This window comes from Stegodyphus dumicola, chromosome 6, assembly GCF_044657685.1.
Source record: "Stegodyphus dumicola isolate Sdum_Otavi_A_Nest chromosome 6, ASM4465768v1".
Taxonomy (NCBI): Eukaryota; Metazoa; Arthropoda; class Arachnida; order Araneae; family Eresidae; genus Stegodyphus; species Stegodyphus dumicola.
The window spans coordinates 27,063,346-27,207,524 of NC_140773.1; the positions used below are offsets into that span (position 1 = coordinate 27,063,346).

Sequence of the window (144,179 nt, forward strand, 5' to 3'; positions counted from 1 at the left end):
CAGCAAGTTTTTCGTGCTATTCTTCTTTCAAAGTACACAGCGATCGATCTGTTTCCGCTTAAATAAACACCAGAGAATTGCGAAAACTTCGTCACCATGAAAACCTCGGCAGCACCAGCTATCTGCCAAACGCGTTTCCACGTTGATTCTTTCAAAGATTTTAAGGCAAAATTCTGTATTCCTGTTGAAACTTTAACCACAGTTTCTTCCATTGCTGGCAAATTTCAAAACTGGATATTTCAAAATTAAGTTTAAGACAAAAATATCATGATTTGTTTAATAAGCCGTTGGAACTTGGTGTACAGCAAAAAAGTACAGTAAGACCCCGCTTAACGCTGTTTCGTTTAGCGCTGTTTCGGTTTAGTGCTCTTTTATTTCAACCCGGGGATTCCACGAAATCGCTCGCAGCATACGGGGATTCCTCGAAATATTATGCAGCGATAGGTTTCAAATACATATCCGAAAGAGTGTACTTGTATTTCTTGTTTGGTGCGGTATTGTACAGACATATTTTGAAGGGGTAAATGTGGAAGATGTCGAAGAAATAATTCAAGAAGCAGCGGCTAGTCTTTCTAATGATGAGCTCAAGGAATTAACTGAACAAGAAGAAAACAAAAATGTTGACAGCAGTGATTCAGAAGAAGAGCAAAAAGAACTTTCGATGGCGTTTGTAAAAAGGAGTTTTGTCTACCATAACTGAAATAATGGATCAATTCATTGAAAATGATCCGAATTTTGACAGGAGCTCAAAAGTAAGGCGTGGTGTTAGAGATGCTCTATTCGTTTATGAAGAATTTTAAGAGAACAACGCAAAAGAAAAAGGCAAACAACATTAGATGCTTTTGTCACAAAAAGGCAGAACACTGAAAACGCGGAAAGCTAACTAAATATGACTGAGAATTTTATTTGTTTTTTTTTAAGAATATTCGTTTTGTTATTTATATTTTGTTTTTATTTTTGCAAGAAATAATAATGTGGTATTAATTTGGGCTTTAAGAAATAAATTTTTGGTTTTATTTTTATTAAAAAAACATACTTTTTTAAATTTAATACCTAACCAATTTCCTAGCCATCTTCCCCTAACCCCAATATTTACATGTAAAGATAGCCTCGTTTAGCGCTGTTTCGCATTACGTTCTACTTTGATGGAACGTATCCCCCGCGTTAAGCGGGATCTTACTGTATACGAAAATGGGGCCGTTGGGGTGGACTAAAGGAGTCTTATGAGCACGGTTGCCCAAAGAATGATCATATACATGGTTGCCAGAGTTTGACATATTCAGAAAATTTAGCTACTTCTATGAAAGTTGTTGCTAATACGTAAATACCAGTGAAATAACCATTCTCAAAAAATGTCACCAGAAGGAATTTTCGGTAGTATCTATTGCGACAAGAGTTTTTAAAAGTAGTAAAAAATCGAAATGTGAAAACTTTATTTTAAGGTATCCGACCTCGTTCGGGTACCATTTTTTTAAAAATGGTTTTTATTTTAACTATAAACATATTAATTTGAAGATAAGCATATTAATGAGTGAAATCAATATAAAACGTAATGCTAAGTAATTTTAATTTTGAAAAATAATGAAAAAAAGGATAATTTTTGCTTAAATTTTGCCTTTACGGCAACAACCACGGTGAAACAATGTATATATAAATATGCAGTTTTTTAATTTGCATTTATATTTACACTTGTTTTGTATGCAATGAAGCAAAATAATTAAGAAATATCTATATATTCTTGAGGGATATGTCAAAATGTATAGTATTTGCTGTACATTTTCCTATTATTGCATCCAAAATCTAAAAATAAAAAGTAACAATTTAGCTTCTAAGTAATATTTCTAAAATCGTTTGCATCAGATTATATGAAACATGTATAGAAAGTATCATTAAATTTTATCCATAAAATTTTGAGTTATGGCTGTTACCATTGGCAATATTTACAGAAAAAAGATTTTTCAGAAAACAAGTTTAAAGTTTTCATAAAACAATTTCTTAGTGAAAGAAGCATCCCTGATAATTAAAATTCCCCTGCTTTGTACTCGTAACTTAACACCTTGTTTTTTTCTTCCCACACTTTGCACCTTTTCTTTCGAACAAAGCGTAATTTTTTCTTTGGGTTTTTGTAAAACTTGTGGAATGCCACCAAAAGTCATGATTTTGCACTTTATCAAGTTTTCGAATTCCCTGCTCAGTGTAAAATTCAGGGCACATACCTAACCTTGAAAATGCTTCAAGCAAACCTATAAATCCATCATTAAATAACATTAAATAACCCAACACTTACATTTGCTCCAAACATTAATATTCGCAAGTTTATGAATGTTTCTTTCGGAACAATTTGCAATAAAATGCCATTGAAACATTCCATGATATTTTGAGTTTTGCCATGTAGACACTTTTTAATAACTCTTGTTTATGTAGTCAACTCCATATATGTAGCTTTAATTAAATTCAAAATATATATTGATATATCAGAGGTTTTTGCCTAATTTTTTTCTTTCTGATTCTTTTCCTGATTTCTGCAATCACACATTCATAGTTGCACCAATTCATTGATTATTGAGGAGGGCATTGGCTTCGAAGAAGAGCTACAATGGAACAAGCAGTTAGTACAACCTGCTGCATCTCAATTCAGTTTCAAAAATGACTTCTAATTGCAATCTCTAATTCTGCAGTTTATCAATAAAAGAATCAATCCGTTTAACTTTTCTTTTCAATTCAGGAGCGGAGTTTTTTACTTTTCGTAGTCCACTACCAACCCTTTTCTGTACATGTTCAATGCATTCCACTTTCTTGATCGAATCTTTACCATATATATCTTTCACAATTAAAAACCACTTAGAATCCCCATGCTCGTAATACTCCGTGTGCTTCAACTTTCGTAATGTAATAGATCATTCAAACAGGGAATAAGCGCCAACTGCTTCCATACCAGAAGCTGCTTCTTTATAATTTGCAGAACAATTATATTATGCTTTACATATGTCGTGCTGAAGATTGCATGCCATTCTGTTTTATGGGAACTGAGCATATTTCTGCACAGCACTACTGCTTTACGCACACCTTACTATGTCTTATATGTTTCCTCTGAGTGTAATATTTGCATTTATGTGCTCTACGTGTTTCCATACGTATTCTATGTGTCATGATATGTATTTTCGTGTGTGTTTCTATGTCTTTATGTTACGTAATTACGAGTGTGTTTTTATGCTTTTACCTTTAATTTTGTATATCTATGTGTTTCAGCTTATATGAGTGTTTTAGTGTTTTAATGCTATCCTTTATATTCTTTCTAAGTTACTTTGTGTTATTAACAACGTCCTATGTAAAAACTACCCGACATCTAGCCCCTGTATGGCCATGTAAACTCCTGGTGCAGCCTCACGGGGCTCCAGCGAGTTGCTTCTTCGAGATAGTGGAGGACGTGGGACATATGTCTGTTTACCTATGTTATACGTCAGGCGTCCCCGTCCTCCGTCACCTGTCACCTGCCATTCTGTTTATTTTGTTGCAAATGAAACAAAAATGTGACGTAGCTTTCAAATCAAGCACTTTGTCAACGCTAATCGACAAAGCAGCAACACATACATTCAACGTCGAATACCCTCAGCGCCAAACTAAATACGAAATTAAGGGGAAAAACTAACACCAGATTCTTAAAATGTATTACAAAATATCTAAACTTAGTACGCAGGTTTATAATTTACAAAATCTTGATGATAAATAAAGTTTCTAAATAGGTATGTTTATTTAAACGCTCACTTCCGGCCCAGAATATTGGAATTTCCGGTTTATTCAGTTACAGAAAAATGCTTATAACTTCAGTTCTAATTAACCTATCAACAAACAAAAACTTGTATTTGATAGCTAAAGATGTATTCTTTAAGATAATGTAATAAAGTAAAAATCGAAATTTTGACTCAAAATCGTCTTTTGTACGAGGTCGGATACCTTAAGCGATTGAAGGAAATGGGAAGGCAGTTAAATAATATGCCGGAGATGTTATTTAACACAACAGTAAGAGAAAATTGCCTTCATCAGACAGTGAATCACATATATAATTTTGTTGATCCTTCTACATTGGCATACACTTAAACATTCAACGGTTATAGAGCTAGTCAGAGTAACAAAACAAACAACGTGGTACTGCTAAACATCACTAAGACTCATAAGTAGGAAAACCAAACAACAGGGTACTGCTAAACATCACGTAGATGCATTAGTAGCGGAGTTTATCTGGCGAGGAAGCTTAGAAGAAGAATATACTTTCGATGCTATTACGAAGGCAGTATTGCATTTCCAACCGGAAACAATGTTTTGTAAAAGACGCTTTGTAGCATTAATAGATCTTAACACCTAGGAAAAAGTTATAAGTTTTATTTATTTGTCTTCCTTTTATTTCTATTTACTCATATTATTTATGTTTTTATGCGCAAACTATAAGTCTAAATGTTTAAATATACAAGATATCAAAAGGGATGTTTACTTTGTCGCCAAAAATGTTGCCATGGAAAATTGACAAAAGATACAGGGGTTGGACAAAAATATGGAAACACCTTAAAAAAACATGTTTCTTTGCTTAATATGGTGTAGGAAACCCGTTGGTATCCAAAACAGCTTGCAGTCTTCTCGGAATGGATAAATACAGTTTCTGTATGTTTGCCAAGGGAATATTATGCCATTCTTCTTGCAAAACGGTGGCAAGTTCAGATAACGATGTTGGCGGTGGATAACGAGAACGCACTTTCCGTTCCAATGTAGACTACAAAGGTTCGATAATATTCAGGTCTGGTGACTGTGGTGGGCAGGGGAGATGGGACAACTCATCCTCGTGCTCAGAAAACCAGTTCTGGACAATGTGAGCTGTGTGAACAGAGGCTTTGTCGTCTTGGAAGACACCATCACCATCGAGGAACAAAGTTTGTACCATGGGTTGAACTTGATCGGCCAAAATGTTTGCATAAGTCTTGGCAGTCATGTGCCCTGACACAGTTATCATGGGACTAGCAGAAAACCACGATATGGCTGCCCAAACCATAACAGAACCCCCGCCATGTTTCACTCTTGGCAACAAGCAGTCTGTATTATAGGCTTGAGATGGCGTTCTCCAGACGTAAACTCGGCCAGAAGTGGGAAACAATGTGAAAGAAGACTCGTCAGACCATATTACTCGCTTCCACTGCTCTATAGTCCAGGCTTTAGGACTTAAACACCACCTTTTCCTGTTACGGGCATTAGCATCACTGATGAGTGGCTTCTCAATTGCAGCACGGCCAGCAATTCCCTGTTTATGAAGCTCCCTTCTAATTGTTTTGGTACTCACAGGGTTCGGTAACACAACATTCATTTCAGCAGTAACTTTTGCAGCTGTGGTCTTCTTATTTTTCGTCCCAATTGCCCTTAATGATCGTCTGTCACGATCACTCAGGACACACTTTTGTCCGCGCTGTGATTTAGCAGATGATGTTTTTCCGCTTTTCAAATATGCGGAATAAATCTTCGATACAGTACCTCTTGAAACACTAAACACCTCGGCTACCTTGCTTACGGAAGCACCTACCATACGTGCTCCAACAATTTGCCCACGTTCGAAGTCTGTTAACTCTGACATAATGCAATGACAACCTCACATAACAGTACTCCGACAACAACTGAACTTTTTAGCACATTTACGAAGTTGTATAGGTGGCGTCAGTAGTCAAAAACGCCAGCGACACTTACATATTTCATTAAAATCAATCTTTCTTTTCAAACATGCATTTCACAAGGTGTTTCCATATTTTTGTCCATCCACTGTAAATTATTGTTGTAATTTATCTCACCTGTCTGACAGTAACATCAGAACAAGTCAACGAATTTTATCTTGACGATAAATGGGGAATTGCATCTGTCGTTGGCCATGGGGGTTGGACCCACCTTTATAGATAACAGTGCCACTTTGCTCAGTTTCATCTCAATTTTGAAGAAGAATCCTTCTGGGATGGGTTCAATAGTCACCCACCCCTCATTTATTATCACCAAACAAATCGAAAGGATTTTAGGTATTTGTGTGTTTTAAGCAATTATGTGTCATAACGCAAAAGACACTATTAAACATCCATATCTTCTCCGGGATTCGAGCTCGAATCCAACGATACGGCAGTCACAAATGCTAACCACGACATCAGTCATGATGACATAATCCCTAATTACCAAATACATGTTTAGGTACTCGGGTAAGACTGTCATTTAACACTTACAAGTAGTAAGCGGCAAATTTCAAATATCTTTCAAAATATTTTTTAGAGTTCAAACTTTAATGTACGATTTACCGATGTGAACTAGTAAGTGCCAATTCAAGCCATTTTTAATTCTGTACCACTTGTGAGTCTTTCATACATGTAATTTTAATTACATGTATTAAGTTATTTACTTTGTTTCTTATTTGCTTATTTATTTTGCTATTATTTGCATTTAAGTTATTTATTTTGCTTTCAGTTTGTCAAAGTGATTGAATTACCGTAATTTCCGGAAGAAACGCCGCGGCGTTTACGTGTTTAAAACTTAAATTTTCAGCGGGTGCGGCGTTTCTACCCATGCGGCGTTTAGGTGCACTAAAATATAATATTTCCTACGATGGTCACTGTACATAGTTTGGATGGCCTTGTCATTGTGCATAGACTGGTGCTGTTCCCACACAAAAGACCACTCAGTTGCTTTTTGCGAACGTTATTTTGTTTACATTCTTTCCCTTGAACGGACCTACATGCCTTATTCACCCTAAACGAGATCTCAGATCAATAACATTCTTCCCTCTTTCAAATCAACATTCTCATCAGTTTGAATAGTCTCTCTTCCCTGCTATTCGATGAATCTTCCAGGACCCACCCCTGCCTTTTCTGCAATTTTTTTCAAAGGCGGACACGACTCCACCTGCCTTGCAATAACGAACTCTGACGTATTTCCCCTTCAGCATGAATGGATTTTTCTTGGCATTCTGCCAAATACAGATCCCATCAGCTTGGGTACAAGTACTTGTTGAATAGTTTTTAAGTAAGAAGGGAGCGGAAAATTTTTGAAAATGTCTCTAAACGGCACAGAAGCTATACATTTCTTACCTTTAATTTATTTTTGAGTTATGGTTTCATTTCATGCATTTTTCTTAACTGGTTTGTCATATATCAGGACTTAGTTGAGTTTTTGCATCTATACGGCCCACGACGATGTCATGCGCAATTTAATCTATTGCGGCGTTTCTGTGTAATTTAAATTTTTTTCCCGCCATTTTTCTCGAGTGCGGCGTTTCCGCTGATGCGGCCTTTTTCCCGGAAATTACGGTATTTAGATTATGGTCAAGCACATTAGCGTTCTCGGCCTGCGGAAAGAGATACGTTCGTAGTGGAATTTTTAAAAGAAACTCACGTTACACATCGGGAAACCACGGAAAACTCCACGCAATCAGCCCTTTCATTGAATACCAGTATTCAGCGGTCTTACCCGTTCGGGACGCTGGTGGTCTCTTTAAGATAAGCGACATACATGCAAAAAATATTTTATGAATTTTCCCATAAAGTAAATAATAGAAAAGGCCGGTTTTTATTTAACTAAAAAAATTATTAATCTTTTGAGCGATGTGATAGATGCAGTTCTATCTATTATTCAGAGAGTATCAGTCATTGCATATAAGAAAATATTTGCAAGAAATTATTTATGTATTCTGAAAGACGATCATATTATTCATAACACTTTAGCCATTAAATAAATATGACCGAATTACAGTTCATTTGCTCCGATACTGGCTTGCGTTTAGCAAAAATGATAAGATAACGAAATTCGTAACGATAATTTCTTTGGGTGAAACAGTCATAAATAAACGATAAGGGAAAAACAGTAGAAGTAAAATCACACATTCTTAGATAATCATATACTCTAATCAGATGCTGTCGGAAAAAAGAACGACAATTTTTACCATAAGAAGCGGCGATTTTATTTTGTTTTCCCGAGGTATGTAATTTTTTTCACTTAATAAAATTTATAATAATATATTAATCTTGAAATTTAATATAAATTCGATTAAAAAAGTAACAGGAGACGTTCTTTCTTTAATTCATAAAATTATGAAAATAGTTATACACATTTCTATATATACTAACGATTTCTACGTTATACAAATAAATTTAATCTGCAGAGAATTTACAAGATTTGAGAGTTCCAAGATGTACCTTGTTACTACTTTTAAATAGCTTATGAGTAATAGAAATAAATTAAGGAGTTTGTGCAAAGATGAAACCATAAAGGATGGTCGTATTGGAATAGAGAAAACAATACAAACATGCATACGTATGTGAAGCACATATCAAGTGTTACGTCTACGTCTGTAAGACACTTTTTAAGAATACGATCTTGAGATGTAAAGAAAATTCCCCTTAAAATTTCTTTGATGAGAAATTTCAATATTCATTGATAGATGGTTTAAGTCTTTTTTCTGTATCTTGTTGATACCACAGCTTTGATAGTACACACATAAAATATTAATTTCCGATGTTCGTTTTTTTTTTTTTTTTTTCCCTTCTTGAAAATTTTATCGTATATTTGAACCACTATCAGTATCATGTGGAATCAATTTCATTCGTTTCCGACAGTTCGTTCACGGTGTTGCCTTTTTCACAAACATTAGTACAGCATCAAAATATTTTAGATTTTTACTTCCTTGTACGAAGTAAAAAGGAAGTATTGTAATCTCGAAAAGTTTCAGGCAGCATATTTCAACGAAAATATCCATTTTGACCGCTATCGAATGCAATTTAACGATATTTTTGCTTGATATCTGTACGTAAGGACAGAATAAAAGACTCGTTTCCTCCAAAAAAATTATAAAACTGCTTTAAAATTAATTCTGAAGAGAATTTTTCGTGGCGTCTGTACAAACGTAAGTACGTACGTACGTACGTATCTCTCATAACTCAAAAACGAGTAGCCTCAGAACGTTGAAATTTTGTATATAGAACTGCTATAACATGTAGATGAGCACCTCGTATTTTGGTTGTAACGATTACAACCAAAATCGTGTAACGTATATAAATATATTTATATATATATCCACTCTGTTACCCGCCTCAGTGATCTCAGTTTCTTTACTCTTATATGTTTATAAATTGTACATTTTTTGCTTTAAAAATCATTGAATTATGTTGTTTTTATCTTCCGGTTAAGGTTTTTATGCCTTTAGTAAATCTGTATGCAATATGTTTAGAATTATCAACAATTTTAAAGTTGTTTAAGTGCCGCTAAGCGTGTTTTTTTTTTTTTTTTTTTTTTTTTTTTTTATGGCGGCCATTGATTTTTTACATTTGAAACAGCAGACTAGTGGATTTGTTGCCAATCTAGAGAAACTTAGCTTCGCAACAACAAAGATAACGCATTCATTTATAGCCAATTAAATCATGCTTAATCCTTTCTGGAATTTTTTTGAGGAAATAAGTGTTTACGATTTACTTCGTAATTTTTAATATAGATATTTTGAGTTTTTATGTATTTTTGCCTTCTTGCGAAGTGAGAACTGAATTAATTGAATGAGAAATACTCAATCGTCTGTGAAAAACTGTTTCTTTTTTGGTATGTTTGCTTAATTTCTTTTATACATCATTCTAGCTTTATTATACTATTTGAATAGAACATGTGGCAACGATTAGATAATTCTATTCTTTAAATGATATAAATTTTGTGCATTAGGAGTTGTAATATGGACGAAATATAATACTGTTAAGTGAATCTAGCGCCAGAGTGTCGCTATGGTAAAAAAATACTAGAGCGAATTTTAAAGAATGCATTTATTCTATTGTGGTTTATGCGCTGTCGGCGAAGTAGATTTAATTCAATCCAATAAGTTTAAATGAAATGCAAGAAAAAATGCGTATAATTTAATATTCCGTACAAGGAAGTTGTGTGGTGTACACATCAGATTTTTATATTCTATAGCGATCAAGATTTGATATGACGTTGTAACGAGAGTTCACCATAATTCAAAGTGATTAAAGAATTAAAGCAGAAAACATTTAATAAATAATTAACGGCTATGATAGAATAAAAATCATGTTGACAAAGAATAAAATCAGTATCTCAACTAGAACGTGTCCATCATTTTTGGAAATCAGAATTAAGTTTAAAGAAAGGATAAGTCGCACATCCTTTAACTGATGATTTAAAAAAGAAATACGGATATTCTCTCACTGACAGTTTAATTTTCTTTTATTTCGCTGTTGAGCTGTTACGCCTCATATCATATGGAAACTTTTTTATTGTTGTTTATGTTGCTTGCATTTTTGAAAATGGTAAGGGCCAACTGTACGCTACGCGGGCATACTACTGCCGATGAGCTCCTTTTCTGTGGGTCAAAACAGAGTATGAAAATATTTTTATTATTGAATATGCATTTTTAATGCAATTATATTTTCATGCATGTTATGATAAAGTATACATTACTCTGACAAACAACATTCTGATAGGAACTGCATTTTGACTGAAATATCATAACAGGGATCATACATCTGTGAGATGTTTTAAAAGTCAAAAACCAAATAATAGATACGACAGCTTAAATTTATTATTTCTTTTGTTTTTTTATTGCATTTACTTAAAACGTCGATGAATTTATCTCAATTAAACTTCAAAATGTTAATGTTTTCATACGTGTTGTTATCCGTCCGCTGTTAAATTAATTCAAAATTTTATTTCTTGTAATTAAAAGATAATAGTGGGTAATTTAATTTTTTAGAGGTAACTTCTAAAACGCAAAAGCTCATTTTAAAAATAATTCCAAAATTTGTATCCATCATACCAGCAGCGGTGAAGTAAGGATTGGAACTACCTATTCATTGGTTGTATATTAATCAAAGTTTATAAAAATTTCACTGGAATGCATAACTGAAACTTGGTATTTAAAATATTGACCACTTCTTAAAAACTGTGCCTCTCTTCCAAAAAGTCGTAAGTTATTTATGACTAAGTTTTGGTCAAACTAAGACTGAAAAAACAACACCCATGATTAAAAATGTCAGTGCACTAAGAATTGCATAAAACAGCTAACAATTAATAAAATTAAAAACTCAAGAAATATTTATATTAAAACACATTTTTTCGTTGTTCTTCCCATATACATAGCGATCGGCTTTAATCTTCTTTTTTAAAAATCTTCTTTTTTAAAAAATTGTCAGAAAATTGTACAAATTTGACATCGCACACAAATTTCGATCCATAATATTCAATAGTTTAAGAGGCTCAACTTTTATGAAATGCAAATTTTTGTATTCTGTGTTGCTGAACAAATTGCCATATTTCTTCAGAAATGCAATGCTTCTTTTTTCATTTGCGGCAAACTCCACAGTTCTTATACAGTAAGACCCCGCTTAACGCGGGGGATACGTTCCATCAAAGTAGAGCGTAATGCGAAACAGCGCTAAACGAGGCTATCTTTACACGTAAATATTGGGGTTAGGGGAAGATGGCTAGGAAATTGGTTAGGTATTAAATTTAAAAAAGTATGTTTTTTTAATAAAAATAAAACCAAACATTTATTTCTTAAAGCCCAAATTAATACCACATTATTATTTCTTGCAAAAATAAAAACAATATTTAAATAACAAAACGAATATTCTTAAAAAAAACAAATAAAATTCGAAGTCAGTCATATTTAGTTAGCCTTCCGCGTTTTCAGTGTTCTGCCTTTTTGTGACAAAAACATCTAATGTTGTTTGCCTTTTTCTTTTGCGTTGTTCTCTTAAAAGTTCTTCACAAACGGATAGAGCATCTCTAACACCACGCCTTACTTTTGAGCTCCTGTCAAAATTCGGATCCTTTTCAATGAATTGATCCATTATTTCAGTTATGGTAGACAAACTCCTTTTTACAAACGCCATCGAAAGTTCTTTTTGCTCTTCTTCTGAATCACTGCTGTCAACATTTTTGTTTTCTTCTTGTTCAGTTAATTCCTTGAGTTCATCATTAGAAAGACTAGCCGCTGCTTCTTGAATTATTTCTTCGACATCTTCCACATTTACCCCTTCAAAATATGTCTGTACAATACCGCACCAAACAAGAAATACAAGTACACTCTTTCGGATATGTATTTGAAACCTATCGCTGAATAATATTTCGGGGAATCCCCGTATGCTGCGAGCGATTTCGTGGAATCCCCGGGTTCAAATAAAAGCGCGCTAAACCGAAACAGCGCTAAACGAAACAGCGTTAAGCGGGGTCTTACTGTACTGTTCCTCGCAAGAAAAAAAGTGTACTCGAAAACAACAAAAACATACCTAATAAAAAAAGTGGCCGTCGAAATCTGAAGGCGAAAATCAGCTCTTGTATTCCTGTACGGGGGCATATCTGAGTTGACATAAAAATACGGTACTTTTCCGTTTTGCCGGCGCAAGCGATAAAGTCGCCAATAATGGTACAACTTATGCCAAACGGAATATTTTCGCTGGTAACCTTTTACGCTTCATTTTCAAAACAAGTCGCAGCCATTTCTTATCAGATTGATTGTTCCTTTCAATACTGGCATACAATTACGTAGATTTTTTGCAAAAGACAGTTATATTTTATACCCTAAGACCATTCGCGGTAATTAGGATGCAATCACACCGCTCACCCGAAGGCGAAAATATAGGAAAGGCAAAATTAAAGGTTAAAATCATCAATTCTAATGAGAATGCACTAGTGAAGTAAAGCACTGAGGCTTTACATAATTTCTGAGTAAGTTATTCGTACGAATTGAAATAATTCTTGCATTTAAGCTTGTATTCCAAATTAAGATTTAACTTGAAATTAATTTAGATAATTACTGATAGAATTACATTTTTGTAGCGTAGTTTACGTGAGATGAGATCATTTTGGGTCACGTGATACGAACCAGTGAATCAGGATGTTGAACCATGAAAGCATAGTAAATTCTTAAATTAATGTCTTTTTACAAATTTGTTGCCTTTATTAATTTGGCTTTTTACAAAATTTTAAATCTTATTAATATGTTTATGCCTTCAAAATAAAAAATTCTTAGAACTAAAATTTTTATGTGTATAATGTATGCTGTCGCCAACAAAGTCTGCTTGGCGACACTTTCGATTTGCGCCAGCGAAACGGAAAAATACCAAAAATACACTTTGGTGACGTCATGGGTTGCCTATTTTGATAGCACTGTGGGTTGTGTGGTAAATACTTTTTAAGTGGGAAATGTGCATAATCAGAAGGAACCAAATATTCTTAAAATTTTGTAGGGTTAATCTTCAGATTATGGTAAATTGGCGATTTTTTGGCGAAAATTTGGCGACCAACAAAATACAGAAACCTGCTAGTTTTTTTTGGGGGGGGAGACGCCATTTTGTTTTCACGAAGTAAAGGCTTTTTTTTTTTTTTTTTTTTTTTTTTTTTTTTTCCAACTATCTGCTAGCCGAATTACGCTTATTAGAACTTTTATGGAACAAAAGTGCTTAACCATGACGAAGTGACGAAGATTAGGTGCGAAATTGGGAGAAAGTGCAGAATCGCCCACTGCTTGCCGCGTTTTTAAGAATTGCACATACACGGTATCCATGTACACGTCGACCTATTTTCAATTAAAAAAACATCTCATAATTGCACAAAAATGGCATTGCGCACACTCTTGACTTTATCCATGTACACTGCTAAAGTCCTAGCTAGTAACCTTTATCGCCTTACCAAAATGTCGCCAAATTGCCTGTTACCATATTCCAAAGATTAACTTTTGTAGATTCCAACTTGTTAACGTTATTAATATTACCTATTTTATTCAGCATTAAAGTGCCCACACATATATAAATCTCAATTAATATAGAAGCAAAATACTATATTTTCGCACTTTTGGAACTAAAGAAACGCTAAGTAATTTTTTTTACAGAAAAAAATGAGAAAGATGCAGAAGTATAATGTATTCAGAAGCATACTATCAAAAAACAGGTATTTGGATATCTTCGAGAAAAATGTCAAAAACAGGACCACTTCCACAATCACTGCAAACGTTGGAACTCGCAAGGATTCTTTGTGGGAAACAGCGAAACCTTTTGAGGATATTCCACATCTTACTATGCTCCCTATCATAGGAACTGCCTGGGTTTTTTTACCCATCATAGGTAAGTAATTCTCTATGCAATTCTATTAAATAAGCCAAATTTTAAGGAAAATATTATTAGAGTTCAGCTTGGCAGAGAAACAGACTTTTTAAAATCAAAATCAAAACACAATCTTTACATCCACTATTCGGGCTTCCAGGTCCACATGTTTGGGTGGAAGGTTACGTTATTAAAAGTTTTATGGCTTAGGTACCGCCGTTTTTTCCCAATGAGAGGAAGATACATACATTCATATAAGCACATTCTTCATTATTTAATTTCTTTGAAAATAATACAGGGTGACAATGCAGTGTGTGGCAGGGAAACTTTTAAAATGAATAACACAAATAGTATAAGCGATATCAGTTACATTTTTTTCCGAGTTACAGAGAGACACTTAAATTTTTTTTTTATTACGGTTTAAAAATAATATCATTAAAGTAGCCTCCGTTCTTGTCAATGCATTGAGATAGTCGAGTTTTGAAGTTTCTTTCCACTTTTACCAGCATATCAACAGGTATGTTGTCTATAGCAGCTTGAATATTGTTCTTCAGTTGAGCCAGGATATTTGGACTTTAGAGATTTCAGATAGCCCCATAAAAAGAAATCACACGGTGCTAAATCAGGCGAGGGCGCTGGCCACTGACAATCGCCTCGTAAGGAGATAAGACGTCCAGGGAAATGTTCTCCAAACATCATGGTCCAATGATGCTTATTCTGGACAATGCACACCAAACAGTCACACGTTCTGTTTGGAGGGGCTGCTCATGAAATTCTCGGGGATTCGTACCACTCCATTATCGCATATTTTGCTTAATGCATGCTTCCCCCCGGGGGTCGACGTAGAGTACACTGCGCAGTACTGGCTAGGATCTGTACCTAGGCAGTCTCGGCCACGGGGGTATAATATTTCGAGCTTGGCTGTTCCCGAAGGCCCATAGAGTAAGTTTATACTTGCTCTTCATGGGTTGGGTGGTGTAAGTCCCTTCCACCAGAGTATTGGTAGCCAAATAGCAAACTGGACCATTGAAAGTCTGGTCACTGCTGTCCTTGATATTCCACGCAAAGCCTAAGGAGAGGGGCATCCCGTGTAGTACTGGTGGGTAGCATTTTCAACGACCGGTCAAAGCGCCAAGTTTATAAGTCCACCCCATCGTGGTCTCTGATCGCTGGGACGGTGGTCTTGGTTGACCAGTGTAGCGATGGGCCAGTTTTTCTGGTGGAGATCGATTTTGAAGCTGTTGTCCTGGTGATGTGGGCACCGGGACCTCAGTTGGAGTGTTTGACCTTCTCGAAGGTGGCTTATTGTTGGTTGCCCGCCCCGTGACTGATATCGGGGGTTCTCAGCTGGGCTAAATCCAGTCGTGTAATGTCATTTAGTTGACGAGGCACGTATAAATTTAGTTAGTTAGTTAATGCATGCTGCAATCGGAAAGATGAAAATGAGCCTCACCGCTAAAGGACACAAGGGCATCATGAGGTGTATTGTCAAGAACGGTATGCATTTTTTCGTGAAAGAAAATCGCTTGGACTAAGTTTTTGCACCACTGCCAATTTATATGAATGAAAATGCAGTACGTTAAAAAGTACGACTCCACGGAGAATGCACGCTCCTCTCTCGTCTACTGCACGATCGGTACGAAACCAACATGACATAAAACTTTAGATACCACTCTTTTCAATGAGCGACACCCCACATTTCTCGGAATAAATGTCGCTAGATGGCGCGCGTTTAGTTTCCCTGCCGCACCCTGTATTTAGTGGCAACAATTTGAAATGTGAAACGTCGTTTGTAGTGAACCGATTCAAAATCTTATTTCGAGACTAATATCCCCTTTTGAGCAAAAAATCATACTCCTTGCCTCATCTTATCTTTAACTGATATTACCTTATTACTAACCAGTTATAATTTATTTTTTGCATTCTGTGTTTCTCAGTTTGTAACTAACTTTAAATTTTAAAAAAATATGCATTTATCTTTCATGGTCTCCTTAATCGTTTAAGTACAACGAATTATTACGTGAGATATGAAATTTCAATGTAACTATTTTTTATTTATTAGGCCGGTATAAAATGGATAAACTTCATTTAGCTGCACGCCATAAACGACAGCTGCTTGGTGATATTATAAGAGAAAAGTTTGGACATTTGAATATGGTAGCATCTTTCAACCCTGATGATATGGAAACTGTTTTTAGAAATGAAGGTCCTTATCCAAATAGAAGCGAATTTTCCACTATGAAAGCATACAGAGAATCTAGGAAAGAATGGTACAAGACAACTGGTATCATGGTCTTGTAAGTTTGTTTTCTTGCAACGGGTTGTAATTTTAATGTCATTTTGACGCTGATTCGTAATTTTAAGAATATAGAGAAAACCTTTTCTTCTGTTGAATCTGAATGCCCACCAGGTATCGAGGTATAAACTCTTATATTTATTTTCTTTTAAGATATTGCGAGTACCAAGGTACAATGCTTAGCAGTACTGCCAGGTCACCGCAGACGAATCCAATCGAAGGTTTTATACTTTTAACCATATCTTCTTCAGAACGTTTTACCATTTTACAATGATTAGAGCTGTTTTTAAAGGGTGACTAGGATTTTAGGAGACCTAGTCGCCAAATCCTGGGTGAGGAGAATCATCATCCCACACCCTTTTTAGTTCGAGCGCCACTGTAGAGACATTAGAAGTTTTTTTTTTTTTTTTTTTTTTTTTTTTTTTTTTTTTTTTTTTGAAAGCAAGAGAGGTGGAAAATATGCAATCGCCTTCGCCCGGAATCGAACCACAGACCTCTGAAATACCGGCTCATTGTGCTGACCACTACACCACGAAGGCACGCTAGGGAAGCTGGAGAAATACCTTATACAATGATTTATTATTTTAATCTGCAAGTTTCGGCGTACCAAAGTATGGATCGAATTAATTCAACTTTTCCTCATGAAGCATCTTCTGAAGCAACAGTTTGCAAATGGTCTGAAAAATTCCGTCATGGAGTGGAAATGTACAAGAGTATTAGGTTTCTTACAATTTAACTTAAACAGATGCTCGGAAGAAAGGGCACTAAAAATTCTCGAAAGATTCAATTCTATGTACTACAAAAGCTGTGTTTAACGTCATAGTATGTGGCGAAGTGGGATTTCATTCCAGAAAAGACAACAGTTTAGGTGTTTCAAAATGAAATAAGTCTTATAAAATTAGTTCGTGCACGGAGTACTTGAAAGAAAATTATTGATAAAATTTGTGGTAGATCCTTCTATGTTGGATTTGATATTTCAGGGTATCCTAGAACAATAAACACTTACTGGTATATCTCAATAATTTCGTCAGAAATAGTAGCTGAGGTCAGAGAGTAATATGATTGAACCATTCTGAATCAGGATAATAACTCATATTGTATTGCAAGCTATCAATAATTCCAAACATAGAAGAGTTAATTTAATGAGTCATTTTCCTTATTTCCCTGATTTAGCATCTAATGTTTTTAATGGATTTTTTTACTGTTTCCAACAATCAAATGTAAATTGCATTATCACCAATTTAACAGCTCAAAAGAAGCAGTTGAAATTTATAAATCACATGTTTCTGCAACACAAATTTCTGAACAACACTGTAATACTAATGGTAACTACTGTAATGGTTTTTTTCGACAGAAAAATTGCATTGGTCCTGAAGATAAATAATTTGAAAAAGAATAAAATGATTTAATGCAATGCAAAAATCATTTTGTGCATTATTTTCTAAATTTGAAAATATTAGTGAAAGCATGTAATGTTCCATAAATGACATTACCATTAGCTCAAAGGAACCGATAATGAAAGCTAAAATTCGATAATGTAAATCTGATGAAGAATTGAACGAAAATAAATGCAATAATTTGACTTATAAAAATTCAAGCATTTTTCCCTTGCGGTCTTTGCAACACTAAGTAAAATTATCAGCAAAAGTTGTTGAAATTTTCAATGATAAGTTTCAGAAACATTTATATGGTTCTACTTGCAACATCAAATCCAAATATATTTTTGCATATTTAGTAAATTAAGACATTTTTAATTTAACAGCTTACCTGTAATTAGAATCTATCAAGCTTCTTTAAGTTGACCTCTAAATTTAAACAAAAGTGCATTAATACTTTGTTCATGAAACATCCGAGTATTTGCTTGTAAAAATGTCATTGTGTTGAAGAATTGTAAATAAGTCAAAATTATTTTATTTTCTTCTTTTTTTCTTTCTTCCTGAAAAATGATTATTTGGTCATTCAGAAACATTGTTCCGAGTGAAATATATTTCTCAGTCATCATCAGATTTCTTGACGGCGCTTAGAGTTTGCTGCGGTTGTAATAAAATATTGTATAGATGTAAGTTTTGTAATAAATAAGAAAAATTCATTTTCAGGCAAGGCAATGAATGGCATGATTTGCGTTCCAAAACTCAGAAACATCTTTTGAAACCAAAGGCTATTCAGGCATATTTAGGAGCAATGCAAGATGTGGCAAGAGATTTCGTTCAAAAGATATATGAAACTAGAGATTCTAATAAAGAAGTTCCTAATCTTCTTGGAGAACTATACAAATGGGCACTAGAATGTAAGCATATTATCCGTCATTATCTCTAACTGTATTCTTCTTCCTGTATATTTTTGTATATATGTGTAATTTTCGGGTATTTTTCTGATTTGGTGACAATTGATTGATGTATTTTATATATTTATTGAGATTTTTGGATTTAACTGGTATTGAATTTCATTTCTTTTATGTCTTTAAGAGAAATGGATAAGAAAAAATATTTCAAGAAAATTGAAATAAGGTGTTACGTAAAGGTTTGGGTGCCATTTAATAAGGTCAGAGTATTGCCATGTTTCTGAGTTACACGATAAAAAAAGTAAAAAAAATTAAATGTTGTATTTAAAATAATGAAATCTCATAACAATTTATAGAAAGTAGCTATTGTTCATCAAAACGTAATAAATCCCTGCATGGTAAGAAACATAACAAGCACATCGCGCAGATTTGACTTAAAAGCTTAATGCAAATTCATTACAGGATACCAGCAAAGAAGTTCATGAAAGAAAAATGCCATTCAAAAAACGTGATCAACAAAAATCAGGAAAATAACAAGCAAAACAACCAAAAACATGGATATAAATATATAATGTTAAGATTTCCTTAAGAGAGTGTAATAATAGTTAGAAAAGAAGTAACAAAAGTCATTGGGTTTTGAATAATTCGAAAGAGACCGCAAAAAATTAATTGCTACTTTGTATTATAAATATGTAGATATATAGATGTATGTGAGATTAAAAATATGAAAATAAAATTATGTTTAAATTAACTACAGCCCCTCTCTGTTCTAAAAATAGTAATAATTATTTCTGGACTGCGCCATTCCTAGATCAGTCCATATCATATGATGCTATACAATCAGTATTTCTACATTATCGTTACTTCTAAGTATGTTTCATTATTACATATATGTGTATATTAATATATTCCGCCTCTTCGAAGATCAAGTAGATAAGCACTGTAACTAAGTCTTTGATTTTAACTCTTAATTTATAAGTATTTAACGCTTTAAGTCTTAGTGGGTTATATACGTCCCAGTAGACGTTCTTTACGTGTAGCTTTTCCCTTAGAAAGTTTTCCAGGAAGGCATCCGTTCCCTTAGGTACATAGCCCTCGTATGCTTTGTCGTAATCATATAAATTAACCAAACCGGAGTTTATCCAAACAGTTGCATTTTAACTCTTCTAATATCTTTTAAAATTTCAGTTGATAAAATATCAAATTAGAACTAGTGGTTTCCAACTCTTAATTTATTAGTATTTAACGCTTTCAGTCACAGTGGGTTATATACGTCCCAGTAGATGTTTAAAGAAGCCTAGAGGGAATTACACGCATGTGAGACAGTTCTGAAAATCTTCTCTGAAAACTGTTGCGCGCATCTTCTTATAGAGGCTTTGTGAATTTGTTTATTATAAGGCGAACGTGTGCTACTTCTTTAAGTGCTACGTCTTTACGTTTAAACAAATAAATTGGGACTGAAAGTGTTAAAATACGGATTACATTATTAGAATCACTTTGAGACTTAATACGATGTACTTATGCTGTTCCCTTCTTCAGTACTTTAGAGAAGTTAAAATATATGTTAAATTAATAGAAAGATTAATTTTTTAAAATTAATTTAACAAATATTTTTATTTTTAACAGCCGTTGCTTTCGTTGGCTTGGATACGAGGCTTGGTTGCTTGAAAACCAATCTACCGCCGGATTCAGACGGTATGAAAATGATCAGATCTGTTCAGACGCAGTTCGAATGCATGAACAAATTAGAAGCGTTTTCAGGGAATATTCAGTTTTGGAAGTATTTTCCAACACCAACGTGGAAGAAATTTACCCGGGAATGCGATATCTTCACAGAGTAAGTCTACTCAATTTGAACTAAAAAAATTCATATTTTGATGAATTGTGTAAAATAATAATCCACATCTTGATGTATTATTTTTATATTTGTTTATTTTTAAAGACCTTACGCCAATGAACAAACAGCCCGTCAAGTTCACCAAACTATTAAAATCCTACAAACAATTTTTTTAAATAATTACCAGCTAATATAAAAAAACCTTATCCATAAAAAAACTAAATAACTATTTCATAAAAAAGGGACATTTTTCATTCTAAAAGAACATCTTTTTACTTCCTTGTACGAAGTAAAAAGGAAGTATGGTAATTGCGAAAAACTTCAGGCATCATATTTGAACGAAAATATCCATTTTGACCGCTATCGAATGCAATTTAACGATGTTTTTGCGTGATATCTGTACGTAAGGACAGAATAAAAGACTCTATCCTCCCAAAAAAATTATAAAACTGATTAAAAACGAATTCTGAAGAGAAATTTTCGTTGGGTCTATGCACACGTACGTATCTCGCATAACTCAAAAACGACCAGCCTCAGAACGTTGAAATTTTGTAAACATGTAGACTCGTATTTTGGTTGCAACCGGCCGCACTGAAAGTATATGTACGTATATACCACTCTGTTATTCGGTTCATAACTCTCAGTTTCTTTATTCTTATATGTTTGTAAATTGTGCATTTTTTGGTTTAAAAATGATTGAATTATGTTGTTCTGGTTAAGATTTTTATGCTTTAGATAACCTGCTTGTAATATTTGTGAAATTATCAACAATTTAAAAAACATTTTAACTGCGGCTAAGCCTAATTTTTGATTGCCATGGCTGGCATGTTTGTTTACATTTGAAACTTACAGAGTATTAGATTTGTTGCCAATCTAGGAAAACTAAACTTTGCAATAACAAAATAACGTTTTCTTTTATTATTGCGAATTAAATTATGCTTAATTCATTCTGGAATTATCATTTAAATTATTAGCTTGTTTTTGCGTTCAAACTGTAATTTTAATTGTAAAAATTGTTTTTTTAATTGTTTTCACTGTACTTGGTGTTTTATTTTTTTTCTATGTCTTTCAAATTTAAATGAAAATGTATTGAATTTTATGTATTTTTGCCTTGCCTTGAAGTGAATTAATTAGTAGCACATGCGCATTAGGTAAGCGGAGCTGAATCGCCTGCAAAAAAAAACTGTTTCTTTTTTATTTGTTTAATTTCTGTTATATATCGTTTTAGATTTATTATAGTATTTGAATAAAACTTGTGGTAATTTTTCAGATGATATGATTTTTGTGCACTCTGAGATATAAAATTAATGAGATGTAATACTGTTAAGTAAATCTAGCGCTGAAGTGTTGCTATGGTAAATAAATATAGTGAACTTTAAAGAATGCATTTATTCTATTGTGGTTTACGCGCTATCCACGAAGTAAATTTAATTCAAAATTCGTTAACTGTTAATTCAATATGTTTAAATGAAATGCAGGAAAATTGCGTATAATTTAATATTCCGTACAAGTCATGCGGTGTACACATCAGATTTTTTTCTTAGTGGAAAGAAAACTCTTATAAAATAATAAGGCTGTCAGTTCTGTGCGCAGAAAGATAATACATAAATAGATCACAAGCTAGCATTAAATTTAATGAATAAAAACTCCTACCACCTAGAAAAGTAAATTTTCTATGAGTACTTTAGGTTGAAAAATATGTTAATTCTTGTAGCTGTAAAATAGTGAAACATGCAGAAAATTTTATTTAATTTAAAATTTAAATAATCTAATGTAGACGCCACATAATTTCATTGTACGGCCTAATAAATTATGCACAGTTTTTCCTGTAATGCATTTAAACTTATTTCCTCGAATTTATTAGAGATGTATTTTTGAGCCAATCAATTCAGTTCTCATTCGCGGCAAAGTAAAAATATATAAAAACTCAAAACACCTTTATTAAAATTTGTATTATAAAGAAAAAAAAACCTAAAACACCAAACAGAGATTATACACAGTTAAAAAAAGAACAGTTTTTCCAATTAAAATTAAATTTTCTAAGCAAAAAATAAGCATCTCGGCCAACGGGCAGAAAGATAAAATTCTCGGTGAACAAAAATTTTAACTTCACTTTTAATCACACTGAGTAAAAAGACGCTGAAGTTGGTGCACCAGCTGACTTTATTCATTCATTCATTAGCAAGAGCTTCAAAGATAAATAAAGAGCCACCACGTTAGGTCTAGAGCCATCTACACTTTTCAATTTTTCATAATTCTAAAACTATTGCGTGCAGTCTTATTAAAGACATAAAAACCATAACCAGAACGTAAGAACAACATAATTCAATCACTTTTAAAGCAAAAAATTCACAATTTACGAACGTATAAGAATAAATAAACAGGGCTCACTGAGCCGTATAAGAGGGAAGATGTATATATATATATATATATATATATATATATATATATATTTGGTGCGGCCGATTTCTACAAAAAAAGGGAGGTGCACAACTATAGGTTATTGCAGTCCCGTGTACAAAATTTCAACTTTCTACGGCTAATTATTTTTTAGTTATGCGAGATACATACATATGTACATACAGGCATACAGAAAAAAAATCTCTGAATCCATTGTGATTCGGTTTTACAACCCGTTTTAGAAAAAACATTGCTTTGTTCTGTCCGTACATACAAATGTCACGGAAAAAGTTTTTCAACTGGATTCGAGAGTAGTCAAAATGAATATTTTCGTTGAAATATGGATACCCGAAATTTTTTTCCGATTACAATACTTCCTTTATTTTGTACAAGGAAGTAAAAAGAGATACCTAACGTAATATAGCATTAAGGATGAGCATTTGAGTTTTTTTAGTGCTTCTGGCACATCGTGAAAGTAACTGAAGCTCCACCTGCGAGCAAATAATCTCCTTATTTTGGGGAGCAATCATTTAACTGCGAACTATTATCCTTCTACCTATCAAAAACTATCTTGAAAACCATGTAATCTTAAAACTTCGGGGAAGTACTAGCTCATAAATTGAAATTAGCTTAGAGAACTGTATTTCTGATGTAAATCAAAAGATCTTTGATGGAAATTTTTACTTTATTCATTAACATCTTTTCAGAATCGCTTTCAAATACATATATCGAGCTTTAGAAGAATTGAAAAAAAAAGAAGGAAACGAAGATGAAGAATTAACTTTACTTCAAGGCATGCTTTCCACAGAAGGACTAGATGCCTCAGGTGCAATGGTGACAGTTGCAGACATGCTTATGGCCGGGATTGATACGGTATGAGTATTAAAGTGAACATAATTTTAAAATAATGTATCAGAAATTTTCTTTTAAAATCCTGAAAAACGTGTAATGGATTTTTATATCTTCCATCCAAATGTTGAGTGAAATATATGAAATACTTTTTATTAGTTCACCAAATATTTTAATACAGATTTCATGCGTTTGAAACATATTTCTTCCTCTGAAGGATGTGTTATTTGACTCGTTATAAGTATACTCTGTTGCAACAAAATGTATGCACTCATAAAATCATGAGCTACAGCCTGAAAAAGAGGTGTCTAACGTCTTGAAGAGTTATGCAAATAATTAGAATATTAATCCCAATAATAACATTCGGCTAATTCAGTAGGCGTGAGAAAAGCTCATAATAAGCAATTAAAAAGACCGATTTTTCTCACGCACGAGTTATTTGTAGAGACAATTAGAATGGTTTCGAAGCCAGGAAATGTGAAAACTGGGCAATGCTGTCTCTGAGATTCGGACTCTGGATCTTCTGATTGCTACCTGAATGTGCTTTCTAGTTACGCCACGAAAGCACGAGGTAAGGCGGAAGAAAAACTTTGCATTTTCTCCCACTTAAAGGGATACTGGGGAGGCCGACACCCAGTCGCCAACCCTGGAGATGACGAATTATCGTCCCCTAACTTTTAGCTCGTTCGCCACTTGTAAAGATAGTTAATTTTTTTTTTTTTTTTTTTTTTTTTAAAGCCAGAAAACGTGAGAAATGTGCAGTGCCCTTGCTGCGATTCGAACTGTTCATATTCTTGATTGCTAGCCAGAAGCGCTTTCCAGTTACACCCCCGAAGGCATGCGATAAGGAGGGAGAAAAAGATTAGAATTTTAATTGGATTTCCCTCTTTGACTACTACAAAATGCGTATAAAGAGGCTTTTGAAATCTTTTCAATAACATTACAAATCACTGTCTGATTTAGAGAAAGGTAACATAAACCTAAACAAAGGAAGTTGGTCCAACAGATGTATCAGCCGTCATATTAGTAATATTGAAATGCTGCAACCTTGATTCGATAACAGTCGATGAGAAAAGGAGTTCTAGCAAACGTTAAGTAAGCCACAGGCACACAAGTGTTGAAGGGGAAACAAGTATAATTAGAAGAACATCTTTCTGACAGCACCAACTGGTATCGCAACCATCTATTTGAAAGCATTCGCCTTCTATGAATCTTGTGTAACAGTGCTCTCAGACAGTGGTCTTATTACATGCAGGCCGAATACACGTTCTGAAATCAACTAACGAGCAGGATTTCTTATTTTTAACCAAAATGAAAAGTTTTTTTCAAACAGTTTTGATAAAATTTTAAGAATGTTAGCGACAATAACTAAGTTTTTTCAAACAACTAACTGCTAACTAAAATTTAAATTTGATTTGCAAAATATTTATTAAAACACACATACGTATATGGTAATAATAATAATAATAATAATGACTCAAATAAAAAATTTCAGTTTTTGTTATTTTTCTGTCTAAAACCTAAAGGCGATCTTGCGAGAAATTTTTGTTTGTTTTTTTTTTCGTAATTCAAACTTATGCTCTGATGCTGTGAAAGATTTATTTTCTGGAACACAGTTAGATAAAGTCGCTGGACTTTTCAGTAGACTCTTTAAAAAGATGAATTCGCAATAGAAAAAATTACAACTTGCATTGTACTTTATTGATATGCTAGAAAATCCGTAACTCTCTTTTCAGGTTTTCCAGAACAATAAATGGACTAACTCTTTATATTTTGCCCCCCCCCTTTCTTGAATTTCATTACGTGCAGTTTTTAGATTATCTAATTTTCTACTTTCAGCACCTAGAGTATCTTTATTTTATTCAAAAAGCTAATTTGATACACTAGCTAAGCACGGCTTGATAATTAAAGACATCTACCAGAAATTCTAAAGATGCGCTCTTTGATTGACGTGAAATATTTCAAAAAGAATTATAACGATATACAAATGGCCGTGGTCTATGTTCAAGATAAAGTTAGATTCGCAATACCGAACCTTAGTACCGGTCATGTACTCGATGCTATTTTTCGGACTTTGGAATGCGACGAAGAATGTAAAACGGTTGCGGCCGGATATTTCAATATCCATCTGGATTCTTCGGAAGGAAGGCCAATTCACCAAAGATCTTCAATACATAAATCTCGAGTTGCAGACAAATCCCAAACACTTTACTGCAAGAGGATATACGAGGATCGATGGAATCTTTTCAAATCAAAGCATGAGAACGGATGTGTATATGAGCGTATATACTAACCATTTTCCGTTATGTTGAAGAATAGATAGTTAACATTCATCAATAAAACTTTAAAGGTGGTAGTAAAGAAACCATGTGATTGATACCACCTCTACTGGTAGTCAGTAATCTATAATAAAAAAAAATATCGCCCCTCTGGTCGTAACAACTGCAAATTTAAAACAAAATCATTTCAGTTGTTTTAAATTACTATTTTTCTTATAGACATCACATTCTGTGGGTTTTCTTCTGTACAATTTGGCTAAAAATCCAGATAAACAGCAAATTTTATATGAAGAAATTTCCAAATTGCTTCCATCGAAGAATCTCAGAATTACTCCAAAAGTTTTCAGCGAATTGAAATACTTGAAATCGTGCATGAAAGAATCACAAAGGTAAGTAGTCATTTCGTTTCTGCTAAAATCTGGAAGATTTGATATGCTAATGAGTTTAATTATAGCGTTGTATTATGAACATCTAGCAGTTAATAGTAATGAAGAGCAATAAACTATGTATTTAAAAGTTGTTGTGAACTCAGCTGCAATATTTTAATCTTTTATAGATAAAACTGGTGCCTAAGAAATAAACCTTTCCCTTCACGAAAGGTTGAAAAGTTTATATAAATTGAAATTGGTGTTTATATTATGAAAAAAAAGTGTTAAAATTTAAATCATTGTAATTATTTGGCAATTCCTTGTTTATTTTACTTATTAAAACTTCTCTTAGTAAAAACTTTATAACTTTTTTTTTATTATTATGTGCACAAAGGAAAAAAATTGTAAATGAGAGTTTTAGAACAGAAAAAGCTTACACTTAATTACTTAGCGGGGTAAATTAACAAAATGATATAAAAATGAGGTTTTGTAATTACGAAAGTTGATGCATAAAAGATTGCGACGCATACAGAAGGATATTAAGTAAAAATACAGAATCTTTTAAAAACGTTTTCAGTGGCTTTGACAATGAGAATGAGCATTTAAATTTTCATTTGGATCCTTTTAGAACACACCCAATTGTTGGAGGTTCAGCTCGACAGTTAGAGCGAGATGTGATACTGTCTGGATATAAAGTTCCTGCAGGGGTAAGCTGCTATAACTTTTATATTAGCAATTTTTCAAGTGAGAATTCTAAAATCTGCACCCAATGTACATAAAATAGGTTTAGTAGTGTTTTAAAGACTCTTCTTTAATGCGTAAGAGAAATTTGTATTATAAAAGTAAATTCATTTCGAATTAAAGCCCAAAATTTGTATTATATGTGGCTAGAAATGGATTCAGTAGCATGCCAAATTCTACACAATGTTTATATTTTTTAATTAAATTGATGCATTATTTTATTTAGCATTTCTAAAGGCTATTTAAGAGTTATGCTTTCTTTAAAAGTCTCATACCTTCGAAATGATGAGAGTAATTCTTGTTTTCTTACTTTGAAATTCATTAATAATAATAATTATAGTTTAAGCTTCAAGTTTTCTTATATTATTCCTTGTTGCTGTTACGAATCTCACTTGCCTGACAATGGTCAATACAAGGCCATACAAGTCAAGGTCAGTACAATTCAAGGTCGCAGTGAGTTAATACGTCTGTTTTGAGCAAGAGCCTTGAGCACCATACGGTGGCAACTCGACTAAGTTCTGCCCCAGTTTTAAAAGGCAGCATTGTTTTTGGAGGGGGGCAAGTCAGAAGGTCTCACACCCCTCTTTCCCTACCACAACTTCTCGATAGGATTTTTCGAGCTCGTCGCACATTTAGAGTGCTCCCATGCCGCACAGACATGATATATTTACAAATATCCATGCCTTCTCCGGGATTTGAACAAGGGCACTTCGGTTCCAGCAGTCAGAGTCACTAACCACTAACCTGGGTGGCACATTTGATGCTTTAATATCTGTAAAACTTGACAAATAGAGAAGAAAGATTTGCCATAGTGAGATAAAAATGCCTTTTCCTCTCTCCTCTTTTCTTTTAGAACTCGGTTAGAGAAAACATTTTTGAAAAAGAAAATTGAATTTTCATTGAAATGAGTTAAAACAGATACTATAATAAGCTCACATATGAATAATTTTGTTAAATAGACAGAAGGAACTCGGTGAACTATTTATCGTTTTTACTGCAAAATTTCGGCAATAATAAGCTGTTGTTCTTTATGCTGGCAAATGTGTACTATTCGGATAAATAGTAACCGTTTAGTTCAGAGAAACCTCTTTCCATACGATTTCGTGCCACCGCATGATGGCATGCTGTTTAGAAGACGTAGTTTTTCATTTACTCGTCTACGGGTATTCAAATCGGAAATCTTCAAATGTAAATACAGGATTCCCTGATGAACTCATGAATTCATTCTTGAAATTACAGCAATATTATTACAGATATGCGGACCTCTTAAGACCTCAGACAAGCATTCATAGGTTGATATTAATCTAAACTAAACTCGTCGGCACAAACAGTCCTTAGAGAGCCATGGCCGGCACAGTATCCTGATATCTGCTTTCTAGACCGTAGGCTCCGTGGTGCTTGTGCATCTTAGCCTGGACAAGTGGTCAGCTTGTCGCAGAGGACTCCCAGTGTTTAGTCCCCAAGCGAACTCGGTACCCATTTTATCGACCCACTCAAGGGATGAAATTCTGAGTCAACCTTACCCAGCCCAGGGATCGAATCCTGGGCCAAAGAATATGTATTGTATGTACATAGACGTTCTTTGCCCGGATCTGTGGTGTTGCTGCGCGACGCGCTAGCCACTGCGCCACGTGGCTTCTGTGTTGCTATTATTAAAACAAAATGGCGTATTTCAACCATTGCATGAACGTAATGCGCATATTACGTTGTAAAGTTATTAGTTTATTTTGACGCAGGAAAATGACAAATGTGCGATGCCTTCGCCTGGATGTGAATTTTGAACCTCCTTAATACGTGTAGAGAGTGCTGACAATTACACTACGAAGGCATGCAGAAAGGAGGAAGAAAATAACGATCTGCATTGATAAACAATTACTCAACAACATAGTGGTAATAAACATTTTTATATGTATTAAGTATAACAAATAGTACACAAAGTCCCTTTTATTTGTCTAATAAGGTGTATTCAGTATTCCTGTCTCTTTTTCTCCTCTTTTCATTTCATATTAGAATTTTTTACCGCGGGAATTTGTATTTTGCTGTCATTGTAAAATGGGCTACATTAAAGAGAAATATTTACAACTTTTACTGTTTTATCAATATACCACAACTTCATTTGTGAAACAGAAAAAAATTGCTGCCTGAATTTGAAAACATGCCCTCATCTGAGAAAATTTAGGCTATCTCAGCACTTCATAGAATCTCATCTTGGAATTTGTAGGACGTACTGTAAAGGCATTTCAAAATTATGCAAGTTAATTTTTCCTGTTGATGATTTAGAGGTATTAAAAATACATTATAACGATGGTATCCTGTAAAACATAAAATAAATAGTTTTTTGACAGGACTAACTTGTTGAGTTCAAAGAACAACGCTTTGTTTTTTTTTCCCTTTTTTGCAGACCCTTATTGCAGTCGTTCACCAAGAAATCTGCAGAGATGAAAAGTGTTTCAAAAATCCTGAAAAGTTTCTACCTGAACGATGGTTAGAAAAAGAAGACAAGCATCATCCATACGCCTTCCTACCTTTTGGTTTTGGTACACGCAGCTGTATTGGTAGGAGACTCGCAGAACTGGAAATTATAAGTCTCATGACAGAGGTAAAATGACTTTTATGCTAAATTCTTATTCATAAATGAATGCCATTTTCTTAACCTTTATATAACTGTGTTTTTTTATTTTGAAATAAGATCACTGATCTTTTTCAAAGAATCTGAGACGGACACCACGTGGCTTCCTTATATAGCCTACTAAATTATGCATATTTTTTGTTGCACTTCATTTCAACTTATATTCTCGAATTTTTCTAACTTAATAAATTGAGTCTTCAAGGCAAGTTGAAAATGACATCAATAATTAAAAACATTCAAATTAAATAACCCGGTTTTTGTAATACAGGATTCAAACTTCTCGTATTGCATTAAAAGTTATATTTCGTTAGCTGTCAAAAATGACTTTTTTTATTTGAAGTTGCAAAACATGAATATTTTTCGCCATTTAAAACACTTCTGTAATTGGAAGTGCACCTATTGCGAAAATAAATGTTGGGTAAGGAATTTTCAGTTAGTTAAGAGGGTGATATATATATATATATATATATTTAGTTAGAGTTGTTGTGTGTGTGATTACGGCAAAGCCTCGAGGGCTATGTGCCTAAGGGGAGAAATGCCTTCGTGGAGGACTTTCTAAGGGAAACTAGCTCGTATACACGTTACACATGGGGAAAACCACGAAAACGTCCATGCAGCCAGCCCGTTCGCGAGATTCAAACCTCGGACCGAACTACCAGTGTTCAGCGACTTTACCGCTCGGCCGCTGAGCTGTTTAGTTAGAGGGATAGATAGGTAGATAGATATAGATACAGATATAGCTATGTTTCGTACTGCCGATTGCAATAAGAATGGAGGTACACAACTAGAAGGTATAGCAATCCCATATACAAAGTTTTAAAGTTCTGCAGCTAATCGTTTCTGAGTTATGCAATGTATATACGTACAGACGTCACGAAAAAGTCCACTTTGAATCCATTTTACATAAAGAAGTAAAAAGATTTAGAAAAACCGTACAACGAAGTAAAATATTTTATTTTGTAAGTCCTTGTGCGGAAGTAAAATTTTATTTGCTTTCTATACTTTTACGAAAACGTTTCTTGGGATTATAACGTTGCGCGCCTCCAACTTGCACGCAACCAAGGGGTGACTGTGGAAACTGTATAAAAGATAGAGTCTTGTGAAGGGTTTAAGTCCCTTTTTATTCAACGTAATAAATTACAATTGCGTGCTCTTGACGCTTACAGACGGTGCCAACTCGGCAGTCAAATAAAAATAATAACCTGAAAAGAAAGTAAAGACAAGATTCTAACTACGAGGCTCTCTAAAATAACTAACTCACCGCGTTTTACAATACCGCTGCTAATTCAGCAGACTTGAAGCTCACTGGAACGATTACCACTACTTCCCGCCGAGCACATAGGCCGCAACGCGGGGTTCTTCAATTCTCGCTAACTACCTCCGCGCTCGTGCAGTAAGAATATCACACCGAACTTGTTTCCTTCTATTTAAATCAGAATACTTCCGCTGATAATTTGAATCCTTGCGCGTTCTACTCAAATTTACATATTCTGGCATTGGCAGTTCCAGGGGAAAGGAAGGCTTGACAGGAAAGATAGTTTAAACTTAAAATAAATGTTAGTTAAAATAAATATAAACCCTACATTTGCCGCTGACAGAATTTGGAAAACTTGGAAGCAGGTCCTACAAACGACCTGTTGTAAGTTTCTCTAATTCTGAACTAATTGGCGAGAACCTCGTTTACACAAAAAAAATCTTATGTAACAATTATATACTAAAATTCTGTTGCTCGTTATAACTTTCTTCTTACAGCAACTTTTCCTGGACTTCATCAATCAATCTTGGTCTTTCCTTCCAGCATCTGGAAGGAATAAGTATCAGTATCTTTCTACATACATTATAATTTACACTTTCTTGACACAATAAATTTTTGTTTTTAAGGATTCGTTTTTCTTACTTATTGCTTAATTCACATTCATTCAATTTTTCAAGCATTAATTTAACTTTACCCTGGCTCTCCACCGTGTGTGGTGTCAAACGGGAATATTCGTGTTTTAGTCTTACAACACTTCCCCTAACCACCATGATTTGTTAGAATTCAACAACCAAATAGACACACCTTACTCGACATTCTACAACTCAATGAGCTACTTTAATATTCTTAAAAATTCAAATGTAGGTGGAGAACCCTACAAAACACATTCATTCTAACTTCCCCCTCATTCATCTTTAAACATGCAGGCTTTCACTCTAAAGCATGACTTTACAGTTTAATACTTAAATTTTGACTTCATTGCTTTTAAGCATTCACTTTTAGCATCTACAATTTTATGCTTCTAGACTAAATTCTACTTTTACATAACCTTCAAGGATTTACGTACATTTACAAAATTTTAATACATATGCTTTTTACAATTTACCATAAAATGAATAAGAGAAAATAAATTTTTACTTTACTCATTCTTCGCCAAGCTGGCGGCACTGAAAGTAAAATTCTTATTAATACAAGAATACGAAGTTATTTTTATCTTCGGCCAAATTTTGGCTTTAACATAACAGAATTAGTCTTTCGACCAACAGAAAATGCTTGTTTTTAGCTTTTACACTTAAAGAAAATAATACTTTTGCCTTAGCTAAATAAAGTAAAACAAAACTAAGTCTCAACCGAGACATATTGACTTTCGTCAAAACATAGAACTTCGTACTTATGCATAACATTTCGGAACAAAAGAGAAAAAAATTTATAGAAGGTTTTAACTTATCTTTGAGTTTTCGATGCTTGAAACTCCGTCATCCGTTTTTGGCAAAATTGATCCCAAGTTAGAGCTTTCATGGATGTCAATCTTCTCCTTATTGATCTCCGAGTGTCGTCCACGTTGCTCTTTCTTTTGCGTCCTCTACATGCTGGCCTCTTGACGGAGTAATCGTCTGGTTGTTGGCCTTTGCGTTTCTCCCTGGGACGGCTGGTCTTGACGTCCTCCGGTCTGAAGTCCTTCTTGAATTTCTTCTGTTCCTCGTATTTTTGTGCCTCCTGTTGGCGTTTCAGTTTCCGGAACGGCGGCCTTGCTGGCACCTGACTCTGTGGCCGTGTGCGCGTTCTCCTTGATGTGTAATTTCTCCTGCCATCCTTTGTAGGTGGTGTTTTCCTCTTTACCACGGTTTCTTTACCCGGTGCATCTGTATTTTTGTTTTTCTTAAACGCCGGAGTTTGAAAATTATTTTTTCTTTTTGATACCGACGTCCGGGTTGTAGAAGTGCTAGGTCTCTCTTCAATTCTCTGTTTCTTGGGTGGTGGAATAGTTGTTGTAGTCTCTGATTCTTCTACTTCGTTTAGACTTGAGTCCTACAAGAAACTTTTAAGGATTTCAAAATCATTTGGATTATAGTATTTTTTCACCTGGTCGGGACTTGCTTTACAGATTTCCCCTCTCTCGTTCTTAAGATATAAGACTACTCCTTTGATTTCCTGAATTACATAGGGGCCTTCAAACTTTGGAGCTGGCTTTGCCATAAAATTGTCTGGGGCACTTGATAAAGAAAATTTCCGCTTCAATACTTTATCCCCAACTTTAAAATCTGCTTCACGGCGTTTTCTATCGTAATATAGTTTCTGCCTATTTCTTGCCGTATCCGAGGTTTTAAGCGCCTGATCAATTAGCTTTTGCACATCTTTTTGTTTAAACTCCTGCTCTCTTTGTTGCACAAAGAATAATTTATCTAAAGGCGTAATTAACTTTCTGCCTAAAAATAATTCTGCTGGAGTTTTTCCCGTAGTATCATGATGTGCCGTTCTTAAAGCATAAGCTAATTCATTTAGCGCTTGTGATGTGTGCTCACGTAACTGCGAATTATTTTTACTATGTTTTTATTAACTCTTTCTGCTATGTTAGTGTCTGTGGTCTATACGGAACCATTTTGATATGGCGTATGCCAAGTCCATTGCATATGTTTTCAAATATTTGACTAATGAATTGTTTTCCGTTATCGCTAATAACTTTTATCGGTGCACCGTATTTTAAAATGTATCTGTGTAAGAATGCATCTGCGACTGTTTTGGCTGACGCGCGTTTAAGTGGAACAATTTCTATCCATTTTGAAAAATGATCTACTATTACTAAAAGAAAACGATTTTTATTTAACTCGCTCTGGGGGAAGGGACCAAGGAGATCTATGCCTAAAATTTCATTCGGAAATGTAGCGTGAATGCTATTTAAGTACCCGGCCGGGCTGTAATTAATATCATTTATTAACTGACATTGATTGCAGGACCTGACATACGCCGTTACTATTTTGCATAATTGCGGGAAATATACCGCCTCGCGTACACTTTTTAAAGTCTTTCTGACCCCTAGGTGGCCCGCTGTTATTTTTTTCGTGCAACTCCTTCAAAATGCTTAATCGAAGCGAGGCTGGGATGACTGGCTTATACTCAAGATTTTCGTTTGTTGTTTTCGTATAGAATAATAAATTATCTATTATTTCATAGTTTTTTGCTCTATTTCTTATCGCATCGATATCTGTGTGCTCGAAGCTTTCGGGGTCTTTTAAATAAGCATAGATATTTCCAAATTCAGGATCAGCTTTCAGTTCAGTAATAACCGTATCTCTAGAATCTAAAATTTTTGAAGTCAACATAGCGCATTTAAGTTCATTTCCTTCATCGTCCAGTTTTATACGAGAAAGTGCGTCAGCTACATTGTTTTCCTTACCCGGTTTATATTTTATTGTGATATTATATTCTTGGAGTTTTAAAGCCCATCTTATTAACCTGGGCGTTAGGTTTTTTCCCGAGTAATGTCTGCCAACAGCCGCATGATCCGAAAAGACTGTTACTGGCGATTTGCCGAAATAAACTCGAAATTTGTGTACAGCCATTAATACGGCTAATGTTTCTCTTTCTGTAGCTGTATAATTCCTTTGTGTCTGATTCAATGTTTTACTAAAAAATGCCAGCGGATGGTTATTTTGCATAAGAACCGCACACACCGCATAGTCTGACGCATCTGCTGCAATTTCCAGGTTTTCGACCCCTCAGGGAATTTTAAAACAGGGGCATTAATAAGCGCTTCTTTTAATCTTTCAAAAGCTGTGTTAGCTTCCGCTGTCCACGTAAACTTACTCTTTTTACTTTTGATTACTAAGAGTGGTTCAACAATATTAGCGAAATCTTTTATGAAAGATCGATAGTAAGAACATAATCCAAGGAAAGAAGAAAGTTTCTTGGCGGTGTTGGGCGGTGGGAAATTCTTAATAGCTTTTATTTTTGAATCTTGCGTTTCTATACCCTTTTGCGAAATTTTATAACCGAGATATTTAAGTTCTTTAGTTGCGAACTTGCATTTTGAGGCGTTAATTGTAAGACCGGCCTCTTTTAATAATTTAAAAACTTGTTCGAGGTCATTAATGTGTTGTTCCAACGTACTACTCGTTATAATTATATCATCTAGATAAATTAAAGTTGATTTTCCTAGGACAGGCTTTAGAACAATGTCCATAGCTCTCTGGAATGTTGATGGGGCCCCACACAACCCAAAGGGCATGCGTAAAAGTGCATAAGTGCTCGATTTTCTTATAAACGCGGTTTTGTGTATATCTTCGGGTCTCATAGCTATTTGATAGTAGCCAGACGTTAAGTCCAAAGTAGACATATATCTTGTCGATTTGATCTGTCTAATGATCTCGTCTATAACCGGCAAAGGGTAAACTGCAAATTTAGTAATACTATTTAGTTTTCTGTAATCGATAGCAAACCTCCAAGCCCTTTTATCCGAAGGAGGAAACTCGTTCTTTTTCCTACATAGTACGACTGGACTCGCGTACTCACTATTTATGGGCGTTATTATTTTATTCTTCAACATCTCCTGAATATGTTCTTCGATGATTAGGTCTTTTTGTTTATCATAACGATACGGTTTAGTCCTACAAGGTTTTTCGGCATTTAATTGAATCTTGTGAGTCACGATTTGGCAGTTTCCTGGTTTTTCTGAAAACAAATGAGAAAAATTACTCACCACTTGCTGTATTGCTTTACTTTCATGGTCATTCAGATGGCTAAGGTCCACTTCAGGTGTCTCCACAGGTTCCACCACCCTCTGGTCCATCTCCAACACCACGGAACTATCTTGAAAATTTAATTTGGCCCTCGCGGCCCTTAAAAAGTCCATACCTAAAATAAGAGAGTGTTGTAGTTCTTTCACCACAAAAATTAATACTTTGAGATTTTCCTCTTTTACCTGTAAGTTTAATGATAATTTCCCGATGCAGTGACATGTTTTTCCTTGCGCCGCTATAATTTCCGTATTTTTGGTTTTAAATAGTCGTATCCTATAAAAATTCTTTTTGAAGAACTTTTCACTCATAAAATTTCCTTCTGCTCCTGTATCGATGAGGGCTTCTACTGGTACATCGCCAACCAGGACTTGTATAATTGGTAGCTGTGAGTTTTTTATGATGACCGTGTTTAAATGTCTATTTGAGGGTTTTTTAAAACTTCCGGGGTCTGGACCCTCCCTTTCACAGGCCCCTCTAGTCGTTTAAAGCTTTCCTTTCAATCTGTGTCTTCTGGGTACGCGGATGCTTATTTTCAAATTTTCTTTTTGGGCCTTGACCTTCGAGTTTCGATGCGTTAGCTTGATAGTTCTTTCCCCCATATGAGCGATTTCCATTTCTGGTTTCCTCCTTCCTTCGGGTATGTTGAGAATATGTTTCCCCTCTCGCTTTTTCCGCTATTCTGCGATTTTGAAACTTCACCGCCAATTCGAAAAGTTCCTGAAATGTGCTTGGGTTTCTAATTTCAAAGTAGTCTTGGACAGCGGGTAACAATCTTGGTAATATTATTTCAATAATCTCCGCATCGGGTTTTTTTCCATACAGCATATCCGTTAGCTTGATTTTTCGTAAAATAAAGTCCGTCAATTCTGCTGTATCCCGTTGGTAGAAACTATATAGTTCGGCTTCCAGCCGTGCGCGATCTTTCACTATGGGGAAGGCCTTTACTAACGATTTTTTGAAATTGTCAAATATATATGTCGGGCTTCCAAATTCACCTAGTAGAAATTTTCCTATGTTTTTCCACCATAGCGCGGCCTGTCCCCTTAGTGCTGATGTGGCGATGGCAACTTTTTGTCTTTCAGGCACCGGGTAGAGCTGAAAGTGGTTTTCTAGACCTTCTAAAAATACCGACAACGAATTTTTTCCGTCGAAATGGACGTTTGGCTTGATTGACGCTCTCAAAGTCTGGACCAGGTATCCAAATCCTTCTAACTGAGTTGTCATTTCTTGGTGTTGTCCAGCGGCTTCCATCCAATTTTCGGCCATTTCAGTTCGATAAGTGTTCGGGCGCCAATATAACGTTGCGCGCCTCCAACTTGCACGCAACCAAGGGGTGACTGTGGAAACTGTATAAAAGATAGAGTCTTGTGAAGGGTTTAAGTCCCTTTTTATTCAACGTAATAAATTACAATTGCGTGCTCTTGACGCTTACAGACGGTGCCAACTCGGCAGTCAAATAAAAATAATAACCTGAAAAGAAAGTAAAGACAAGATTCTAACTACGAGGCTCTCTAAAATAACTAACTCACCGCGTTTTACAATACCGCTGCTAATTCAGCAGACTTGAAGCTCACTGGAACGATTACCACTACTTCCCGCCGAGCACATAGGCCGCAACGCGGGGTTCTTCAATTCTCGCTAACTACCTCCGCGCTCGTGCAGTAAGAATATCACACCGAACTTGTTTCCTTCTATTTAAATCAGAATACTTCCGCTGATAATTTGAATGCTTGCGCGTTCTACTCAAATTTACATATTCTGGCATTGGCAGTTCCAGGGCTTGACAGGAAAGATAGTTTAAACTTAAAATAAATGTTAGTTAAAATAAATATAAACCCTACAGGATAAATGGGAAAATGCAATAATAAAACAAATATTTATTAAGAAGTCAAACTATTTAAATGATTCGTAAATATCCGTACTTTTTCCTGCTCTTATATTAAAATTATATTTTTAACAAACATTTAGAAACAAATCCCTTGTAAAAATTCGCTGTATCATTAAAATTATGGCAAAACCTATTTCTTGTTCCTGGATTTTAACGACCAGACCGTCTTCTGGTTTAATGAACATACAGTCCAGACGGTATTTCTTAACATTCGCTTTTCAGTGAATTCTTCTATTAAACCTTTCGAACTACACATAAAATACTTCGTTATACAGTTTTATACAGATATATAGTTATGCGTGATAGAAAAGTTAACTAACTAGCAAATGCATTTATATATAGCTTAATTTTGAGAAAGTAACTTACTTCCTAGTTTCCAAAGCAATTTCTTTTTCACTTAAAGATTTCATAAAAACTTGATTTTTGTCTAGGATTTCTCTAAACTTGCTGATAAGAATTTCAAGAAATTTTGGCTAATTGTATAAAGATTGCATCTGAATAAAATGGTCAGTTGTGCTTCTAGCATATGAAATTTTAAAGCTACATATACACTGAAGTGACAAAAATCATGGGATAGCAATATGCAAATATACAGATGGCAGTAGTATCACGTAGAAAATGTGTAAATGCGAAGTGCTTTCGCAGGGCTTTCATTTGTGTTCAAGTTATTCATGTGAAGACGCTTTCACGTGATTATGGCCGCACGACGAGAATTAACAGACTTTGAACGCGGAATGGTAGTTGGAACTAGACGCATGGGTCATTCCATTTCGGATATCGTTAGGGAATTCAACATTACGAGATCCACAGGGTCAAGAGTGTGCCGAGAGTATCTAATTTCAGGCATAACATCCCACCATGAACAGCGCAGTGGCCGACCACCTGCACTTAACGACCGAGACCAGCGACGTCTGCGTAGAGTTGTCAGTGTTTCACAGATAAGCAACACTGCGTCAAATAATCGCAGAAATCAATGTGGGACGTACGAGGTACGTTTCCGATAGGACAGTGCGGCGAAATTTGTCTTCCTTGGGCTATGCCAGCAGAAAACCGACTCGAGTGCCTTTACTGACAGCACGACATCGCCTGCAGCGACTGTCGTGAGCATATCGGTTGGTCCCTAAACGAATGGAAAACCGTGGCTTGGTCAGATGAGTCACGATTTCAGTTGGTAAGAGCTGATGGTAGGGTTCGAGTGTGGCGTAGACCTGACGAAGCCATGGACCCAAGTTGTCAACAACTGGTGGTGGTTTCATAATGGTCTGGGCTGTTTTCACATGGCATGAACTTAACAACCGAGATTCTCTGGTGCAACTGAACCGATCATTGACTGAAATGGATACCTTCAGCTACTTGGAGATCACTTACAGCCGTTCATGGACTTCACATACTCAAACAACGATGGGATTTTTATGGATGACAATGCGCCATGCCGACGGGCCACAATTGTTCGCGATTGGTTAGAAGAACATTCTGGACAATTCCAGCGAATGATCTGGCGACCTAGATCACCCGACATGAATCCCATCGAACATTTATGGGACATCATCGAGAGGTCAGTTCGTGCCCAAAACCCTGCACCGTCAACACTTTCACAATTATGGACGTCTATAGAGGCAGTATGGCTCAATATTCCTGCAGGGGACTTCCAACGACTTGTTGAGTCCATGCCACGTCGAGTTGCTGCACTTCGCCGGGCAAAAGGAGGACCGACAAAATATTAGGAGGTATCCCATGACTTTTGTCACTTCAGTGTAAATCTGAAATGGCTTGGAAATTTTGAAGCGTAAATTTAACTGCTCCGACTAAAATTCTCGTGATTATTTATGGTATATTATTTAAATACATACTTATGCTTATTTACAAACTGTAACCTATAAATATATATTTTTTACTTCTTTATTAATATTATAAGTTTTTTCTCCCGCCTTCTTAGCATGCATTCGTGATATAATGGTCAACATACTCGGCGCGTATTCGAGAGAGGTACGAGGTTTGAGTCCCGGGGAGAGCATTGCTGATTTTTCACGTTTCCAGCTACCAAAAATATCTAATGTCTCTACAGTGGCCCCCGAACTAAAAAGGTGGTGAATGATGATTCTTCACCACCAGGATTTGGCGATTAAGTTCCCTAATCACCAGTTGCTTTTTAAAAGGGGGAGTGTATTAGGTATTTCTCTCGCCATCCTTACCATGCCTTCGTGAGGTAATTGCCAGCACACTCGGCGCGTATTCGAGAGGTCTGAGGTTTGAGTCCCGGCGAGGTCATTGCTGATTCTTCACATTTCTTGCTATCAAAAATAGGATTTGAAGATAACTGTTTTTTTTTTAGTAAAAATTACTCGGAAGTATAATTTCTCTACTTCTAATCAATTGCATATACTCTCTATGGCCTACTACTATGATTTTCGCATAAAACCTTTAGAAATTACATTTGGCCTTATGTCAAAATATAACTGATTGGGGGCTACAAAATTGAAAAAATATTATTTTTAAGAAAATATAATTAGATTATTTATAGAATAGGTCATTTTAATCATTTATTATTTTTTTAATCTGAAACAAAATTCAGCTAAGCAGAAGAATTTGTTTATGTATAATGAATGCTACGTGCAATATATATTATAGATGAGGAAGAGGGTATTTCATTTTTGCCTTATTTAAAATATTTTAACAGATGGAACATAAAGTAAAAGACCAAATGCAGTATTAAGGATATTGAATTAAGTATACAAAATTTCGCGATCAAAAACCATTCAGTTATAAAGATATTGAGCTTTAAATTGGGATATATGTTTTATATATTTTAACGTTTTAAAGGTATCTGACTCTTAATTTGCAGTTTAACTCAAAGAAATGCAAATCGAATGCTGTATTGCTGTTCTGTATAACGAATTCTATTTCAGTTTTACGTTTTATATTGAAAAATATAAAATATTAAAATGTTAAAAGATTGTTGATTCAAAGAGAAATCACTGCGTCTGTAGAATATTCGTCAACAAATTTTATTTACAGCACACTTTACATATAAAAAATACTTCCAAGTAAAAATGGACGGTGCCAAATGTTAAACCTATCTTCAAGCCCGTGGTTCTGTAGCGGTATTAAAATGCGAAGAAATGAACAAAAAATTATTTTTTATATTTTTGTCACCTAATTTTGTATTTGACTCTTTTGTCCCTCTTATACTGCTACTTCTTTTGAACTTGTGGTTATTATTTTTATTCTTGAATAGCCTACTACTGGAAGTAATAATATTAAAAAAAAATAGTTAAATACAAGTCATAGAGATTCACTAGAATAAAATTAATGCGTGGATTAAGCTTCAAAGCATTAATTATTTTATTTAGTATACTGAAGCTCATTATCTTCAGTTGGGCCCACCAGCGGCCGAGCGGTAAAGTCGCTGAACGCTGGTAGTTCGGTCCGAGGTTCGAATCCCGCGAACGGGCTGGGTGCATGGGTGTTTTCGTGGTTTTCCCCATGTGTAACATGTATGCGAGACAGTTTCCCTTAGAAAGTCCTCCACGAAGCCATTCCTCTCCTTAGGCAGATAGCCCTAGTGTGCTTTGCCATAATTATATACACCAACACCATTATCTTCAGTTGTCTCATTCCTTGAAAACTTAAGAATATTTCTACATTAAGGTTAATTTCTTAACACTCGCATCTGAGTTACTAAATGACTTCAGTTACTAAGAAAATTCTAGGCTTTTAATCTCTCTCCTTCTCCTCCCAATTTTTGTAATCTACTATTAAAAGAATATATAGTGAAGTGAAATTGGATAACTGACATAATTCACAGAGCGCAAAGTAACATCGTATCTAGTTCAAATTTCTTGTCATATAAGTTCTACAGGAATACGCTCTACTTAGAGACATAACTTATAGTAACTAGTAATTTCACCATGTTTAGGTATTTAGCTTGATTGTAATAATAAATAATATAATGCCAGCTAGATGTGTTAAGCGATAGACACATCTAGCGGGTATGTGATCCGAATCCCGCAAAGAGCTTAGTTCCATTTTCATCCTTTTTTCTTCCGAAAACCCAGTATTCATTTGAATATGAAAATCAACTGTCATAGATGAAATTTTTCTCACTACTGATATAACCAGTCATTTATTCAATAGCAAAATACCAATTCTGTACCCTACATTGTTGTAGAAATTTTATGTAACAGTTATTTATAAAATTTATGTTGTTTTACAGATAATAAGAAATTTTAAAGTGGAATACCATTATGAAGATATTGATATGCTGACTCGAATGATTAATGTTCCAGATAAACCTCTAAGGATAAATTTCATCGAACGGTAGTCATCATTCATTAGAGTTTCCACCATCGATGAAAGAAAAGGAACTTACAAACTTAATTCTTCTATTTAAATTTCTTCAGCCTAATTATCTGTAGACAAATATATGTATAAAATAAACGATTAAAAGAGATTCAAGAAATTCTTTGAATCACTTTTGAGTAACAATTGTTTTATTTAAACTGTTTAACTTTCCATAGAGAGAACACACGTTATCTTGAGTATTAAGATTCATCAAAATTTAAAACTTAGATTGGCTTTAATTTTGGTAAAACGTTCTAAGCATTTCGAAATAGTCTGAAGAAGGTCTGTCTTATGCAGAATGCAAACTTTGCATAAGAAAGATATGTACGCATTTGCAAATTTAATCCATGCAATACGCAAAATTTCTAAATATGCAAAATATCACCATTTAAATACAGAATGAACGAGAGCAGATATAAGTAAATAATTATCAATTTATTATTACATTTCAAATTAAATATATCAAAACAAAATGAAACCTTAAGTTATTAAAAAACGTTTATTTTTTTTAAATAGTTGAGTTTATTAATCAATGAAGTTTAATTATGTTTGAAATATAAATTAAAAATTTTCTGCTTTGTCAAATGGTAACAATCTGAGAATCTGCTATGCCATAGGATACAATGAATATAAATTAAAAATCTACTTCTCGCAGTGGCAGCATTCCCCAAGGAAGATGGCTGATACTGCTTCCAAACTCTTTCCTTTCTTTCTCGGTCTCTTTCAGAGCCATTATCAGATCTCCGATTTTTGTCTTGCCAAGACATGTTTTTATTTTAATTTGAAAAAATAGTACCTCTTTGAAGTGTTAATAAAGAGAAAAACATGAGATACGCTCTTTCACAGGAATAAAATTTAAATTAAAATCATTAATTATATATATTTTAAAGTCCTCTATAAACCTGATATCATTTACAAAATATCATCTGTTTATTCATTTCTACTGTAAATATACTTAGTAAATAATGTTAGGATAACATATGTTTTTTATGTCTATCATATGTTTTGTTTACTTAATTAAAGAATGATTATTTTCTTGACTGCTTACAATGAATTTACTAATGTTAATAGTTATTTTAAATTTGTACATATGATTCACATAGACGAACAGAAGTATACATGTTATTTAAATATATACATAGTGATGTAGGAATAATTCAGGACAAAAAATTAACTTCAAATATGACTTTTTCCTGAATCTATTTTAAGTAGCCTTGATGCAAGAGCAATTATTAATGTATCAGTTCAACAACACAGAGTATTATAATTCCCTTTTTCTCATTTTACACGTAACTGAATTCATTCTTATGAGCAGAACGCAGTTACCAGATTCAATTAACTGCATTTCATTGAAGAAAAGCAATTCTCAAATAGTTTTATAACAGAAAGATAACAATTCCATCAATTTCCAGACCGACACTCCCATAATGACTTTTGTTTCAGGTTCTAATTTTTTTTTTTTTTTATTTCATGTAGTAAATAAATTTTATATTTCATGCACAGATTTAAAATAATGTACTAAAACTGCTTATTTCACAAATATAGGGATGAATAATTTGCTTTTGCTAAGATCAACTTTTCATCTAAAATATTAGATAAACATTTACTTTTCCGTTACACACCTACAACACTTTTTGGCAACTGTGAACGAGAAGCCCAAAACATGCCGAGTGCTAACGATAGCGCCATCCGGGGGAGATATGTGTGTATGTGTGTAAAACAAACAAAAATTAAACACACCAAAAAAAAAGAATTAAACAACACACACACATACATATTATTACTATAGTACTGCCAAAATACGTGGCAGATGCATATCCGAAAAGTACCCATAAACAATAAAAAGATGAAGAACTGTGTTCTAAATGGATACACGAGAAGTTAATGATATGTAGTGTTAGTTCAAAACTCAAAGATCTAGTTCACATTGCATCTACTCGAAACTTCGGTACTTCCATTTTGCATAAATTCATAGGAAAATGGTTTTAACCAAATTTAATTAAATGGAATAACCAAATCTGGTTACAGCCGAAAACATCATGGCAAAATCGTCGCTGAAAAAACAACGCAAGGCGAAAACGTTGTGGTACAAAACATCGTGGGAGAAAAGAAAGCAAAGAGAAAACATCGCAGTTCTAAAACATCATGATACAAGATATCGTTGTCGAAAATAAAGCAGTTTAAAAACACCGTAGTCGAAAATATCGTGGTAAAAAATAAAGTGCCTACAAATCATGGCATGATGATAACATCGCACATATGCGTTTTTCAGGTTAATGTTAAAATTTTATAAATGCATTTTCGCATAATGATTTGGGACCGTAAGTAGGAAAGAGGGTGAAAATGTTAAGGGCATTTTAGGAATAAACGGAAACAAAACAATAACAGATTAACAAACCCGAAAGAAAATAATTTGGTAATTAATTAAAAAAGCAATTTATATATAGGTAACCTCATGCAGTTACTTATCTTCCTTTCTCTAAACATTTTTAGACTGTAATTTTCATGAAAATTTATCAGTAAAACTTTTTAAAAAACATTAATTTATTAATAATCTTTGTTAATTAACTATTAAAATTTAAAATTCTATTAAGTGCTATAAGTTGCATTAATTTTTTACTCATTTTCGATTTTTAAATGCTTAAGTTTCCTTCCTACTTTTTCAGTAAAAATTTATTAATACAAGTACGCCGAGAATCAGAGTCCAGGTAGAATCTCGACTCATCTATAAAACTCACGGTGATCCACTAAGGTCTGGTCTAAGGCTTATGTTATCTTCGCCACAGTGGCGTAGCGAGGGGGTGGCAAGGGGGTGTATGATGCCCCAGGCGCCGCTCGCAGAGGGGCGCCAAATGGTCTCCAAACAAGATTTTCACATGGAGGTAGGAAGTAAGATGGAGTCGCCCTAAACAAGTTTCTCCCGTACCCTGCTCTGAAGCACCGGCGATCCCTACGTGGTGACCAAAACACTGGGTCATTTACCATTGAGTTCAATGGGATTTGACGCGTTCGGATGTAAATATTTTGTAATTACGTCGTAAATATACATATAAATGTATATATTTTCTTTTTCTACAACACTTCAGAGTCCTAAGTGTGTGAAAACAACATATTTTTAAACAACATTTCATTCTGAACGGAATTAAATGCTATACTTTTCACAGGACAGTTTTCTCAGAATGGTTTAATTTGAATGAAATATTTTCACAAGTTTTCGTTAATTACATTAGAAAAAAAATTAAGGTAATTCGATTTTATTCGGTTAAGGTACAAAAATTAAGATCAAAGTTTATTGTATTATTAATATTAAAATTATGCATAATTCTTTTCTATTTATACAGCTTTTCCTAAAATACTTTCTTAAATATGACATGATTTTTTGTCTTCTGAGGCATCTTTTAAATCGAAAAATGTAAGTCAATTTACAACTAATGCTATATTCGGTTCATTTTAAATTAGAGAATTATTAGTTCGCTAATTCCTAATAATTAAATAGGTATTAAATAGTACTTGACTTTCTCTGAACATTTCTGAAAGGGAATAAAATAAGTTTTTTTTTAAGTATTATTTAAAACTTGTAACTGAGTTATTATAAAATAAGGGAATAATTCTTTTAATTATACTTATCAGATTTTTTTTTTACCCTTCATTTCAACAATACATATTCCAAAACTCTTTATTACGTTCTTAAGTGCGCATCTCATAGCATTTGCTTTACAATACCTTTTAACAGATTGCTCTCCAATACGAACAATTCTTGCTTAAATAGCTTTATACCGTATTTGTCAACAGAATTTCAATTTATGTTTACAATTCAATATTAAGGTTATTATATATTTAGATAACATTTATAATCATTATAAATTAGATACATTTAATCATTAGATTTCTTCACAGTACTTTCACAGTTGTTTATAAGTGAATAAATTCTTCATTTCAAATACATTTATAAATAATTTAGTGAATATTTAAGTATTTTGCCAAAGGCAGGTACATGCTTTTTGCAAGCACATGCATAAATACCCATACATATTTCCTATTTTTCATTTCCGGCATGTGCAAATCTTTAATTTCTGTGCATTCACTATATTTTTCGTGTAAAGTAATTTACACTAATTTAGCATACACCCGAAAGTTTTACATAAAAATTATATATGAATATAATCTGAATGAAAATTATAAGTATTATTTTTAATACCCACTCAAAGGTCAGTTTTCTTCAAAATTCCTCCACGATGGCATCTCTCTCTTTAGGCAGATAGCCCTTGCATGCGTTAATCTATTTAATAAAAACTTTATCTGACCTATGTGCCTAATTACAAATATTTTAACATACATAATTTTATATTTACATTTAGCCATCAAGTTTCAAACTTTTCAAATCTTCTAGAAAATAAATTTTGGCAGATCTTTTTTAGAAATTTTCTTAAAATCTATATTTTTGTAGTACAACAGCTTAGAATTTTATAAAACAAATTCATAATCAAAATCGCTGTTGTTAGTTATCGAAAAATAACCAAGATGTGATTTTTGCGTAAATGTCAGTAAACTATACAAATTGCTATTATCCATCACACTATGAATGTTTCTTTCATGCGAGAGTGTCCCTTTTTCGATTTCTATGGAACTGTCGTGTGTCGAAATACTATCAAAATCGTGTCAAGCGAGCTTCTGAATGTAAACAAAGAACGCCCCGTCTGGTGACCCAAGCTTCAAAGCAGTGCTTCACTTCTAGCGCGGAATGGCCCCTCCTCCCTTTCCTACCTCCATGGTCAACCCCCGGGGGGGGACTCTTCTGGCATACAGCCCTACTTCATATAGATCATGAAACTGGGTGTTCCATTCGCAGCATATAGCTCATGTGAGAGCTATGGAGTTGTAGCAGTCCTGTGTCACAGTGATGAAATTGTTTAATAACAATCCTCATTCGTGGTTATGGATCTTGGTCGACATTGCCCAGGTTTGAATTCAGTGTCATAAAACTGTTTCCATAACTTGCAGACGACACTGAGCGTTACATTGGGCTCTGTAGCTATCAGCTCTATTGGTCTGCATCTACTCTACCGATAATTTTGCATCTCATTCCGTCGTCCATACACTCGTGGCTACTCATTTTATATGATACCTTATAAAATTTACTCAACTCTTGCGAAAAACGCGGCCAACGTCGTGAACGAGTACGAGAATACCGAATTGCCGAAATACCTCATGCGCTCATATTCCCTCCACAATCACAGGTCCGCAGACACTTACGTGTCTCGGATGCATGCTTCGGTATTCGACTCTGAATATTTGCATAATTCTTTATGCAAATATTCAGAGTCTCAATATCAGCATAATTAGTATTTTTTGTTTAATACTTTTCTAAAAAACAGACAAAATGTACAAATTTTAATTTTCCGCAAGAGTGTATTTATATAATCAATCAAATCTGAGTAAAAAAGCGGGATTTACTCTGCAAATTAAATTTCTGCGAATAAATGAAATTTCTCTAGCGTAAACTTTTAATACTGCAATTTCTAATACAATCTCGATTCCGGAAGAAACAATCTTTGAACTTACTCCACAAATAAAGGATCGCTTAAGCTTTCATTTAATGAATTTCCTAAATAAAATTTTACCGCTAAAAGGCGCAATTCGATTACACGATCATTTAAGCTTTCACCTTTGCTTTCTTCTATCAAATTGATATAAGCAATACATTATAAATGGTTTTGCAAGAAAGAATTAATTAACCACAGTCACTATTTCTTGGAAAGTTTTCTCCGACTGCTTTTGTGGTGACACAGGCGTTTTAATTTTATAAACTGTTAGCTGCGTAAGACTTTTTTTATTCTTATTTTCGTCAGTTTCATAAGATTCTAAGAAGAATTTATTATTTGAAGTCCCATGAGTCCTGAATATCATATTCGGCAATTGTACCAATAGTAAACAATGCTAACTCAATTACAAACTGACCTTTAGAGAACCTCTGCTAAAAACTCGATTACTTCTGTTTACATAACTTAATCTTCCGGATCCCATTATCGTCACCAAATAAAGTGATGTGGCGTAGAAGTCAGCACATATGACTACACATCTACTAACTCTCTCAGGGTTATGGTAGGAAAATTCCGTACAGAAAGGTGACTTTCGTATTCATTGCACATGAAATTTTCTGCCAGCTTTTAATGTATCCGATTTCGGGGTGGATGTATTGTAATGAAGTTTTAAAGAAATCTCGCAATTTTTGATCGAATAACCAACTTTATTAGTCAAAGTCAAACTTAAAGAATAACTGAAAACATTTTAAGAGAGTGCATCCTTAGCAGGGATATGTTATGGTTTCTTTACATTTCTTACTCGTATTATGTTGGTAGCGTTGGCATCGTAAATACGTTACAGTCTTAAATTCTTTCCCTCACAGGGAACTTTTCAAAGAAACTTTTTTTTATCGAACTTTCAAGAAATATTTTCAGTTTAAATACATTAAATTTGTTTAAGCATATCTGTAACAAATACAATAAGATACCAGACCAAATGAGTACAACTGCTTTTCAAACAAACATTTAATAAACATATAAAATTAAATATTCTGTTATTAGATTAATTAAATATTAATATTATTAAATATTCTGTTATATTAATATTAATATTATATAATATTAAATAATTAAATATTCTGTTATAAAATTTAAACTGTGAATTTTTAAATTTTGGTTTCTAGGATTTCTCTTCTTAAAGCTCTGTTTAATGTACTCATACTCGTCTAATTTTTCTGCTAGTTCATATGAACTTTTAATATCATCCATTAGTCGAGAAAATGATCCTTTACTTCCAATGGAACCCTATATTTAATTTACTCGGTAACTATTAAATTTTTCAGATTCTCAAATGTCTTCTAATGTCTTATATTTCTAAATCCGCAGTCCACTCCTAAAAATAACCATAAAGTTCATGAGCATAATTTCTCCAAGATTTTCCAGGAGTCTTTTGATGTAGATAAAAGCACTGTTTCACCTCTTCACTGCTTAGTTTATATCTTCTTAAGATTAGATTTTTCACATATTCGTACTTAGTTGCATCTTCAGATGGTTCTCTGGCTAACATATTGGAAATTTCGGTAGGTGAAACACCCAAAAGATAAGCCACCCAGTCTTTCTTAGGAACCTGAGCCAATTCATCCTTTTTCTCAAAATTTATCAAAATATAGTCCTATTTCATCCCTTTTCTCGTCAAAATTTGGAGTAATTTATGACCAACTATATTTTGCTACTTGATTCTACTATATTCGCTGTTGATAATCTAGCTCGTATTACTTCATTTTGAAATTCAATCCACTTTATTTCAAATTCATATTCCTTTGATTCCCGAGCCAGACGTTTTTCTTTCGCTTCCTGAGCAAGAAGTTCAGCAGTTATTCGGTTTAGAATTAATTTAACTTCTTCCTCATTATAAGATTGACTTTGATTATGTTTTTAATTTCAGGAACCTTACTAGTTAGCGGCACTTCCTCACCTAATTCTTCGACTACCTCTATTAAATCTTGTTTTCTACCCTTGGCAAGAAATGACATTTTTAGGAACAGAAAAACTTTTGGACAGCGTTTCAAAATTAATTTTAAAAGGCTTATAGCCAATATTGAAAATTCAAATCATTTTGCTCAATCTAGACTTCTTTTTAAATTAGAAATTCAAATATGATGCAACGTAGTTTTTTTCTAAAACACTTAATGAAATAAAATATATCCGTTAAACAAAAATCTGCGAAGCTTGCTGTTAATAAATTATACTAAAGTAAATAAAAATATTTCAAATATTAGTAAAGTAAATAAATATATTTCAAAATATTCAATATTTTAATTCATTCAATAACTTAATGCACAAAACAAAATTCTTGATTTAGAACTCTAATAAAAGAGTTCAAATTTAAGAATAGAAATATTATAATATTAACATAGTAAATTTGCCACTTTAATACAAGAACTCAAATTTCATAATAGAACGATTCTAATATTAAAGTAATAAATTTGCCACTCTAATACAAAAGCTCAAATTTTATAATAGAAATATTCTAATAAATTTGCCGTTCTAATACAAGAGATAAAATTTTATAAATATTCTATTGTAATCAGGCTAAATATTTTGACGCTTTAATACAAAAGCTTAAACTTAGAATATCGTTCTATTAGTTGAATTCAATAATAAGATGAAACATTTTCATATAAAATGGCAAAGTATTCATAAAAACTTATATTCATGTGACACATTTCTTTATATTCAGGTTCACTTCTCTTATAATATTCGCTTCTCTTATAATATTCACTTATCTTACATATAGTTATTCTTCATATATTCAGGTTCTCTTCATCTGAAACTTAAATTCAGGTTCAGGTTCACTTCTCTTTTGTTTTTAAATAAAGGCTGGTTTCATCTTTCCATGCCAACGACTACCAAGAGATATTTATTCTTGTATACGTCTGTAATGAAGTTTTAAATAAATCTCGCCATTTTTAATCGAATAACCAACTTTATTAGTGAAACTCTCAGAATAACTGAAAAACATTTTAAGCGCGTGCATCTTCAGGCAGGGATATTTTATGCGCCAGGTTTTTTTTGCATTTCTTATTGGTATTACTATATTAGTAGCGTAGCAACGTAAATATGTTACAGAATATTGGAAGAACACAAACCAAGATACAGGTAAAAAAAAAGAGTCATTTTTTTAATTATAATCAAGAAAACGCTGTTTATTCATGGCACTCTGAGAAGCATTGAAATTTCAGTGCTGAACTCGTAACGCTCTGAGGGTTAAACAAATAATAATTTAATGATGCAATACTTTACTTTACATACAAAGTGGAATATAGTTTATTATACAGCTCCCCCCCCCCCGATTATCTAGATCCTCTGGCAAATCGAATATGAGAATTCCTAAAGCTTTGTCGAGATGTTATGTCACTACTAACACTGGAAATAATAACTAAACTAACAAGAGTAAAATAACTAAACTAACAAGAGTAAAATCCTAGTATATAATACGGCTATGGCGCGATTTTGAAAATTGTTACTAACACCAAAATGACGCTTTTAAACTTTATCAGCTCCCGAATTTCGCCATATCTCGTGTGTACCATATACTATGATTAAATCGCATCAAATAATAATTAAAGTAAACAATAACTAAAAATAACAACTCATGCTTTAAAGCTCATTCAGCTCATAATATATTAAAAATTAACTTCAAAACAGTTCACAGAATGAAAATAATGAAATTAGATCATAATAATGAGGACTGTATTATTGGAATCTTATTCACAATTATAAATATATGAAAATAATGTCTTACCAGTTTTTCAAAATAAAAGTATTTAAACTTAGGATTCCATTTTAAATTGGTTTAAAAATTGTTGACAGCCTCAGATTCAAAACCAAGAATAATTAGACATTTTGATATTTTACAGCGTTCTCAAATACTGAGTCAAAAGTTTTATGTAAACAATTCGTATAAAGTTATACTTTAAATACTAGAAAAGCAAAAAGTTCACAAAAATTTTTTAACCTTTTTTACAACTCCAAGCATTAAAACATTTTTACCAATAAATCAAGATATCTTTATCAAATAACATCCCAAACATAAATAATATTACGAATATAAAAAATTGTGGCAACATTTAACACTAAAAGTAAAAATTAATCATTTGAGTGCGTCCACTCTGCGCATATTTTTCCCCTTCGTCTTTTCTAAGCTACTAAAGATATGTTTCTGTCATCAGTAAATATTATCACGTTGCAGATACAAATGGTAGAAGAAGTTGGTGTTGCCAGAAGTAAGTAGGAAATGTTGCCATGCGACAGATGCATATCATAACATGCTCATATCGCAAATTTATAGACTGCTTAATTAACTCCCTAGTGAAAACTGACTTGCTTGGGGAGTTCTGTTTGCATAACATGGATGCACAACACATATAACATAAAAAGGAGTGATGACGAAACTTCGATGTAAAAAATTTTAATTTATCCGAAATTAATTTATGAGCCTTTATTGAACCAATTATAATTTCCATCTTCCACGAATATTGCTTCGTTTATATTAAATGTAGCAAGAGCAGGGTCAGCGCTAGCGATTTTGCCGCCCTTGTAATTTCTATGGGACCCAAAGTCTGTTGTCTGCTGCCTCAATAAATTCTAAAAATTTCGCCGCTTTTAAATTCTGCTGCCCAGCGCCTCCTCTACATTCTAAAAATTTTGCCGCTTTTAAAGCCCACGACCCAGTGTCACAGCATCGTTTGCACGCTCTGGTTCTGCCTTGAATAAACGTCAGTGCAATAAAAATTGCAGTATCATGGTATACCCCTATTGTGTACTTAAGGAGAACAGCTTTGGGTTCTGACAACATAATTAGAAAGAATGTGAGCGGAATGGAAGTGTATTCGCGAGTCTAAAAGGGGCCAAGGCCTACTCTAAAAGAAGAGTGATGGTATCGAAAAGTATAGACGATGACAAGAATAAATATTATGGCTTATGTTCATGGCACAGCTTGGCTTGTATTCATTGCACAGCTTAAATTGCTCCGGAGCCCAGTACTTATCAGTTTCTGAGCTAAATGGTGATTCAAGCCGGCAATTTTTTTATGTAAATGGAACACAGTTGCAACGGGAAAAATTTTTCATTTAAAAAATAAATATACGTTAAAAGTCAATTATAACTTCCGAATGCAAGCCTGTCTTTCTTAGGGGAAAAGACGGAAGAAGGTGTTAACACTTTTAAGGAAAGAAAATCTTTCATCTACATGTCAAAAGCTTATTTTACAAGTAGTGCAATGCATTTATGCGAGCGGGTAAAATGTTATGTTCCCGAAAGTACTTGTACTAAGAGTGATTACCCAGGTTGTGCACTTCCAGCGCTAGTGATCTCTCACATCAGAGCTCCTGCAGACTTGAATTGTGCAACCCAATACGAGGGACACAAATTTTCATTTCTGCAGACCTGACATTTGTTCTCAGGTTGTTATCAAATAGGAAATTTTTTTTGTCCAATCGCATTCTGCTTGACAGCTAGAATTATAGCAAGGCGTTGCGGTCAAAAAGATTAAGACTCTTCTTTCTTTGTTTTCAAAGCTACATTTCTCCACTAAAGTTTCTTTTCATATTTTCGTATTTTTTCCATCATTCTCTATGTTCTCATTAGTGCCGCTTTAGTGGTTTGATTTTTTCTGTATTGGTATGCTGGGAAAAGAATGGTTTTTATTTCTCTCATCCAGCGAAATAGTACGTTATGCCGTATATTCAGGGCTTGAATTCAGCTGGGAAACGTCTAAGCTATTGCTAGTTTTCTGAATGAAATTTAATTCCAGACGGAGCTTCAGATAAGATGAAGTCAGATATTTTATTTCTTTTATTTAATTATTTATCATGAATTAAAAAATTATTAAATTTTAGTTTCATTTAATTTTAATTTTAATTTAATTATTTTAATCATGAGTCATTTTAAATTTATATTTTCTCTTCTTCCTGATGGCCTTCCATAAGGCTCCGGCACATCTGATTTTAGAAATAAAGCCCTGGTTCATTGTGCGGTGTAGTGTATATATGGGAGAATGGATTTGATGGGCTTCAACTGAATTTGAGTCCTGATTGATAAGTTCTTAGCGTAAGAAAAAATTATGAATTTTGCTTACTTTTCTCAAAACAAATTGTGAATATAAACACAAGAAAAAAAATTTGTGAATATAAACACATCTTAATCCCCCTTTCCCCCACATATTTTTCTTTTCTCCTTAGCTCCTATCAAGGCTAATTAGATGTCTAGTTGGCCTTGCTCCTATTCCTCACATGATATTTACTTCCGTTGACATAAAGCAATGTCGACGAAGGAGTAAGTTGGCGCCACCAAGGTTGTTCTCTGAAGAATATCCGATTTGTCCAGCTCAATATAAATTTCACGAATGCAGCTGAATAATTCTTGCATTTCTAAAAAAAAAATTATTCATTAGCGCAAAAGGACTTTTAATCTCGAAAAACGACTTTGAGTCAAACCACTGTAAATACGTCATTTCACTTTTCATTCTAGTCTGTTGCCATTCGGCAATATACTCGAATGTATGATATTTATTCAAATTGAATCTGTCTGTTGCGGATTAACAAATTAAGCTATTTGAAAGCAATAGATGCAGTTCTTAAAATATTCGTTTTTTACTTTTGAATCAGCTTGATTTAAATAACAAAAATGTGTTTAATTTATGATTAGTCTAAATAAAAACTTTCAGTATTTTCATAGAATGTAAAATAATTTTTATTATTATTGGTTTCATATTCTAGAAAATTAATGAATTTTTGATTAACAAACTAAATTATTTGAAAGGGAGCAGTGGCAAACCTTTTATCTCCAACGTGCAATACCATTCATAAAATATTCCAAAGATATGTTGTTTTTAAATATTTTATGTTAAGTATTTTAAGATTTTGCTTTTAAATTGAATTTTATGTGGCGTAAAGGCGGAGAACGTGATATTTATTAAATAAATTTAACACAGGAAAGATTAGTAATAAAAAAAAGGTTTTGGAAGCCATCATGTCACTCAGAAAACTGAACATTGATATGATGAACTAAGAGAAGACTGAAAAATTTAGAGAAATGAATGTCAACACTCAGTGGCGTAGCTAGGTTGGGGAAAGGGGGACGTCTGTCCCCGGGCACAGCATCCAAGGGGCGCCAAACTGATTGTTGCAACTCTCAGGGCTACAACGTGCAGGTTTCAAATTAACTAGTGCATACATAACTGAGTGAAAAGGGAATTTTCCCGCTTAGTTCGCAATTAAAGAAAAATTAAGAATAATAAAAAATAGTCCAATCAAATGCGGCGCTCCATCTGTCGACTTCGCCCAGCCATTACGTAATCATCTGTCTGCAGCAGCCGTCTCCAACATTCTTCCCCTCTTTGAGTCGACTTCAGGTTGGCTCAAAGACATACAGTACCTGATCGAAGAGATATAATTTCTGAGGCACCTTAATCACACGTCCAAATCTTGACACTTTAGCACCTTGCAGGATATTACTAGAGTCACTTGAAGAATCATTGGAATCTGAATGAAGATTCGGCAGAATTGTGGGATTTCGCACAAAAAATACAACGTAAATTTCGCCTACCTGTATTGTCTTGAAATTTATCAAGGCAGCAGCTGTAAAGCAACCCGGATCATCACAATTTGGACGCAAATGTGCAGAACGTGAAGCTCCCAACCCGGTACGAGCGAGCTTAATCATTTCCTCACTTTGTACTTCGTTTCGAAGAAAGCACAAAAATTTATCCAAAGAACGCGCACTATCTTGCTGTGACGCAGTATCTTCTATCGAGCGGCTTCTTTCCCACGTACGAAGAACAGTCTCGGGTAAACAGGACTCAACAAGTGGTTCCAAAAATTCTGCAAATTTTTCCTTAGTTCTACCGAGGCTTTCGAGTACCATAAGCTTGCTCTCAATTTAATCATACAGTTAAATCTATTTTAATCCGACTAGCAGCATTTTTCATTACTATGGAAAGTAGATCCCGTACATAAATCTGAACCAAAAGTTCATTAGAATCTGCAACCACACATTGTAACAGATATTGAAATTTGTCTTCATCCACAATAGAATGATCTTTGTGAATATTTTTCAAACTGGGACCAAAAGGAAAGAAAGTCTTTCGGTTCTCCACTAAATTTCCTCAATTCACGTTTCGGAAGCTTGAATTTCCTTTTTTGCTCGGTTGTTGTTCCTTCCGTAACCGAATTTTCCTTCTTTGCACTTTCTAACAGCGAACAAATGAAGCAGAACTTGTCTCGATATTCTTCTGCTTTCAAAAAATCATCGGAATATTCGACTTAAGGACATCATCACTTAGCAACAAATTCGAAACTTCTTCTTGAGTTGCTCCCAAACGTGTGAATTTTTCTTGAATCTGTTTAAACAACGTACTGACTTCGTCACTTTTTAAACTTTTGTTTTCGATCTTCTGAACTATATCGTTGCAGCATATCGTAAATGCTGTTCTCAGCAACTTTCGTTTTGCTTTCAAGACTTTTATATCCATATTTCATCCAAAAATATAAAGTAGCGGACGCCAGATTTACTATGTTGCAACTCTCAGGGCTACACCGTGCAGGTTACAAATTAAATAATCACAACAGGGATTATTAATATAAAGATTTGATATGGATATCTCACACAAGCTGAAAACGTTACATTACTCTAACTAGTGCATTCATAACTGAGTAAAAAGGGAATTTCCCCGCTTAGTTCGCAGTTAAAGAAAAAAATAATAATAATAAAAAATAGTCCAATCAAATGCGGCGCTTCTTCTGTCGACTTCACCCAGCCGTTAAGTAATCGTCTGCATGCAGCAGCTGTCTCCAACACTGATGCTAATTTTTTAATGAAATGTTTTCCACTCTTTTCCCACAGAAAGGAGTGCAAATTCTTCAGTTGTCCCCGGGCGCTGGAATCTCTAGCTACGTATTCCCCTGTCAACACTTAACACTGCAACCGGAATTCTAAACATATGCTGCGGTTGAATTTTTTGTAATTTTGCGGTTGAACTGTATTTGGCGAAAGTGAGAAGAAAAACGATGCTAAATAGTAGAGCTAAGAAGATAAAAAAAAAAAAGAAGAAAATTAGCACAAGTGAGAGCAAAAGCAAAGCTGTAGACTGCAAGCCTCAGCGTTAGCACAAAAATCTTTAAAGAACTTTTTAAGCGACCGTTAAAAATCTCCCAGATTTTAAAAAATGTTAAAAATCTCCTAGATTTTTAGTATACAGCTTTAAAAGACGAGCCCTTTAACATTGCTCTACATCGCTTGCTGAATGCATTTCTTTCAGCATCTACATTTGATTCCGAGTGATGGTTTTGACCTTTATCGCTCTTTATGAAACTGCTCTCTTTCTGTGCAGTTGTTACTACTAGTGGTTTGTATTCATTCAAAAACGGATCATTTATTCATTGAATTAACTTCTTAACTGTTAAAATATATGTTAATCTTTTATAAAGATATTTTTAATATTAGTAACAATCCATTTTGCAGAATATTTAGAACTCTGCAAACTCGTCCTTGTTCTGACAACTTGTTCTTTTTTCTTTAAAAGCAGCTGCAAATTACCTAAACTCATGTCAACTCATCGTCTAATTCGCCAAATTTAAAAACATCACATTTGAATTGCTTATACGGTATAGGAAGTTATCGTTCGTGCATTTATTATTTTCTGTATGCATTTAATTACATCATATTTTTTGTAAAATGCTGAATATAAACTTTATTGAGCTGTGTGTTGTATTTTTAAATCATTGTTATGTGCTGCTTATAAATATTTAAGAATTTAGTAATTATTCTTATATGTTACTCGGTTCATGTTCGCTGTCTGAACTCATAAAATTTCCCTTAAAAATATTTTTACTATATTTAGAAAATGTATTAGCGTATAAGGTATATCTTTTTTGGTTCAGATACTTGAATATTTTTTTTCATATTTAAAATATACTGTAGGAAATGTTACAGGTCGTAACTTGTCGAAAATTTTTATACCTATGCAATATCAGTGTAATCAGGTTATGTGTGCAGTCATTTAATAGTAAAAATAATAATAAAAGGAAGAATTATTCAATTTTATGTATGAAGTTTATGTTGAATTTTATAAATCGGGTGTTTTCAGGATTTATAATAATGAAAAAATAATTTTTACAGGTCTGCAACTACTATGGATTTAGAGACAGAATTATTTATCTCTTATTCCTCTCCAGAAGTATATAAAGCAGACATAGATACCCTTCCATTTGAAGAAGTTTTACAGACCTATTGTGAAATTCTTGAAGGTTCTTCATTTTCTGATGCTGAGTCAGTTCTAGTTTTTTATGTCACAACTATTGTTGAGCCAGTTGGTTGGAAAGCTGTATGGAGGTCGACTAAAAAGTCATCAATATTAGATTCTGAATATGATTTTGTTGTTGAGGTATGACTTTTTATTAATTTTTAGAAATATTTCCTTATTGTGTATAATTAATTAGCTGTTAGTAAGATCTGGCACTGGAAAGGAGTTTTTGATATAATTGTTTATTATTTGTATATTCATGATTTTCTTAATAATCCATCTTTTAAATCAGAAGCCATTCAAATGACAAATCCTATAACTAAAACATTTATAAGTACTCGCATATTAGTGCAACTACCTTGGTGCAGTTTGAGACTTTTTTACAGAAGAAAGAGGCGATTCTCTGAATTTTCAGACTGCAACTTACAATGGATACAGTTACCTAAAGAACTGTTATGTGCATGATTGCAGAGTTTGGCGACTTTTGAAAATTTAGCAATTTATACTAAAGTGGTTGCGATAATAAATAAGTACTCTTTAGTAATATAAGATAAAGGCAATAATCATAATGCTTCATAATTTTTTAGAATTATCTTATTTTAACCAAATTATAGTATTTTACTTTTGTGTACAATGATTATCTCTATCAATGAAAGCTGTTTTTTGCTTATATTTTTTTTTAGTTTATTAAATGTGAGTTGAGAAGACTATCCTCTATAGTTGAAGTGCAGGGGGATTACTGAATTTAAGGATTTCATTGTTAGATAATGATTGTAATCTGGTAATCTTACATTTTTTTTATGTCTAAAAGGGCATTAGCTTGAATGAGCAAATAGCTGAATAGCCTTGAAATGTGATTTTGTGTAGTCCACTGTAAACAGCTGTATCATTTTTCAGTTTGGTGTCACCAAATATTATCCCCTTGTATTATTTCTAAATAAATTAAATCATGGTGAATCTGCATACATGTATGTTCATCGCATTGTGAAAAAATATCAGTACCTAGGGCCATCAAATTGTGAATAACATAATTCCTACTTGGTTATTTTCTTAGTGTAAAAATATAAAAAATAATCACAAATTAAAATGAGCCAAAAAACACAAAATTTAGAATTAAAGATTAATATTTTGCATCCGAATCAATAGCTCAGTAACCTGAATCATGCATTATAAAATTAATTTAAGTCATTTGAATTTCTGAAATAATTCTGCTGTGTAACATAAAAACTTTCCAAAGACTACTGTTTTTTGCAATCAAACCTCTTAGTTTTTCATATTTCAAGGTTGTCAGCTATATATAGATAGCTAGATAGATAGATAGATAGATACATGTACATATGTATATCTTGCACACATATCGAATTTATTTTTCACAAGCGCTTTCTGTGCCAACAGTTCAAGCTGTTGGTTAACCACAGTCCTTTCATGCCAATATTTGTTAGAACAAACTGACAACAGTGTGTCTTTATCACTTGAGTAAATAGAATGTGAAACCTAAAATTCATATGAACCTGCATTTTGAGTTATGGGTATATGAATAGTAACCTTCACTCTTGTAAATAAATCAGGTACTTTTCTGTTATATACCTGCTCTGCTTTTTGTAGCATGGCAGGTGATGATCTGTTGGCCATTAGATCTTACTTACTTACCATGCCCTGTGTGTGTGTGTTTGCAATCTGTAAACTATTCTTATACTTAAAAATTGTTTACAATTAAGATCTTGAGAAATGTGAGGCAGGTGCATAACCAAAAAGTACTATAAGTTATGTTTTGTTCAAAGTAATGTTTCTTGCCTTTTAATATGTAAATGATTCATAAAATTGGTAAAAATATATTTCAGGGTGCCCCATGGCAAAAATTAGTAATTGGCCAGCAAGGCAAAATTTCAAAATGGCCGTTACACAAAACCAAAATAACAAGTCAAAGAATTGGACAAACTCAGTGTTCATGTACACATCAATCTATTTTCACTTAGAAAAACAAACAATTGCACAAACTCGTCATTGCACACTCCCTTGACTTTGTTCATGTGCACATTGATCTATTTTCAGTTTAAAAAAAATCGGGAGAATGATGATGTCGTATAATGTTAAAACAAAGTTACTCATCACCAAAACTGAACAAAATTTATAGCCAATAAAAGCTCAGTAAACTGCATTTGAAATCACACAATGAAATAATAACATAAAGGAAATGCAATTTATTGCATATAGACATTTTACAAAAAGGAAATATCAACTTACCATATTTAGAAACTTCTGTGTCTTCAGTCTGTGGTACATAAAATTCCTTAACAGAATCCAAAAATTTTCTAAAATTATCTGAACTAGAATATGCATACAGCTGTCACCACATAAATTCACAAAAATAAGAGAAAAAAAAATATTCTCCGTAGTGCTGGACTGTCTATGGCATTTCTTGCATGAACCTGTCTTGTAACAAACTCAGTCAAAGCCATCTGAATGATCTTTACGTTTGACCATACGTATTTCCTTCTTACAAACAGGACACTTATAATGACTAAGTAAATCTTCATTTACACACCAGTCAATTCATTCTCTTTTTCCCTTTCATTCCAAATCGTACAGAAACTTCAGATTAATCTTGCCGCATACAGACATTTTACAGTGTACAGCACAAAATAAACAATGTACTTCCTAACTGACATCCAACCCAGAAATAAGTCCTTACAAATATTTTCCCATCATTCAAATTTACCGGACTCGCACAACTAATCACGTCATAACAGGGTTTCCATAAACATTCAACTACTCATATTACCATAAATGAAACAACAACTTGGCCATAATCCAAGGGGCAACATAAAATATAGACTAAATATAAAATTCATTTATGAATGATTGTTTTCTCAAGAAAGGAATCTTATTCTGCGCTTTGATGTTTATTTTCTGGGTAGTATTAGAAGCACTGTGTTTTTCTAATTACAGTGGTCTGTAAAAAACAAGACATCACTACCTGTCATGCTGATAAAGCCACATGATTTCATTTTTTATTTCTTCAGTTAGGTGGTGAAGGACAAACCTCCCAGAAATGTTGTCGAGATTGTTAAATGCCATTCTTACATCAGTAGCTCATGAATTCTATGGCTATCTGCCACCATTCTGTTCTTCATTGGTAACCCATGCTGATGTTCATCTTGGTTCCCCCTTTCCCTAAAAAGTATTCCTTTCTTTCATTAGGAAGGCATTTTTTAAGGGAACATTTTTCCTTAAAAAATGTTCTTAAAATGATGTTCCTTTCTTTCAGTGTGTAGCTGCATCTTCATACATAATCAACATTTTGTGGTTTCTGTTCTGCTTTTACATGATTTGAAAGAACACAGTTTTCATATTGACTCCTTACGTTCATTATGCATTACTCTAGTACATTCTAAAGCTACTGCATGAACGGACATATGCCAAGAAGTGTTGAGACACACTTGTAAGTGTTAGCAGAGATGTGGAAGAATGTCTCGTGCATGTCATAATATGTTGGGCAATTCCTATTATCGAATTAAGGGTGATTCAACTTATTTTAAAGTCGCACCTTTTACTTTAAATATAAATTAAAGCTGAATATTTCAAAACCTAAACTGAAAAATTTGAATACTGCAACTGTAACCTATTGCATATATTAAATAACAGAATTTAAAATCTTTTTTCTAATTTGTTTGTTACTATTCTTCATGTGTTATTTTTCCATAAAACTTTTAACTTTTTTGATGCATTTGAAAGATTAATTTAATGGAAAGAAATATTTGGTTAATCTTTTATCAGGGTTCAAAGTTGATTTTGTTGGTATTTGGGAACAATTAGAAATTATTGCGGATAAATTTCCTCTTTCATCAGTGAAGAACTTTACATCAATCATCAACTTTATTTCAATCATCATCACTATTATAATTGCCATCAAATAACTACTTTTTTTAAATTAGAGATTGTATAATTGCAAATAATTTACTCCAACTTGTCGAATGATTATTTTTCTCCTTTGGCAGGTGGTTAATGTAAGCTTAGAAAAATTAGAAGCTGATATTTATGTAAAGTCTATCATTATTGGGAATTCCACTGAAATACCCGATTTAAAAAAAGTGAAATTCGATCGTTTGCTTACAGTTCCATTAGTAGAACTGTATACTATAAGTGAAGATGATGAGGAAGAATTATATGCAAAAACTGCTGTTGCTATTGAACGTGTAAGGTATGCTATTTTGCCAAATAATTTTTTTAAAATTTACTTACCAGTTATAATTAATGATATGTAGATCTGGTTTAGAAAACTGAAAAATGTTTGCAAATCATTAATGTGTATTTAATGTAACAATTACCAGTTAGATATTAAGATTTTTTTTTAATTAAAATTTTATTGTTTGTCTTGTATCCAAATTTACACTGTAAAAACTGTCAATGTAGATCAAAAATTTTTTTCATTATTACTGATTATTTATTTTATTACTTTATTATTACTACTTTTCATTACTTATTTTTATTTAATAATTCACATTTATATAAGATTTCATTTTTCATAATTTTGTAGCGTGCCCCCCCTTTTTTTTTATATAAATTAAGAAAACAAATACAAAACTCCTTGTGTTCCACGAAGTATTCTATGAGGCTTACAGATGTAAGTAAATAACTCACAGTACAAGGAGATACACAGGGTTCGTAGCGGTCCTTATAAGTACTTATAAGTCCTTATATTTGGAAATAAAATATAAAGGCCCTTATAGGTGCTTACTTTTTCTTTAAAGCCTTTATTTTTTTTTGTTTTTAGTGCTTATTTTTTGCTTTTAGTGCTTTTTTTTTTTTTTTTTTTTTAATGAACGCGCTATTTTTCCTCGTACCAAAGCCAAGACTGAAAAAACAACTTTTCTTCCTAATATGGAATGTCAGATGGTGAGTCATACTCCCAGAAATAGCTTTTCCCCCCTTTCTCTGCATTAACATAGCCTTTGGTGTGCACGAAGAGTAAAGACAGGTGCCCATCATTCTGTTGGTCAAAGAATTGTGAAAGCAGTAGAAAATTCCGCTACACTCGGCATTCTTTTTCTCCCATCCAAATACTACACACGTTTGAATTTCTATCAAGATCTTAATAATTTGCATTCTCGTTCTGCTTGGTCAGTTCATATTCGTGTTTATTCTGATCGTTATGCGTATATTATGAGCATATGTATGAATGTTTATAATAACGTAGTTGCAGTAACTGCTGAAGTATAGTGAACTTTCCAAAAATGGTTGCGTTTTAACACAGATTAGCTTTCTAAGGAATAATATTCAGAATGGCTTAAATAAAGGGAAAGTAATCGAATAGCCAAAATAATTTCATTTTTTTGGCCAATACATTATACAGTACGAAGGTTGGGAGGTCTCCCCTTTCTCACCTTTTTTTTTTTTTTTTTTTTTTTTTTTTTTTTTAGGTCACTTTCCAATCTGGATTGAATAGGACTAAAAGTTCTGCGGTCTACCAACCCAAGCGAATAATGATTCTATTCTGGAAATTTAACGCCGTCTGTTGAAAATTAGAATGAAAAACACCCCAATTATTTAGTTCCTTATTCTCCCAATACCGGCAGTTGTTGATTCCGATTGCGTAATATCACGTTGGGAAGAATTACGGCGCAAGTATTGCGCAATAACGTTTGCGATATTTTGCAGAGATAATTAATTTTGATGTTCAGTCCGAGATTTGTTTATGAGCACTTAAAAGAGTTTTACTGCGCTTGCTAAGCAGAATATTTTTTAGTTCCGTTGGTTTATTTTTATATGATGCACATATTGAAATGTCAAAAGCATTTATTTAGCGGGAAAATCTAAAGAACGGCTACCCAGCTTCCGCTCCTTCAAGTTACGCTCGACTGTCCGAATATTCGCTAGTTTCCAAGTATGCGGGTTAGTTAAGCTTTTACTGTTAAAGATGACTGCATGAAGCAAATTTCTGTTTTCTGATTTCAGAAATGTTCCTCTTTTTTACTTAAATTATTTTGCTTGCAATATCTGTTAAGATAAAACTGATATAAAATGAAAATTTAGAAAATGTTCAGAATTTAGATTTAAATTATTTAAATATCAATATGAGTGGAAAAATAAATTGCATTTAATATTAGGTTCCAAGCGAATACAGTAAATATGCCTTATTATTATTTATTTTCTCTATTTTGAACTGAAATTTCATCATTAAATCTTGTAATATAGTTTAGTTCTTCATAGTTTTTTTTTCTCTCATTGTAAAGTAGTTCTGTAAATTGAACTATTATTTAAAATTAAAAACAAAAAAAAAAAAAAATATTTTCCATAGTTGAGGTAATGCTTATTCTCTCTACTAAGTACTTCATTTCTCATATTTTAAATTACAAGTCTAATTTTTAAGGTTATGCAGTTGTGTGTGATGTAATTAGACAGGTGCTTATTTTTTCTTAAAATGTGCTTGAAAAGTGCTTATAGGTGCTTATTTTTTTAACTAAAATGTGGCTATGAACCCTGATACAGTTCAACAAATAATAATAATAATAATAATATCTAGGTCTGGAGAGAGAAAATTAAAAATATAAAATACAAACACTATTATAATAAAAATACTAAAATATTGTTGCATGCATATGGACTCGTAATAGATTGAATGCACAAGTCCGATAATAGGTTACTAAAATTAATTTTTATCAAAAGAAATACTTCAGAACTCTGGAATTTTCCACAGAAATACCCGTACAAGTGTTCACAGTATCATGGAGTATAATCAGTAGTTACACTTCAAACTACACACTTAACACAACTCAATGCAAAGCGCATATAAAGAGAAAGCTAACTTGCATATCTCAGTTCACATGAAACTTAACAACTTGCAACAACAATAACTAAGCAACTGAACTCGGATGCTCTCTCTCCGGCCGCTAAGATTTTTCTGGTACTTTCTATGTCTCGAAAATACCGGACAGCAATAAGGGTGTAGAATTACAATTACTACTAATATAGTGGTCAATTACATTTCATTTTCAGTACAGGTGATACAGGGACCAGACTGAAAAGTCACCAAATGGTTACCAAAACTATTGTCAGCTTGATAATATCTCGCCAAATTACTGATATACCCATTTACTCAATGTTAAATGCACTTGCCCCTGTATTCTTACTTTTCTGGCATAGCTTTCTCATAAAATTTGTCTCGTGCTACATTACACAGGAAAATACAAGAATTTTATTTATAATTCTACTAAAATTGCCCATCTAAGTACAAAATTCGTAACAGTATACGATGAATAATTAAACTATGTTAATACTTCTATAAAAGAAAATAAACCAACTGAATACAATAATAAAGATGAAATAATACTTTAAAAAATTACCGATAAAGGAAAAATGACACATCAATAGTACAATACATAATGTAATCATACATAAACTACAAAAACACATCCAGTCCTGTAAATAATAATACTAAAAGTTCAAAGAACAAATAAAATCATGCAAGGCTGCAAAAGCTTCGGAGTTCCTAACAAGTTCGTAGAAAACAGGAGGAGGCCAGCAAATAGAGAGCTGCTCTAACTCACTTTATATGAACTTCTGGCACTAGCATGCGACTTACAATGCAATAAAATATGTTCCACATCTTCCACAGCATCACTGCAAGCTCAGAATCCACTACTAGCAATATGTGTGTGTGATGTAGCGATTTTCTTTAATTAAATAAACTATTAGCAAAAAAATATAGTTACTATTTGGGAAAGCTATGTTAGGGCCATACTAAAGTACAAATGAATAACAGAAAATTTGCAGTCCCCTCCCCCTGTGGTATTTAGCAGTAGGAAAACAAATATACTAAAACTAACTTGATGCTATCCCAGTTAATGCTGACAAACTTGCAATTTATTATTATGAGCTTCTGCTTTGAATTCTTGAATTTTATTAAGTTTATGATAGTTTGCTACTTTTTGCTCTACAGAAAAATTTCAGCTGTAAATAAGTGGTTTGAACATTACAAACTCTGCATTGTGTGTATCGGATTTAAATTTCTGGCCATCGGATTGAGATGATAGTTTTCATTTCATAATTGGCACCATCATATTCAAGTTAACTCAAATATTGAAGGGATAGTTTAGCTTGGTTAAAAAAATATTTCCGTTTTAGTAAAAAAGATTCATTAATTGGAAATTGTTTTAAAACTATGAATAAAAAAAGCGATGAATAAATTCATCTTTAAAAATTTGTATTGTTTAATTTTATAGAATTTTTTAACTTACAGTCAGTTAACTTATTAGTGGCTAATTTACTATTGTGATTGTACAAAGGGGAGGTAAAGGAAATGTTTGATATCCAGTGAATTAAGTTTGATGACACTAAATGATTATGTTAACAACAACAAAAAGTATTTTAGAACAGCCACTCCTTGCACATGCTTTGGTTTTTATTTACATATTTAAAGAACTTCATTTAAAGCTGTGTCATTCAGTGTTTGTTGTGATGTTATGCCACTCTTAGATAATTTTATTGCAAATCTCATATAAGGTAAAGTCACTTATATTTTACATATAAAAATCTTCAGTATTTCCAAACTTAGGAATAATAAGGCACATAGACATGATAAAAATAATAATAAAGCCATTAAAACATTACCTAAGAATGTAACAAATCTTTATTAAAAAATTTACAGCGAATATCTGGAAAGGTATTTTAGAAGTTGGGGGAAACTTGCAATAATTATTCTTTTAAAAAACATGGAAAAGTTAAATATTAATGCTTTGAAGATGGCAACTGGAAATTAGATCAGAGTTACAATGTCTCAAAAAGATGGTTGTCGCCACAAAAATTCCATCCCCTTACCTCTCTGGCTTTGAGGATAATCATTGTCTTGATGACATTCATGCTACTCACAGTTGTGTTGATTCCCTTTTATTTGCCCTCAACAGTGTAATGTCAGTACGGCTAAAAAAACTTGCAAATGCAAAATGCAGTGTAATACGATAATATAATCAATAAAAAATGTTTTTTTTTAAGCAAAAGGATTAAAAAGCATACACACATTAAAAAAAGAGAGCTATTATCATAAAAATGCAAGAAAGAAAAATGAACTGTGATATAATTTGAATGATAAAATATTTACTACAATACAAAGGGGAAAAATCAATAATTTTTTTTTTTTTCAAACTAAACGAGAATACTTAAATGAATAAAACAAAAAGATGTTAATACCACAAAAATGCTAGGTGATTTGGTTAATGTATATATATAAAGCTAAAATTACTGGTAAAGTTTTATCAAAAATTGATGTGAATTGCTGATTTATGCAAAAAAAAAAAAAAAAAAAAAAATATTTTCATGTAGAAATTAAAATTTTAAATCAGTACATATAATTCTAAACTATATTAAAAAGGGATCAGAGTTAGCAGGAAAGAGAAAAAATTCCTTTGTGTTACTTGGTATTTTATCTGAAAATTAACAAAGACGACCCCTAAATTCAAAGTTTCAATAAAATCCCAACTCAAATGGGGAGGGTTAGGAAGTGCATTCCTATTTGCCTTCTTTTTAAGTGAAATCTTTCCAAGATTTTCTGTCTTCTAAAAGTTAACCTTTATGCTATAAAACTTCTCTGAATCTCTGGAAACCTTTGGAGAGATTAATTCACAACAAGCTAAATAAATTTATTGAAAAATATCTAATTAGTAATACTTAGTGAAATTTATAAAGGGTCTCTTAGCTGAGAACTAAGTTCTAAATCTTGTGGAATATGTTAATGAATTATATAACTTAACCTGCCAAGTCTTACAGTTTTACCATGAAACTCATTTTTTACCACATCTGGTAGATCACCAGTTTTCCAGTTTTTACTTTTTAAATTGTTTATATGAAAGCATTTTTCAACAGTAAATGAGATTTTATTGCTTTAATGAAACTTAAATTGTGTACATTCCATTCCCCCACCTCTTTGTGATTTTTCAGCCTAATTTTTCTCAGTTTTATTTCATCTCATTCGTTTTAATCTACTGTAAACATTTGTAGAACTTTTTAAGAAGTTTTAACTAATGTTTAATTAGTTAATATTTGTTTTAATTTAGTTTTATATCAGTATCATTTATTGATTCATTGTTTAGTTTATACACACAATAGTATGTATATGAATAGTTAATTTTATTTTCATAATGTTTAAAAGTACTTTGATAAATTAAAAATTTCATTTCCTACTCAGGTTTTCCCCAGTTTGAAAGTATAAAAAAATTATAAAATAAAATTTACCAAAGGACATAAAATATAGAATATTGAATTAAAAATTGTTAAATTTTATATCAATCATATTATAAATATTTGAATGGTCTGAATCATGTATTATAAAGCAAATTTAAGTCAGTTGGGAGTTCTTTTGAAATGGTGTCATGCAGTGCAGAAGCTTCTTGGAAACTCCCAGATTTTTGTGCTAGAATTTAAGAAAATTTATTTTATTTTATTTTATTTTATTTAAAATTTATTTAATCTATATTTTAAGAAAAAAGAAACTGCTGCAGCATGCTGCATAGATGTTAGAAAAGCTTTTAGTGCATGAACCAGTCTTAAAAAAATGGTTATAATCAGATGCCTTGGTATTTTCATTAAATTAATTCGACATTATATCAACAGCAGGTCATTTTGGATGTGCATTTGCACCACACACTTATGTAAAATTAATAAATGTTAATGTATTGCAGGGATCTATTTTTAAGACTGCTTGTCTTCAATATTTTTATGAATGATCTTTCCAGTTTTCTAGATCAGGAGTTTCCAATGGGACTGAAGATGATCAAGGGGTTATTTGGGGTTGATAGCTGGATATGTATCAGCTGTTCATTGGCAGAATCATTTTCTTATTAATCTCTGTTCTTAATTTCAAAACTATGTTGTTCCTCTTCTACTTGCCCTAATTACTCTTCTTTTTTTTTTTTTTTTTTTTTAATTGGACCTGCAACAATTATTACTTGAAAGTCTTCTCTCAAAAAATCCACTTCTTCCATACTGCTGTCATTCATTACACCTACATCCTCATCCTCCTTTGAGATTACTGTCTAATGTTGGACATCATTGTTACATTGATTTCTTAATAGAGCAAGATCTTCATTTGTCTTTAGTGTCAAAGCAATGAACTAGCCAATAGCTTCCACTTTAGAGCTAAATTTAGTTTTGTATGAACTGCAATGTGTACCATAGTTGTGTGCTGTATTTTTCATGAATTGAATGAATTTTTATTCCTTCTGATGACTTCGTTGTGTTGTTTGTTTCAAACTGAGTAGATAACGGCAAATTTTTTGCCATTGTCTCTTTGCAAGATACCACGTTCATGGCTTTTAACCAAGAGTTCACGGCTTTTAATTGGCTTAACAACAAGAACTTTACTTGGAGTTTACTTTTAATACTTTACTTTTAATAAAGTTCACAAAGATTTAAAAGTGTCATTACAATTCTGACTGTAATATTTTTGTCTCAACTCGTAACATCATGCTGTCTCTTCCTTCATGGATGATTGCAATATGAATCTCATGAATTATTTGAAAATCCTCTTCCATAAAAGTATAATAGTCTTTTTCATTTTTAACAGAAACGATAAATTTTGCAATACTACAAATTCTTACAGTATCATATCTTGATAGTTGCTGATAATCTTGTGATTTGGTGGAACACTTTGCATTGCTTTTCTTAACTAAATAATTAAGAAGGAAACTTTTCTTTGGTATATAACTGATATTTTTTTTTCCTTTTTTCAATTTTAAGATTTCTAAATAATCGTTAAAACACAACTTTACAATTTTGAAATCGACAATACTTACAAATACAAAAAAAATTTGTGAAATTTCACAATAGTTATGTGCACACTAGCAACTTACCAAAAGTAACACCAAGTTCACACTCAGTAGCACATAGAACACTCAAAACTGTTAAGAGCAAAGTATTCGTGAACATCCTAAAAAATGCAGGCTCTTCCATCTAAAGTTTTTTTCTTTTATTATTCCAATGGCAGATTGTGAACAATTACAATGTAACCCAGTCCATTAATCTACACAAGGCCAAATGCAGTTGTCTCTTTATTATGGAGGCACCTAATAGGTGGGCCATCATTGCCTCCTAGGAAGGGACAGACAGTTACAACCGTGCCTTCTCCAGGATTCGAACCCAGGCCCTTCGGTATCGCAGTCAGTTTCCCTAACCACGCAGCCCATTAATCTATACAAGGCCAGATGCGGTAGTCTCTTTATTATGGAGGCACCTAATAGGTGGGCCACCATCACTTCCTTTGAAGGGACTGACAGTTACAACCGTGCCTTCTCCGGGATTCGAACCCAGGCCCTTCGGTATCAGGCTTCCCTAACCACTATACTGTCTGGGAGGCTCCATGTAAAGTAAACAATTAGATAATTCTGTTTCTTATTACCAACAGGCAAAAGCAAACTTGAGCATTTACAATAGCTCTCATACACTTGCACAATAGTAAGGCATTGATGCGGAAAACATACACACATAATTTCAAACTGAAGTAGTGTTGAAAATTATTACGTTTGCCATTCATTGTTGAAAATTATTAATAACAACCTGTTCATAAGATAAGTTCTCATAAATTATTTGTTTTAACCAGTTTATTTGGTTAATAATAACCACTTGGCCGCAATCTGTGTAACTGCTGTTTTAAAAGTTTGTATATAATGTCATGCATGCAAAAATTAGTGTATCTTAACTATGTGTAAGTTCTACTTGAAAGAATATAAATATGCTTAGAGAAATTTTAATGTATTTTTGAAAAGTTGAATTGCTATAAAATTTTAAGACATTAATTTTCTTTTAAGATTTTTTTATAACCATTTATCACGGCCTTGGGATGGCGAAGAGGATATTAAATATAGTGAAGAAGTTCTTAAGCCCCGTTTGCAGCTGTAAGTTTTCCTCATTGTAATATAGAATTGTTTAGTTAATTAAGTTAATAGTTGTGATTGTTTAACAATTGAAATTAAGTTCTTTAAAGCAGATGAAATTCTGCTTTTGAATAAAAATTGCTTGAATCTGAATTTTTCAAAACTCTTTAAGAATTATCAGAAATATCTCTCTGTTTTAAAAATAATACAATAGACCAGAAATGCGTACAGTATTGTTGTATAATTGAAGAGCTTTGCAATTTTCAGGCCATGAAAGGAAAATTATATAATGATGATTCATACAGCACAGTCTGTTCCAGTGAGCCATTCACTAGGCGAATTATTTGTTGCACAGGACATTGTTTCCCACATACCAAAGTTTAGTACCACTCCTAGTACCAAAGTTTTAATCAAAACTTTGCTACTAGAGCACATAGAAAAAAGCAAAATAATGTTTAGACATCTGAAATAAGATAATCTTGTGAGGTCTTATGAAACTGCCATTTTCATGAATATTGTTATAAGATGATTTTTTAAAATTTCTCAATATATATATACAAAAAAGCAGATTCTCAATTTTGTAATTTAATCAACCTATGAGCGTAGTATATTTATATAATTTGTACATTCATTTCTCTTTAGTTTTGTATAAGAATTTTTTTTAATTATTTGAATTTTTGTATTTTCAATGATATTAATTTTGTCTTCATATCTGTTTTTCCTTATCTTATGAAGAAGCTGCACATTTTAACCAAACTTCCAAAATTTAATTTTGGTTGTAAGAGCTCTTTTCATCTAATTAATTGAATATTGGCATAAAATTTCCTTTTATTGTTAATAACATTTATTTGAGAATTTTGTGTTGTTGCCAATGACTTATAAAAGCAGCAAAAAATTGATTAAATTTATAAATTTATATTAGAAAAACAAGAGTTTAATATTTCAGAACATTACTTTTATTTTTGAAGCATCTCGGTATTTTATTCTTAGTTATTACTTCAAATGGTATTGTGTTTGAAAAATTAGAGAATTGTAGGGAAATAGGTACTTATATTTTATGGTGGCCATTATTGGGGGAGGGCATAGTAGGCATAAAATGTGTCGCATAAAAAAATCATCAAACAAAAAACACTGAAATGATCTTTACAGGTACCTTTGATACCCATTTGTTTTCATATTACTTTATGAAATGCAGTTCTCTGTTATGTAACTATTCCAGTCAATATTTGCTACTTGTTATATTAATGCTTCTTACTTCATTTGATGCGCATGACTTTTGTTTAAGAGTGAATAAACTATAACACTATTATTAGAAATGATATTTGCGAACCGTGAAACCACTTTCTAACATTAGGGCCTTTTTCTGTCTACAGCTTTTAATGTTGCAACTCCAAATGCTTTCTTAATATATAAGTGTATTTAGGGTTAATTTTACATAGTGTGTTACAAGGTAAAATATCTCTTTCAAAGGGAGAGAAGAGAGAAAATATTGCGTTTTTATCATTTCTTGGCAAACTGAAAATTGATAATGTATTTTGCATTTAAAAGCATGAAGAATATTTTCAGTTTTTCTGTGATACATAGAACATTTTTCTTGGCGAAATAGGTTATTTGCAGGAGTTGTAAAGTAGAGCTAGTTTTCAGCCTGCAGTAATTTTTGGCAATATATCATGGAGATGACAACTTTCTTTCACAGTGACTAATGTAATGTAAAAGTACCATGAACATGAAAATATTATAATGAGATGTAAAATTAGGCCAAAAAATTCCTTAGATTGACACAATTTTAATAATATATCTGATTAACATAAATTGAAATATTTAATTTATGATGTATCCTAATAATTTTTTAACGTCTGCAATTTTGTTATGATTTGTAAAAAAATATCTGACATCATGTATTATGCAACAGAATCATTTAATTTCTATAATGTTTTACATTCTAAATTGTTTTAACATTTTTAGTGATAAATTCTTCTTTGTGGTGTTAGACTGTAACATATAGTGTTCATCATGAAATTTTGCTGTTTCTCGATGCTCTGTTATTTCATTTTCACTTAAATTCATGACTTCTAGTGGAATATTTGTTCCATTAGAAGACTCAACTTTCTTCAAATAATGAATTGGAGCTTTCTTGTAGTTCATTGGTAAATTGAAGTTTATGATTTGGGAAACGTACTAAATTGAAATTCAGTTTATTAATTTAAATTTAGTAACATGATGGTTTGTAATTTCATGGATTTATAAATTTTTTTTCCTTTGATATCTTGGTGAATAGGAATCTGGAAACTAAACTACTACAAGCACCTTGTTATATTATTATGAGTGTCTTGTTTAGTATGTCCTAGAAGCAATTTATAATTGTTTCATATGAGTATTTTAATGATTTATAAATTCGGAAATGTTTACAAATGAAGGCAGTACTATTCTAACCATAGCAGTGGAGTTTATTAATCCAAATTATTGACATTAACAGTTTTTTTATTATTATTATTTTTGTAATGTTAAGCATTCAGTTTCATGTAGTGAGTTAACTTATCTTCTCAATTATTTTGTTATCTTCCCAGTTATTATAGTTTATGAGAATGTTTAAATTAAATGTATCTGGAATTTATTTTTTTAGAAGAATTGATCATATTATGCTTCACTCAGCCTAAATCCTAGATGTTTGGATTCAATTTGAATATTTTTTATCTATAAATGATAAGATTTTCATAACTGAAAATAATGCAGTGGCTCACAATGTTTTTGGACACTTGTGTTTTTCACTTCTATTTGCAAATATTAGCAAAATGTTTTTTTTTTTTTTTTTAAAGGTATACTATTGATCATCTATTTAAAACCTGCTTGGTTTGAAAGAAGTTATTCAAAACACTTTTGATTAAAAAAAAAAAAAAATATTTATTTAAATTCTGAAGAGAACTTCACATAAGTTTTTGGGCACTTTATGCAAACAGTTTATATTTGATAAAAACAATGAAAATAATGGGATATTCAATATTTCATTGAATATCCTTTAGCTAAAATGATAATTTTCATGGGTTAAATTTTTGGTACAAGAATGTTCCATTCCTACTTAAGAATTACTTTTAGTAGAACTTTTGAAGAAAATTTTTTTTTTTTTTTTTTTTTTTTTTTTTTTTTCAATTCAGTTTTTGTATGTTTGATAGGATTTAAGCTCAAAGAATATTTAGCAGTTTAGCAGATTTCAGGATCTTTGTGTAATAATTACGAGCGAGAATCTAGAGCTGCATATTTAGAATCATTAGCTTGATGGAACTTTTTTGTATTTTACATTCCAAGTTTTCTTGCAGAGTTCTTCAGGTTTTTATTAAAAATATTTATATATTTCAATTCTTTGTTAAATATTAAACACAATTAACTGAAGGAAATTCCTTCATATTATTTTCTATAAACACTTAATTTCTTCTGAAGCTAGCATAACATCCCAAACCATTGGTTGTGCCCCTCTAACCCCATATATAATACTAGGCAATAGGTTGCTCAAATTCAATTCTTAGTTTGGCTTTTGCCACATATTAATTTGTCTACCTCACCCAGGTGTATTAAATTTTGATTTTTCTAAAAATATAACCTTGTTTCAATTTGATAAAACTTTGCTTACTATAAATTTTCCAAATACCAGATGTACTTTCCTTGTTGACAAAGAATTTTCTTCTTGATGATTGCCCACTATATCCCTGTGTCCTAAGTGATTATTCTAAGATTAAGCTAAAATAACACGCTGAACAAGTATTAATTTAGAAGACCAACAAAAAATAATCAGCGTTATATTTGCAAATTTGTACAGAACTAGTTTTCATGGTTTTACCGAACCATCATCCTGAGCTGCCAAAGCGTAAATGAACGAGTCAAAATGGCAAATACACCACATGGAAAAAAAAGAAGGAAAAAAAAAAAAAAAACCTATTTGAGGCCCTTATAATTAAGGTAAAATTACAAGGTAAAATTACATGCACAACAAGTATTAATTTAGAAGTCAAATAACAAAAATCAGCATTTTGCAAATTTTTACAGAACTAGTTTCAATGGTTTCACCGAACCATTAGCCTTAGCTGCCAAAGGCCAAATGAACGTTTCCCCTCTGTATTTCTTGTTTTTTAAGCAAATTATAGTTTATATTAATGAAATTAATATACAGTCAATTCTGCACTGTTTTAGTAAGGGCCATTATATGAATTACAAACTGATATAAGAAATATATAGTATTGACTATTAATCTATTATATTTTTTAGCTACTTTGATATGAAGAATAATGTTTTACCGAAAGCTATGACTGCTAAAATAAATTCAATTCTCAAAGAAGGTTGGAGAATCTTGGATGACTTGAAGTCTCTCTATACAGATATGAATATAAGTGATTCAGAAGCCGAAATCAACGAGGAAGACCTGTTGCAATCTATGTCTTTGAGAGCAAAACTTTCAGAATTTCAACAAAAAATGGAAATAATAGAAAATCCCATCTTAAGGTAAATGTTATGACTTATATGTATTCATATATGTGTTTATATGATAATATTTAAATCATTTAAGTGTATTCATCAGCTTTTATATGCTGTTTACTTGATTACAAGTTGACAAATCCTGCTGTAAAAGGGACAGGGATTTGGATATCAATACACAGGTGTTTTAGTTATTGATAATTGAATGGCGATTTATTTGTTTCCTTTGATAAATCAATTGTTCTCTATTAAAGGACAGTTATTTTGATTTTTTAAAAACATTTAATCTTTTATGATAGCTGATTTTTTTATGCATTTACCAAGTACCTTAATGATCTGATGAACACCACATGTACCTGCTTTATCCTAACCAGTGTGGACTTACATTTGTCTCTCCCGAGACGGCCAGTCTGAACAGACATCAGAAAAGGGATGTCATGAATAAAGCTTATGTATATTATGATGCAAGCCAGAGGAAATATTATGAAAATTATATCTGTTTATGGTATAATAGAATGCTATCCTTTACTTCATACTTGAACTCAAAACATGATGAAAGCATCACAGTCTGCCTGTTATATTGGTATTATACATTGCATCAACAACTATTAATATTACTATTGTAATGTATCACTAGTACTGCAGTTGTCACTAAATATGCATTTAGCAATGCTAAAAAAAAGGAATCAAAATGTAAAGATGTGCTTATGTATCGACATTATTGAAGTAGACATTAACTATAGCTGTTCTATTGGCTGTGATCTGTCATTACAGTTTTTTCTTTTAAAAATAATAATTCCTCTCATAAAAAAAATTGTTCATTTCTAATTCTGTGTCTTTAAAAGAGCTCATTAATTTTGGGTATTTCCTCTGCTTGACCTTAAATTTATTTGACTCTGACTACTCTTCTATTTTGGTTTGGTTGCCATCATCCTGCTATGCAACTGAGCAATAAAAAAGATTTATATTTAACAGTTTAATAGCATCGACACTTTCTATTTCGAGTTTTGCGAAAGGAAAATACAAATGTGTTGAAAGATTTGTCTTAATGTTAATGCTGTATTATTGCTATTATAAATTAAAAAAATAAATATATATCAGCTTCCATTTCATTGCCTGGACTTCACAGCAAGCTCATACGATGCTGTTTACAGTTTTTTATGCTTTCTACTATTTCTTGACCATTACATGTTGAATTTCATATGATGAAATGCTTATTGTAACTGCATGTAAAATGTTGCATAAGTAAACGTTGTTATAATTCAGTTATATCTCTTTTGTCCTTTTTTCTCCATTATGTGACATATTATTAATCTTTCAGATCTTTTGTGATGAAAAAATATGTTCCCAGTAAATCCAGACAACAGCCAAAAACACAACCTGTCGTCTTTGTTGTTGCCAAACAATTTACTTATGACATGATTATGGTATGAAGTGTGTTTTCATTTTGTTCTGTTTAAAATTTTAGCTGGGCATTACAAGAAATAACATATGACATTTTCCAAATGAAAAATTTCAGGCTGTTTTTAGAAACCTGCTCTTGTGAAACTTTGTAACTTTCATTTAGAATAATAATTTATATTTTGTTTAAAATAGGGGAAGTCATTAAAAGATTTAATACAATGTATAGTTACTAGAAACAGTTACATATGCTCAAATTGGATAAGTTATTTAGAGCATTAAAATTTCCTTAAAGCAGACTTCAAAAATTCAATTTCATAATTCTGAAACTGAAAAGTTCATTTTTCTCATTATTTGCTCAAGGTTTTTTAGTCAGATTCACTTTGTTTTCCAAAATATTTAGTTAAAACTGAAGGAATTATGGGTAATCCCCTCAGTCAGTACTTGTTAGCATTTACATAGACTGTTTTGAGCTCAAATTATTACATTTTGAAAAATTATCTTTTTATCCCTGGGTTTGTTATGTTAATCACATATTCACACTTTTGGTGATAATAAAGATTAAAACAAGAATTTTTTATTTCTTATGAATTTGATTGATCTAACCATCTAGTCAATTTCTGAAAATGAATCTGGTAATTCTAGTCCTTTTCTGGAAGGCAAAAGCTTCTTTTTACTTTTATTTAATTATACTCTCAATGTTTTGTTTTCAATAAATATTTGCTTTCTTGCAAATTTAATTATTTGAAATTAGTTACTATTGGCTGAGAATTTTCTTCCATGTAGGTGAAGCCTTTAAAAATTAAATTCTGTGTCTTATCTATCATCAATAAATAAGATGTTCCAGTATTATAAATAACCATAAGAAGTTTGTTGCTATTCCATTTCTTCCCACTATCAGTTACAGAATTACTCGGATTCTCCAGAAGTTCAACTTTAGGTCATTTTCTCACCAATAAGTAAAATTCATTTTTGCTTCTTAAAGAATTCCTTCCCCATTTTTAATTTTTAGAGAATTTATAGAATATCCTATCAGTATGGTTTGCCATGCAATGACCAAGTTAAAAGAGAATTAAAATTTCACAGATCTTATAGAAACACAGATCTTAGATTTGTCTAAGCAATTTAAGCTAATCCTCAACAGCTAAACATAATCTAGACAGTTGATCTCAATTTTGATTTTAAAAAGTGTACTGTAAAAATTATTCTCAAAGCTTTTTCACTTGAGGACTGGATTTCTTTGAAATTTTTCACATTAATTTTTTTCCACCCTTAGTTAGTGAAATTAATTCAAATGCAGTTCTTCCTAACGATTTCAGAAGTCTATTACCTTAATTTTTCTTGGCAGATGGCACTACATTTATTTTTGCTTCGTTGCATTATTTGTTTTTTATTTAAAGTTGTTCTGTGCCTCCAATTCTGTGCAAAAGTTTTTTTTTTTTTCTTTTAATGAGGAATTTGTGTGATCATCATTGAAATCGATAGTTTTATTCATAATCTACACTAAACAAATTTTCCCTAATTTTAAAAGCTGCATTTGCTATTAATAAGGCTGTCTGACAGTTCATAGCTATAATAAATCTTATCTTCAAAGAATACTTTGGATCTGCATCTACTTTCACATATTTCTCTTTTTAATAATTTTGTCTTTTAGAAATTGAAGGGAAAAAATAACATCATGCATGCTTATATGGAGTTGGTTTAAAGGATAAACTTAATATATTAAAATGCATATTTGAATAGATGTGCTAATATTACTGTATTCTAGAAATGTCAACCTTTGAAGAAACCTGCAGTAATGTGAAAAAAATATTCATTGAATCAATCATCAAATTGTGCATCAAATAAACTACTGCAGTAATGTGAACAAAATATTCATTGAATGTTAACATAGTATAGTCTCAACTTTTTCTTCCTTGAATCTTCATAATTACAGTATTATAAGCACTAAAATATATGTGTGCATCCATACTATTAACAAAATTAGGAACCTGAATAGCTGCCTTTGCAAAGATTTTGTGACAAAATGAATTTGAGGAATCTATATTTTGTCAATGTGTCTTAACTAACCACTGTAAGAAGTTGTTTATGAAAATTATTTTATTAGTCATTGAACTTGTCTTTTAGAAAGTCTTCCAAAAATGCTATTTTAGAGAAGTTTCCCAGTAATAAATTTGATGCTGATGTAAAAGCTGATGTAAGAGTGCTTTTAGCTACAGATAAATTAGCAAATTTGTTTTTAGGATTCTTTTACTGCCTAGGATGGTATGTGTAGAATAGCTTCTGTCATCAGCATCACCTTTCTTGTTTATGAAAATATATTGTCTTATTCCCAAAATAACCACCCTATTTAGCATTCAAAAGAAGATTAAATTATTTGATTGGCTCTTCATGATGTGAATGAATGTGTAATTTGGTCCTAAATTTCTGAATCAATTCATAACTTTTGCACAGAATTCAGAAATGACAGCCATTTGAACTTCTATATTTTATGCGATAGTATGTACTTTTGATTTTTTTAGATACCAAAATTTGTTTTTGCTTTGGTTGCAGTGATATTTATTTCTTAGAATTCTTTTATAAATATGTCACCGATAAATTTCACTTCATGTTCACAGCTCTGGATTTTCAAAATACTCTTACACTAAACCTGTTACTTGGAAGAATTCTGCTTGATATAATTTCTCCTCGTACTCGTAATAATTATTTTCAACCATCAAGTTAAATGGGAACTACTAGGTTAAATTGAAAATACTGAGATTTCAAAACATTCATCTGTTGCATGTTCATATGAAACAAGAATTTTTAAAGTTAAAACACAAATTAACACGTTGAGCGCCATGTCGGCCATCTGTGGCTGGGTTACAGCCGAAAACATCTTGGTAAAAACAACGTGGAGAAAACACTCAAGGCGAAAACGTCGTGCTACAAAACATCACAAAGAGAAAACATCATAGTACAAAATATCGTCGTCGAAAATAAAGCGGTTAAAAAACTTCGCAGTTTAAAAACATCGTCGTCGAACATATCGTGGTGAAAAATAAAGTATCTACAAATGATTGCATGACAATAACATCGCAGACACGCTTTTTTCAGGCTGTAATAACTGTAAATGGATATTCCCATAATGATTTGTGAGCGCAAGATGGAAAGAAGAATAATTTTACTTTCATATTTTTATTAACTAATAAATTTTTGCTGATAAAGTAAGAAGGAAACTTTAAAAAATAATAATAATAATAATAATAATGCAACTTATAGCACTTAATGGAATTTTAAACCGGCATAGTTAACTAACAAAGTCCAAAATTATTTAAATTTTACTTAATTTTGATTCATTACCGGACTAATGGATTTCATTGAAACACAGTAAGCATAAAAACAGTTCTCCATTACAGCTACTACAAAATGTGACAACTGTCTTAGTCTTTTTTCTGGCCATCACTCTACCAGCTTCAGTTGCATTTTTATCATAACATAATTTACAATATTTCCGTACTCCAGAGGCTTTTCCGGTTTTCTTTTGAGTTTATGTTGTTGTTTTTTAGATATTCTTGCATTTCTGTTCGATGGAATATCTTCTTTTTCACAACTTGTAAGGGATAGCGCTAATTCTTTCCGGACTTCAGTAATGCTAATTTTCTGCTTCGTAATATCTTTGCATAGAATGTAACTATTTACAAAACAGACTTAGCGCATAACGTGTTGAATGAATGCCTATAGGAATCACATTCCAAACGTAAACTATCTTCTACTGCGATAAGAATCGCTGGCCCTACAATACCAGCGCTTTTAAGCAGTGCGCATGGCCTGAACGGGATTGCCTAAGAAATACACTTGGTGCTCAACGTGTTAACTAAAAGCCTAACATATGGACTAAAATCATACAAAGTAACAATATGTATCATTTAAAAAAATACATATTTCAGTAACATTTTGCTTATTTTGATATTTTAAGGTAAATGGAAAAGTCTTAATTTATAAATTAATAATTTTAATTAGCAACTTTTTGTTGCAGATCTTTGTTTAACAAGGTGACATTTATCATTCTTAATAAATTGTATTCAATATAATATTCAAAAAGTGTAATTATTAACTTTGCTTTGTTATTTTAATTCATGCAAAATGTGAGATATTATTTTGTTTTTAAAATAATGTTTGCTTCTTTGTGATAACTGTTGTAATGTAGTGACTAATTAAAATAGAAATTTATTAACATGAATTTAGTTACCTTTTTTAAATTTTTACCTTAAATAATTTTTTTGTCTTTTTTTCTTTTTTGTATGTGTAGAATTTGCCAGTTGGCCTTACAACTATATTAGAGTTTGAACACAGTCCTGAAGCTGCTTTCAAATTAAGTTCTTCCGGTGATAAGATCCTAATTTTCCCAGGAGTTTACCAGTGTGATTCTTTGGGTTGGTTAGAAGGAAATATATTAGTACAAGGTAATTTGTTTCTTCTTGTTTTATGGCTTCAGGTATGAGTTTTTATTTTTGTTACCTCTCTGAAGGTTGTCATTTTAGAGGTACCAATGTTATCTGTATTCTATGTATTATTGATCATTTTCAGAGTTGGTCATCCTGAGAGATTTTATAGAATATTTGTTTATATATTTTTTAATATTAAATCAACCAATATTATACTAGAATTTTTAAAAATTAAAAAAAAATATCTTTTCTTAATTAATAAATATGGCAGGCACCCATTTACAACCACCTTGGTTCATCTAGTGGTAAAATTAATGTTTGAAAGAAAAATATATTGCCTGGACAAAAAGTTAATTGTTGCATTAAATGACAAATAATATTTAGTTAGTTACCTGTGGACATAAATGACAGTAGCAATTTGCCATACTACAGACTGCATTAATCTGTCTATGACGTTCATATCAATTTGAAGCTATTCCGGCATCAACCATTCCTGAAGTTGTCTAGTTCTAATAATGTCTCTAGTTTCTCCTGATTTGCTGTTCTAAGTTGTCTTGCAGATTTTTGATAGAACTTGCTTATAGGGATTTTGCCAGCTCAGAAAATGACAGAGCTACCCAGAATGCTTGTTGAACCAATTAGCAACAATTTCTATCTAAAGCACTTTACAGTTATCATCATTTGAAATTGGTACTTCCAAGAGAACTTTCAGTAAGATGTCAAGGCAGTATTTGTTCATCTAAAATCTGAATATAGCCCTGCTTATTGAAGTGCAAGCTAACTGCAATCAGTGAGCTCATTTCAGAGTACATGAAACATCCAGAAAAGATAAAAAAAACTTGCAGCTGCTTGCACCAGACATTGCAATTGTGTGCAGCTAGACTGTACATGCATTATCATTACCGTTAAAGCAGAAGAAATAAGTCACACCAATTATGAGGACTTATTTCTGTTCTTTATCAATCTCGTTCTTATGACTGTTCCATTACAGCTCTGCTCTTTAGTTCACAGACCTTAGTTTTATTGTGTTTTACAATATGCTACTCTGAGTGTCTATGCCACTGAGTTTCCTGCATAAGTTTCTTTGATATACCATTGATGTTTTCAAGTCACTTGAATTTTCAGATAATAAATATTATCCTCCTTACCTATGTATGTAACAGGGGATGGACAAACTTCATGTGAGTAACAGCTACATATTGGAATTAAGGAAAGTTCAAGAGTTGCTACTACATTTTCCAAAACCACAAGTTCATATTTACATAATTTGAAAAGTAGTGAAACAGTTTCAAATGGAAAGAAACATCTGATTCTAAACAATCATTCAAAGTGTATCATATTTTCTTTTGAACATTGAATAGTTTTAGTGTACCATATTTCATATGTATATTTTATTTGCATAAAAGCTGCAACTATAGCCTAAGAGAGCCAGGCTGTGCCCACCTCTGTTATATGGGGAAGTGAAAATGGCATCTTGACTGGTGTAAAATGCTAGATAGCATTTTTGCAAGAATGTTGGCAAAAATTTCATATGGCAATAGGAGTAAAAACTACCAAATCAATATTTAGAAATACCCTAATACATAATAATTGCTAGTTTTCTATTCATCTAAAATATAGTACTTTTTATTACAAAATGAAACTGGGATTTATGAGAACATTTGTTAAGCCTCTGTCTGCCTATCCCACAATATTCACAAGCAACATAAATGTAGTAAAATTTGCTCATTTTGCAATATCCGCAGGCATGTAATTGTTGCCTTCATTTAAAAGTGTATCCAAAGTTTAACCATCAGTAATGCTTTTTGTAAAGTGTTTAGACTTTAAATCAGGTTTTGATCAACTGATGGGATAGGTTATACAATAAATTTCATATACAGTAAAAAGTCTTTAATCCGGACTCGTTGGGACTTCGGCGATTCCGGATTATCGGTTTTTCTGGATTATAGATAATCAGTTTAGATCTGGTAAGATGGCATGCAGAAATTATAAAATTAAAAATATGAAACCGTAATTTATGAAATATAGAACAATTATGATCTAAAGGGTTTCAAAATTTACAAAGAAAAAGCTTAATATTTATTTGTTTACTTTATTATACATTTCTTTCAACGTGCGCATGCATAAAGCATACATTATGCATAGTCGAAATTAGAAAATTGCAACCAGAAAACTACTTGATGTGTATTCATGATATTTATAATGATGAGGAATTTGATTTAAATCATATCAAAGACGGAGTACATCAAGATGAAATACTACATTTAGTAAGGAATTATAAGCCGAATAAAATAAAAACATCTGACCTGAAGATAAGGATAATGCTGACAAATCAACTTCCAGTTCATTGTGTGCCATGAGCCCCCCCCTTCACGTCAGAGGAGCGTGAAATTGATAAACAGATTTCGGAAGGGTTAGAGAAACAAAGGATATGCGTTTATCCACTTTTTTTTTCCATTTTTGTTTGATGGACATCGAAACATGCTTTCGTTTTGTAGATCCTTTTGCAGCTCTAGAATCAGAAATTCTTTTTGACATAATTGAAAGTTCAAGCTTACTTTTATAAAATTCCTCTAACAGTCTGCAAAAAATAATAATCCGGATCCAATTAGAAGATTAAGGAACAACACAATCTGCAACATTAACTGAAATAGATAATTAGATAATTTTAGCTTAGCTTCTACTGTCCATTATACATTAAACGAGCATGTGTAAACATATGCGCATGCGCTGAAAGTTTTTAGCTTTGAAGTCCGGATTATGGATGATTCCGGATTAAAGACTTTTGACTGTATTTGCATAAAATTCACAAATTGGTTTTCTAGCTCTTTTTGTATAAAAAATGTGCAATTTTTGAATGAATTTTGTTAAAAAAATGAGCACTTAATGGATTATATGTATGGAAACAGAGAGGCGATTTATATATCTGAAAAACGAGGTTTCTAGCATAAAAGCTGTAAAACCAGAGAAAGTAATTTCTGAATTGTAATTGACTCCAAAAGCTGCTGAACTATTGGCAAAGTTTTCATATGGAAGTGGTAACAGAAATTACAAGTTTTGAAAACCCTCAAGCTTATGTTTCGTGTTGTAGTTAGTGTCTTAAGATCGTAGTTCCTTCATAGAGATCTTTTTGTCAATAGTTTCATGTGACATGTAATGAAGTGGTTGTCATAAAAACATATGGTGAATAATTGCCAAGAAAACTAGAAATTTTTTTGAAAATTTTAATCAGGAAATAGTTTGGAAAAATACATTTTAAACAAGTGTGTTATGAATAAAAAAATTTTTTTATTGGTGATGCATAATGCATATGGCTCGCATAAAAAAAACACTAAGGTAGACTGATTTCAAAGAAAAATAAAAAAATATGAAAATATTGATTTTTTAAGTAAATAAATGCTTGGTAAATATTTATATACAGTAGATATAGATAATTTTTTATCTGATTCACAAGCTATAAAAAGTATTTTGCTAAGCTTTTTTTTTTTTTAATAAGCGCTATCCATCCATATTGGAGGTGTAGTGTGGGAGTCCGCCGAAAACATCGTGGATGAAAACGTTATAGTACAAAACATTGTGAGAGAAAAGAAAGCAAAGAGAAAACACCACAGTTAAAAAACATCATGGTACAAAATATCGGGGTTGAAACTAAAGCTGTTCAAAAACTTCATATTTTAAAAATATCGTCACTGAAAGTATCCTAGTAAAAAATAAAGTACCAACAGGATCATCTCATGATGATAACATCGCACATATGCATTTTTCAGGTTTTAAAAGTCGTAAGTGCATTTTTGCATAATGATTTCGGAGTGCAGGAAAGAAAGAGGGATATTTTTAGTTCTATATTTCATATTTTTGAGTGAACTAATAAATTTTTGCTGAAAATGTAAGAAGGAAGCTTAAGCATTGTGCAATGTTATTGTCATACGATGATTTGTAGGTACTTTATTTTTTACCATGATATTTTTGGCAACTGTTTTTAAACTGCGAAGTATTTGAATCGCTTTATTTTCGACTGTGGTATTTTGTGCCACGATGTTTTAGAATTGCAATGTTTTCTCTTTTCTTTCTTATCTCCTACGATGTTTTGGCCCACCAGCGGCCGAGCGGTAAAGTCTCTGAACACTGGTAGTTCAATTCGAGGTTCGAATCCTGCGAACAGGCTGGCTGCATGGGCGTTTTCGGGGTTTCCCCTATGTGTAATGTGTATACGAGCCAGTTTCCCTTAGAAAATTCTCCACGAAGGCATCCCTTCCCTTAGGCAGATAGCCCTCGAGGCTTTGCCATAATCACTCACACACACACACACACACCTATGATGTTTTGTACCAACGTTTTCACCTTGCGTTGTTTTCTTCACGATGTTTCTTCACCATAGTGTATAATATAATCTTTTTTCAGTAATTTAATTAGTTTTATAAGTTAAGTATTTTAGATTAACGAATTTTATTTATTTATTTTTATGACTGTTTGCTGTGTTAAATAAAATTAAATTAAAAACGGGCTGTAGTAGTTTCAGTTGTTTGAATAATACTCCTTTTGAATAAAAATTGCTAAAAATTCAGAAATATTATTCCCTGGATTACTTATCTTATGATTAGAAAGATTACATGTATACTGGAATCCTAAATATTTGTGCTGTGTAATCTTGCATCTTGAATTGAAAGCTAATAGCTGTTTTTGTAATCAGGGGAGTTTTCAGAATAGTACCTTTTAATAAAATGAAAGCTTCTAACATATTTTGCTGTAACAAGGGATTCAGTTTTAACATTGTATATCTAATTTGTGTTATCTTTAAAAAGCAAAACATATTAACAAATTTGTTTGATTAAATTCTGCTGTTTCAGGTTTGGGGAACTGCAGTGATATTGTAGTTGAAGCAACTGGCAATAGTGAAGTTTTTGTTAACTGTTGTGCACAGAATTTGAAAATTGAAAATATCTCATTGAAAGCAAAGAAAGGACTCCTAAGTGTTCTTGTTGTACATCATGGTAGATTAAATTTAAATAACTGCATAGTAGACAGCAATAAAGCTGATATTGGTCTGCTGCTGCTTGGAGGAGCAGAGGTTTTCCTGGAAGACTGTGTTGTCTGCAATTCTTTAGTAAGGCATTTTTGTCTTTTGATGTATAACAAGTATAATAACAGATTTTTATCAAGATTATATTTTTAAGTATTATATTCTTGATCTTATTTTAATGTAAGATTTGCATTTCAAAAAAGCTGAAAATAACTGCTGATATATATTCAGTAATAATTTATAGATATTTCATTCACTTTGTAAAATGCAACGTCAAAAAATAAAATTATTAATTAAAATAACTAAAAATGATATTTAAGAAAATTTCACTTTTTATCATTTAATACAGTACCAAGTCCAATATCCAGACCCCTGGACCACAGCAATTTTTTTAAGAAATTTTTTGCAAAATAGGAAAAAGAATTAGAACTACATCTTGCTGTAGCCATATGTTTAATGCTTTGCACATTCACACATTGGCACATTTTTTTCATAATAAAGCATGGGAGAGTCCTGATTCATAATTTCATTTAAACACTAAATAAAGCACCTCCATGTTGAACAAATGCAATCATTCATTAACATAAATCTGCATGATCGATAATTTGATTGTGTAGCCACCTTTTTGCTCGGCATGCATTTCGCCCTGAAATATTATCCAAAGTTTATTGCTTTCTAGTAAGCCTTAAGTATACATTGGAGTTTATTTATTGGGCCTCAGATAAGCCTTAAGATATGTGGAAAATAGATATTAATATAATTAATAACTAATATAATTCAAGCTTAATTCTTCATCGTGTGATAGAAACAAGACAAAATTTAGGGGAACAGCATGTCTTTAGTTGCCAATCTCATGATACATCACCATTGCCAGTGGTGTATAGCAGATGCAAGCTAAGCTTTATGATGATAGCCACACATTTAAAAGTTTTTGGATGTCACAAACATAAAGTAAAAATTTCCAATTAACAGAATTTGCGAAAAAATATGTAGAAGCCAAATAATTAAAAGTGATATAACGGGACAGCAAAATCTGTGGTATTCTAAAGGATTGTCCAGAGCGGGCCAAAGATTGTCCAGAGGGGCATTATCTCTGAGAGCGAAATATCCATGTTTAAACTTCTCAAACCACCTTAGAGCTGTGTCATCAGAAACAGCACTTTTTCCACAATAGCACAATTTTATGAGCAGTCTGATTTGCACAGTTTCCCTTTTTTAAGATACAAAATCACAATATAATGAAGATAAATTTTTAGATTCTCCATTCTTAGTACTGCACTGAAAGAAAAAAATGTATTCTACATCACATGCTATCATTATGCAGCGTGAGTATAAAAAAATTGCCTTTAAACATCTGCTTTGATCAAGGTACTCCGCATCAGCCATAATAAAATAATTAGAAGAAAACATGTTTCAATTTTAAAAACTGTGGAACTTTTGGGGTTACCCATTTTGTAATAGTTTCTTAACAACTCTGTCTATAAGAATGTCTATAAGGGTCTATTCAAAAGCTCCTGGCTTGCTATGGTTATGACTGGCTTTTTGAACTAAGAGACAAATGTAGGTCAGACTCTCAATTTTGCAATCCTCCTGCATTGTTCTACCATTTAATGTTGAAGTAAGAGCATGATGTTTCAATAGTACATACCAAAATATACATCAATCTTTGTGCGAAATTCAGTAAATCTGTTATTAAAACCTTTGATATGATTTTTGTTTGGCTTTTAATAATGATGTTTTAAATCAAACTACTTTTAATGACATTCACACTGAGTTTGATTTGAAAATGACAAGTGTTTAAGGTCGTTTAATCATGCAAAATGGCAAAAAATATTCAATTAAAAAAGTCTTCTAGAAAAATAATGATTGTGCAGATAACACTAGAGTTATTTATGAAATCTACTAATAAATTTTAACAAAGTTTGATTTTTTGCACACTGCTGAAGAGTTTACTTTTTGCTGTTGCATATATATCCCTGAATATATCCAGTTCTTTGATAAACACTCTCATGGTTTTCCTTTCCTATCTTCCCTGTTCACTTAGCCTAGTTCTCTGCAATATTGCATTGTTCTTTAGATTAAAATTTAAAGTGGCATTTTGAAATTTTATCCAGTGTTCAGTAAAAGTAAATAGATGGCAGCCAAACCAGATTAAGCAAATAGTTTATTTTTAATCAAATCTGGGAAACTTTCTGATACCATTCATATGTATGAAATCATTTATTAACAGATGCAAAAGCATTCTTAAAATATCTTTAAAAACTTTATTAGATATTTAGTCAAGGTATAATGTTTAAATGATACTTCTATAAGAAGGTGTTTTAGAGAGATTTTAGAAATGAAAAAATAAATTTTGAATAAAAGCATCAGGTAAAAACACATTTTGTTTATGGAGGTTAAAAATATTTTATTTTAGCTGTAGTAGAATGGATTAAATGTACAGGCAGATTATTTTATTATTTTTCTCAAAGTTAGTATATTTAATAAAAGTAAAAATATTTTATTCCTTTCAACTGCAAAATCTTTGTTGAAATAAAGTGCAATAAATGAGAAAGTAAAATTATGTTATATGCAAAACAGTATCTATATATTTGGTTTATGGAGATGAGCAATCAATTTATCAGGGTAGTCTCAGTATCAGTGTCTTTATGGAAAAATTGTTTTACCATTTTATGTTGCATTTCTTACAAGTAAATTTTATGTACACCTATCATTGTTTCTCATTATCAGTTATCAAGCATATTAAAATGGCATAACATGCCAAATCTGTTATTTAAAAAGACCATATAAAGTAATTTATTGACTGAGATGAGTTCAACAGAGTAGTCTAAAATGGATATGAATATATGCAACAGCTCATGGTGGATTGAGAAACATAGTGATAAATGAGTTTAAACATTTTTGCTAATTTTTGGCTAACACCTTGCTTTTATATAAATATTAAAGCATGGAAATAAATTGAAAAATATTCTGTAAAATGAATTTATTATTGTACAACTTAGTAAAATTAAATCTTTTCAATGCTTTTCTTAAATTAACTTTATTGTTCTAAAGATGACTTACCATCCTTATACTGAATTAAAATTTGTGAACTCTTAAGAAATAAATTCAAGAGGAAAAATTAAGTTAAAAGTTTATTCATGCCACAACTTTTAAGTAAAACTGAAAATTAAGAGAGCTAATTAACAGTTCCTTGTGGGGTCTTAGAATATATATATATTGTCAGACTTTCCTTAAATTTATACCTGAGCTGTTTAAATCTCATCTAATTTACATCCTGGTGAGGTCGATAGAAGTGACAGAAATAACATGTTAATTAAAATAGCACAATTTTTAATCAAATGTTTGAAAATATATTGCCAGTTGAAAATCTTTAAAAGGATTTTAAATGACTGCAAATATGATATAACTTCAGTTTAAGAAAATGATCAGATGCACTTAGGACATTTTTAACAAAGAAGTGCCATCGTATAAGCAAGTTTGAATTTAAATGAAATATTCACTACCATTAGTTTTCTACTATGTAAATTAATAAATAAAATGAAAAATTAAATATTGGGGAGCACCTTTAAAATACTGTATAGGCTTTTTTGAATAAATAGGTAATGTACTAAAAGCAAATTTTTATTGATATGTATATGTTATTATGATTGAATTTTAATATGATGTAGTTTTCACATATAAGCATTAAATATTTCCTTGTGTTTATGGTTTTACAGTAATCTCTCATTATCTACTGTTTCAGTTATTGGTAGCCAAGGAATTATAAAAATTTATGTTAAAATATTTGACTTATTTTATTGTTATTCACATATTTGTTCTATTTTCATACTTTTATTATTCACCCCTATGTTTGATTTCTGGTCTTCACTTGCCTATACGTCTGGTCATGGATGGGGGGGGGGAGAATTCTATTTTCAAGAGATAAGTGCAAATTTGTTCTGTTTCATGCATTCCATAATAAATAATGAAATTCTACAATAAATGCTCCCTGTTTCCAATTATGGCTATAAGTTATAACCAGCAATAGAATTCTTGATATAAGTACTACAGTAGCTGTAACTCATAGCAGAAGATTTTATAGTAAATGAAATATGTATGGAAATGTTCTTATGCCATGCTCATCTGAAATTGCTACTGTGGAGCTATTAGAGTCTATCTCAATTTTTTAGCAAAGTGATAAAAAAGGGACAGCCACAGTTGCTTATCATAGTGATCAGGAAATATGAAAATATATTGTGGAAATAAAAGTTTTTAATAAGATTTCACAATGATAGTTGTTATGGGAATACTTTTCTTTGATAGGCAATTAATTAAATTGCATTCTCGAGTTTTTCCACTGGGAATCAAATTTTATTTGTCTAATCCAATTAATAAACTTAAATAAATCTTCTCTGTCTTTTTGCATCATTTTTAAGTTAATCCAAAATTATTTAAATTTTGCATAAATAGCTAAAATTACACTGTACCCATTTCTTGTATGTTTTCATAGTTTCTTTATCTTCAGAACAATTACAGAATCTAATTCTCATGATTAGCAAGGGATTACTATAATAGTTTGCCATATACAAACTTTTTTTGGTTTCCATCTGAATCGTATGAAGAAGTATTTATATTTCTATACATATATTTACATTAATTTCATGTAGAATTTTAACTAATTTTCAAATAAATTAATAAAATTCAAATGTTTAAATTTTTAAATAGGAAGATGGCATACAAATGAGATCTTTAACCAGTTTTCAAATGAAGACTTCAAAAATCACCGATTGTGAAAGGCATGGCATTCAAATTGATGCTGAAGATTTAAATTCTGCAGATAGTTTTACAGAGCTGAGTATATTATCATCTCAGATAACAGGTAATGGTGGTCATGGCATATTATTAAATAATGTGCCAATAAATGAAATTGCTCTACAAAGGCCTGAAGGTGAATTTTCAGTTCTGAAATTGTAAGTATTATTTGATATTTTTCTAGAGGAAAAAAAAATATATGTATAAATTTAATATGTATATTTGAAGTGAGAGTTGTGTTATTCATATAATTATGCAATTGTGTTACAGAGCTGTGTTATAGCTATAATTATGCATTTGAACCAGAACCATTATTCATCAAAACCAACACGAGTATTACATAAATTAGGATTCAGTATAGCCTTTAAAAAATTTTATTGCAAAATCCTCTTTTATCATCCCAAAATCACCATTTCTAAAAGTGACCAGTTTTACCAAGAACATGAATAAAATTCTATATTCAATAAAAGTTCTCTGAAGTGACCACCTTCACAGAGGTGGTATCATGAAAAGTGAGTTGGAACCATGGATCTTAAAGAAAGTTTATTATATGTATATATAGATAGTAGTCTTACACTCTTCACTATGCATATAGTTTATTGATTTTAAAAAAAAGTGAAAACAGTATAATATTGTATTTACAGTACTATTTCATTTGCAATGCTTGAACTTAAATAATATGAGACTTTGAAAGTTTGCACCAGGAAAAAAACTCTTCAGGGCTTTGTCAGCACTGGAACCATGTACTTCATCAACAGAATGCAGAGTGGAGATAGAATACGAACAAATAGTTAAAATGCCATGTAAACCTTTGGAGTGTTAATATTTTTGCAGATGGTTTAAAATTCTACTTCCTTGTGCATGAATCATTCTTTTTGTCAAGAAAGAAACATGCTTTTAAATAAAAAAGAAAAATTAACAGCTGTGAAATTACAAATCGATATACACATTATCTGAAAAGCAAATTTCTATAAAGCAGATCTCAAGGTTCTAAAGAAGAAAATCTTGGTACATTACAATATTCCAAAGAAACAAATTTCCATGAGTACAAGGATTGATTATTATGATAGGAGACAGCTGACAAACTTTCAGGAATCAGTACAGCAGTGACAAACTTTCAGGAAAGATAGAGTACACCTAGACGATGGGAAATCGCATAGGAATGCATGGTTGGAAATGCTTTCCTGGTGCATAGTAGTGATGACACAAAACATGAAAAAGAAAGGGAACAAACAGTGAGGCAAAACATGTTTTATTATGTTTAGTACAACTGAAACCTACAAATAAGAACAAAAACAACAATCGTCATTAAAGAAGTTTTTTAAAATTACGACCCTAGACCATGATGCAGGCCTCACTTCTCCGGCGCATGGAAGATCTGCATCTCAAATGAAAGATGCATGATGCCTGGTTCCTGCATCATTGTCCAAGGCATAATTTCGAACACTTTCTTTGGTGATGATCATTGTCTATTTTGTGTTTTTGTTGTACTCCAAATAATAAACATATTTTCTCACCCTGTTTGTGTCCTTTCTTTGACTTTTGTGTTGTCACTACCGCCCAGCAAAGCGCATGCATTTCTATGGATTTTCCCATCGTTAGGTCTACTCTATCTTTCGTGAAAGTTTGTCACCGCTGTACTGATACCACCCTGTATATAAAAGTCTTATTTCTGTTTATTGTTGCTGTATGGGGCTAGCATTAAGCTCTGCAAAGAATAACGCACAATAGATATCATTGTTTTATATTGGAATAACAGAATAGTAGATAGAGTAAATATATATATTTTAAAAATAGAGTAAAAAGAAAAAAATATGTTAGAAATAATTGAAAGCTAGTGGTGTCGCATATGTTGAGAATTTCTTTTGCCAAAAGAAACACAATATTATTCAAAAACAATCAAAAGAGCCAACAGGTATTATTTAAGTTATAAGTGCAAAGAGTATAAATTAGCTATTATATCATTACTTTAACTTCAGTAATTTTATAAAAGTCATGCAGTGTAATTTATTTTCTCATGTTGCCAAAGTGGTGAATTCCTTACCAACTATTAAAATATTTATCTTCCTGATACTGTGCAAGGGATTCTGTCTGACTAATACTGCAAGTATGTTGGTTTTTCACATTCCTGCTCAAATATTTATCATACATTATTGCCCAATATATTTAATGTTTCTTAGCTAGAATACAGCAGAATTCTCATAATTTATCAATGTATGCATCTGCACTCATTTTTGATGTAAACAAACAAAATTCTTATGATTTCTTCTTATATGTATATACAAATAAAATTGTTAATAAAAAATATACTTTATTTATAAGACAGCTTGACTGTATTATAAAGAAACAACTTCATTTTATTATTGAAATTATTTAGCCTTCCCCCCACATCAGTGGTTTTGTTTAATAGTATCGTTAATATCTACAAATTTTTAATTTAATATGAATACTTCCTTTTAGATATATATTCTGCTGTCTTTTAAAATTAATGTTGAGTTTATGTTTGTAAAGAATCAGTCTGCAACTTTTTAGATGTGGAGTTCCAACTTAATACATGTTGTATCCAGTTTATTTATATTCAGTGCAGTGAGCAAGCTTGTTTATGTTGGCAGCAGAGACAGGTAATCAAAACTGGCACTTGTAGAGATTTTTTAACATCAAAAAGGGAAAATGTGGTAAAGAAAAACAGGCTTAAATTTTGCAGAAATTTTGCTACATGGATTTGAGTAAACAGTATAATTATTAAGTTTTTCTTATTTAAAAGCATAAACATTTCTTTAAAAGTAATTTTATTAGTAAGTGTGTCAATTTTTTGCTGCATAAAACATTTTGGAGTGTTTTTACAGAAGTGTTCTTTACTAATTCAAAATATTTCCTTCTGATTTATCAATTTTTCTATCTGCAGCATTTTTTTTCCTTTTGATCTTACACTGTTTTCCTTGCTTATAATTTTATTTAAAAAGTAGAACAGTTTTGTATTTTATGAATGCTAATTAAATGTTTCTTAGGGCATAGTCATGTTTTGATAGTCACTTCAATGCAAATAATCTAAATTTTAAATTGTTGAAAAGTCACATATATTTGCAACAGCATACTTTTACTTTTTTTTCACATATAACTGTACATTTCAGAATAAACAAATACTTTTACATAACAGAGAAAGAACTGCAACATTCACTGCTATTGCCATTCACTTAAAAATACTAATGTTGCCACTCACTTGTAAATGATGACATAAATAAAAATTACCACTCAGTTAACTGAAGAAATATGAACAAAGTTGGAGAGACGGCCTGTAGCCTGCAAAATTGTCTAATCCATACAACCCTTGATTGCAGGGTGTGCAGATTATTAGAATTTTATGGTATTAAAATAAATGGATTTTCAAATAATGAAATATTATCGTTCTTCATGTGTATACTTTGTGCATACTTCAAATTATCCACTTCTGCCAGAGTACAGGGTGATTATAATTAAAGTTCCACTTTCAGAAAGCTGTCAGAATGACCTGAAATTTGGCCTGAATGTACATGAAGCAATGTGAATTTTTCTGTCAAATGGGAAGAAAATAGTTCAAAATTATGTCTATAGAGGACACTGTACTTGGCATAATATAAGTTAAAAGACAACATGCAGACCACATATCAGACTTAATTAAAAACACATGCAGTTCCTGTTATTCTGCATCTGAGAAGCTTGTCAATGAAGGATTGGGTTTTGTTTGTAAAGCTTTTTACTAGAATGGTGACTGTGCTTCAACTTCCCTGAGGAAGTTCAGAGCAATTATAGGCATAAAATGTCTCTTAAGGGTTTGTGGAAGATGATTCATAAATTTGAAAAGACTGGTTCATTTGATATAAGCTTTGGCAGAGGAAGGAAAGCATTTGCTTTGGCATCAATAGAAGATATGGCTACAGCTTTGCCAGAAGAAATTAGAAGTGGTGTTGGAGTGTGCAGTGCGGAGGAAATTGCACAATCTTTAAACACATCTAGCAGCAATGTTCATAAAATGTTATGAAATATCCAACAATGCTATTCATTCAAAATTACACATTCTCAGGAGCTGCTTTCTGCTAACCTGCTAATATGACAAATTTTTATGATTTTTTGCTCAGATGGAAGTGGATAATGCCTAGCCATGGAACATTTGGGCAGATGAAGCCCAATTCTTTCTCCAAGGTTTTGTTCATACTCAAAATTGCAAAACATTGCAAACATCTGACCTCAGCTTTAACTCGAAAATAGTTTCACAAGTACAGCCTGATCCTTCATTGATGGTTTTTCAGGTGCAGAGTAATGGGAACTGCATGTACTCCATGTTTGTATTAAGTCTAATACAGTCAAAAGTCGTTAATTCGGATACCCATAATCCGGAATGATCTATAATCCGGACCTCAAAGCTAAAAACTTTCTGCGCATGCGCCACGTCGGCACATGCGCACAGGCGTTTTACGCGTGCGCGTAAGACCTTGACTACTGTGCATATGCGTGTGCGCAAGTGCAGAATACGTTTTCGCCTGCGCGTTTAATGTATAACGGAGTGTAAGCTAAAATTATCTAATTTTCTATTTCAGTTAATGTTAATGATTGCGTTGTTTCTTAATCTTCGAATTGGATCCCGCTTATTATTTTTTGCAGACTGTAAGAGCAATTTTATAAAAGTAAACTTGAACTTTCGATTATGTCAAATAGAATTTCCGATGCTGGAACTTCCAAAGGATCTACAAAACGAAAGTATGTTTTGATGTCCAACAAACAAAAAGTGGAATTGCTGCAAAAAATGGATAAAGACATGAAGAATGTGACAGAGAGGTTAGTGAAAACGAAAAAATTTCGATTGACAAGTTAGTCGGTATTCTCGGCACGGCAATTAACGGGACTTGAACAGCGGAACTTTGTAACTGAACAAGAAATTTTGTCTTTTTATAGAATTAAAGAGAAAGTATTATCACATAAAATGAAGCAACTTAAACAACTTACATTGAGAGAAATGTTTAATAAAGTAAACAAATAAATATTAAGCTGCTTTTTTTTTTTTTTTTTTTTTTTTTTTGCAAATTTTGATACCCTTTAGATCATAATTGCTCTTTATTTCATAAATTACGGTTTCATATTTTTAATTTTAGAATTTCTGCATGCCATCTTACGAGATTTAAACTGATGATCTATAATCCGGAAAAATCGATAATCCGGAATCGCCGAAGTCCCGACGAGTCCGGATTAACGACTTTTGACTGTATATGGTGCATATGTCACATCTCTTAATTAACATATTATGACAAGTATAGCGCGAACTATTGATAAAATTTTGAGCTATTTTTTCTATTGGCAGACAAATACTTATTGCTTCATGTATACTTATGTGCAATTTCAGGTCATTCTGACCAGTAATTTGTTTAGACTTTTTGGATGTGGAACTTCTGTTGTAATCACCCTGTATTTTAACTATGCTAAATTAGAGAGGCTATGACTTTTTAAATTATTATTATTTATATATTCCCATTTATTGTTTGTAATTAAAATAGTTATAATAATTATAATATTTATTTTTAAAACTTGCAGATTTCCTTGGTTAAAATACCAAATAGAAGACACTGTAATGGAAAATAATGAGGAATCAGGCATTGGAATATCTTCGTCATACAACGATAATAAAACTGCATCTGCTACAAAAGCTATTCCAAGCTATCCTGAAGATGAATTGAACTATTCAAATTTAAGTGATCTTTTAAATGATATAAATTTAAGTTTAACAAAGGAAGAGGAGTCAGCTTTGTGATAATACACTGTAATAAATTTTTATGTAATATTTGAAAAATTTATTAGTGGTAATCTTTGCATTTCAACATTTTATGCATGTATTATTTCCAGTTTGCTTATTTTTTAGCAGTCATGTAGGTTTTAATTTATTTTGTACAATCAAATATATGTATAGAAACACAAAATATATTGAAATTATAATTTTTTTTAATTAAATGTAGCAAATTTTTGCAGCTTATGTTTGCTGTGATACATATTTTTGTGAGAAATTGTATATGCAACAATTTTACATAATAAATTATCTGTCGCATATCATTTTCAGTGTTTGGGAAACCTAAAATTGTTTTTATATAAATATTTTTACTGTTAAAAGAGTATATGAAATGTATAATTTTATTTTAATGAATAGCTTGACAGCTTATGTATTTAGATCTGTAGTATCGTATGATTGTGAATTTTTTTTTAAATGCGAAATATACGATGTTTATTATATTGTTGTTCAGCTTATTTTTAAAACTGATTTATTCCTCTATCTGATATGAAATGACAATTTTAATATTCTAATATAAGTCACACATTCATTATATTTTTGAAAAAGAATGCTTTGTGTGTTTTAAATTCGGTAGCTATAAATTGGAGAAATGGGCTGTTGGGTTTTAAAATTTTCATGTAATAACATTTCTGTAAATTTTTAGATTTTCAGCGGCGTGTTGTGAAAGATAATGTTTTTTATGATTGCATATATTTTCAGTAAAGAATATTAATTAGAATATCAAAGGTGTACAGTGCAACTAGCTCCCTTCATATTTTATAATTAGGTATGGTATCATGTAAGAATGCATTGTGCATAAAATACGGAAGGAAGCATTTTCAAAAGTCTATTTTTCCATAATTTATCTATCAACAGCATAAAATGAACATTAGAAATATTGCATAGAATTAATGGCCACAAAGAGAGAGTTTTAATTATTTTTACCAAATTAAAAAAAATAAAGATTACATTATCAAGTCGAAATTACTTTTATTTTTTGTTTAAAATTAAGTTTATTTTAACTGTACTGGTTTGCGAAGAGCTTTTCTTCCAATTTTTATATTTATGGCCTTTAACCTTTTGAGGCCGGGCTTTGGTAGCAGTAAAAGCTACCAAAGGACGGGGAATCTTAAACCGAATGCTTTCCCCTTTAAGAAATCACCTCCTATTTGCAACAAAGATTCTTGTGTGTAGTTTAATGTATTCTCAGAGGGGTGCATCTATGTCGCAAAAGGAAGATCTTTGAAAGAGATAAGTGGTTAAAACCCTAGGGATGTCAAATTTGATATTTCACCCCACTTTTCAGCCTGGAAAATGGGGGAAAAAGATGTGGCCACTAAAGTGGACAACCCTGTCTTTTCAAAGAGAGGACTCTATGGCCACTATAATGGCCATCCCGTCTTCAAAAAGTTAATTAACCTTACATTGTGGGACACATAAGTGGTTTTGTAATATCTAGCTTCCACTATATTTTAATGATTTAAATTAGGAACCTTTTCTTCCTGACAAGAGGTATAATATTCAGGCACTTTGGCAAACTCAAATTTTCTGATCGGAAATATTAAAAATAAAAATAAAAATAAAAATTCAAGAGTAATGGTAACCTTCTGAGGTTCGGTGCAAAAAAAAAAAAAAAAAAAAAAAAAAAAAAAAAAAAAAAAAAAAATTTTTTTTTTTTTTGGAAAAAAATAAGTTTACACATAGATAATTATCCCCGGATACAATGTTATTTTTTGGGGGGGACAGGTAAACCTTTAGGTAATTAATGACGTGGTGGGATACCACTTGTCCCACCAACGCATCTAGAGCAATAAAATGGCATCTTTGCCTGGGCGTAAATTCTCCTAACATGTTTATCTAAAGTGCTAGTTTTAAAGAAAATATTGATCATATTTGCAAAATAAAAAATATTTTTAAAAAAATTACTTAATTTTAAAAAAATTTCTCTGTACGACTTTTTTTAGATATTTTTTAATGATTTCATAATAGATTTGAAACAGAGAAGATTTTTGCTCCAGTACTTTATTTGTTGCAGGTTTGAAAAGGAAGATATTTAGAAGACTGTCATGTTTATTTACATTTCACCTCTCTTTCCTCTGCTTAGGATATTTTTCTATGGTGAATCACACTCGCATATCCATTAAGTATTCAATGGCATTTCATGTTATAGAGTTATATTTTCATTTCTTTCAGAAAAATACTAAATATTTTTCAAGTTTTAACATTATTGAAATTTATTAAATAGATACATTTGCATTATCAACCTATAAAACGAACGATACTTGAATTTAAAAATATTTGAGCAATGCTGCCGTCTAGTAGCAGCAATTCCTACGTGCACGGTGGGACGTATTCGGTCCCACCTTTTAATTTCAACCATTTTTAATTAATATATATGTATTCAAATAATAATTTTTATTAGAAAAGGAAAATTTCACATAAAAATATTCATTCTAACACCAAAAATTGTTGTTCAAATGATTTAAATTGCATTAGAAATAAATTTAAAAAAACTGCTTCAAAATTAGGCCTGCAAAGAATTTTTATTTTACATTATTTCCATGAATAAATACTAGTGCTGCCATCTGTTATACAATTAGAGAACTAAAAGGCATAATTGTGTGTATTTTAAATGGAATTTTGCAGCTTTCATCTACGAGATAAAAACTTATAAAAAAGGTATGACATCTGGCATCTCGCTGCCCGAAAGGGTAATGCAATTAAAATTGTGAATGTATTTCATTAATGTTTTAATTTTATACATTTCACTAAATTACTTCATTATATTAAGCAACAGGCTTTGCTGTTGGCTTTATTTAACTGGAATTTTCTTTTTGCTGTTCTTTGTAATTTCTTCCAGTTACAATTTTAAAAAAAATGTGCTTGCGTGTCTGATTTTTAAAACTGCATTTGTCTCATAACACAATTTGCGTTTTGCTCAATTTAGGTAAGACATTTACGACACAATGAAATACTAACTTCATTACAAGGAATATTGTGAGAAATAAAGAAGATGCGACAAATAGAGATCAAACGTTTTATTAAGAGAATTAAAATATTTCATTAATGGTTTAATGAAAAATTATTTAAGTATACTGAAGGTACAGAAAGTATTTATTAAGCCATGTGCATTCTTAACAGAGAATGAATATTTGAGTGAAAACGCTGTTGTAGACATGAGTAAATGAAAAGTTATTCTATATTCAATCTACCATAAGATAGAAATTACCATTACTTTTACCGAGTTCAACTGTGTAGATTCTATCTTATTTTATATCATCTAAACATAATAAATAGCTTAATACAAATATTTATATATTTATGTTAGAATTTATATTTGAATACATTTAAAACTTACATTAATTTTGCTTTCTTCCCTATTACTTTTATCTTTAAATACAGATATGGAAATTTCATCACTGCAAAAAATAGGAAATAAATCTTTGAATAGATATCAAATGAAAGGAGAAAATTACAAAGCATGTGTTATTTAGCCACTGATTAAAAAAAAAAAAAAAGCATTCCAGCATTATAAATTATTACACAATTAAAACACAAAATAACATCCGAAAAGAACATGCAAAGAAAGTATTAATGACAAAAAAATCTGATGTGAACACTGCACGTCCTTATTAAATTATAGAATTTTTTTTTTTTTTTTCTGCACTTCATTTAAACTTATTTCCTCGAATTTCATTACAGACATACTTCTCATTTAATCAATTCAGTTCTTATTTCTTGGCAAACCAATACTGCATAAAAGCTCAAAACATCTACATTAAAATTTGTAAAATAAAGAAAATTTTAAAACACCATATGCAATTAAAACAGTTTAAGAACAATTTTTACAATTAAAACTAAAGTTTCTACGCAAGAACAAGCTATTCGGCCAATAGGCGGGAAGACAAAATTTTCGGCGCACAAAATTGCTTAAAGTTAATGTTTGGTCCCACTGGGCAAAAAGTGAACTGAACTGAAGTTCGCACACCAACTGACTTAATCCTTTGTTCTTCTAAGAAGGCATCAAATTTCGTTCATGAACTGACTTCATCCACTATTCTACTAAAAGAGTTTCAAATGTAAACAATTGGCGGCCTCGTTAGACCAAAAACCCACTTTTAAATTGTTAATTCTAGAACTATTGCTTGCAGATTAACTAAAGGCATAAACATCTTAATTGGAACATAAGAACGACAATTAATTATTCAACTACTTTTAAAGCCAAAAAAAAAAAAAAAAAATGCCCTATTTACCAACATGTAAGGCTAAAATGAGTTCTCCAAGCCAGGTATCAGGGTGTGAATAAATATTTTAGTGCGGCCGATTGCAGCGAAAAAAGAAGATGCACAACTACACATTATAACAGTCTCCTACATAAAATTTCAACGTTCTATGGATACTCGTTTTTTGAGTTATGGGAGGTATATACAGAAGTCACGAAAAATAATCTCTTCTGAATCCATTTTAAATCAATTTTACCATCCGTTTTAGAAAAAATGGTCCTTTATTCTGTCGAGGCCCACCAGCGGCCGAGCGGTAACGTCGCTGAACACTGGTAGTTCGGTCCGAGGTTTGAATCCCGCAAATGGGCTGGCTGCATGGGCGTTTTCGTGGTTTTCCCCATGTGTAACGTGTATACGAGCCAGTTTCCCTTAAAAAGTCCTCCACGAAGGCATCCCTCTGTTAAGGCAGATAGCCCTCGAGTGCTTTGCCGTAATGTAATAAACTAAACCAAACCTTTATTCTGTCAGTATGCACAGATGTCACGTAAAACAAATCATTCGAGTGGATTTGATAGCAGTCAAAATGGATATTTTCGTTGAAATATGATACTCGAAATTTTTTTCGATTATAGTACTTTCTTTACTTGGTACAAGGAAGTAAAAAAGCGAACTTCATTTGTACATGCAATCTGAGGTATAAGTATTAATAGTCATTCAAATTATTATCGAAATTTAAACTATTCTTTGCCACCATTAGGTAAAAACTAGAGGCCTATGTTACAACACAAACGTATAAAAACCTATAAATCAAGCTAATGGAAGTAGACATTTAATTTACTTTGTTTTAGAGCTCGATACTACGGAAAGGATGATTCCTCTTGCTTCGTTATGTGAAAAATCTTTAAAACTATAACCTGAAATTGCTTTCAATACCACGAAAGTTTAATTTCAATTATTACATTTAAATATATTTATTTAAGTTTATTATATTTAAAGTTAAAGTGTCGGTAAGCAAATTTTCATTCCTGGATTACTTTTAAAGTATTTGCTAGACATAATCTCTAGGATATCTTTTTCTGCACACGTAGGTAAATATACGGCACAGCGCTTCAAGAAGGTCCATCACTTGTACAAATGATACACCCAGCCAGACGCCAATGAAACCACCGATGTAACTAAACAGCTCCACTTTCTGTAAAAGATATGCTTAGAGTTACAATGTGAATATAAGGTTAAAATTACAATTTAATTTAATATAATATAAATTTTTTATTTAATATAATGTAAAATGTTTATATTTTTAACACAACTTTAGTCGAAATCTTGTAACTGGGATTTGGAACACTAAAAGGAATAAAATTTTCTCACTTTGAGAAATTAGTGAAAAAACGATAAAATAATATGATTGTGTACACACAAGTCCGATAATAGGTAATAAAATTTATTTTTAGCAAAAGTAGTACTTCAGAACTCTGAAGTTTTCCTCAGAAATATTCGTACAAGTCTTAAAAGTATCACACAGTGTAATCAGTAGTTACACTTCAAAATACCAAGAAGCGCATCTAAAGAGAAAGCTCACGCATAACTAAAGAACTAGTAACAACAATAACTAAGCAACTGGAACTCAGATGCTCTTCATCCGGCCTCGTATAGTTTTCAACCGGTGGCGAGATATTTCTAGTACTTTCGTTCCTCGAAATTACTGGAAAGCAATACGAGGGTGGAATTACGGTTACAGCTAACATAGCTGTCAATTACATTTATTCAATTTCAATATAAATTACAGAGATATCCATTTACTCAATGTTAAGTGCATGTGTCCCAGTATTCTTACTTTTCCGCAATAGTTTTCTCTTAAAATTTGACTCGCGCTTCATTACACAGAAAAATACAGCAATTTTAATTATAATTCTACTAAAATTACCTGTATAAATACAAAATTCGTAGCATTATATATGTGGGATTTTAAATCCATAGCTTAATATTTTTTCTCGCGTTGTCTAAGTTTTAGCTGTTGATGCACGAGTGAAATTTATAGAACTCTCGCCACTTTGTTTTATTGGAGGAGATGTAAGATGATATAGATATAGTATTAATAGATATAGATGATGTATTAATAAATGTAAGATGATATAGATATAGTATTAATAGATATAGATGATGTATTAATAGATGTAAGATGATATAGATCTTGTATTAATAGATAAACGGTATTATAGATGCTGTATTAATAGATGAACGATCTTATAGATGTATTAATGTTTCATTAAATGTGTTTTGTTTGAATATGAATTGTGATTTCGAGACTAAAGAACCCACATATATATTAACTTAAGTATTTGAAATTTTGGTAAAGGTTGTTATAACATTGCAGCTTTTCATTTTGCCCGTTCAAAACTTTAAAGGATTGTGATTTGGGAATTTAATAACTAAATTTGAAAATATGATAGCATTTAATTTTCATCAAACTTATATTAACTTTAATCATCAAGTAAAAATAAGCCCATGCTTACTTCTTCAAAAAAAGTAGAAACTGCAGAAAAGTGTAAAAAACTCAAGGGGCACCATAAAACTTTCCCACTGCGAATTTTATCGAGGAATATATGGTACAGTTAAATCAAGATCGAGAGCAAATCAACGGAGAAAAGAAAAGCACACTTATTTATATGGCTGTGGACCCACCAAAATCTTTTGAGTGCTGTCATTTAAAAGCGTTAATTCGGCCCTGCTTTCATGAGCAAGTATATAACTTTGCAGCACTATTCATATATCGGGGCAACGGATTAATTTTCATATATTTATTTTATATTTATTTTGATTTTTGTTCTTAAAAATTTGAACTGAAGACTTCAGTTTTCTCTTATTTATTTTTTTCATATTACGACTCCTCAAGACCATATAAACATAAAAACATATAGCAAGAGAAATGTGAATTTTTTGGAAACATAAAAATAGTATGCAGTTCTAATAAGACTTTTTTTTTAATATTGTGATTAGAACCATTTATAGTTATAAAGATATTTAATTAATGAAAAATTTTTAAAAATAGGAAAAATTCCCTTTTCCTATTTATTTTTTCCCCTTAAATTATTTGAATATCGTGTATTTTGAAGTAATATGTGCTTTTCGAAACTAAGAACCGGTTTAATTTCTTAGAATGTAACCAAAAAGATGTTATTTATTTAATTATTGATTGGAACAAACAGTTAAAAGGATTCATTTCTATTCTTTAATTACCATTGATGAATTATCTCTATAAATTTAAAATATTAAATCATAATGTTTTTAGGATTTTGAAGTATTTCAACATGTAAAAACATTGGTCTTAGAACTTGTCTTCTAACATTAGTTAGAATTTATATGCATTGCTTTAGTTAATAAATTAACAAAATAAAATGAACTTATGTCTAAAATATCTAGCGCTTTCCAAATTTTTCCTCACAAATATATTACAGATAAATATTTACGATAAATATCTTTAACAGTATTATTAAATTTAGTAACTAATTCTTTAACAGGTTTTTGAAAAGGTAAGAAAAAGTAGCACATATTTACAACATTGTTATAAATTTAACATAACTGAAGGCCAGAGTGACTGTGCTCCGTTGCCTGACAGTCGTGGGACTGCTTTACACAGATTAAAGCCCAGACCTCCGGATATTTATTTGTACTAAATAAAAAAAAAAGTTTAACATGGGCATACAGAGCCGTTTTTCTTTACAGAGTTACATTGTTCTGTTTTGGTCATAATGATACTTCCATGGCATGCATAACACTTCAGACTAACTTTATACTTTTACATGCTAATAGTTCAGAAACACTTGGTAAATTTTAGAACTTTGGAGACTTTTTACAGCACATGACACATTTGATACATTTTACAACACATGATGCTTGATTATATATACTTAATTGAATCAAACAGGATATGATTTATAATGTTAATGAGTAAAAGGTGTTACCTGCCTTAAAGTAGCTGTAATCTTTCTGCATGCCAACATGGAGATTGACACTCGTTAATTTAACTCGATTTTGCAAAACTTATAAACTTATTTAACATAACTATACAATCGTTTGCAAAATTAAAAGAATATGCAAATTATGTCTATTTTCACGAAAAGTATCGAACCAAAGTTATAAATTATGCCGCCAAAGAATTATGCAATTATTCAGAGTCGAATTCTTAAGCGTACACGTGCGTGGCTGTGATTGTAGAGAAGATGTAAGAGCACGATTTGTGTGCTGGTACTCCTTTACAAATTTTCCACGAGTTGGGTAAATTTTGTATGATATCAGATAAAATGAGTCGTCACGAACATATGGATGATGGGATGAGAACAGATCGGTAGGTTAGTGGCTCACAAGCGCAGGTGGCTGCAGAGCTCAATGTAACGCCCAGTGCCCTCTTTGTGGAAACAGTTTCAGGACATTAGATTCATATTATGAAGACTTCGACAAGGTCAACCAAAATCCGCAACGCCAAATGAGGATCGTCATTTGGCATTTTCAGCTTGGCGACACAGGTCTGCTACAGCTTCATAGCCGGGCTCACATGAGCTGTATGCTGCCACTGGAACCCAAGTTTAACGCTCTACAGTTGCCCGAAGGCTTCATGAAATAGAGTTGTATGCCAGAAGACCCGATGTTTGAGTCCCGCTTACTGCAGCGCACAAGACGGCGCGTTTAGCATGCTGCAGACTACATGTGTCTTATACCATATTTCAGTGGAGCACCGTAGTGCTTTTTTACAGAGAGTGGTGATTCAGCCTGGAGACTGATTCTCCACGTACCTGTATCTGGAGAGAACTTGGAACACGATACCATCCCTCTCTCTTCGGGGAAAAGTATCATTACAGCGGTGAAAATGTAATGGTTAGGGAATGCAATTATGTTGGACGGCCACACACCTCTGCATGTGTTGGACAAAGGCTCCCTGACCGCTCTCAAGTATAGAGAACATATGTTAGAGTCGCATGTTCGACTTTTCGGGAGGGGGAGTTAGTCTTGAGTTCCTGTTAGTGGACGACGACTGCCATCCATATAGGACTCAGCTAGTCGATAATTACCTGGAAAGTGAGGACGTCCGCTTCACGGTTGTATACAACATGTATGGGACGCTCTTTGGAGGAATATTTCATCCATCCTACTCTGAGAATTATTCCAGAGATAAAAACGTCCTTGCTGTAGGAGTGGGATCGACTGCCACAGGGATTCATCAAATGCCTCCTGTCCAGTACGCCGTTGCGCTGCGCGACTGGTGTGTTACAAGAGCGGACCATGCCCCATATTAGACTCTTTTTCAGTCCGATATCACAACGCGGATTTTGGACGTCTGTGCACAACGAACTTTACAGATAATCATGTGTACACAAAATGATTTTGCATGGTATACCTCTTTCTTTGTTACAAACGTATATTCATACCTAATTTCCTTAAAATCTGCTCATTAGTTTTTCTGAAATTCGACATAACGTTCAAATTATCTTAATTTTGCGGACGAGTGTAAATATATGTTATATTGCAATATTTTATAAATTTAACGCAACTTAATTCTATAATTTTACAGATTTCATGTAATTTTATAACTATCTAACAGATGTTACACATCATAATGCTAGTTTGTACATAGAAAAATTGTCTTACTGTTTCAAATAGGTTAATATTCGCCATGATTCCTAACTTGATTTCATATCATCTAAAACCTGAATCAAAGAACTTACTGCACGAGGTCAAAATACAAGTTCAAATTACTATTTCATAGTAAAAACTGAACTTTCTTAATTTAGATCAAAGTATTAAATTGATGCAAAGTATTTGGAAACTATTTACCTAATTCTATTTCAGTTCTTCATATAAGTATACATAAGTAAGTGGGAATTCATTTAAATTTAAGGGTATATATTTGAAACTTTTTTTTCACAGAGTTATTTCAATGCGAAATGATTGTTTTTGTAGAAATGTTTTGTGCTAATTATGTTAAATTTATTATACTTAAATTTTTACAGTCTGTTACCCAACATTCAGATACTAATTTTTGTCATTTACTAAATGACAATTTGTGTCAAGACAACAAATTTCAGTTAACAAATCTGTAAAATTCTTTTCTTCTTCATATATGAAGATTATTGTGCTAAACATAAAACTTACAGTGCGTGAAAAAAGGATAAAAATTTTACCATGTATTGTGGCCTGTGTTGAAAGCGTACGACTTCGGATCCATCTAAATAGACTTCTACTGAGATAAGCCCACTGAAAAGTACAGACCAGTAATTAACACAGGCATACAAAATGTAAATAAATCATTAAAATATTCTTAACAGATGATGAAATTATGAAAATAGCTTGAAAATAATCGGAGTAACAGGTTTTTTAAGTTTACCGGATCATTCATAGTTAATGAGAGGATGTTTTAAACGTTTTCAGGAAACGCATTTTTGAGATAATATGACTGATGTTTTTGTTATGCCATAAAAATTTATCTTGAAATATACAGCCAGATATTTTATGGAAATTTTGCGCAGTAACTATATGCTGACTTCTACTTTCTGAATTGTTGGAATTCGTAACTGCCTTGGTCCTCGGTAAAACTTCAAAATGTTTCCAGTGCAAATTATTTGGTAAGAGAAACAACATAAACTCTGTAACAGTTATAATCTTAGAAAATCACTTTGTTTTATAAGTACTTATTATTTAGCAAAGTGTCGCATCATAACATTAAGAATTTTGTACTTGAGTATATGAAAGTATATATTGTATACTGTAGTGCATAATTTGCAACCTGTAAAATTACTATGTTTCTCATTCCGTTATACTGAAAAAAGTACTTAATGTAAACTTCCTCTAAAACTCGTGATGCTATATTAGTATATACTGCATCTGAATATTTAATGTAATTACAGTGCAGCTATTTTTATGACACACCGCCAGTGTATATAATTTTAGGTACACTCTGGATCCATACTTTCCCACAAGGAATATCCTGAAATTTCAGCATCCTCTTTGCACGAACCATGTTTTCAACGGAACAGAAATAAAAAATATTTTCTAATTTAATGGCTATAAGACAGGCGCTTTATGATGATCTATTGTTCAGCCAGTTATGCTAAAGATGCTATAAGAAGTTCTATAAAAGTTGTATTTCTCTTTGGCTACGCTTAAAAATAGGAAATTTAAAGGTATCATAAATAAAAGATAATCTAATTAGATTTACAATTTTACATTTGAATTTTACATTTGAACTATTTTAAAATTTGAATAATTTGTATTTTGTTAAGAAGAAATATAGTGTTAGGTCTCGTTTTCCTACAGTTACTTTTAGATGATCATTTTCATTTGTAAAATTAATTAGCGCTGGAATAACTATAAATTATATGGGTTAATAAATACTTCGAGTACATTGCAGTCCAAGAATTACATGAATTAATACTTCGATTACAAAAAAGTTCCAAATTTGTTTCATTATCCGAACTATTTATCCAGGATGTCTTGTTGAATCCACAATGTTTAACAGGATGTAATATAGATGGTGATGAAAACTAAACTTATGTTAAGGGGTTTTTAGTGTTGAAGAATTATGCAATAAAAAGGCAGTTAATGGATGCAAAAACAGTTTTTCTTTATATCAGATGTAGCAAAATTAGATGAATAAAACATTTTCAAATATCTTCCGTAGGTAAGGAAGAAAGGAAGATAGCTTATACTTACTATTCTTTTGTTGCTTCACCTGATGCAGCATCCTGTAAAATTATGTTAATATGCTTAATATCCATACACATGAAGAAATACAACACAAAGTTTTAATAATGACTTAACTACAAACATGTATTTACTTATTTTAACCTTCCATTTTATTTAAAAACCCGGGCAACAAATTCCAATTCTATTTTTAATTTTTGGGCGTGAATGATATTTATATTACAGTTTCAATTTCTGACACTATGCTATAAAGTCATTAAAAATTATATGAGATTTACATATAATAACTTCAGATATTAAGGCACAATAACACGCCGAACAAATACTAATTCAGAAGTCAAACAATAAAAATCAGAGTTATATTTTCAAATTTTCACAGTACTAGTTTCGATGGTTTTACCGAACCTCCATCCTCAGCTACAAAAGCGCAAATGGGCTTTTGCACCTGAAGCATATACACTAGTTGATAATTTGTTTTTAATCAACTAGTGTATATGCGCGATCACTGCTATATTCTAGAAATCAAACAAACCTACTCATGATAAAAATTTATTCAGGCGAGTGAATTAGTCCTGCATGTACGCGTTTTGTTTTTACGCGTTTTGTTTGTACGCGTTTTTTTTTTTTTTTTTTTGTTTTAGACATGATTGTGAAATTAACATCAAGGGTGACTTGTTAGAATGAATCGTCTTTTGCTTAGCTGTTAATTATACGGACATCCATATATGCGACCATGCATGCAAAAAAAACAAAAACAAAATTTAAAGTAAAGGCAAACTTTCATAAACTATATGTCATAATTTTTATTTGCTTTACTTCTGAAGTAATTCCTTTGCCCACCAGCGGTTGAAATGGTAGTTCGGTTCAGGTTTTGAATTCCAACGAACGGGCTGGCTGCATGGGCGTTTTCGTTGTTTTTCCCATTTGTAACGAGTATGCCAGTCAACGTCCCTTACAAAGTCTCCACAAATGCACTCATCTATTTAGGCAAATCGCCCTCAAGGCTCTGCCGTGATTAAGTAAACCAAACCAAACGTATTTCATTCATTTTCATATCAGAACGTGAACTAGTAACTATATGTCAGAGCTCAATAATAATGAACCTGTTTTTATCAGACATGTATTGCTAAAAACAGTCTCTTCACATTAATTGCTTTTTTTTTTTTTTTCTAAAAAAATAATATAAGTTTTTTATTTAGAAACTATTTATTGCAAACTTGATTAACACTTCTATATTAGTAAAAATAACTTACCTCTCTCATTTCATATCTTTCTTGAACGTCATAGTAGTATTTAATTTTTCTGAAAAAGAAGCCAGACGTTTAATACCAGAAATATTTTAATTAGTTACTGTGTCCCCACAATTTTTTTACTAATTTTATCGAACAAAAATCGAGAAGAGAAAATTATACATACAAAATTATTATAATGCAACTACTATGTTAATATAATTTTCGAAGGACTCGGTTACAGTAAGAATTAAAAAAATAAAAAACTTTCATTAATAAGCTATCATTAACTATTATAATATTATTTATCTAAAAGAGACCTACATTCGTTAATAACACATAGTAATATCGACATTACAATAACTAATAGGATAACTTCCTTTCCACTTCTCTATATCTCGAGTCTCACTCTCTCTTCTTATCTTCTTCCACTTCCTAGACCTCAAATTATTTAATGCTGTTAAAAGCTCTGTTTGCATAATCTGCTACAGCTTGCAAGTCGTCACCATCATCACCATCATCACCGCCTTCGTCAGTCTGTCTTCCTACGTGCGGCGATCTTCAAAACTATCAAGAATCTTAGCATAACCGATTTTTTTTAAAGCCCAGCGCTATTATTAAGTCATCATTTAGAGTCCATGCACCCAAAATCCACAAGAAAATAAATTAGTAAAATGGGTACAACAACTACACAGAAGCTATTTTAAAATTTATGGAAACTGAATGTCTTTGAGGAAGAAAAACTTAATGTGAGAACTTAGAACAATTTCAGAACCTTATGCTGAAAACTTACGGAGAAAATTACGTGAGTGAATATGATACATCTAAAATGATATCACTGCAATTGAATTTAAATTGCAAAGAATTCAATAACGAATAAAAAAAAATAAGGTGATTTAGTGAAAATTCTCCATTAAGAATAAGTTGCATTCCTATCAGCCTTCGCCAGTCATTTAAGACAACGAGGGACTTAGCACATTAAGGCGCTAGAAAAAAAATATCCGAATGAAGGGACAATAAAACAATGGCCCCAAGCATTATCAACAGTATCCCGTTATCGGGAAGGAGGCCTTTTAAACTACCTAAGCACAAGGGAAGAATACCTATTGAAGCTCAACGTCTGCCAGCTTCAATCTGATCATCTCAATTCTCTAAGGATAGGAAAAACAACATTGATCCTTCGCTGCACAGAGCCCTCCTGGAAGGAGCTTAATTAAAGTTCAGACTAACTAGGGAACGTGGTTTGTGTATCTTATATCCTTAGAACTGATATTGCCAAATTATGCATCTTTATCAGTACAATAAACAACTCAGAGAGATTATCGTATCGAGAAGGAAACCCAGTAGGATACATCCAGAATGAATGAAAATCTTGCAATGAACACGAAGACGAAATGGAAACATTTCAATCACAAAATGAGTCCCATCATTGATAATTCATTATTAACGATTTAGGAGTCCATAATAAGATAATCCATTATTAAAGACATTGAAAGATACTGAAATTCATTTAAAGATAAAAAATGACATATTATACAGGAAGTGAGTCATAGAAAAATGATAACAACCTATCCTTTCCCAGATTTCGTTCAATCCCTGAAACCTACGGAGCTCAAAGTAGTCCTATATATTTTTGTGAATAGTGTTTACTTGTCCGAAATTTAGCTTTCATGCACTTTTGCGATGTCATATTCACTAAGTGCATGTTATGTAATAACTTTATGGTGTATTTTCACTTAATCGAATTTGCGGTTATGTATTTTATGTGTGTGCATTTACATTGCAAATTATGCTGCGAAGAGTGTCGTAAATTAAAACTGAGAGGAAAATATGACATGCTAAAATGCTGAGAGGATTTCGATCTATAAAGCTAATTCGAGTATTACCAGCTGCGATAAATTAGTTATCGAAACCCTAGTAACTGTTAGTTCACTTAGAGGTATTGATATCTGCTTTGCTTATGTGCGTGCTCATCATGGTTTCTACGGAAATGAAAGAGCTGATTTCTTAGCTAAAGATGCCTTAAATTTATCCATTGATATCAACATTAGCATTCCAAAGAGTTATTGGAAGTCCTTTCATTATAAAAAGCTTTTAGCTATGTGGAATGAGGAATACATTTCATCTTTTAATGCTGAAGTCACCAAAAAGTTCCTTCCTTCTCTCTCTTCGCCATTTATGCCATTCCAAACTCATTTAAGAGCATTTTTAATGAAACTTTGAGCACTGGATAAGCACTGGATACGACACTCTTCGCCATTTATGCCAGTCCAAATTCATTTAAGAGCATTTTTAATGAAACTTTGTTTGAGCACTGGATAAGCATCAATCAATTCAGAACTGAAATACCTGCAGCATAATTTGCAATGTAAATGCACACACATAAATACATAACCGCAAATTCGATTACCTTAGACTAAATTACGAGTCTTTCCTCTCGTTAAATTTTAAAGTGTCTCAGTTTTTAATCTGGTCACGGTAAATTTGCAAGTTACCTGTTTCGTTTTAATCTACGATCAAACAATTTATGTGAATGTTCAAAAAGAGTTCCTCAGGATGTGGAACATTTGATTTTCTCATACCCTACATTTGATGGCCCTAGATTATGCTTACAGAACGATTTGAAAATGCTCGGAGTGACTTGGCCAGTGAACTTATCTGTTTTCGTGAAGTCCAGACTGCTGTTCTCTGCTTTTGTTCGCTTTATTTATGCATGTAACTTCTTAATGTTTATTTATGCATGTAACCTTTAATGTTTTAGTTAACTTACTTCTGTAAGCCCCGTGTTGTACACATGTGGTGCACGGGGAGTCTGTATGTTCTCAAAGGAAAAAAATATACATATAATATTCAATCGTGAATTAAAAACTGAATAAATATTGCTAATTTCAATGATAAAAAATTCGGTTTATATTTATCTACAAAATATTTTGAAATAAATGTGTTATTATAAGCTGCCCGATTATATTTGCCAGGTTATCTGCAGAATAGAAAATCGGACAAAATACTATACGTACTCACAATCGTCCTTGCATTTTGAAATGCATTTACCGATTTCTCTACTGAAAGGAATAACCTCAGGTATCTCATCTACAAAAAGTAAACCCGAGTAAGTAAAGAAATACTAAAATCATTCTATCTCAACATACGCATTATGAAAACATTAGCATAATCTCCATACTTTAAACAAATAATAAATTAATGATAAAAACACTCGGAAGACAATTTTGATTAATCCTCTGTTTCTTTGCATTTTAATTCAATTCATAAAAATTGTTTGTGTTTAAAATTAAAAAGAAATATATGTATCCGTTGAAATCTAACAACAATATTTTTCATACATCATTACATTAGATTAAATCAAGGCTAATTGCGAATCCTAGCAAAATGTTTTCGTAACTAATTTAAATAAATACTTAAAATAGATAAATGAAACATTTCACTATGCAAACTCCTTTCAAATAAGTATTAAGAATGATAGCGATGATTCCTTCGTGTTTTATGAAGGGTACGAATTTCAACTGATTCTTATCCTACATCGTCATGGCCAACGGTTTGTCAGTAACTTTAAGAATGTGTTCAAATAACTATCAAAAAAGTCTTGGTGCTACTTTGGTAGACGGTTGCACGGATTTTTGGCGATTTACGTTGGCGCGATTCTTACAAACGTCAGCCATCTTGAAAAACGCTGTTTTCACGCATAGTAAAGTATTCGAAACTTAAAAAAAAAAAAAAAAAAATAATATCGTTAGAAGTAATGGATTAATTTTTTGTTGAAAATGCCGTTTTTTAAGATGGCAGGCATGTGTAAATAAATACATTTGCTATGAGTATAAAATACTAAAGTAAGGTTATTATTACTTTCGGTTTTGGTTTGGTTATTACTTTAATATAGCAAAGAAGAGAATAAAAACACCGCTATAAAAACATTGTGCCAACGTTTAATCAGATTAAAATATTACTGAAATTGAATATCGAATTAAAAACCATCATCCAAGATTTAAAAGAATTAGAATATTAATATATGTGACAATAATTATCTCAGCAATTTTTAAAAATAGTGTATTAATTTTTTAAACAAAAATTGAAATATACAATTATAAAATAAAAGAAAAATATGTACTTAAATTTTTTTTGAATCATTTAATCTGTTGTTTATTGATAAGTACCACAAAAAAAATCGGAATCATAATTTAGATATCAATGAAAAAAATTTGAAAAATGTAATATCAAGGGCAGGAATAAAAAATTAAAAAAAAAAATTATAAATAGGTAAAGCAATTTAGAGCCAAATTAATGGATCATGAAGATTAAAAATAACAAAAAAATTTGAAAAAAAATCCAATAATAGGTATTGTTTTTAAGATTTCGAAGATCCTTTAACCGACCGTCCCTGAAGTACAATCTCCCAATCATCTCAGTCTATGTCTCTAATAATTTCGAGAAATTTAACATATCGATGCTCATTCAATGCAGAGCAAATTTTCCTAAATAAATACCAGGCTATGTATCCTTCAAAATCTCCTCGACGATTGTAAACCGGCAAAGAATTTTTGAAGTCACGCCATTGTCTTTCAACTGTGTTATTATGAGCTCCGGTTTCAGGATCTACGAAATGGAGTGAATGGTTAACTTGCAAGTGATTAAAACCTTCTTCGCTCAAACGGTCATAAGCTTTCCAGCAGTCCGAAATAATCTGGGTTCCCGATTCGATCCAATCCTTAATTAAAGTGAGAAGAGTATCCGCTGTTCTGTCTGGCACAGCAACTAAAAAACAGCGACTTGAATCGCGCTCTATTCCCCCCAAAATCCACTGCCCTTCAACGAATCGACCCTTGTTAAACTTTCGTTTCCCGATTTTGGACTCATTAATCTCCACGATTTTCCATGGCCCTCCGATCTTCTCCGTTTTAGTTTCTACAAAATTAATTAAAACGTCGGTTACATAACTGCGCCAGTCGGCTACAGCTTCTGAAAAAATACCGAGCTCACATTGAATTCTATCGTACGAAGAACCCATGAATATTTCGTACACTAGAGCTAAAATGACAGCAATTGGAAGTTTACTGCCGGTAAAAAAGTAGGAATGTCTAATACTTTTTTTACCGTTACAGCGATTATTTCTTCCACCGTGACCACAATACCATATACGGCCATCCTCAGAATCGGCTCTTTTAACCATCTTCATCTGTGATCCACATTTCTCGCACTTCATTGAAGAAGCAATTAGCGAGGTTTCTTCAAATATTTAAAATAAATTTCCTCTGACCCTTGTAACAATTTGTAAACAAATCTTTGATTAGGAAGGCCAGGCTGGCCAAAATAAAGTCTCAAAGGACAATTTTTTGATTCCGATACCAATAATTCTTGGTACTTACCAATAACAACATTCATCTTAGAGAGAGACATCTTTGAAGGAATTCCAAGAAATGAATTAAATTTTAAAATGGCGCGGAAATGCACAAATTTTCAGTAATTAATCAGGGAGCTGATTATAGCTCGTTAATGCACAAATATTCTATAACCAATCAGAGAGCTTATTACATCACGCCTAGAATTAAATTTGTTTAAAAATTCATACATAATAAAATCATTTTAAACAAAATGCAAAATTAAATTGTATTTTAATATTTAACAGCCATAAATAATGTTTAAAACATTAGATTAAATTTATACATATTAAAACCAATTACTTTTAAAGTAGGGTGACGTCATTGATTACATCATCCACAACATAAAATTTCATAGAATATGATAAACAAAAAAAATTTTATTTCAAATAAAAATGCAAAATTAAATTGATTTTTAATATTTAGAAGCCATAAATAATATTTAAAACACGGAATTTATGCACAATAAAACACATTATTTTTAAAATAAAATGACAACAAAGTATCGGTTACCATAAATAACTTATCTAGCAGTGGGTTTACCATAAGTTGTATTACTCGCCAAAAGAATATCGCCAAAAATCCGTGCAACCGTCTACCAAAGTAGGACCAAAGTCTCTATGCATATCATTGGGTTACTCCTAACTGGCGCGTTTTGAAATTTGGCATATCTTTATATATATCAGCGGCTAAAGTGTTTATTGTTGCCGATAGTTTATTGTTGCCGCTCGGAAAAATGAGCGCGGAAATTAACGTTTCTGCAATTTTTAATTAATATCTCGGCCGATTAAAGTCATACGAAGATGAGAACGGTATCGATGGATTCGGAGAATTTTTTGGAATCCGAGGATACGCGTCTCGAATTTCAACTCGGCGCAGTTCCGTAGATATTCGAGAAAAAAGCATTTGGCACGTAGCCAAATCCCTCTAATAGGGAAAATCCAAGAAAGAAAGTAGAAAATGTAGGGAAAACGTAGGGGAAAATTAGTTTTTAAATAATATCTTGGCTAATTAAAGTCCCAAGAAGACGCGAATAGTCAAAATGGCGTGCCACGGACCTGCGAAATTCAACGGTGTGCTTCGCTAAGCCCGGGAGCCAGCCGTTTCGGAGGAGATGATGTTACTTCATCCCATATGTATATGCGGATTTCCTGTAAAACTTGCCATTACTGTGACCATCAATAAGTCTCAGGGTCAAACGCTTAAGCATGTTGGCATCTTTTTACCTGAGCCTGCATTTGCCCAAGGTCATCTTTATGTTGCCTGTTCAAGAGTTCGTGAAAGAACGGACATAAAATTAAAAATAATTGATTTGTCCTCTGCTAGGCGAGCTTAAAAATGATAGAAAGATCTACACAAGAAATGTTGTGTACAAAGAGATCTTTGACATGTGAATTAACATTTTATTATTTAAATCACCTTTATTTATTGAAATAATTATTTCCTTCATTGCACTCTACTTTAAGCAATTAAACAAGTAGAAGGGGAAAACCCCGTGGAGCAGTAAGCAAAGGGGCGTCCTCGCCGCCTGCCCTGGGTAATTCAGTTTAAATTAGCAGACACCTTTGCACAAATCATTTTAATTACAATTTATAATATCTAGAACAGCGGTCATTCCGTATGACCGCCGGGTTTTCTAGTTTGTTATAAGCAATAATGACTCCACATGTGGATTACACACTTTGTTAAAATTATTTGAAAGTATGAACGATGACCTTTTTCCGCTCGTGTATAATGAAAAAAAGGAAAGGAAGATAGGTTGCTACAAATTAAGAAGTTCAACCAAGTGAATTGTTCTTGGCGCAAACTGAAAAAAATGCTCCAAGATATTTTTTTTTTTTTTTTTTTTTTTTTTTTACTTTCATCGGCTTTTTCCTGCAGTTTTTCATGGATTATTTAATATATGTTTGAATCTTGGTGCTTTTCCACGAACTTGGAAGAACGCCTTCGTTATTGTGATACCCAAGAAACAAAATTTTACTGTTCCACATGTGAATAATCTTAGGTGTATCTGTCTTCTTTCTTCTTTAGGTAAATGTTTTGAAAAACTAATTACTAACAGAATTACTTGGCATCTACATAAAGAAAATATTCTAAGTGCTGACCAATATGGTTTCATTGCTCAAAAAATGTGCTGAGGATGCACTTCTGCATCTTAGCAACATTGTACAGAGGAGCAAGATGAGAGGTTTGTACACTATTTTAATTTTTCTTAATATTGAAGGAGCTTTTGATAATGCATGGTGGCCTGCTATTCTTAATTTATTAAAAGAAATGAAGATACCTCATAATGTGTTTAATGTTGTTTCTGATTTGTTGAAAGACAGGACGGTCGAGCTTTCTTTGGTTGGCACCTCAAGTGTTCGTCGACCTCAGAGAGGATGTCCACAAGGCTCTGTTTCCGGTCCCAAGATTTGGATTATTATTATGAATGATCTCTTACAGAAACTTTCTGATCTCTTCAGTTGTGAAGTCATTGCCTTTGCAAATGATTTGTTAATTTGTATTCAAGGAAAAGAAATGCAAAAAGCTTTTCGTCTCGCCCAAGATGTTTTAGATTTCATTTATCATCGGTCAATAGATTTTAAGTTAAACTTTAACCATGCAAAATCCAAGACCATGTTTATTGATAGAAAAAATACTACTTATGAAGGATATCAATTGCTTTTAAATGACAATCCCGTTGAGAGGGTGAATGAAATTAAATATCTAGGTGTTTTGTTGAAAAGCAAATATAACTGGAAACAGCATATTTCCTACATTTCTAATAAATGTGAGAGACTTCAGCGTGGGCTGAATCGAATTGCATGTAATAGTTTTGGTGTTAAATCGAATGTTAGCGCAATTATTTATAAACAAGGCATTGTACCCTTTATTTCATATGGATGTAGAGCTTGGGGATTGTCTCTAAAAAAGAAAATTAACTCTAAACGCCTGCTTCGAGTTGAAAGACGAATTTTGCTGCGGGTTATAAGCGGTTACCAAACTATTAGTTACACTGCTGTTTTCTCTCTTGCCGAATTTCTACCCCTGGATTTGTTTATTCTGACCTTTATAGATTACAAGAATAGTCTTGCAAATTACTCCAATTCTCACTTTGATCGTTTATTGCCCTTGTCTGTTCTACCACATCCTTCTGTAAGACAACCAGTACAGATTCTGGATAGTATGGACACTGATGTAAATTCATTCTCATTTGTGTTGTATACGGATGGTAGTAGGATTGATGATAAAGTTGGTTTTGCTTATGTTATTTTTGAAGATGATATTGAAATTGAGTGCCACCAATTTCGCATTAGAAATGAATGTACTGTATATATTTCTGAGCTTCTGTGTATTAATTTTGCAATCAAGTGGATAATTAGCCAGGATGGACGTGGTTCCAGCTACTTAATCTGTACGGATTCACTCTTCCCTAGAATCTCTTAAAAATACCTCGGGTGATCTGTGGATTATGGTAACTTGGCGATTTTTTGGCGAAACTTTGGCGACCAACTCTGCTACAGCAACCCTCTATTTTTTTTTTCGCCGCCATTTTGTCTTCACGAAGTAAAGACATGTTTCTTTTCTTTTATTTACTGAACACTTTTTCCAACAATCTATTAGCCGAATTACACTTATGCTAGAAATTTTATGTAACAAAACTGCTTAATCATGACAAATATTAACTGCAAAATTGGGAAAAAGTGCAGAATCGCAAACTCCTTGCGCGTTTTTCAGAATAGCACATACACATAAACCATTTACACGTCGACTTATTTTTATTTAAAAAAACATCCCAGAATTGCACAAAAATGGCATTGCACACACTCTTAACTTTATCCATCTACACTGCTATTTTCTCATAAATTACAAAAATTTGCACGAAAATGCAAAAAAATTCTGTGAATCTTGTGAATCTTTAAACTCGGTAAAAAGCACATATATGAAATTACCTGATCGCGAAAAAGTATATACCCTTTCCAAGGATTAACATTTCCACGTATAAAATAAATAAAATATCCAAAAACTTTTACCTCTAAATTATCTATTATATTATAAACGTCACCAATGAATTCATACCGCAAACATTAGAAATGGTTACAAATACTTAGTGTCAAATATTTAAATTATTTCCATGCACGTTTACTTCAACTGAAACGTATACCAAATTCCTACAAACATATAATTCACAAAATAACTATCATTTAATTAAAATATCACACGTCGACTTATTTTTACTTAAAAAAAATCTCAGAAATGCACAAAAATGGCATTGCGCACACTCTTCACTATATCCATGTACACTGCTTTTTTCTCATAAATTAGAAAAATTTCACGAAAATGCATGAAAATTTTGTGAATCTTTAAATCCGGTAAAAAGAACATATATAAAATTACCTGATCGCGAAAGAGTATATACCTTTTCCAAAGATGAACATTTCCACGTATAAAATAAATAAAATATCCAAAAACTTTTACCTCTAAATTATCTATTATATTATAAACGTCACCAATGAATTCATACCGCAAACATTAGAAATGGTTACAAATACTTAGTGTCAAATATTTAAATTATTTCCATGCACGTTTACTTCAACTGAAACGTATACCAAATTCCTACAAACATGCAATTCACAAAATAACTATCTATTAATTAAAATATAATTAAATTCAAAAACGCTACTTAAAATATAAAAATCATTGCTAATAACAATTTTCCAATAATACCATATTATTTTATTTACTCCTTACATGCATAAAAATAATATCCTCAAATAATTAAAAATACTAACTTACCTAATCTTCTTCAGAATCTGCCCACCAGCGGCCGAGCGGTAAAGACGCTGAACACTGGTAGTTCGGTCCGAGGTTCGAATCCCGCGAACGGGCTGGCTGCATGGGCGTTTTCGTGGTTTTCCCCATGTGTAACGTGTATACGAGCCAGTTTCCCTTAGAAAGTCCTCCACGGAAGGCATCCCTCCCCTTAGGCAGATAGCCCTAGTGTGCTTTGCCATAATTAAATACACACACATACACACACACCTATCTTCAGAATCTTGATTACGTGGCCGCTAAACTTTTGTTATTTCTTCCGCTAAATAAAAAACAAGCGTATGTGGGCTTGTTTCAGGATCTTTAAAATCATACTTATAGTTCACAGCAAGGTACAAGGTAAAATAAATAACTTAATAAAACATCTTTACTTCTATCTCGCACAACCTTAAAAAAACACTTATTACTACCCCTTTCAATCTCACTAAATACCCATTTCGAATTCACTTTAGTTAGGGCCATGGGATCCAGAAATTAACCAACACTGTTTCACACAACACAGAATAAAGCTAAATACAAAATTTCCAGATTTTTTCCCGATTTCCCTCTTTTACCGATTAAAGAACTATAATTCGTCCATTAATGTCACATGACATATCTGATGATCTCTCATTTCCCTCGCACAAAATAATGCGTAATCGGAACTAAGTACTTCTCACAATATAACCAAAGTCCTAGGTAGTAACCTTTATCGCCTCCAAAATGTCGCCAAACTACCAGTTACCATATTCCAAAGATCAGCCAATACCTCTTTATGTAATGATATTATTGTTAATATACAGCAGTCTCTCGGAGATCTGGGGAAGAAGGGTATTTCAGTGTTTTTTACATTTGCCCGTGGTCATTCGAGTAATTATGGAAACGAGAGAGCTGATTGGCTTGCTAAGAATGCAACTAAAAATGATATTAATGTTGATGTTAATATCATTTTTAGTTCTATTATAATAATTTTTAGTTCTATTATAATAATTTTTAGTTCTATTATCTAATTCATTTTTAGTTCTATTATCTAATATTCCAAAATCTTATTTAAAAAAAAACATTCAAAGCTAAAGTGATTGAGCGGTGGAATTGTGATTATATCTCTTCTAATAAGGGATCTGTTACAAAACATTCTTCTCAACTATTTTTGAAAGACTGAAAAGTAAGGAATTGTTGCTCAATTTTAAAGTTACGCAATTTTTGTCTGGACATGGTAAGTTTAATGTTTATCCTGAATGATTTAAGCTGACATCTTCCAATTTGTGTAATTGTAATCTTAGAGTTCAGCAAAGTGTTTTCCACCTGCTTTTTGATTGCCCATTGCTTGATAAAGCAAGAAATCTTTTGAAATGTAGATTAAAATTAGTTGGAATTCATTGGCCGCCGAAATGTTATGATTTTGTATCCTCGACTTCGGCCTACCGAGCTTTCAACGATTTTGTTGACTTTTATTTTAAACACTGTTAATGATTTCTTTATACATTTTTATACTTTTGTATTTACTTGTGTTTTTTTTTTTTTTATCCTTGTTATGATTTCATTGTATTGTTCAAAACTGATGATATTACTTACTTATTTTGCCTTTTCTACTTACGATTTGTAAGTCTCATGTGGTGCATACTTTGTGGTGCACGAGGATTTCTTTTCCTTTAAATAATAATAATAATAATAATAATGAAAAAAGATAAATTTTTAAATTTTGTCCATAAACTCCTCACAAAAAATTACAAAATTCAAAATCTAGGCGTAATTTGAGTCGTAGAATCGCAATATGGAAAATAATTGGTATGCTATTTCAGAAAAAAACTGATTTTGTGTCAAAGTACCTATGTTAAAACAATTGTACATATAAATCTAATATATATATATATCCTAGGTCGCACTTTCGAGATATGGGAAAAGCAAGTTAAATTTCGACAATCAGTCTATCTAGTAGAACGGGAGGTATAGGGAACAGTTCCATTTTTTTTTTTTTTTTTTTTTTTTTTTTTGGTGCAAGGTGTACATTGTAACAGATACGTTGCAATGTACATTCGTGTGCAAAATTAAGAGAATTTGCAAGTTATATATATTTTTACGAAAAATATTGAACAAAAGATAGTAATTATACCGCGGTAGAATTCTGCAAATATATATCTGCAGAACTATACGTGTGCAAAGTGATATAAGTGCAATAGAAGTTGTTGGCGATAAACGGGTTCATTATCTTTCACGACATGGGCCGTGTTTCTAGCAAGAATTGGGGAAATTTTATAAGGTATCAAATAAAATGAGTAACTGCGAAAGTATGAATGACGGAATGAGATGGAGAATTGTCGATAGACTGAAGGCAGGCTAACAACAAGCGCAGGTGGCTACTGAGTGTACTTTTATGAAACGTAAATAATATTAACTTTTTATCATTACTATAAGGTCCTCAGTTATTGAATCACTGCTACATGTAAGTTAAGAAATCATAAATTGCCTAATTGCTTCTAATTGAAAAATAAAACTCTAAACATTAGTTCTTGATTCGGCGTATTTTTTTTAAATAGCCATAATCTCTGCGGTGGGAAAAAAAAAAAAGAAATATATCGGTTTTATTAGTGAATCACTGCTACATATAAGTTATGTTTTCATGAACTACGGAATTGTTTCTGTTAGAAAAATAAAACAATAAAAATAATTCTGGATTTGGCATGTTTTCAAAGAAATACCCATCATCACTAAAAAACAGAAAAGAAAAAGAGACAGAAAAGTATAAGCGTTTTATTAATTTACTGCTATATGTGAGATATGTTTTCAAGTCTGATATAAACGAGAATAAGAATTAAGTTTTGGTAACATTAAAGGTTAAATTAAACATAAATTAAACATTAACATTAAAGGTAAACAATTTAAAAATGTTTGGGATAAAAGTAAGAGAATTAGATTTTAAAAAGTAATATCGCATTTACTTACAGCTTAAACATACTCTCTCTTTACTTGGGTAATCGATGGGGCTCGGGACACAATTAATGAGCTTCAAGAAGAAATCGTGAAAACATTTGTGATCACACATCTAAAAATGGAATTTAGAAGTTTTCGATTAGTAGGAAATAAATTAATATTCTGAGATAAAGTTAGAGAAAATAGCATCCAGTATCGAACGAAAAAATAAAGCAATGAGTGTACATAACTTTTCATATTAATTGTAAATAAAAAAATATTATCTTTTCATTACATATTTTCGTTATGCATTGAAAGTATATTTCATTGCTCGTATGAATACTTCACTGTATACGCAAATAAGAACGCTTCTCTAATTCTTACCCTTTTGGTTCTTGGACCAGATCTGTTGTTTCTTAGCCAAACTTCAGTATAATTTAAGCATTTCGTTTTATACGGCGGCGGCAATAGAATTTTTTTCTCCTAATAAAGACAAAAAATTAGTATGGAAATAAAAAATTCTATATCTAACTAGAAAACGGTAAAAAAGGGTTGAAAGCATGAGTACTTATAGAAATGATACATTTCACATAATACGTATGCAAGGCTTAAGCTAGCTCGTATTTTAGGACATTAAATTTTATCTTAAAGAACTTCAGATCTTGAAGCATAACAACTATATTTTTTGACATTTTAGTTGCTACAAAACAGTAGGTTAACAGTTTAGAGGTCACCAGGAATGGTGTGTGTGTATTTAATTATGGCAAAGCACACTAGGGTTATCTGCCTAAGGGGAGGGATGCCTTTCGTGGAGGACTTTCTAAGGGAAACTGGCTCGTATACACGTTACACATGGGGAAAACCACGAAAACTCCCATGCAGCCAGCCCGTTCGCGGGATTCGAACCTCGGACCTAACTACCAGTGTTCAGCGACTTTACCGCTCGGCCGCTGGTGGGCTCTCACCAGCAATGGAAAAATGGATTTTCCTTTGATGACGAAATTTTGCATCGGAAGTCATATCACGGTAAATTTATCATATTTTCATTTATGTATCTTAAAATTGATGGAAACACTTTCTAACAGATTTAGTTTTCATAGAGTTTGGCAATAATAATAAAATTTGTTAATCTTTAAAATAATGCATATTCAGATCAGTTTCTCTGCGATATGATTATGGTGCCTTAGGTGTTACTCTTTTTCATTCTGCACATATAATCTTTTGCATTTCTCAGCTGCTTATAAAGATTGTAAAGTTCCATTATGTTAATCTAACCAGTTATTATGATTTAGATCTTTTGAATTTCTCAGCTGCTTATAAAGGATGTAAAGTTCCATTATGTTAATCTAACCAGTTATTATGATTTAGATCTTTTGCATTTCTCAGCTGCTTATAAAGGTTGTAAAGTTCCATTATGTTAATCTAACCAGTTATTATGATTTAGATCTTTTGCATTTCTCAACTGCTTATAAAGGATGTAAAGTTCCATTATGTTAATCTAGCCAGTTATTATGATTTAGATCTTTTGCATTTCTCAGCTGCTTATAAAGGTTGTAAAGTTCCATTATGTTAATCTAACCAGTTATTATGATTTAGATCTTTTTCTCAGCTGCTTATAAAGGATGTAAAGTTCCATTATGTTAATCTAACCAGTTATTATGATTTAGATCTTTTGCATTTCTCAACTGCTTATAAAGGATGTAAAGTTCCATTATGTTAATCTAGCCAGTTTTTATGATTTAGATCTTTGCGTTTCTCAGCTGTTTATAAAGGCTGTAAAGTTCCATTATGTTAATCTAACCAGTTATTATGATTTAGATCTTTTGCATTTCTCAGCTGCTTATAAAGGTTGTAAAGTTCCATTATGTTAATCTAACCAGTTATAATGATTTAGATCTTTACTTTCACTTCTTTCCATTTCCCTACCAGAAGGCAAACCAGGTTTGAGATTATTTAAGGCGAGTTTTTGAGCTGTAAGCCAAAGCATGTTTCTGCGTCTCGAGGTTACGTTACTAGGTTTCACTAGCTCTGATAGACTGTAATTCTTCGACTTTGCGTTATAGTTGGCGACATTTAAATTGTTACACAGTGAGAAGATTTTGTGTCAAATTCGAGTGCAGCTTTTGGATACTAGACTTAGTTTCAAATTTGAAACTGTTAACTTTAAGTTACATAGCCACAAGTGGTGGTTGATTTGTAAGCACAAATTGTGCAGTTTATGTTCCAATTCTGATTTAATAAAAAGGTTTGCTTTTAAACAATAGAGTCTTAAGAATAAGACTTTACAGTTCTTTTCAGACACAGTGATAATTTGCTCTAATTAGGAATTTGGACTTGGTTTATGCTACCAAATAACACCAAATTTTATAAGGTAAGTTTATTCATATTTAATTACATTGGAGCATAGATATATCTTAGTAGACTTATAATTTAAAAAACATTTATCATAGAACATAAAATTCCAAGTGTGAATTGCAGAATGTCCTGAATATAACAATATATATTTGTATAAAATTGTAAGGCCTTCAAATATTCAAATTTAAAGAAGCAAATAAATACTAAAATGCTAAAAAATTCTCAAAACTTTGTGCCGAAACAAATATTAGTTCACGAAATATTGTTGAAAAAAATAAAGCTCATACAGCATTTTTATACGTACAGAAGATGATATCATTCATAATCTTTCAGCAATGTGTCAAACATTTTTCAAGAAACCGGATCTACTGTTATTGATAAAAATGATGAATTAAAGATGAATTAAAACTAAGTCTAAATAATGAACTTGATGATTTAATTATTGATGAAAGCAATATTGTTTCAGTGATTTAATTATTCGTATTTCTGTATTGAAAAAAAATATATGTGTTATCTTTATGAATGCAAGCGAATTAAGAAACTGGACAACATTCATCATTTGCGATGTTTGTCTTACAAGTAGATCTGTGTCCTGTTCTAATTAACAAATTTAATTTTGATTTATTAAAGACGAATTGTAAATTTAATTTTGTAACATATATAGTACTATTTATTAAAACTCCTATTTTTTATTGAAGCTATTACTTTTAATAAACACATATTAATTCTTTTCATGGAAAAAAACTAAATTTTAATAACCTTTTTTTCAGTATTTGATCTTTTACATATTTGAAAACATATGTAGGATATATAATGAAAATCTTCTTTAAATTATATTTATTTGATGTTTTGATATCTTTAAATGATATTTATTTGAAATTTTTATTTGACATTTTGATTAATCGCTAAATGGTTGTTAAATTTTTCAAAAATTTCAAGTTTAAAATTTTGCAAGGATGGCAATTATAAACAGTGTTTTCTAGAAATATTTCGTTTCAGATCTAGAAAAAAGCTATTTTCTGGCTGCAAAGTAGCTGTGACACTGCCAAAAATAGGGCTGAATACTCTTGTACCCATATTTTTCATTTCACTGTAGCACTCATTTCCTCCATTAAGAAACTCTTCATACTGCAAAACTCTGATCAATCTATTGCTCAAATTCCCATAACAATTTAATTTTATGTGTAAAAACAAATATAATATGATGGCATAAACCAGACTTCAATCCTAATTATAGCTAAAGAACATTGTATAGCTAAATAATATTGTTGCAAGAGTTTCCCATGAATGAAACATAAAAGTAGATAGCAATTATCTGTTCTGAAATGTGTGCTCAATTTCATGCTAAAACCTAGATGACCTAGATTATGCAGAAAATTACTTTAAGATTTGTATGGTCTGGTAAATATAAAATTTTTATACAAACTATTTATCATATTTTTTAATTATAAATAGAGAACTAGTCGAGAAAAAAATATGCTCTAAGAGTGTTTTTCTCATTACCATCACTATTAAAAATTAATGTTTGAAAACATTTCTATTAATATTTTAAAATATTCTATTAATATTTAAAAAAGAAATATCAACAAAAAATTTTCATTAATAAAAATAAATTAATATTTAAATTTCTTTAAGGTTCTTATTTGCGTTCTTTCATTTAAATTAATAATCGTCATGTGCACATAAACTCATTTACATGTGTTACATTAACTTGTACATAAAAAATCGCCTGCCTTTTTTTTTAAAGGAAGATAAATTAGCGTACAGTATCAGGTTGGTAATGAAAGATATATTTAAGCGGAAAAAAGTCTTCATTTTGAATTATTTTTAGAGAAGATAATAATAAGATATTGATGTCTTTTAGTAAGACAGAAAAAGTTAGCAATGCTTTGCGCCAGTTTTTATCTCGTTTACGATAATATTTGCCTCTCAGACATGCTTGCACAGAGGCAAAAGTTCAAATTTGTTATTAATCTAACTAAAAGAAAAACGTGCCAATGTGAAATCTAAAGTTAATAAAAAGAGCAGCTTTAGAATGGCATATATTATGAATACATTTCTGACAATTCCGAGGACGGTATGATGTAGTTCTCCTTTTTTTGAAAGCAAGATATGTCTTCAGTTCTTCAGAGTTTCTGAAGTAAATCCTGAAGAAGCAAACTTTTGAATGAAGCCTCAATTTGTGTCAAGTTATCCTCGATATCGACTGAGGTCTTCTTAAAATCTGCACTAATGTAGGATTGCTTTTCAGCAAATTTTAAATTTGTCATTAGAGTGGGTAAAAATGCTATTTTTGTAATAAAAGCCCTATAATGCCGTCGTAGCTTTAATATACCTCTCCTACAAAAACAATTTCATAACAATGCTGTAAATTACTAATGTAATCATATTTGTAAGGAAATAATATAAAATACATACCATGTTAACGAATATCTTGTACATTCTTCCTGGTTTCATGTGGATGCCTCTTTGGAAAGGATTAACAGCTTCATATGGAGAATGAATTGAAAATAGCATTCCAGGCCCGTTACCAGGAATAAAAGTCTCTTCTGGTTGTACGTTGAATTTAAATGTCGTCATTGGTATCAGAACTGAAATTAATGGAATTAAACTTCTTCTCTGAAATAAATCTCTTTCTCTTCTATCTTACATAAAACTTTCTAAATTTGTAGGCTGAAGAAAGGATATTTAGTGAAACACATCCTTAAATTTTTATATTATTTAAAAGTGAAACAATTTATCGTCACATTCTCAAAATTCTTTTTAATATTTTCTCTAGTATTTGCATTTTGAGACTTTCTCTATACTTGATTTGTCTCGTGTTGTCCTTCAGATATAATTAAAAAAAATCGATATTTGAGTAGTTTTGGAAAGTTTTTTCTATACTGACTGAACGATAACATTAAGAAATATGTCTTTTAAAAAAAAGCTAAACTAAACTAGCTCTTTTAATATTTATATCTCAATTTCCTAGACTGTATTATACATATAATTTTGAAAGCTCTTTTAATACACGTTTTCCTCATGTTCGCAAATCATTCAAAATGCTACACTACGATGTAATACAATAAGTTGGTAAGCAACAGTATGAAGAGAAAAGAAGGTAAAAGAAATTGCTATCAACAGATTGTTAAATTATTATGCATTTCGAAAATTTATTACCCATACCTAATATTAATTCCTTTTCATTGTTCTAGAAAAATATTAAGGAAAACGAAGTAACGAGTATTTACCCTCTGTTAATGAAACGAATCTTGACAACAAATCGGGAAAATAAAATGAAACAAAGTGCGATTGAAAAATGTAGATAATACTTTATTTTTATTATTGAAAAAATAACTTAAGGTAAAAAAAAAAAAAAAAAAAAAAAAAAAAAAAAAAAAAAATTTAAATTAAAATAGTCTTAGGACTATGCATATATACAAATAAAAAATAAGAAATTTGGGTAACATTTTTTAAATAAGAAACTTGCAGAATCGTTAGCATTTTTTTGAAGCAGGATACATTAAAAATCTGCAATTCCTCACCGGGATTCGAATTCCGGACCTCCTGAATACGCGTCGAGTGTGCTTCCAGTTACACGACGAAGACATGTGGAAGGCGGGAGAAAATATCTTATGTATTCCCTTTTCAAACGACGACTGTGGATGAGGGGACCCTGTCGCTAAATTCTGGACTCCTATTCTACGCTTTGAGAGACGGCTGCAGTTTATGGACCGCCAGATGTCGCTGCTAGTGAAAAACAGGTCTGTCCAACTTCCCATATTCTGTGAGTACTAGAGTCGTAGCTAGGGTTTTCAGCGCCCAAGGGCAAGTGAAGATTTCGCGCCCCCTACTGCTTGCATGGAGGTAGGAAAGGTCTTACTTCCTACCTCCATGACTGCTTGCGAAGGATGGAAAACATTTAATTCTAAAATATCGTAACATGAATTTGGCGCCCCTTGGATTCTGCGCCCGGGGACAAATGTCACCCCTTGCCCCCCTCTAGTTGCGGCCATGGAGGTAGGAAGTAAGATGGAGTCGCCCTAAACAAGTTTCTCCGTACCCTGCTCTGAAGCACCGGCGATCCCTACTTGGTGACCAAAACATTGGGTCATTTACCATTGAGTTCTATGGGATTTGGCGCGTTCGAGTGTAAATATTTTGTAATTACGTCGCAAATATACATATAAATGTATATATTTTCTTTTTCTACAACACTTCAGAGTCCTTAGTATGTGAAAACAACATATTTTTAAACAACATTTCATTCTGAACGGAATTAAATGCTATACATTTCACAGGACAGTTTTCTCAGAATGGTTTAATTTGAATGAAATATTTTCACAAGTTTTCGTTAATTACATTAGAAAAAAAAATTAAGGTAATTCCATTTTATTTGGTTAAGGTACAAAAATTAAGATCAAAGTTTATTGTATTATTAATATTAAAATTTTGCATTATTTCTTTTCTATTTATAGAGCTTCTTCCTAAAATACTTTCTTAAATATGACATGATTTTTTGGCTTCTGAGGCATCTTTTAAATCGAAAAATGTAAGTCAATTTATAATTAATGCTCTATTCGGTTCATTTTAAATTAGAGAATTATTAGGAATTAGCGAAATACTTTAAATAAGTATTTCGCTAATTCCTAATAATCAAATAGATATTAAATAGTACTTGACTTTCTCTGAACATTTCTGAAAGGGAATAAGTTTTTTTTTTTAAAGTATTATTTAAAATTTGTAACTGAGTTATTATAAAATGTAAGGGGAATAATTCTTTTAATTATACTTATCAGATTTTTTTTTACCCTTCATTTTAACAATACATATTCCAAAACTCTTTATTACTTTCTTAAGTGCGCATCTCATAGCATTTGCTTTACAATACCTTTTAACAGATTGCTTTACAATACATTTTAACAGATTGCTTTCCAATACGAACAATTCTTGCTTAAATAGTTTTATAACGTATTTGTCAATAGGATTTCATTTCAATTTATGTTTACAATTCAATATTAAGATTATTATATATTTAGATAACATTTATAATCATTATAAATTAGATACATTTAATAATTAGATTTCTTCACAGTACTTTCACACTTGTTTAAAAGTGAATAAATTTTTCATTTCAAATACATTTATAAATAATTTAATGAATATTTAAGTATTTTGTCAAATGCAGATACATGCTTTTTGCAAGCACATGCATAAATACCCATACATATTTCCTATTTTTCATTTCCGGCATGTGCAAATCTTTAATTTCTGTGCATTCACTATATTTTTCCTGTAAAGTAATTTACACTAATTTAGCATACACCCGAAAGTTTTACATAAAAAATATATATGAATATAATTTGAATGAAAATTATAAGTATTAATTTTAATACCCACTCAAAGGTCAGTTTTTTTTCAAAATTCCTCCACGATGGCATCTCTCTCTTTAGGCAGATAGCCCTTGCATGCGTTACTCTATTTAATAAAAACTTAATCTGACCTATGAGCCTAATTACAAATATTTTAACATACATAATTTTATATTTATAAAACGTGTAAGCTCAAAGTGATTATTTTTCAGATATATAAAATTAAAACGATGGGTTTAAAATGAGCAGCAATAAAGCCTCTCCTCTAAAAAATTTTAAAAGGTACATGTTACAATAATATATGGATGTGAAAAAAAATTGTTTTATTTAAAACATTTTGACGTTTGGAAAATAAAATAAAAGTAGCGAATACTCTATCAAGGGTATCGAAAGACGTATACAATTTTAAATGTACCGTAAGGTATTTTTCATTCTTTAAGCATAACATTTTTCTTAAAATCTATATTTTTGTAGTGCAACAGCTTATAATTTTATAAAACAAATTCATAATCAAAATCGCTGTTGTTAGTTATCGAAAAATAACCATGATGTGATTTTTGAGTAAATGTCACTAAACTATACAAATTGCTATTATCCATCACACTATGAATGTTTCTTTCATGCGAAAGTGTCCCTTTTCTATGGAACTGTCGTGTGTCGAAATACTATCAGAATCTTGTCAAGCGAGCTTCTGAATGTAAACAAAGAACACCCCATCTGGTGACCCAAGCTTCAAAGCAGTGCTTCACTTTTAGCGCGGGTTGGCCCCTCCTCCCTTTCCTACCTCCATGGTTGCGGCCCTGGTGAGTCCGGATGTTGTGAATAGCGCGGGAAAAAGGTTGCTGCGTCGTCAATAAAGCTTGTGGAGTTGACATTCTAAATAGATAATGACTTTGTACGTGTCTTCAGCGTTAATTTTTTCGTATTTAAATGAAGAATACGGTCGTAGATCGGCGGCGAATTTATAGAAAACATGACGATGCTTTTGCTATTCCAGAAGGTGTCTTCATAGCCTATTTTAGACAGCCAAAATTTATAGTTACTTAAATTTTCAATGTACTGAGAGAGTATTTGGAGCCACATTCAGTAAACAAGAACGCAATTGCTACTGCAAAAATGATGAAAAAAAGGTTATTTATTCTTTTCCTGAAATTATATATATATTGCAGTTATATTTAAAAAATGTAGAAGATAATAAGTATTTATCTAGCACATAACCTTTCTTCAGTTAATAATAATACAGACATCCGAGAAGAGTGTACTCGATTTGTGTACAGAAAGAATTAAGTTTATTTTAAAATATAACAATGGAATACCTTACGAACCATATTGTGAACGTAATAAGGAATGTCATTCATTATTAGGCGAAAATCAGACTACTGTAAATAAAAAATAAAAAATATATATATAAATCTGCAAAAATAGCTTTACTTTTTTATTACTACTGCTATAACTACTACTAGTATGATACTTTCATAACATATTTTTATTTGTGTAATTTTATTAGGATTTAAAACTTAGTTGCTAATAACAAATATATTTGATTTAAAATGAAATATTGGTCACAAATTTAACTTAAAGCCCTTCGTAATTCTTTTTTTTACTTATTAGGTGCTTTGCCCTTAGTGCCTACACGGAAAGGCAGGGATACCCCGTGGAGGTCTTTTAAGCGACACTGGCTCGTATCTACGTTACGCATAGGGAACGCAGCCATCCCGTTTGCCGGGGCACGAACCTCGGACCGAACTACCAATGCTCAGCGGCTTTTACCGCTCAGCCGCTGGTGAACTTGCTCTTCGTAATTGTTTTGAGGAACGGTGCATATTTTGTTACCATATGAAAATAAATGATCACAGTGTTTTTGAATTATATTCCTTATTTTTACAAAGGTGTGGAGACATTAGGTTATATTGATGAAAAATATGTAACATTTTCGACGGCAATCGAACTGCGGACCTCTGTAATACGCGCCTAGTGTACAGACCACCACACTTCGAAGACATGCGAAGAAGGCGGGAGAAATACCTTATATATTCCCCCTTTTAAAGAACGACTGTGATTTTTTTTAGAAAAACCCAATCGCCAAATCATGGGTGGGGAGAATCATCATACACCACCCTTTTAGTTTGGGCGCCACTGTGCAGAGACATTAGGTATTTTGGAAGCAGGCAAGATGAAAAATTAGCAACGCCTTCGCCGGGAAACGAACCGCGGGCCTCTGGAATAAGCGCCCAGTTTGCAGACCACCACACCATGAAGGCACGCCAAATAAGTGGGAGAAATACCTTATATACTTCTCCTTTTAAAGGGCGACTGGTGTTTTTAGGGGACACGATCGCCGAATTCTGGGTGGGGAGAATCATCATCCACCACCCTTTAAGTTCGAGAGTTACTGCAGAGACATTAGGTATTTTGGAAGCAGGCAAGAACAAAAATTAGCAACGCCTTCGCCGGAAATCGAACGGCGGATCTCTGGAATACGCGCCTAGCGTGCAGACTACCACACCACGAAGGAAGGCCAAGAAGGCGGGAGAAGTACCTTATAATAGGTAAATATGAAATTATTAAGAGTTTTAACACTGAAAGCGATTGAAAGATTTTTAAAAATCCATTGTAATTATTTGACATGGAATGAATATAATCGACTAACAGTAAATTTTAAACATTTTTTACTTGTATTATTTAATTTTTTGAAATCAAATCTGGCTGTTAAATGCTTTTATACGCAATTTATAACGCGTAATTTATTGTTAAGTATTAAAATGTATTAGCAGAGTGATAGTGCATTATTATGTTATAAAATAACAATGCTATACGACTTAGGGCTTCTTCATGAAATAGTACTTTTGTAAGATATTAGAATTAAAAAATAATTGTTTCCTTGCAAACTAAAATAAATAAATAAATAAATAAATAAAAACTGTTTATAGCAGAGTTCTCGGTTTTATATTGTAAAAGAGATACTGATTGTTATTACAGTTTTCTGTTCAATATGTCAAACTATTGGTTTGACAGGGAACTTCTTCAGCTATAGGTGGCCTACATTGATTATTGTTACTTTAATACCTCCATTGTGAAAATAATATTACTATTTTTTAATTACATTTACATAATAAAACCTTTTGAGAAGGAAGAATATTTAAAACAAGCAGTTTATATATATATAAGATATATATATATATATATATATATATATATATATAGATTGCCTTCTATCATGTTAATTATATAGGATAAATTATTTAAAATAAAATATTTTGATATATGAGTGATAGCTGAATGCAGTAACAATCGGCCATATTGTAATGAACGAATGAATTTTATTTCTTTTCCTTAAAGAAATATTTTCCATAGAAAGAGGAAATTAAAGAAAGAAAGAAATATTAAAAAAAAAGAAATACTTTTTTTTCTAATTACGTCGAAAACAGAGTTTAAATGTGAGCATGAGAAAAACAGGAAAAAATAAATAAATAATTAAATAAATAAAAATAAAAAATAAATAAAATAAAATAAAAAATAATAAAAAAAAACTTAGCTTGCAATTAGATTGTAATGCAAATTAATCATATTATAAATTTAAATATTTAAAACTGTATATTTTAAAGAAGATTTTAAGTAAGTTAAATACATTTACTGTTATCTATTTCTTCGTTGCTTTCGTACCGCGCGCTATAAATTTCGCCACTTGTCTTTACTGTGATTGGTCTAAAGATCCTTGAAGCCTTGTCTCCTCTCAATATTGTAAACACGATAAGGAATGTCATTCGCTATTACGCGAAAATCACACTACTGTAAAGTAAAAATAAAAAATATACATATATACAGTGGATGGACAAAAATATGGAAACACCTTGTGAAATGCATGTTTGAAAAGAAAGATTGATTTTAATGAAATATGTAGGTGGCGCTGGCGTTTTTGACTACTGACGCCACCTATACAACTTCGTAAATGTGCTAAACAGTTCAGTTGTTGTCGGAGTACTGTTATGTGAGGTTGTCATTGCATTATGTCAGAGTTAACAGACTTCGAACGTGGGCAAATTGTTGGAGCACGTATGGTAGGTGCTTCCGTAAGCAAGGTAGCCGAGGTGTTTAGTGTTTCAAGAGGTACTGTATCGAAGATTTATTCCGCATATTTGAAAAGCGGAAAAACATCATCTGCTAAATCACAGCGCGGACGAAAGTGTGTCCTGAGTGATCGTGACAGACGATCATTAAGGGCAATTGTGACGAAAAATAAGAAGACCACAGCTGCAAAAGTTACTGCTGAAATGAATGTTGTGTTACCGAACCCTGTGAGTACCAAAACAATTAGAAGGGAGCTTCATAAACAGGGAATTGCTGTCCGTGCTGCAAATGAGAAGCCACTCATCAGTGATGCTAATGCCCGTAACAGGAAAAGGTGGTGCCCGTAACAGGAAAAGTGGAAAAGGTGGTGGAAAAGTCATAAAGCCTGGACTATAGAGCAGTGGAAGCGAGTAATATGGTCTGACGAGTCTTCTTTTACATTGTTTCCCACTTCTGGCCGAGTTTACGTCTGAAGAACGCCATCTCAAGCCTATAATACAGACTGCTTGTTGCCAAGAGTGAAACATGGCGGGGGTTCTGTTATGGTTTGGGCAGCTATATCGTGGTTCTCTGCTAGCCCCATGATAACTGTGTCAGGGCACATGACTGCCAAGACTTATGTGAACATTTTGGCCGATCAAGTTCATCCCATGGTACAAACTTTGTTCCCCGATGGTGATGGTGTCTTCCAAGACGACAAAGCCCCTATTCACACAGCTCACATTGTCCAGGACTGGTTTTCTGAGCACGAGGATGAGTTGTCCCATCTTCCCTGGCCACCAGTCACCAGACCTGAATATTATCGAACCTTTGTGGTCTACATTGGAACGGAAAGTGCGTTGTCGTTATCCACCGCCATCGTTATCTGAACTTGCCACCGTTTTGCAGGAAGAATGGTATAATATTCCCTTGGCAAACATACAGGAACTGTATTTATCCATTCGGAGAAGACTGCAAGCTGTTTTGGATGCCAACGGGTTTCCTACACCATATTAAGCAAAGATACATGTTTTTTTAAAGGCGTTTCTATATTTTTGTCCAACCCCTGTATAACTATAAAATTCCTTATTGACATTCTTTATTGTGTTTACAATCATCATCCACCACGGCTAAGTCAAATGAACCCACCCGTCTATCAACCGAGGACTGCAGAATGGCTTTCTCTATTAAGTAGGAGGAGGTAGATGATACATTTTTTTAATTGATATTGTTGACACAAATAGTAGATGGATCCAGTGATAGTAGAATAGGCGTCCTGGTGTTGATGAATAATCAGACACACCATCTTTCTAGTTTTGGCACCACTGTACATCTATTAGGTTTTTGATGCAGAAGACGTGAAAAATATGCAATGCCTTCGCTGGCACCCGAACCCTTTCCATTTACAGCACAAAGACAAGTGGTTTTATATTGTAAAAGAGATACTTGCAAAGGAACAGAAGGAGGGAGAAAATACCTTGCAAACTAAATGCATTAGAATAGGTTTACTAAGTATAGCATAAACTAAAATGATTAAATTTAAAATATGCTTCTCATCCACAGCAAAAGTATCAAATTATCATACTACCCAAATGTACTAAAAATATATATATATATATATGTGAGATAAAAATATATGAGTCGAAATTATAGTTTAAACTATAAACATTAATTCTTCCTCTCTAAAAAAAAAACATAAATCATAAAATTTTTGTCCTGTAAAGTATAATTTATTAATATCAAATTTTTTAAGTAAATTTTAAGTTTTAGAGTCCTATTGAATTTTTCAGCATTTCAGTCCAAAAGCCTTTTTGTTTGAGAGTTCACATAATCATAATTCTTCAGGGAAGGTTCTTGTTATCACAGAATATCACAAAATAAACTTTTACATAATCATTACTTATAATTAAATGCACATAAATATTTATGATATATTAATTTTCACATTGATAAATTATATTTTAATACCATATAATAATAGGAGTAAGCTTCAGAAAATAGGGTTTCACCGTTATTATCTTTCATTTACAATTCCTGTATTTTACCAACTGGAAGGCCTCGCAATACTTATAAACAAACCATATCCATCAATAGGGCTGTCCTCTTGAGCTAACTAGTATGTGCTATGCACTGGTGGCCCAGGGTGCCTAGGCAAATACTTGAAATTGCCTCCGTTCTTTGCATTAAGGTAACTGGCCTTTGAGAACTGCACTAATACATTCCATAATAAAAAATATAATAATAATAATAATATAAAAAAATTACACACACTCATAAAATGAGAGTCTCCATTATCTTACTTAAAGAGGGTGAAGGGAACAATTGTACAGAGGTAATTACAGGCCTCTGCTTAGGAACCCAGTACTCCCTCGACATACACTATACTTAACATATAATCACCCATAAATTTAACATGCATTTACCATAATTTCATATTACGTATCTGTAATAATTTCACTTATTTTTAACATCTACTTCATTTTTAGAATAATTATAAATTTCGTATTCAAAATTCTCAACAAAATTTCAAAAACATAAAAACTTATCTTAATATCCTTCCCTATGAATAATTTAAATAGTTTAAAATTCGTTACTTAATTTGCTCACACATAATTATGAAAAATTAGAAAAATTAATGAACAAGAATTTCAGATTTTTTCAAAATAAATTGCAGAAATTTTAACCTTAGTTGAAATGAAAACTATCGAATCCGCAGCACATTAAATAATTTAGTTTCTGAGCTAGATTCACACGAATGTAATAATTTTTGAGCTGTTGAAAAAGCGGAAGTGCAAATAATTTTCTGTCGCACATACTTGCAAACACTAACTCAGATCGACCTTGAACCCACTGTAATGCTTAATTCCTAAACGGTAATTCATTGATGATTTCCTTTTCACTAGGCATTCGAACTTCTCAATTTATCGAGAGATTACTTTCAATTTGTAAACGCTACGCGTGATTATTTTTTTAAAGCACTTGCAAAACACCACAGTAGAAGAATGATCTGTTAATTTTTAAACACTGAAAAAACAAACTTGATGATTGACTTCTTTCACATTATCTTGGATTTATCACAAAACGATGATTTGAAGAGCTGAACTAAAATTTCCATTGAGGTTTCAGGCTGCAGGAAATTATCCTACCGGCTTAATTGTAGATGCGTGATTAGATCCATATTGAAGACGATTTTGATTGCGTAGTATGCTAATGCTAACTTGGTAATATCTAAAGAACCTGGCAGTCGAGGCAGTTTTAATTTCATTTTTATTTGCAACTGATATTTGTGGCCACAATCACTTGGCACTCTTGTCGTGCGTTTCCACAGAAGATTTACATTTTTGATATTGTTGAGATAGAAAGCAAGCCAGCGAAATTACATCTTAGCACAGTAGAGAGCACAAGCTGAAGTGCGTAGTTGTGAAGGATGGGAGCACGGCGAAGAGAAAAGTTTTGGTTTACAAAGACAGTTTCAGTTCCCATTTATTACGTCATCAGACTGCGCGGGCCATAGAGTGATCTCGAAATGACGCAATGCAGAGAGATTATTACGATTTTAGAATAGAGAGGAAGAATTAATGTTTATAGTTTAAACTATAATTTCGTATATTTTTATCTTACATATATATAGCGTAGTAGGAATCAAAAAGTAAAATAGAGCTATGAAAAACACAAAACAAAAACAGCCCGCCATTTCATTTTACGATTTCATCCATTTCATTACCACCATTTCATCACCATTTATTTTTTTTATTCATCGTCTCAGTTTGTACAAATGATATTTATATTAACATTTAAGTTACGACATATAAAAATGTTATTTAAAAATTAAAGTTTTAGCGCAAAATTTGCTTCATAACCTTTACGCATACTTTATATTAATAAGGTATATAAAATTTTAAATCCGTATTCCTTGTGAGTAGAATTGCTGAACTTAAATTTGAGAATGCATACATTCTTCTTTTAAGCTCTTTGGCTCTAGTTGAAATTTGTAAAGTAGAATTTAGAACCTATCAAATATTTGAAGGAGAAGTTTTGAGTTGACTTTGGTGATCGGAAATTTGCTTTTATAGATGACATAATTCCCCTCCCCCTTTTGATGTAGCAGGATGAAGCCGACTTGCTTTTATCTCTTCTGTAGTTTTAAAATAACTTATATTTTATAAAAAATAAGAATAAAAATGAAAAAGGTACAATGAACAAAAATAATTTAGAAAGTGTATACATGCATACTTACACATATCATCTGGGTAATGATATTTTGGTTGCAGGGAACTATCAGCTCTACAATATATGCTATAGCATCCTATTCTGCGTCCATCAATGGACTTCGTTGTTCTTATGAAAGGCCCATCGGGATCCTTGTCATCCATTCTAATGAATGTCAAAATTTCGAACATTAAGGAAGGATAATTGTGACATTATAGCAGAAGTAATTAACCAAATAAAAAAATCATCTTCTATGATAAAACATTTCCTAAAATAACTAAGCGTTTTGATAACTCACGATATGGACATTTTTGGCAGTGTGACTCATGATATGGAAATTTTTGGCAATATAGTTCGAGGTCACTGCGTAAAGGTAATCCTGATTATCCTACTCTAAGGAAAAAGTGTAGTGAAAAAAAAACGTAGTAAAAATGAGAAAGCCGTTTTCAATGGAATCTTGAACATGTTAAAAACAAATTGTGAACTTTAAATTAAAATTAAAAGCCATAAAAGCAGCAGTGAAATGTCCACATGAAATATTGTGTAGAAAAGTAACAAAATATAAAAACAAAATATTAATCTCCCTTGCTTACAGTATCAAACGTATATATATATATATATATATATATATATATATATACAGATATATCGGTTTTATCGATATATATATATATATATATATATATAATCAGATAAAACCGAGATACAAAATATGAGATAAAACAGAAATATAAAATATGAAAGAAAATTACTAACTTTAATTTAGCAATAATCCTTTTAATGCCTTATATTAGTATGCTAACCCTCCATTTTTAAAAATTAATATTAAATGATTCTAAAGTGCATAATCTGAAAATTAATTCGCGTAAGAATGCCATTACGTAATGGCATTCTTACGTAATGCCATTACGTAAGAATAGCATAGCGGATGCCTTTCCTCTACTCACAGTTGAAAAACTGAGCAAAGAAACCGAATATACACTCATGTCCATAAATTAAGGATAATGCAAAATCAGGCAAAGGAAGAGTTAGAAGCAAAACAAATTTGACTTATTTGTAAAGCTTCTTTATTAAACAAAAAAAAAAAAAAAAAGATGCTATATGTTTGATATTATTAAAAAAATAGCGATTTTTTCTCGCTGGAACAAATTACAAAAAAAAACCTATTTACAAAAAACCAATATTACATGGTTGGTATGATTGTTAATACATTGTATGTCTCCCAGACGATGCAATATAGTCCGTACAACGCTTAGGCATGCTGAGTATCAAATTATCGATCTGATCTTGGGGGATATTACACCACTGAAAACGCTATGGTCTCCGAAGTTCCGGTAGACATGTAGGAGGAGGTTGACGGGCTGCAACTCGTCGGCCATGCATGTCCTACATGTGCTCTACTGGATTTAAGTCCGGTGAGAATGCTGGCTAGTCCATATGGGTGATATCCTCCGATTGAAGGCATTCGCTTACAATGTTTGCACGGTGAGGACGGGCGTTGTCATCCATAAACACAAATTGTGCGCCCATGGCGCCCCGAAACAAACGTACATGTTGTTCCAGAATGACGTGCCGATAGATTTGGCTTGCCATGGTCCAAATTTGAACATGCAAGTCAGTTCTGGAACCCAGAATAATTCCACCCCAAACGAGCACTCTTGCACCACCGTAACGGTGTCGTTCACTGATGTTTTCTTGGTGGTAACGGGTACCGCTCTCCATATGAAAGTCCGAGGAGAATCAGACGGCAAGCTAAACCTGGACTCGTCGGAAAACATCACACAAGCCCACTGTTGCGATGTCCACAATGCATGCTCTCTTCTCCAGGCTAACCGAAAAGGCGAAAGTGAGTTGCAGTAAGTGGAACGCATCTGACAGGTCTACGAGCATTTATACCAATCTACCCTAAGCGTCTGTACACGGTCTGCCTTGAAATTGTCGTACCAGTGGCTGAAGAGAGCTGACGAGACAGGTCTGAGGCTGTGCTCCGCCTGTTTCTTTTGGCAGTAACTGCCAAATACCGGTTCTCATTCGGCGTTGTAACTCTGGGGCGACCTGTGCTGTAACGTCTACTCACATTACCTTCATCTTGGAATTGTTGCCAAAGCTTGGAGATGACACTCTGGGCAATTCCAAGTTTGTCTGATACTTCCAGTTGGGTACGCCAGCATTCCAGACGGCCGATAATTCTACCACGTAAAAAAATCATCCAAATGCGTCCTTTGTGTCATAAGTATTCGGTTCATGCACTGAAAGTCTTATAAAGCGCCTGCGAACAATTTTACTTCTTTGCCTGTATTCCTTATATATCACTCTCTAACACTCTGGTCATTGTGACGTACCATCGGTGTCAGCTGGTTACTTACTGAAATTTGAATATTATTCTTGAAGATGTGTGTAGTGATTTTACAGGTGATATATTTATTTTAGAGTTCGATGTCCGCGTGACTCCGAATTATCCTTAATTTATGGACATGAGTGTATTAATATACCTTTGCTGAAATGGGCACTAACTTTCCTGCCTTCCTCTTGCTGCGCTAACATGTGTTGCTTATTTCTCAGCTTCATCCATTATCTCGAGATCATCATGATGAGGTAAAACTGTGGGGTGCTTATCGCATCCATAATAATGATGTGTAAAGAGGAATATGTGTCTTAAGAATTAGTTATCAGGAAATAAAGTGATGTGTTGAATTTACACCAAATCTACCGGCTTTTCTTCTTCGTTATGTCATCTCATGCAATCATACAGCTGTTTTCTAATCTCAAGATATCTACAGAATTTATATTACATATACATGTGTGCGTACATTAATAAAATCATTTGACAAGAAAAATCAGTATGTTTTAGGATTTTTTAGGAGGCCAGACGATTAATGAACATAATACAAAGAGAATTTATTCCACTTTTTATCCATATAAGTGGTAATACGGACAGCTGGTGAAAGTGGAAATATTTTCTTCAGGCAATAAAATTGCAAACGAAAAAACAAAACATTGTGATGATTTACAAGGCAAGAGAAATATAACTTGCTTGCTTTTCTAATCTTAAGTTTTAGTAATTTTACTTGACTAAGTTATAATTTGTAAAAGAGTATCTTATTGATTTTTGTAATTTATGGTGCTTCCGTTTTGGAAATTTATCACGAAATAGTTATATTTTAGTTTTAATAGAGCTATACAGAAGTTTGCACTTTTGGTAAGAAGCAATTTTCCTCAAGCAATTTTTAAATGAAATTTAATTCAAACACTTCTATGTGAACTAAATATTTGCTTTTATTTAATTTTCGTCCTTGTATTTTCTAAGATACAGAGCTCTTGTCTCTAATTCTTCAGATTAGTTGATAATTACTTAACTTATTAACTAAACTGTGAATGTAAACCGAATAAGAAAAAATGAAGGTAGGATGTTAAAACCAATATACAAGAGTAATTTTCCCTAAGATTTTAATCTTTTCATACCCAAGAGAATCTTTCGAAAGATAATTGCTCCCCCCCCCCGCATTTTCTTCGAAAGTGTTGACATTAAGCCATTAATTTGCACTGCAGATTTTACTCAGGATCGCAGAAAAGCGTTTGTTGAATTCTTTTGCCTTTTGTTGAAGTCAAATATAATTCCCAAATTCTTTTGTTACGTGGGGTCATGGCTCTAGAGGACAAATCCTCGTCGGTTTTGCCTTTTAGTTGAGTCTGAGAAGCGATTTTCCACAGGACTATTGTCGCCTCTGTTGGTTATCCATTTTCTATCAATGCTGGAAGAACTAAATTGCTCTAAAACGTTATAAGAGTGGTTTCATTGCCAGGTTGTATTGAAGATTCTTGAGATTGATTCATTCAAAGCAGACCGAAGAAGCCGTGAGAGCCACATGAGGGACAAAAAAGTAGAATGTCCTAGACGAGAGCCTAAGAGTCAAGGAATCTGACGGCGAATTCTAGCTTACGAATCTGAGAAAATATGTCAAATTGTCGCAGAAGTGATTAGTATTTAACATTTCCTTTCTTCACAGTCGAGTTTTTACCTATCTTGTTAATGATGTCGAAATTATTTTATATTAATTATGTAGATTTCTAATTTCTAATGAAATTTAATGAGTGATAAAAATGCTTTAAGAAACATTTACTAGGGGAAAATTCGATATATATAAACGAGGTGCGTCTTGCAGTGTAGTTTCAGATACGTTTAAATTTTTTTTTTTTTTTTTTTTTTTTGGTCTTCCTAAAGTTTTCACAGCCCCGACTCCGATAATTCTTATATAGCAACAACTTACTTGAAGAAAATCAATTTGTATTCCTGCGGGGCAAATCGACTGAACATGCTCTTTCAAGACCTATCTCTATCATTAAATCAAACATAGATAATAATTTGCACACTCTTATCATTAGCCTAAACTGTTTACAGAGGAGCGGAATTTACAATTTATAACACTTAACTCTGGTTCCTTTTGTAGAATGTCAGACTGTTTATTCCCCATTTAGTAACACAACTGTAACTGAGGTGAAGTTTTAAATAACTATTTTTACTAAACAAACGTACATCACATCACATGCATTACAAAATGAATCTCCGCTGCTTGCGAGATTTAAATTAAGAATTTATGGTAAACTTTAAATGAGTAACGCTTGAATTCATGAAGCCCTATCAAACAACCTATCCTTTGTCATCCTGTTCTTTACACCACTGATGACAAGGCTGGTCGCGGCATCTCTTGGATTCTTGTTTCTCGGTCGTCTTGGCAGCCTGTAATTGAACACCCTCACTGCTGTAGACGCTATATGTTGATCTTAATTCTCCCTACAGTCTGGTCTTTGCACCTTCCTTCTTTCTTCTGTCTTCCGCCGATGTTTACCATCATATTCGGCGACAATGTGATATTGAGTTTGCATAGTATTAGCAGAAATATGCAAAAGTTTGTGTGTAATCAGTATACGTATGCAAAATGAGTAAATATCTGTAAAAATGTTAGTTGTTATCTTTTCATTTTTGACAGTAAATATAAAGACAAACAAGTCATAATTATAAATATTTTTAGCAAAATGGAAATATAATGCCTATACTGTAGTAATAATGTTACAATGTCATGCAATATGCACTTGTATAATTCTGCTGTATGTATGAAGTAAGTACATTTATTGCCATAGCTACCATGTAATGTAATTTCTGTAAAATATTTATTGCAAAAGCATACGTAACTACATATAATAAATTTTCAAAATTGAGGTGATAATGTATAATCAATATAATGCAGTTATTGTAAATTAATTATTGCAGATGCGCAAGCAACTGCGGATAGGGAATTGACAAAAATAAATTGATAATGTATCAGTTTATGTATGCAGAAGTATCTAAATGTACGTAAGTGCATAACTATGAAGAAGGAGGTAG

At 32.1% G+C, this 144,179-nt stretch overlaps 2 protein-coding genes across 5 annotated transcripts; both read left to right on the forward strand.

The window, feature by feature from the left end:
• The first annotated feature begins 7,863 nt into the window (after window positions 1-7,863).
• LOC118187833 (putative cytochrome P450 12a4, mitochondrial) lies at window positions 7,864-42,135 on the forward strand. Of its 3 annotated transcripts, XM_035358114.2 has the most exons (10): window positions 7,864-7,986; window positions 13,895-14,126; window positions 16,168-16,402; window positions 18,498-18,688; window positions 20,309-20,519; window positions 23,627-23,792; window positions 26,267-26,436; window positions 27,044-27,122; window positions 29,558-29,755; window positions 41,878-42,135. In XM_035358114.2, the coding sequence occupies exons 2-10, from the start codon at window positions 13,901-13,903 to the stop codon at window positions 41,983-41,985; spliced, it is 1,584 nt and encodes a 527-aa protein (XP_035214005.1). In that variant the 5' UTR covers window positions 7,864-7,986; window positions 13,895-13,900; the 3' UTR covers window positions 41,986-42,135. The 3 variants fall into 3 exon arrangements, 2 of the variants coding, with proteins under 2 accessions (XP_035214005.1, XP_085674320.1); XR_004758025.2 differs by lacking the exon at window positions 27,044-27,122; XM_085818194.1 differs by lacking the exons at window positions 27,044-27,122; window positions 41,878-42,135 and having other exon boundaries at window positions 29,558-29,761.
• A 14,994-nt stretch (window positions 42,136-57,129) lies between these two features.
• Window positions 57,130-97,045, forward strand: nesd (SHC binding and spindle associated nessun dorma). Of its 2 annotated transcripts, none has more exons than XM_085818195.1 (10): window positions 57,130-57,229; window positions 57,707-57,971; window positions 61,829-62,031; window positions 70,628-70,714; window positions 74,951-75,184; window positions 76,479-76,584; window positions 80,850-81,003; window positions 85,833-86,089; window positions 90,713-90,957; window positions 96,362-97,045. In XM_085818195.1, the coding sequence occupies exons 2-10, from the start codon at window positions 57,720-57,722 to the stop codon at window positions 96,576-96,578; spliced, it is 1,755 nt and encodes a 584-aa protein (XP_085674321.1). In that variant the 5' UTR covers window positions 57,130-57,229; window positions 57,707-57,719; the 3' UTR covers window positions 96,579-97,045. The 2 variants fall into 2 exon arrangements, with proteins under 2 accessions (XP_085674321.1, XP_035214004.1); XM_035358113.2 differs by having other exon boundaries at window positions 57,174-57,192.
• Window positions 97,046-144,179: the final 47,134 nt, after the last annotated feature.

Bases quoted from the DNA above. Each gene is read 5' to 3' on its own strand.
- nesd (XM_085818195.1), top strand. From the start codon at position 57,720: ATGGATTTAGAGACAGAATTATTTATCTCTTATTCCTCTCCAGAAGTA. The intron at 62,032-70,627 runs GTATGCTATTTT...TTTTCTTTTAAG, and splicing joins GTTGCTATTGAACGTGTAAG to ATTTTTTTATAACCATTTAT. The intron at 70,715-74,950 runs GTAAGTTTTCCT...TATATTTTTTAG, and splicing joins CTTAAGCCCCGTTTGCAGCT to CTACTTTGATATGAAGAATA.
- LOC118187833 (XM_035358114.2), top strand. From the start codon at position 13,901: ATGAGAAAGATGCAGAAGTATAATGTATTCAGAAGCATACTATCAAAA. The intron at 26,437-27,043 runs GTAAGTAGTCAT...GGATCCTTTTAG, and splicing joins TGCATGAAAGAATCACAAAG to AACACACCCAATTGTTGGAG. The intron at 29,756-41,877 runs GTAAAATGACTT...GTTGTTTTACAG, and splicing joins TTATAAGTCTCATGACAGAG to ATAATAAGAAATTTTAAAGT.